We start from the raw sequence: 128,020 nt of genomic DNA on the forward strand, positions 1-128,020 counted from the left end.
AACACAAAACATTTCCACTGTTGAAACTACGAAAATACGGTTCCACCACGCGAGAACTGACACTTACGTACGGGCGAGAAAAGGTCGAGTTCTCTCGAACCGTATCGGACGAACGATGGACGCGAACTGACGGCTTCGAAAACGTTCCCGATACAGCGTGGTCTGCTTTAGTGGTGGTAGTGACGTCGATAGAATACGCAGTCGGTTCCGGAGAACCGAAATCATTGTTGTCTTGAATCTGCAAGAATGAAAATAAAACCTTTTAAATGTTTACGTTTCTCAACTACTTTCAATTAAATGGCCAATTGTTCATACATTATTGCTCTTGAAAATATCAACAAAATTTAAAAATAAATACCTTATACCTGCTCCTTAAAACACCATTACCAATTTGCAACAAACAGCCTCAAATTACTATGTAAAATGTTTTTAGATCTTTTTTATAATAAATAGAAATATTCTGCACAAATCACCAGGCGCCTCCATTAACGATGTTCGGAAACGACCTGTTCTGTTGCTTTTGGTACACACTGTTTCGGCTCGTATCGCACGAGTGCACTTGACGACCAGAATCACACCAATACCACCAAGCTGTGTTCGTAAACGCTGGCATTGAAGTGTTCCTTTGCATTCATAGTATTGGTACAGATCTATTGCCGCTCGTACCAACACCGTCAAACACCGAGTGCAGGATATTTGGCGGTAACTTTTGTTTGGAAGCAGACAGCAATTCCAGTGCCAATGTTGCTATAGGGTGTTGGATTGATGGCTATTTTTTTTCCTTTTCTCACCGTCTCAATAGTTGCCATTAGGAACAGCATTCTTTTCGGCTGCTCCTCTGCACGTTCTACGCGCCATTTAGAGTGTCGAGCCCCCTTCGGTGCTGGGCGGATTCAATTTCTCAAGAAAGGAAAAAAAAACTCAAGTGAAGCACTAAATTAACCCGCAGGAAACTCTTACTGGGCAAAGCGGACCAAGAAAGGATGGGTTAAAAGGAAAAGAAAATTTAGGTCGAAAATCAATGTCTCGGCAAGAACCAGGCTTGTTGCTGAGAATTTTCCGTTTTGCGTTCCTCCGCGTTTTGGTTTTTATGTTTACTCTGGACATTGGCGTGATTTGCCACAAGCACGTGATGATACCGTTGGGATTCAATTCTGCGTCCGCTTTCATAGCTTTACTGTCGTTTAGCATGAACTACCTTCCGTCCGAGAGAAGGATGCCGAAAAAGACACAGTAATGTTTCCATCTTAAGCTCGCTCCCGTTTTAGTTGGGTTTTACAGTCCGGGCAGGTTTCGGTACGTCATTAAAACCATGGACACCAAAAACAACGGTGTTGTGTGTGGTTCTTTTATTTACGTTGTAACTTTGCTCGCTGGGAAACTTTTTTGAATACGTTTCTCCGATAACGCTGGCAAGATACGAACGGTGGCCAACTGCACGACCCGATGGGCGAATGAGAAAGTGAAAGGAGAAATTTATGCCTGTTTGTTGCGAATTTGATACTTTAGTGGTTGACTGTGGAAAGAAGCTGTTTTCGGTAGCCGTGGATCTTTTCGACCCTTTTGAGAGGGGTTCCTTTTTCTGTGGATTTGAAGACCCCCACGCTACCGCAGCCCGCAATCATTAGCGACCTGCCGCACGTAAGCATGGTTTGGGTAATTGAAATCGATCCGCCGGGTTTAATTGAAATTTTCCTAACCAAACTGGTTTAAAAATGTCAAGGATGTTTGTCAGGTCGGTGAGGTTTGGTTGGAAAGTTTCAATGATCGAAAAGACGAAAATAAACTCCCACACGATACGACTTTGTTACCCCGATTTACTGATTAATATAAACCGACTTTATTGTTAGGCGGTTTGCGGGCGGAGGCGATGGAGGCGCCCAGTCTTTCGTAAACTGCGTCTTTCGGTCGAATATTTCCCAGCTTGTCTGAGGGTTGTTAACTGATTTTCCTTCCCTTCTCTGTTCAAAACACGCGAAGAAGCAAGAAAACAAATTTAATGAGTTTGTTTTTGCGGGAGAGGCGGATTTATTTTGAGTGTCTTGCGGTTTCACTTTCCCAGTGTTCCAGGATTCAATGGTAAATAGCAATGTGTCGTACGTCTATCTAGCCAAACCGCATCATTTTACGGAAGGCGAAGTGGATCGGATTTACTTTCTGCGTGCTTCTTACATCGAAAACTTTTTTACCATTGAAGCAGTTTGCTTTGGAACGGTGACACTGTCCCAGAAATAGTATGTTTTACTAGTTATTATTTCAGTATAAATGTATTCACCACTTGGGCAACACCATGTTTAGCTTCTCCATCAATAAATTGGTTGTATTATACGCTTTTCTTAACCATATTAAGTGTAACAGCAATGCTTTCTATCCATTCCGAAAATTTACGTTAAACAACCTGTATATTTTCTAGAAAATAGACTGTTGCTAAAGAAGAGCACCAATGTAATCAAGGTAATTGGGTCATATTTTGCGTTATTTTGTTCTCTTCATGGCCTATGGACTTTGGAAAACTTCTAGAAACTGTTCAAGCTTGTTATCTCCATCCTGACATCCTGGGATCAGAATTCCAAGGTATCGTCAATGCGACTTTAAATACAAACACACTTTCCTTACGATGGTTTCACGATCGTTTGCTCCCTGTTTTTCCTTCTCCACGTTTTGCTGACGTTGTCAACTCGGTCTTCCGGTTTTAGCTGTGTGAGCTTATGCTATCCGTGGCGTGGCTCGTGATGCCGCTAAAGAATCGTAAAAATGACTACATTCTCGTCGGCTCATCGTTTGTTTACTCGATCAATTGCTTGGCTTTACATTATTCAACGCTTTTACGCTACCCTTCGGTGGGTGACAGGCAAAAGAAAACGATGGAATAATAACGATACCACAAATACCGGGAACACTAAATCGACGTGAAGTTGTAATTAAATTAAAAATTTATTGTACTTTCCACGTGGTCTTACAGCTGCGGAAACAAACCACAATGAACAAAATCGGTGCTACTACTTATAAATGGATTCCGCTACTTAGAATAAGTTGTAAGCTCTAGATAGAACGTTTAGCACACGGAGTGCCCTCGTTTGAATAAGGAAACAATGGTTTCATCACTGTTACTTTTTAAATTGCTTTACGTGAAGGCAGCGCTGTTGGGTGTTGTTCCGTTTCGATTTCATCTCTATCCTGCCTCGTTGGAGCTCCGTACTTCTCTTCTGTGCTATTGTTATCTCGTCAGCGTGGCTGGTCCAATAACGCGATTTGTTATGAATCTATCCTGGTCCCGGGAACTTACACAGGACGTAAGCGTTCTTCGGATTACTTCCGTAATTACGGAATGCTGTGAATCGGTGCTGCTCATGCTTCCCGCGTGCTACCTTCTGTCACGCCCCGTGAAAGTGTGCATGTTTTTCGAAAACCTAAAACAACTCCACTACAGTTCGATTCTCGCAGGACGCGTTCGAATGCAATCGTGGGTACGGCAGTGTTTTACATCTTGTTTGTTTTGTGAAGTTGTCTATGCTTTTATCATACTGATCTACAGTTCGATATCGAACGACATGCCGGCAATTCTGTTACTACCGTACGTACCGGCCGTGGTGGTGACTTCCTTCTCGAAAATATCCCTGATGATGATCATGTACGGTTCGGGACAATATTTGTTGATCGTTATACAAAGAATCAACGAGATACTCCTGGCAAACAGCAGACGAACAGCGGCTGAGTGGACTCACCTAGATCAAAGTGGTTTAATGAACTTGTACGAGAACCTGTGGAAGTGTTCGCACTCTTTTAACACACTCTTCGGAATACCGATCGTTTGCTATCTTTTGCTCGTGTTTCTCCATACAACCACAGTGTTCTACATGATAGCGTCGATCTTTCTGCTGGGAAAGAAAGACTTCACGGTGGCCAAGAGTTTACTATCGTTTGCCGAGATTGTTTGGGCCATCGTCGACTTGCTCTACATAGTGCTCATCATCGGGACGTGTAGTTTAGTGCAAGATAAGGTACGTTTTGTGTGTCAAATTGTTTATTTTCCGAAAGAATGACATCACCGTCCGCGAGGCGTGGCTTGGGTTGATTTCTTATGGCCTTGGTAGCTTCCGCCGATAGATGTCAATGTTTTTGCTGCCACTGACCTTTGTTCCAAGAGAAGATGTAGTTTTCGATAACGTCAAAGGCATCAATCAATTAGTTTCATTGTTGAGGAGTATTGCCAGTTGTAACGGTATGGAAAACGATAATTCAATATCATTTCCGGTCACTTCAAAACCTTCCAAGCGGCCATCGTTAATCGAGGAATTACTGGCAGTCCTTCATGTTACTTCTGCTGTTATTATTTTAATAGTTACTAGAACCGGACTGGAAACACTTCCGAAAAGCTAACAACTATGATTTCTCCGCACGAAGAGTCGTTGACTCTGAAGATGGAAAAGTCAAAGTTCCTTTTTAAGGCGCTCAACATAAACAATAATAAATTTCTCTTGCTGGGCAACATAAATTGTTACGAGAGTTACTGTATTTGAAACAGATAACCAGAAGATGCTGTCTGATACAAAATAATGTAAGGTAAATGGTCAATTATTAAATTGTACGTTATACTGTCTTCACTCTGTTTATCTTTATAATTGCCCGAGCAGAAATTCCCAAAAGAGGGAAGTTTTGGGACAAATAGTTGTCCGTTTACCATTTCTTCGTAACATACCTTGTGTTGAACTTCCGCATTAGTTATCCTTGTAATTGATGGAGTCATAATCATTTTCATGTTTATCTCCTGAAACAATCTCGTTTCCTATTGGTTCCTCATTTTTTCGTTTCAATTAATTAGTTCCTCTTACATTATTGATGTATTAATGTATAGCAACGAAGAAGTTTCCCCCCGTCGTAAGTGATAAATCCAGGAAGCATTTCCTATACTCCCATGGTTATTCTATGCTGAGTGAGGTTGTATACGCTGCCAGTTAGAAAGTGCCCTCGTGTCCTGAGTATTTATTGGAAATGGAAGATTATATGACACAATTATTAACTTCGCATATCAAATGAAGCGAAAAGATGGTTGGATTCATCTCCTTTTTTAAGCTACTTTATATAAAAGCTGTCTTCTTTGGTGTTGTACCGTTTCGTTACCATTTATTTTCGACCCGCTTGGAGCCCAAAACCGGTCTGCTATACTACTGCTACTTCGTAAACATTATCCCACACGCCACGCTGTTGCTGATCAATGTGACTTGGACGTGGAGTTTTGAGACAGAGTGCAAAATTATGCTGCTTACAATAATTATTATGTACATCAGTGAGCCATTGTTATATTCACTGCCAGTGTTCTACGTCCTGCAGTATCAGGTGGAGGTGTCGGCATTTTTCAAAGACCTTAAACAGCTTTACTACAGCTTGCAGTTTGCTGGACACGTTCGGCTACAAAAGTGGTTCCATAAGTGCTTTAAGTTTAGCTTACTGTATGAAGTGGTGAACGCTATCAACTTGACGGCTTACGGGTTGATTTCAGAAGATTTTACGCTCGACATAACGCTTGTGTATGTTACGATGCAGTTATTCGTAATAGCTTCAAGAGGAACTATGCTTCTGGTGATGTACGGCACCGGGCAGTATCTTCTGATAGTTGTGAAAACATTGAACGAGGTGGTGTTGTCGATGGATATACTACGTTTTCATAGCAAAGCGTTAATAAAACTCTACAACCGCCTATGGAAGTGTTGCGAATATTTCAATGCACTTTTTGGCTTTCCGATCGTGTGTTATATATTGATGGTGTGCATTCGAACGATTTCTGTGTTCTACATGCTATCGTCACCGTGTCTGCTAGGCAGCTTGCAGTTTACAATAATAACCGTTGTCTATTGGACGTTGGAAATCACTTGGCCTATGTGGGAAATAGTGTTCATTATGCTGGTTATCGGAACTTGCTGTCAACTTATAAATGAGGTAAGATAAATGGAAAATTATGAATGATCTAAAAGAATTTTTGTGAACTTGGTAAAAGTCATTTATACCGGTATAAAATTAAGTTGTTACAGAACTTGGATGAGCCATGATTAAGCCTGTACTGAGCAGCCCTTGTTTTCTCTAGAACAACTAGTAGTCAGTTGGTTCACTGTTTTGTTTTTTCAGCAATTCATTAATTTTACATTATTGAACAACGTGACTGTTATTACATAAATTGTTTTTGCTTTACATGCTGGTTCAACTATTATCAGCCTGAAGCGTACTTTTATCCAAAACCATCTGGGCATGCTTATGCCACCATCGTCAAAACAAAAAGGTAACGGACGCCCATGTCGCTACATTCATTAATTTCTCTTAAGGTTATCATAAAGCCCCATCGTTATTCAACGAATTGCTGGCTTTTTCTAGTTCGATTGAAGTATAATCGTTCGGGCCGATTGAGAGTATACTCGTCCAGAGTTCAGAGCAGTGTTGACAGAGAAAGATGTTATAAATATAATCTTCGAACATCAAACGAAGTTGGACGATGTTTGGGTCTATCTTTCTTTTCAAACTCCTCTACATCAAGGCGGTCCTCTTTGGTGTCGTTCCGTTTCGTTATTATTTCTATTCGGCCCAATTAGAACTCAAATTCGTCCTTCTTTGCTATTGCTACTTGGTTAACATCGTCACACAGACCGCGCTGTTGCTGATCAATGTGGCTTGGACGTGGAGTTTTGAAACAAAGAGCAGCGTCTTAATGCTGACAATTAGTATCTCGTACGTCTGTGAACCGTTGTTACATTCGCTTGCGGTGGTGTACTTCCTACAGTATCAAGTGAGGGTGATAGCATTTTTCAACGATCTTAAACAGCTTTACTATATCCCCAATCTAGCGGGGCAGATTCCATTCGATATGTGGCTCCGCAAGTGCTTTAAGTTTAGCTTACTGTATGAAGGTGTGACCGCTCTCAACTTGACAGCTTATGGGTTGGTTTCGGACGATTTTGCTCCAGATACGATGATAGTGTATGTTACGTTGGTTTTATGCATCGTATTGTGCAAAGGTAGCATGTTACTGATCATATACGGTGCGGGACAGTATCTTCTAATGGTGGCGAAAATTTTCAACGAGGTCGTGGTTACAAGTGCGATGAATCTACCACGCTCTCGAAGTGGCTGGAAGTTGACAACTCTGTACAACCAGCTAGCGGCGTGCTGTGAATGTTTCAACTCGCTGTTTGGCTTGCCAATCGTGTGCTACTTATTGATGGTATGTTTGCGAGCAATTACAGTACTCTACGCACTATTGTCAATATTCCTGCTCGGAGGAAAACCGCTTACAACAGCAGACTTTGCTTATCGTGCAACGGAAATCACATGGAGCATGTGGGACGTAATATCCATAATGCTGATCATCGGAACTTGTTATCAGATAAAAAATGAGGTAAGGTGAATAAAATTTTACGAAAGACCTGATGATTTGAAATATCCCGAACAGCCATGATCATCTCCACTTCAATCCTGAAGAACAATTGGTTCCCAAGTTCATACCCTCATTCGTTGTTTAGTTTAATCAATTAGTCAATTTTGGATCATTTATCAATGTGTCAGTTTTCACAACGCGGTAAACCACTAATCTACATGCGTTTCGGAACATTGTGGACAGCTAATCCTAAGCTGTTCCGCTGTTCTGTTCATTATTTTGTTTCTAATGCATTATTCTACAACAGACCATTAGTTGGTAAGCGATAAATCTAAATAGTTTGAAGGGCATCATATAGTTTCATAACTATTTAATGAATTGTTGATTTTTCTATCCTGGGTCAAGTGTAACCGTTCGTGTCGCTTGAAAGTGTACTTGAAGGTGTACAAGGAAAGATGTTGTGCATGTTAGCCTAAGATATTAAAGGAACTTAAACCATGGTTGGATCGATCTTTCTTTTTAAACTCCTCTACATCAAGGCGGTCCTCTTTGGTGTCGTTCCGTTTCGTTATTATTTCTATTCGACCCAATTAGAAATCAAAATCGCCCTTCTTTACTATTGCTACTTCGTTACCATTATCACACAGGCCGCGCTGTTGGTGATCAATGTGGGTTGGACGTGGAGTTTTGAAACAGAGTGCAACGTTTTAATGCTGATAACTATTGCTACGTACATTTGTGAACCGGTGTTACATTCTCTTCCGGTGTTCTACTTCCTGCAGCATCAGGTGGAAGTGATTGCATTTTTCAACGATCTTAAACAACTTTACCACAACTCGCAGCTAGCTCGATCCGATCGACTGGGAAAGTGGATCTTCAAGTGCTTTAAGTTTAGCTTACTGTATGAAGTGGTGAACGCTATCAACTTGACGGCTTACGGGTTGGTTTCGGAGGATTTTACGCTCGATATTATGCTAGTGTATGTTACGCTGTTATCGTTCATCACATTGTCGAAAGAGATCATGCTACTGATCGTGTACGGTGTGGGACAGTATCTTCTGATGATGGCAGAAACATTCAACGAGTTTGTGGTTACAAGATCGATGAATATAACACGCCGTCGTAGTGGCGAAATGATAAACCTATACAACCACTTATGGAAGTGCTGTGAACGTTTCAACGCGCTATTTGCTGTCGCGATAATATGTTACCTATTAATGGCTTGTTTGCGAGCGATTTCAGTGCTCTACTTACAATCGTCAATACTCTTGCATGCAGAAAAAGAGTTTACTATAGTAGACTTTACTTCTTGGGCAGCGGATATTTCATGGGCCTTGTGGGAAATATTGTCCGTTATGCTGATCATCGGAACATGCTGCCAAATTGTAAATGAGGTAAAGTTAATCACTGTTTATTGATTATACAAAAGTTATTGTTGTTATCGAAAGAGTTTCAAGCCAGTGAAAAAGTTTTAAAACCCCAGAGTTGCATTTTAGCGACCGATCGCACAACTTCGTTTTCCGAGTTTTGTTTTCGTTTGTTTGATCGTACTACGTACATTTTCATTTCTACCACTTCACAAACAATTGATTGCTCGTTGATTCATTATTCGTTTGTTTCATTCAATTAGTTCCCCTTGCATTATTAAACATGGTGGTACTTTCCACAGGTTGGCCAACCATCAATAATAATTAGTTCAGTTCACCTATCAGTTTTTAAATGCAGAATAGTATTTTTTTTCGGAAAGAACTACTTTCCTAGCCGTTTGAAATAAACTTCCTACCCACAAACGGTTTGGAGAGGAACTAGACATCCTCAGTTCATCATTTCTCACTTGTTGTGCAGTGCATAAGGCTATGGGATGGTCCCGTCGTTATTCTTATTTAAGCTGATGTACATTAAAGCAGTGATGTTGGGTGTCGTTCCGTTTCGGTTTCATCTCCATCCGGTCTTGATGGAAGTTAAAGAGACCCTTTTGTGCTATTGCTACCTCGTCAGCGGTATTGGACAGACCTCGCTGATGTTGATTAATTTATCTTGGTCGTGGAATTTTGTTACCGAGTGCAACGTCTTGCGTTTAACCGCTATTGTAACATACTTATGCGAATCACTTTTGCTTGCCCTTCCAGTGTTTAGCGTTCTTTTGCGTCGGAAAGAGGTGGTCCAATTTTTCCACGACCTCGCACAACTTTACTTCAGCCGGCCGTGCGTTGGACGCATTCGGCTGGAAAAGTGGATCCGCAAGTGTTTCAAGTTTAATTTACTGTACGAAATCATGTACACACTCACGATGATGGTGTATGGATTTAGTTCGGAGGATTTTTCACCCGAGATGATGCTGGCGTACGTTCCGGCTGCGTTTATGACCGCTTTCTCGAAGGCGACGGTACTGTTGATCATGTACGGTGTGGGACAGTATCTCCTTCTTGTCACGAAAACATTCAATGAGACGTTAGTTGCTAGTGGATGTACAACGTCCAGGACGATCCAGCTGGGTCAGTATGGATTACCGCAGCTGTACGAACAATTATGGAAGTGCTGTGAATGCTTTAACAAATTTTTTGGTTTTCCGATCACGTGCTATCTTTTACTGGTCTGTATGCACTCCACTACAGTACTCTACACACTATCGTCAATATCGTTGCTTGGTGAAGAAATGGTAACACTGTCGGACTTCATCTTCTGGGTAGAGGAAATCGTTCGCGCTATTTTTGATGTCCTTTACGTCATGGAGATCGTCGGAACGTGTAATCGGGTAAGGGTGGAGGTAAGAAAACATTCCTTTTTAATCAACATGATTGAAAATAACGATCCAGTAACCGGAAACACTAATGTACCAGCTTTTGTTGGTTGATTGGTCATCAATTTTAACGTCCCCAGAATGCTAAAAAAAAAGATATACCCCTTGGTTCACGGTTAGTTTATTGAATTTGCATTATTTAATGGAGTTACCTAATGTCTACAAATAGAAAAGGATGTATTTTTATGCTGAATTATTCCACTTGCATTTCGTGCGTCGTGAATCTTATTAAACGACTCGGTAGTTTGACGGTTGCACGTCCGTTCTATCTAAATGCGACAACTATTCCCTGTTATCACAGTAAAGCTAAGAGATGTGGCTTTTCCTCTTTAAGGTGCTCTACATTAAAGGAGTCCTTTTTGGAGTTATTCCGTTTCGATTCCAACTGTATCCTGCGAAGCTGGAATACAGAACGATTCTACTGTACTATTGCTATATTGTTACAATTGTTGGCCAGCATGCACGTTTGCTGTTGAATTTCGTTTGGGCGTGGAATTATTCGCCAGGATTCACCGTTCTGCGGGTGGCGTCTATTTGCAACTATTTCTTAGAATCAGTGGTACTCGCTCTTCCGGTGCTCTACGTTCTCTCCTATCGGAAGGATGTGATCATATTTTTCAACTTCCTCAAGCAGCTTTACTATTGCCCTCTGCTTACTGGACGTATTCGACTGGAGAAGTGGCTTTGGAAGTGTATTAGTTTCAATCTGCTTTATGACATCGTGTATATTATCACCATGGTGGTTTACGGTGTACTTTCGACCGACTTTCCACCCAAGACTATGGTGGCGTATGTTTCGTGTTTGTATTTAACTACGTTCTCGAAGGCGATGGTGTTCTTGATCATGTATGGCGCTGGGCAGTATCTGTTGATCGTTTGGAAAACAATGAACGACGTCCAACAAACATCCGCACCGTGTGGTTGGAATGAAATTATGTTGCTCTACAACCGACTATGGAAGTGCTGCGAATGCTTCAAGGCGTTGTTTGGCATTCCGATCGTGTGCTACCTCTTGCTGGAGTTCATACACTCGACTGTAACACTGTACACGCTGTCCTCGGTATTTCTCCTGGGAAAAGCTAGCCTTACGCCGATAGAGATAGCTTTGTCAGTCAATGAGTTGTTTTGGGCAGTCTTCGACCTGTTGTACGTGATGGTGATCATTGGAACGTGCAGTCTTATAAAGGATGAGGTAAGATCTTATGTTAATTTCTCAACAATTGCACCCAAAATCCTAAGAGGCTTCGACACCCTATGCCCCGGCCTAGGTTCTACGACATGTCCATCCCAGAAGGACATTTCCAGCAGTTAGTTATAGTTTACTTAATATTCTGGATGGAGGAAATCGTTTCGGGCCATTGTAGATCGTCGGAACGTGTCGCTGGATAAATGAAGTGGTAGGACAATATTTGCGTTCAACCAATATTATTGCGAGTAACGATGATCCACATCATGAATGCATACTAATATACCAGCTGGATTGGATGGTCTTCAATGCCATCGTCTGAACTTGCATTATTGAATAGCTTTGCCTGACGTTTGAATGTACAGGACGATGTATTTTCATACTGAATTATTCAAAGTACATTAGAATTTAAAATGGGTTGGAAAATGTGTCGGTTGAACGATAAAAGTCGAAAAGACCACTCCACTGTTTGCCCAGAGTAAAGCCAAGACATGGTTATGTCACTGGTCCTATTTAAAGTGCTCTACATTAAAGGAGTCCTATTTGGTGTTATTCCGTTTCGATTCCAACTGTATCCTGCGAAGCTGGAATGCAGAACGTTTTTACTGTACTATTGCTATATTGTTACCATCGTTGGCCAGCATGCACGTTTGTTCATGAATTTCTTTTGGGCGTGGAATTATGACCTGGAATGCTTCGTCCTGCGGGCGGCGTCTATTTTCAGCTATTTCTTAGAATCAGTGGTACTCGCTCTTCCGGTGCTCTACGTTCTCTCCCATCGGAAGGACGTGATCGTATTTTTCAACAACCTCAAGCAGCTTTACTCCAGTGCGCTGCTTACTGGACGCGTTCAACTGGAAAGGTGGCTTTGGAAGTGCATTCATTACAATCTATTTTACGACATCATGTACATTGCCACCATGGTGGTCTACGGTATACTCTCGACCGACTTCCCACCCGAGGCTATGGTGGCGTATGTTCCATTTATGTGCTTTACCACACTTTCCAAAGTGATCGTGCTGTTGATCGTGTATGGTACCGGGCAGTATCTGCTGCTCGTTTGGAAAACAATGAACGATGTCCTACTATCAGGCGGTCAAACATCCACGGACCGTGTTTGGAATGAGTTTATGATGCTTTACGGGCAACTGTGGAAGTGCTGCGAATGTTTCAACGCGCTCTTTGGCATTCCGATCTTGTGCTACCTCTTCCTGGTGTTCCTGCACTCGACTGTAACACTGTACACACTGTCGTCGATGTTTCTGCTGGGAAAAGCAGACCTTACACCGCCAGAGATAGTTTTGTCATACGGGGAGATGTTTTGGGCAGTCTTCGACCTGCTGTACGTGATGGTGATCATTGGAACGTGCAGTCTTATAAAGGATGAGGTAAGAATTAATTTTAAATTTTACAGCTATAGTTGCACTTCAATTACTAAAAGGTTTCGTTACCTCGGGGCTGAACCTGAAGAGGTCACTACTTATTACGTAACCATGCGCATTGACCCTTCAGTTGGTTATTCAACAAAGTAATAGGTCTTGAATTATTGAACAACTTTGACACCTAGACAATTATATTGTGCGGGCTATCACGAATCCTGGTGGATGACATGCACCATTTTCGATACATTACCATTCATTATTTCAAAGTCAAAGTTGGGAGATGGACAGCGCGCTTTTCCAGTTTAGATTCCTCTACATAAAGGCAGTCCTGTGGGGTGTTGTTTCGTTTCGGTTTCAGCTCCACCCTGCTGTCACGTTGGAACCGAGAAAGGTTCTGCTGTGTTACTGCTACGTCGTCACCATTTTCGGGCAGTCGGCGCGGGTATTCCTGAATTTATGTTGGCTCCAGAATTACGCCTCCGACTTCTTCGTCCTTAGGACGACAAGTTTTATCCATTACTTCGTGGAATCGATGGTACTCGCATTTCCGGTACTCTATGTTCATTCGTGCCAGGGGGAGATCATAGCATTTTTCAAAAGCTTTAAACAACTTTATTACAGCCCAGCGCTCGCTGGGTACGTTCGGCCGGAAAAGTGGCTTCGCAAGTGCTTAATGTTCAATTTACACTACGAGATCACATGCTCCTGCTCGATGATAGCGGTAGGCTTGTTTTCGAACGGTCTACCTCCAGAGCTCATGGTGGTGTACGTTCCATGTATAGTTCTGACCACGATATCGAAGGGTATCGTGCTGATGATCATGTACGGCGCGGGCCAGTATCTGTGGAACGTGTCGAAAACATTAAATGCGGCTTTGATGGCTCACGGACAGCCATCGTTCGTTGGCTTGCACGGGTTGATGGTGCTGCACGGGCAGCTGTGGAAATGCTGTGAATGTTTCAACGCGCTATTTGGCGTCCCGATCGTGTGCTATCTTCTGCTGGTGTGCATACATACCACCGTCGTGGTCTACACACTCTTGTCCGAGTTTATGCTGGAAAAAGAGAAGTTTACACCGTCAATGGTCGGTTTGATGGCGGAAGAGATTGTTTGGGCGTTATGTGAGCTGTTTTGCATTAAGCTGATCATCGGTACGTGCGTTCTGGTAAAGGATGAGGTAAGATAATGTTAACATTCGTTAAAAAATCGAATCTCAACACAATTATTTTCAGAGCATCGTTCAGGAACGTATACTAATCGTAGAGATGACCGTGCACAATCGTTGGTAGATTGGTAATGGTTCTATAATTTATTTTGTTTTCTATGGACTAGGACAGGGACATCAAAGCGTGCCCATTGACTCATCGTTTGTTTGCTCAATGAGGTATTGTCACTCTTGCATTATTAAAGACTTTCGGCAACTACTACGGCTTGATAAGATATTAAATCTATTACTGTCCCAATCGAGTCCTGAACCATTCTCGACTGGCACTTTCATTAGGTTGAACCGGTGCTCTCGGTCATTGTTTCGACAGTCTCTGCTACGAGATGGTCATGTCACTACTTCTATTTCGTATGTTATACACAAAGGCAGTCCTGTTAGGTGTATTTCCGTTTCGGTACCATCTATATCCGGCCCGGTTAGAGGACAAACCAGTTCTGCTGTACTATTGCTACCTCGTCAGCACCTGCGGTCAGGTTGCGCGCACGCTGCTGAATTTCCTCTGGGCGTGGAATTTCGGTGCCGAATATTTTGTCCTTCGCGCGACGGCTTTTATTACCTACTTCCTAGAGTCGTTGGTCATCGCCTTCCCGGTGTTTTACGTTCTGTCCTGCCAGCAACGTGTGATCGCATTTTTCAACCACCTCAAGCAACTGTTCTTTAACCCGCTGCTCGTCGGTTACGTTCGAATAGATGGGCTGATTCTTAAGTGCTTTAAGTTTAACTTACTGTACGATATCGTGTATATTATCACTACGTCGACTTATGGCGTACTTTCGGGAGACTTTTCACCCGCGCTGATGGTGCTGTACCTTTCGTGTTTGTTTTTGACCACCTTTTCGAAAGCGACCGTGCTGTTGATCGTGTACGCTGCGGTACAGTATCTGTTGACCATTACGGAAACATTTAACAAGGTGTTACTATCAAGTGGATGTACAATCTCCTCGGCAAGACACCCTCGCATGGGCGAGCTGATGGAGTTCTACGGTCAGCTATGGAAGTGCTGTGAGTGTTTCAATGCACTGTTTGGCATCCCGATCGTGTGTTATCTCTTGATGTTATGCCTGCACACGACTGGGGTGTTCTACACGTTTTCTTCGACGTTTCTGCTCGGGAAAGAACCGCTTACAACGACAGACACCGTCGTTTCGGTGGAGGAGATTGTGTGGTCCATATTCGATCTTCTCTACATTATGCACATCGTTGGCAAATGCAGTCTGGTAACAAGTGAGGTAAGATTCAATTTCAAATCAAAATTGTATAACTCCATTGTGTAACTAATGGAATTAACTTCCATTGATTCGACTGTTGTTGTGAAGAGATGGCTATCCAATCATATTAAACATACAATATTCTTCCCCAACTCTGGTGGGCAATTTTTGTGTACATGGAATATCTTTGATTGCATTTACTTATCAAATTACGGACCTGCTTTGCGATACATTTTTAATTAGTGGGCGCATCGGTCGACCGCGTTCATGATGGAAGGTTCGAGTAATTCAATACAGTGTAATTGTGTTTTCCTAATGTCCGCTAGCACAATGCAGCGCATCAACAATCATGGATGTAAGTTGTTCGGAACGACGCAATGGTGTGGTTTTACTTTAACATGAACCTATCGTTAAATTTCCCGCAGTACAGTGTAGGTCGTGAGGCTCGAAAGGTTTGGCCACTATTGCTTACTGTTAACGATGATAGTAGGAGAGAAATCGATCGATCGGTTGCTGCTGTACAGCGCTGTGATCGCCACCTTGAGTGGCATTGTATCCATAACGTACGACAAAAAGGCGAAGGAACTGCGCGTGTCGAAGATATTGGTCGTGTACAGCATTGTGCTGTCCATCGTTTGCAGCGCGCTGTACCAGAGCACTCAGTTTGTGCTGAGCACTGCCCGGTACAAGGGTGGAATTAAGACGACTTCGGTCAACCTGGTGATCAGCGCCATTCAGGGGCAGCTGGTGCTGCAAACGTTCCTGTCATCTGCGATACAGCGCTACCGGAAGCGATACCAAGTTGCCACGCTGTTGAAGGAGCTCTACCAGCTCAAAGTGGAACTGTTTAGCTCCACCGAGCTGGGCATGCGATGGACTAAGGTCCGGATCCTTTGGAAGATCATGCTGAGCCAGCTGATAGTTACGAGCAGCTTCGCGCTGGCTGTCGTCGAGCTGGTTGTGTCGGATCAGGCCAATCTCGATGAGGAACTGCTCTTGCTGTGCGTCTACTACTACCCGATGGTAGCGATCGCTAGCTCCGTGGCACTGCATTACGCTGTCATGATGTTTCTGCAAAATCTGCACTACGCCCTTAACGAGCGGATGAAGCAGTTGCTTTTGGAGCATTCCGCCGGTCCGGACGAATCGGTCCGGGGTTACGTACGAACGCAGCATTCGGTGTACATGCGCAGCAAGCTGAATCACCTTTCCGATGCAAGGGGTCGCATTGCACGTTGCTGCAACAAATCGCATGCGTTTTATGATCAGATGCTAGTGAACTGTTGTTTCCTCTGCATGACATTCATTGTCTCCCAGGTAGTAGCAGGGTAGGGTTCGTTGGAGGCTGGGAAAATAAGTTTGACTCACACACCGTTTAACGTTTGCAGATGTACCATTTCTTTGAAATCTTGTACCTTAACTATCGGGGCCAGACATCAGTGTCGATACCTGGTTTGGCGCACGAATCTCTCACCTGTTTGCTCTGCTTCTACGAACTGTACTGCATTATGAACTCGTGTGAGATGGTGCAGGAGCAGGTTAGTGAAGCCATTTCGCAACCTTTCCTCAACTATATGCGGATCTATGTGGCTTTCGAAAAACATAATCAATTATTCATGTCATTTAAACTTACTGCACAAATAGTATACTATTTATACAAATTTTTCCCTTTCTTCCGTAGTCACGTAAAACACAAAAGCTACTGCTCCGTCTAAACGTTACCAAGATAGATCACAAGCTAAAGGAAAGTGTACGTACCCATGTTTGAGGTCTGCTGCCTTTTCTAACGACATTTTTACTCATACGCACTTCTTACCCTCTTCCAGATCGAGATATTTGCCCTTCAAACACTCCATCAGCCGATCGAGTTTACTGCCTCGCGAATGTTCACATTAGACTATACGGTTCTGTTTTCGGTAAGTCGCATGCGCCTAGAATGGTAAGGAAAATGTGTTAAGGTTAGTTTTTCATCAAGAATCTTTCATTTCCTTTCGTTTCGCAGATTATTGCATCCGTGACGAGCTATCTCATTATCCTGATTCAGTTCGAATTGGCGGTCGAGAAGTGAACAGCATGGTGGACGTGGGGAACTTTCTAAAACTCACTATAATATATTACATTTGACATTGTAGTTTAATTTAAGGAACATGGGAGTTAAGACCGTACGTGCACGTATAAATGAAAATAATATAAAAAGAAAATGGTGTATAGTTCGGATGTGAAATGCAGTTTTACTCGTCGTTTGGAGAAAACTATCAGGATGCAATAAAAGTAAGACGAAGATCTGTAATAGAATATAGATATATATAATGTGTATATATATTTTTTTAAACATAGCTCTTAAAATTATAACAGTTCTCACGTGCTCATTTGTTCTGGCTAGTTCTTGTCTCGTCATTGATTACCGATTGATCGTCATTGATGCCTTGGACCTGTACGTTGAAAAGACGTGTAAATAACTTAACGCATTGATTTGCCAGTGGTCCATTATGTCCATTTGATCATGAGAAGTATGAGACAGCAGGGAAATCATATGAAACAGCAACCAATCCGGCTTCGCTGCTTTTAAAGAAAAGCGCTGACGCTTGAGTTGTGTATTAGTCGAGACAATTTGAAAACATGATTCCAGAACCGGGCTTATCTAGCATACGTAGCTTTGCATAACTATTACAAGACACCAGCGATCGGTCTTTGAATCTTTTCGTTTAATCGTATCTATCCGTCTTGTCTATCATTAGAGCAGCATTCGCGGGGGAAAACATTCCCCTCTCTACAGGCCTCCCTTATTTATAATACATCCGCGTACGACTAAGAACACACTGCTCCTCGACTTGCTTTGCCTACAAATGCCTACAAGAGTTTAGCGCGCGTTCGCGTTTTAGATCAACCACGATCCGCCTTTTGCCAGAGTTACATTATTATTTTTCTTCGTTTGTATGTTTGTCCATAATTACATAAACAGGAACACTGTTAATAAACAATTCAAAAATATATAACACGATATTGGAATGCTAGGAATAACATGATTGGCGTTCTGGTTTAATTCCGTGAAAAGCGTAATGATTTGCTTTAAAAAAATGCTTCACAGTATAATGTCACTGAACATTACCGGGTAGTATTTGCATGTACGAACAGGCAACTAAATTTATTTGATTGTTTCAAGGTGTTTGGGTGCATCGTGATGCGTAGACCCTATGTAGATAATAGATTTGTGAGTTTTATCGCTTCACTTTGGCTGGCTAAGGATGAAATAGAAGCGAATAAACTGAGCGATGATCGATTCCTCTAAACTCTATCTGTTTCAAGGTAGAGAATACCACTGGAATCAGCACAGCACCTGTTTGATGCAGAAATTGTTAGAGAGTAACGCGATCGATACGTTTGGCGGCGAGACGTAGGCGTTTTACGAGTACCATTTAAGCACAGCATTAAAGTAAGGAAATCTTCAAGAATCTTATGCAAAACCATTAGCCTTAACTTGTCCCCGAAAAAAAAACTAAACAACTCAGGGATTGGAAACGGAAAAGTTTTGGAAAGCGTTAACGATCATTTGTTTTTGGTACATTTCCTTCCATTTTAACATTCGTTTTTACGAAATTTTACGCTAATATCAAAAATGATAGAATACAGTGCTGCTCTGTAAACCAAAAACTGGGAAAATAATCGTGTGTATAATGTTTTACCGTTTCGATTTTCCTAAATTATCGCAAATTTAGAAATATCTTTTGTTCAGCAATTCAGTTTGGTCTACGGAAAACCATCAACCACATTCATATCCTGGCAAATGTTGTCTGTTTTTGCTTCAGCCATGATTAAACACTTCGTTACTATAGTTTGTAACGTGTTCTGTTAATGCTTAGAAAAGCCCAATTCAAACAATGCCCTTGAAGTGAAGAATAGTTTCGAGAACATATTTTGTTTACACTGTAGTTCACACGAAAAGCCAAATAAGCCAAACCTTTACTAAACATCAGTAACGTCTGGTGAAGCAAAAACATAACAAGAACGCCTCATTGAAAGAATTTTCGAGCGATCGTAAAGTAGTTGTACACGTCTCGCTTTGGTTCCATTACGTTCCGACTTTGCTATGACCATTATTCGAGAATTTGTTCCACTGCTTCACTAGATTCTTCGCACCTTGTCTTCTTTTGTCTTGGTTATAGCACCACCACGTCCCGGGCAGTCTGAAACCAAAGGCAGACTACTGGGGGGTGGCTGTTCCGAGCAGGGAATAGATATTTACAGTTGGTTTAAAAGTTTGCTAACACACGCAGCAATGCAGCAAAAAGGGCTGACTTAGAAAGGGAGGGGGGAAATACTTGCCACGTTTTCCAGGGAAGATATGTGTGGAACGGTAGAAGCATAATTTTTGGAAAGCCTATTTTCATATTAGCATCACAACAATCGGTCTCATCTATTGCCGAAATGTCGCAGGGAACCGGGCGTTACGAATGTCGAATTGGGATTTTCATGCTTTATAGTTCATAAATTTTGCAACGATATCTCAAAATGCGCTTATCGTTATTTACATATTACATCACTTTTGGTCGATCGATATCATAGTTTTTGTTGTTCAATTGTTCTCTTTTGTTTGCAATTTCACGAGCGATCAAGATTAATAGATAAACTTTTATCGTACGACAAAAAAGGTAAATAAAAGAAAACATCCTATTAGTACCTAGGGAGAGAGAGTTAGAGAGGAAAGAGGAGAATTCCCGTTCGCGGAAGGAAATCACAAAGGTCCCTCACACTTCAGGCGCAATGATCACGCGCACAAAACAATAATTTCATTTCAATTCTACTACTATCAACGCACGCGAGTGTGGACGGTCTCCGGTGGAAAGGTTCAGAACCCGCGCACACAGAACCCAACCATTTCACAAGACGTATCCCACCCTCGAATTCCGGGTGGTCAACAGGGATAAAGTAATCATACCTAAAACATTTCACCAATAGCCAAACATCATCCTCCCCCTCCGGATCGCGCTTATCGTTCTACGATATTCTAGCATTAGAGTCGACCAAGTTTATCGACAGCCGAAGCTTGTCGGTCGTCGGAACGCGCTCGTCATCGGCAAACGGGGTGGGTGGATCCGTAGCGTTCTGTTCCTCTCATGCAATGTCACGGGCCACGGGGACGATGGCCTCCCAGTATTTCATTTGCTGCCGAAGATGATGGACGAAGGAGAGCATTAGAATTGCAGCAAGTTGAAGATATTTGTTTCTTTCCCTCTAGCTTACCTGTTGTTGATGAGCCATTTGGTCCTCCAGATACTTAATGATGGTCGACTTAAAGTCACGCGCACGCGCCAGCTCGAAACGTTCCATTTCCTTCTTGATTTCGCTGGAAATGTTGTCAAACTCCTTCTGGCACCGTTGCACCTTTCCTTCCCACTGCGAACAGACATGAATGGAGTGGTTAAAAGCTCCGAAGGGCGCACCGACAAGGCCTCACTTACCTCTTCCACCTCCTTCTGGGCAAACTCCAGCTTGTCACGACGTTCCTGCAGCTCCAGTTTTGCTTTGTTTTCGCGCTTCTTCGTGAGTTGCATCTGCGCGTGCTGCCAGTTTTGGAACACTTTCACTCGCTCGTGAAACACGTCCTTTATTGCACCGAACAGGCCGATGTAGTCCTTGATTGTCTCCGACAGAATGTACAGGTCCGAGTTTGCCTGCTCCGAGCGGAGCAGCTCCACCTTCTCCTCTACGTCGGCCAGCTGCGAGAGGGCCTGCGACAGTCCGGTGTGCTCCTCGCACGTGCTCAGCAACGCGGCCGACTTGGCAACCCCTCCGGTCAGGGTGGCCAACTCTTTGCGGTGCGTCACCAGCGCCTTGATGGCGGAGTGGAGCTTCTGCATGTTCGCATCGATCGTTTCCACCTCGTTGATCTTATCGTTGAACCACGGATCGTTCTCGTCCATCTTGTACGTTATTTTGTTGACCGTTTCGCCCACCTTGTTGAACAGACGCATCACACCGGCCCCGCTCAGGGCGGCCGTGTTGACCGACCGCGGCAGCTCCTGGTCGCTTTCGAGGAAGTTTACGAAATCCGTATCGAGGCAGAGGACGGGATGTTGGGCGACGCGATTCAGAAAGCGTTCCAACGATGCCCGCCGATTTTCGATCCACTCCAGGTTGACGCCCGTACCCGTATCGGCCTGCGGTTGGCTGCCCATTCGCACCTTCGTCGTGCCGATGATGTTCTTTTCCGGCGCGGGTGGAATGATACGACCCATCCGGAGGTATTTGCTCACGAGCAGATCGTGCAGACCGAGAAAGTCGCTAAAGCGACGCATGGTGAAAAATTGTCGCTTCTTGAACTTCAGAATGTTGGTCTTTGTAGACACCCTGTGTTGCGTGAGGGGGAAGAGCGGAAGAGAGATGCAAATTATGCCACCGAAGGGTGTGAAAGTGAGCTGTAATTAGTACGTACTTGTAAGCTAAATAGGATCCCATTCCGTCTCCCACTTTCTGCGGATCGGAAACGGAGATTTCGATGAATGCATCGCCTGCTTCGTCCGTTGGTACGTCTTCCAGTACCGGCGATAATGGTTCCTATTGGATGGGCAAAACGACAAACAAAAAGAGGATGATAAACCTTTGTCTGCTGCAAATGTTGACGGACGAGTCATAGAGCGAAGGCATAGAAACGCCCATTCGAAAGGAAGGGTTTCTACTGCTAACTTCCTTATCGCAATCTAACGGAATGGCCTCCGTCGATATGGCATTGCAAGATCTCCAGCGAAACTGGGGATGAAAAGGAGCAATGCCGCGCTGATTCATCTTCACATACTATACATGACATCGACACGGCCGGTTCCAAGATGTGCTTATCTGCTGCCAATTATAGTGCACCAGAGCCCAATAACGTAATTCAATCAAATTTAATTTAATATCATAGTATTGGTTCGCGTGGCAAGCCGCGCTGCTGTAGAAAGCGGATGCAGTAGCGACAGAGTTGATAAGAAAGAAAGCAAGGAGAAAAGAGAGCACCCGTCGTCCGTCCGTCCGTCCGCCCAGCGCAATCGAACAGCGAATACGAACCTGTATAGCGGACTCGAAGATATCGTTTTCATTTTCATCGTCCGGCGATGTGATGTCGACATTGTCGAAGGCGGGTTGCGCTCGTGATTTTTCTGTTTCACTGTGATCCATCGTTCCGTTGGTATCCATCTTTTCCGCTGCACTTAGTTGCTTGCTACCTAGCTGCTACTAGATGCTTTATCTTATATTTCAGAACCGTCACAAACTTTGCTTCACACACCACGATGGAGCGAGGGGATTGGGAAGAAAAGTACGCGCGACAAAGAAAGTTGACGATACACCCGAGAAACGCACCGCCTCGGCTGAGGACTATCGTGCCACTTTAACGTCGCTGTTCTGCTTTGGACGGCTACCGTTTTTCCTGCGGATCCCCAGCGTAAACGGGTCGGGTTTGCGTTACTTGCACTTATCTTTTTTCACGCGAACGACGATGATTGGATTCTCCTGCTTGTCGTCAGCAAAAACAAGATACGTCAGATGCTAAACTGCAAAGTGCTCAAGATCAATGGAAAAGAGGTCGCAGCACACCATGTAACGAGATAAAAACCGTGGTAAATTTTTTGACAATTGTTTGAGGGCACAACTGCAAACTCGGTATGTTTCAGAGCGGCAATTGAGGCGTTCGGTTTATGTTCTGGAGCGTGAGGAAGGCCATCACTCTTAATTTCACCAATCATGGCGGCCAACAGGATCTATATCCAGTGATTTAACACAGCAGAACAGTACACTGCTCCAAAATTTCCAATTACCTATTTCGTTTAAGAGATTATAGCAAAGATCACTCACATACTGCAAGTATGTTTGTCGTCACTTTTTCAACCAACTGTCACAACAATGATGGAGTAAAAAATAGCTTTGATCCGACCTCTCTTTTTACCGATCTTGAAAGTGCTGCTGTGTTTCTAGTAACCTTGGTCCAAGTGATAAAAAAAGAAGAGAATCTGTCAACATTGTTTTAGTACACAAGGTTCGTAGATCATGAAATAATCAAAACTTTCAAATCAGCCGTTCTACAGTAAGCAATTTGGTAGAAAAAAGTCGAAGAATACATGAAAATATTTAGAAAAGAAATGTTTGCTCGAAAATACAATGAAATTGTGTTTATGAAAGCCAAAAGGATGTTTTTTGAGCCCTGCTTTTGTTGACATTTGACATCATTTTAACTGTACTAAAAGCACATCAAAACATAAACAAACAACGGAGCAAAATAAACGTAGGCATTCCGAAAGACGACGCATTTTATTAGCCGAACCATATCGTGAAGTGCTGTGTCTAGTTGTTTTATTTTGTTATTGATCCACAATCCGCTATTCGCACAATGAGTGACCTCAAGAAAAAGACGGGAAACATTCTTTCGAACGTGAGTCCACCGTCCGAGCTGCCTAGCTTTATTACGGCGAACGTGGCAACAGCTGCTACGGACATAACGGTGACTCAAAGCAACAAACCCTCCGCGGTGGACGACGGTGCGAAGAAAGATGAAACGGAACCATTCATACCGACCACATTTAGCCCGGCAATTCCTCCCAGCAAAGACACATCGTTGCTACTGTCCGCGGACCAGCCGATGGCGGTCGATGCGGTGCACAGGGGTGGTGAACCCGAGGCGGAACCAGTGCATCGGGACTTTGCTAGCATGATTCTCAACCCTGAACCCGTCGCGGCAGCATTGAGTCCCATTACTCAGGGTGGCTCGGCACTGTTTGGCTGGATGAAGGGTGCCGTTTCGGGAGGCGGAATCTTGCAGAAGGTCGCCGAAAAGGCGAAGAATTCTGTTGACACGATCGTTACTACGCTGGATCCGCAAATGAAGGAATACATAAGTATGATTGTCTGAAACGGTGCTCCATGCAGTTCCGAATGTTTACGATTTCTTTCTCTCCCTCTTCAGATTCCGGTGGAGACACGGAAGTGATCGTTGCGTCCGACAAGGACGATAAAGTTCGTCCAATACGTGAGGCTTTTCAGACAGTGTTTGGCAAAGCAACAGTCATGTAAGTCTTGCCAACAAAAGGAATCGTTTGTGGATCAGTTGTTTATTGTGAAATTGTTTATACTTCCTTACAGTGGTCTTCCGGCTCAAGCGGCTGCCATTGCGGCCCAACCGGTGGGCTTTACAGCGGGTCTCAAAGGAGCCGAACACCGCATCAATAGCATAAGGGCAGAAAATCCACGCGTCGACGATCATCTTCCCGTGGTGGCGATCGAAAACTTTGTCGTTGAACTTTTCCCAGACCAGTACGTAGTCTAATACTGCCTATCGTGGCTAACAATACCAATGTTAGTAACGTGGTCAAATTTGTATTCGTCTATTTTCCCCTCCACCCAGATGGTTCGATGCCGGCGTGATTCTACTGTTCGACTATGCGAAAAGCATCTTGCTGAAAACGGTCACGCAAATGACCCCGATTCCGCTGCCGGTGATCACGGCACTCCAGGCCGACACGCCGGCAGATTATCCGCTTAAAGATACGGGTTTCGCCGTGACCGTCGGGAGCATTATGGCTAGGAATTTGAACGTGAGTAAAGCATCCATTATCTTTCAGCATTTATTTGTTGCAAACGGGAGTGGAAAGAATGATACAGAGCTTTACCTACGCGAAAGTGTCGGATCAGTCGACCACCATTTTTAAAAACACCACTAGATAGTTCTGCTTTGTTCTACTCCTGCACGGTTTTCTTTACGCCTCGTTTCACTATGGAAACAAATCCAATCCGAAAGACAAGGATTTGACTTAAAAGTAGCGATTAAAACTTTTCCTGGAAAAGTTAGTCTTGCACTTGCACGGAAGAATTCTGTTTGTCCGTGTCGATAATAAACTCCCACCGTTTACTGTTGTTTGTGCGCGGCAAAATGTGAACCACTCTGGTCAGTACTGTTGTGCACTGTAATCGGATTAGCGGGACACCCGTTAGTGTTGGCTTTGGTCGGCTAAGAGAAAAATTGTGGATGAAAAGTTAAAAAAAAAGTTTAACTTCATTCGACGCGTTAGTTTCTATGCTAAGCTGAGCCACATTTTTTTCTTTTGATAGAAAAAGTGGTCCTGCTTATTATTTCTCGCGAAGAACGTAGACCGTTGGATAATTTTCATTCACACTTTAACAACCTTTATGGAATGATTTATACCTTTTCCGTTCACATTTTTGTTGTATGATATTTCCTGCTTGTACTTTTTTTTTACCAATTATAAACCTACAAAAAAAAAAAAACACGTGAGAATGCATCCGGTTCGTTACATCGTCCCATGTGACGCCTTTTAAAGCGAAGTCAATGGGTATTTTAATTAAAATTGTGCACCATTTGCGCACGATGACCATGTGGTGGCATAAAGGCTGCTTTCTTTTTCTTTCCAAAAAGGACCACCCCCGCTTGGGACGCGCAGAGTGAAGCAAAATAATATGCAATTAAGTTGACCTGGTTTTCGCACGTGCATCGGGCACGGCGTTTGCATTGGGTCAATCTGTTGAATGCGGAAAATTTGCGCGGTTAATGTATTTCTCTACCGGGAAAAAAACCCGGTGGAGTCATATGTTAAAGCCTTCATTATAGGGATTTTCCATTTGATGGATTTATTTGTACCTCATCTCGTCAAGTTCTTTCTTTGCATTACCGGGCTCGAATGCATTCACATCCTCGCCGGTATTGACTTTTGCAGTCAAATGAAATGCCTAGAAATATGTTGTAACGAACATCGTTGTTTTCTCGAAATCATTTGAGGTTAGGTTTAGTATGAAAAATAACGTAAAAACTGTTTACAATGGATAATGATGCGTTGCCAGGTTGCGAGAAATGATTCCCGTGCACTTTTTGTCGGCGATCAGCGTAACCGATATTTTCCGTTGTTTTTCTCCCAATAAAACCGCAAAAGGAACAGGGTACCAATTATAAACTTCAACCGGGTTTGGAGTGTTAATTTCTGCCCGGCCAACCGTGCTGTTAGCGGTTCAGCCAAATGAGCCGTTTGCATGCGAATTAAAACTGAATAATTGATTTCGGATTCGATGTTATTTTAATTTTTTTGCAACCGAAATGTCGAAATCGGACCGCTATTGGTCGGATAATTAACATTCGAACATGTTTATCGGTGCGGTCGGCATTTAACGTTGCCCGTTCGGCTTTCCAGACGGATATTCCGTCACCCGTTACTGCTAAGTGGAACCTACTTGGATGATAAACTTAAAGCGTCAATTCATCACCAATTATTGTTTGTGTTCGTTTGGGTAGAATATTTTTCTCTACATTGAAATGGCAATTGGAGTGTCCTGTAATCGTGGCACAATAGAGTTGTTTTCGATTTATTCGAACTGTTCCAAGAATCTTGTTTATTTTTATTTCTCAGTGCAGGTGCGGTGGACAGGAGCATGAAAAGGAGAATTTCAACGGTTTTGATGAGATGGTATTTCAGTATGTTTCCTTTTACCTTTATCATCCAGGCACGTGCGTTTCAGGTTTTCGAATGGAATACTGAGAAATTTGAAACCGAACCGGTTTCCATAAGAATTCCTAGAACCCGTAAATCATTGACCGTGTTTTATTCCGACGGGTACGTACCCTTTTATTACGAAGCAGTATCCTTCGTTTGGACTTTTAGTCCTTCGATTCGGTCGAAATACAAAGGTGACTTCGTTCCGGGAAAACCGAGAGTTGAGTGAATTTTATTGTCGGCTGCCTGCGGATTGATGGTGACGACAGATAATCTCAGCAGGCGGGGAGTTAATTGAGAACCAACCTCTACGCTAGCTGTCCTTTTGCCAGCTTTGTTTGTCTACGGAATTGATAGTGATTGTATGGGAAACGACGAAGACTCCGCGGTCATCATGTGGGTTACCGGAAATTGTGGATCCCACGATGCCATTTTCAGTTTTGCGACGGCAGCATACCGTGCCACGCATGCAGTTTCCCGCCGAAAGCAGGCACCAGGCAGTAGTAAACTTGTTTTCCCTTTCCGCACAATTTCGAACGACACGCCGTCATGGTGCCGACGGAAGACCTTGTGAACGCAAGCTCGAAGATGGAAATTTACCGACCGCAACCACACAACGACGGTGGCACTTTGGAACCGTGCCTGCAGATTCGGCGGACGCACGGGAGGCTGTAATAAAAGCAGATGAATTGGAAAAGCTACACCACTGTGGGAATGCTGAAGGTCCGTACACACAAACACACACACACACACATACGCGTACTTGGAAGGGAAGTGCAATCGAACGTACTCGTCGTGGTTCCTGTTCCGACTTTCTTTAGTTTTACTATCTACCGTCGGGTACGGCGGGAACTTTACTCTTCGGCGGAGGGCTTGTATGTGTGTGTGTGTGTGCGCATGATGATTTATTGCATCCAGAAGGCGCTGCGCGAAATTGTCGGAAAATCAGGGCCGAACATCCTCGGGAGAGGAAAACAGTTCGAGAGGTTACTCTTCCCCGCTTTCGAGGCTCGTCCGCTGTTTGGTGGGAAACTCTTTACCGGGAAAATCGGTAACCGCTTCCTTACGGGACACACTCCCGCACCCCTTTTTGGCAAGAGGCGCACAAAGAACCATTAAGGGCAAAACGGAGGTTGCAGAGCGAGAGCGCTTGGATCGGAGGAAAATTCATGGAATCACTTGCACACAGGTGCGCATACCAACGCGTACGAGGAAGCAGGTCTTCCTCCTGGCTCGTAGCACAGCAACCCGCTGGAACGGAAATGAAAAATAGCAAACTTTCTAGCGGGCAAGTGTTCCGGCACGCCATTTGCCTATTATAATAATGTATGCCCGGCATTATCCTCTTCCCGTGGGGGGGAGGGTTGGCTTGGGTGTCGACTCTGGGCGTGGAACCTAGTGAGCGATGAAGTGTGGCCGATGTCGTTAAAGGGAAGCCAATGCAGAAGAACCACATCCCTGCATGTAACTTCCTGCGCAAACGATGCGCTTTGGTGGCGAGAAAATATGATAGGAAAGGAGGACGGGGAGCAGATATACCATCCGGAAAAGGTGGAAACCAGCGCACCGGAACAAACCTCGGTGTCGTTGGGCCGTTTTCCACCATCCGTTTGTTGGGAAATCGTTTGTCGGGTTCAGTTCCGTCGGCTGGCGAGTGGTTTATCGGATACCTGATGCACGGCTTATTACGAAAGTGCTGCTGCTGCGGTCGGACGGGGCTTAATGGTGGTGGAGATGATGGATGGCAGACGCATCCGGAAATCCCTCATTAAAATAAAAGGTGCCAGCACTCGATGCGCTCGACTAAATTCTCCACGACGCCAAAGGTCACCGCCACTTACGGTGTCCAATTTGCGTTTTCACCGTTCGGTAGATGGAGTTTGCTCCGATGCGCTGTTCCTTGCAATGCCTGATAAAATTACCTGAAACGTCTTTTGCCGTGCGAAAGTTTTCCTCCCGGTTGACGGCGTTGTCGTGCCCGCCGGGGCCGAGGTTCGGCATTGCTGACTGCATTGGAACCAGTCTGTGGCTGCTCCAGCCCGGACTGCTTGTGTCCAACGTGCCGTGGCGCAGGCGGAAGCATCGCCTTCCGGACGAGACGGTGGGTGGATTTGCAAAAGTTTTCCCATTTTACACTGTGTACTCCATCTAATTCCAATCAATTACATGCACCAGGGACAGTTGGTGCACGTTCGGTTCGGTGGCGCACGTCGCCCGAGCTCACTACGACCGGGTGTTCGTTTTCTCTCCGGTGGCCTTCTCGCAAAACGCAACTGCAAGCGCCATAATTGGGTCCCTACACAAACGCCGTTCGTTGCGTCTTTTCCTTGCTTTTCTGCATTCGGATGAAAAAAAAAAAAAATGGCGCTGGAAAACCTCCACCCCCTTTCGGCAAGCCGCGCGGTCGACACGGAAGCCGATGGATGGCGTGTCGTTTGGAGAGTGACGTGAAAAACGTCCCTTAGCCACTGCACTGCTGGACCACGCGCACCCGGGAAATCGATGCTGGGAAAGTTTGATCGTGTGCCATGCTTTCCGTATAACCGTTTTCCCCAATGTGTGCTGCTCGTTGCACATTTCGGGACAAAGGATGAAGTGACCGTTTTTTCCGCTTCCTGCGAGCGGCCTGTGTTACTTGGATGATGTTAGTAAAAAAAACTATTCGATTAGAGTTGGTCGAGGGTAGTTGAAAGTTTTCCTCAAATTGGCTGGCGGGTTGGAACGGGTTTGTTTTTTTTTATCTAAAGATTCCACCATTTTTTGTATGCGAGGGAAAGCGTTCGTTCATCATGAATCTTGGTGAATGGAGCTCAATTTTTGGAAACTTTCACTTGTTTGTGTAAAACGATCTCCTGCCGCTGACAGATTTGATTAAATAAGTTGCCTAAGTTTCCCGCTATTTAATGAAGTTGGGAGTTTTCTATGAAGCTTATGATACAATTTATTTTAAATGCTCACGTTATTTAAGGTAAATTCAATAAACCTGTTGCAAGTTATGCAAAACCAATCAAGCTGGTGACTGCCTGTACCTGTTTATTGCAACCGATCCCCGATTCGGTCCTCAAAACATTGATAAATCTTTCGAAACATTCATTCCATCATAATCTTACTCGATCTAACATAATCTTACTCGAATCTTCGTGATGTTTAGTTGTACATGTGCCCTACCGAAAAAACAGGCAAAATTTCCTTGCCATTTTTTGTGAATCCTTGGGCTTCTTGAATCTGTGATACATAAATTTATTATACTTTAGGATTCATAAATATCTCATTCTAAAATATAGAATCTCAAAATCGATGCAAAGAGGTATTCAGATTCGTAACTCTGAATTTAAACTTTCTTATTTGCTTGAAATCTTTTTAAAAGAATTGTAAATAAATTTTAAAAAGTTGAAAAATATAATATAGTTTGAAAGTCGGATATGACCTTGGTTTGTTAATTTCTAATTAAATAGGATATGAGGGTCATTTGATTGCGATGACAGAAATGATGAGAAAAAAAAATGCTAGATTAAACAACCAGTACCGACAACGATGATAGGCACAGTCAAGATTAATAAATTGGGTAAATTAATCAATTTGTATAAAACAGAAAAATAAGTATAAAACATAAAAAAAATCATATAACATATAATCATAAAACATAACTAGAGTGGATATTTAGACTACTACCGCCTGTTACATATTTTTCTCGTTTGTAAAACTTTACTGTCAGTAAAACTTGTTTGCCTTACGCTCTGCCAATCCACAACACTTCCCTTATCGTTTCGCTTAGCTTGTAATCTTACATTCGATTACTCCAAAATCGCCGGCCAACCCTAATTCACCAACGATTTCGAGGTTTTCAATTGATCGAATTAATGGCCCCCCCGAAAAGTTTATCCAGCCGGCGGCTGATTGCGTAATTGTCCTCCGAACTGGTTCCGGTTCATTTCGGGCATCGAAAAGACATCGAGAGCAAATTGTACAAAACAGTGCGGTGCGGTTTGCTTGCTCCATCCTTATTTTGTGTGCCGTCGGACGAATATTGTCGTCGTCGGCGTTGATCTTCGTCATTGGAAATCCATCGGAAGGCGTTTTGGGGTCTCCGATTGGAAAAGGGACCGACCCGTATGTTGCCTAATCGGTTTTGCCTTGACATGGGACGCAGTGAATCCGGTCCGGTTTTGCGTTCTACTTGAATACACTTCAACCGGTTCGTTCGAAAAGCTCATTACTGTCCCATCGAACCACTGTTGCGGTATCGAATGGGTCTGGACATGACACATGACTTGCGACACCAATCATGCGGGTGGCAACGTGTATTTCTTGTAAGAATTGAAGAAGCTTACAGAATGTCCTTCGTAAAATATACAACCCTAATGCGTTCCTTCATATGTTATCTTATGCGTTCTTGCAGTGTGTTCTCGATAAATTTGTTTATCTTGCAATATGTTTCTTGATTTATTGAAAAGTAGGTGATTGGTGTGCTCGTGTGGCCCGGACCGCCATTGACAACGGTACATCGACCCTTTCTCGGAACCCTAGGACCGACCGGCAGATCATCGATGTCTTTGAACTTCGCACCTCACGCTCGAAGGCTCAGCACCGGTCTTAGCGAGGCATCGAAGCGGACGCCGATCGGAAAGATGGGGTGTCTACTAAGTGGCAAAATTGATGCCGGGATCTTTGCCCCGGCAACGAAGTGGTACCGCGTGAAATGCTGATCCGAGCGTTGATGACAAACGAAAGGACCGTCGAAAGGCCGGGCCGAGTGTGAAGGACAAAATGGAGGCCGCTGGCAAAAGTTGTTGATCGAAGAAACCAACCGAAGCGACACGGGCCCGCTCTGTCCCTCGGTCGTTCCGGATCCGTTGATGAAGGACGTCATGCCGACCACCGACCCAAGCGCAAGTTGTCCTCTTACGCTTTTCCAACGAGTCAAAGTGGATCCTTCTGACGAACGCGTGAAAGGGCACACACACACACACACGCTCCTTTACGTCCTATAAAGCCGTCGAAATGGAAATATGGTACGCTGTAAGGCGTCTGTGAAGCGTGTCCAACGCTCAAGCTTGCACCACCACTAAACGACACACTCGACCACCGGTTCGTTGTCCCTGGCTGGTGGCGGTTTCGAAACGGTAACAATGCCTAACCATGTTTCACCATGAACCACCCGTTTGCTTATCAAACGTTCACGACGGAACACCATTGAATACCGGCTCACTTCCGGCTGAAGCGTGTAAAGGTGCGAACCGGAGCTTCCAGAGACAGCTTCACCAAACATCAACGGGGCGCGAGCGGCTGGTAGCGGAGTTGCCTGGAATTGCCGGATCAGTGTTCAGCAAACTCTGGGTGTGACGAGCAAAGGCAGCAAATCCATACAAAGATGATGGTATCGAGAATCACTGATTACTGTTTGATGGGGTGGCCATTTTGAAATACTGAGGCTCCGTTCGGGATGGGATCGTTCTCATTCTCCGCTGTCAATCTGTCTGTTTACGGGGGCAGAATTTTGCCGGCTTCTATAATACCTCCCCCACCCGCCCTTCCTTGACATCTCTGCCCGTTTGAGGGGAAGATCATCCGCCTCCGGACGGGCATGAATGTGTATGCTGTGTATTGATTGAATTTAAATCGATTATCTCGGGTGAAACCGACCGCTTTGGCTCGCCCCCCCATGACAAAGTTTCCAGGCAAAATTCTTGGGACAACTGTGACATATTTTAGGAACACATCTTATATAGTCTCTTTGATTCCCTAACTCACGGGTCTTTAGGAGAGGGGGTGAATATTTACTCGATGGGTCGGAAATTTCCGCTTAATCCCTCAACCATGGAATTCATTTCCCCAAACCCCAAACCCAGGCCACCCTAAGAAGAAGAAGAAGCAGCTTCAGTTGGGCGTATTTTGGGTCGGTCAGTAATGCCAAGCCGATATGTTCCCGCTTTGGGATTAGAATAACAAAACCCACCGGAGCAGCACAGCCCCGGACAGGTTCGATTCCACGAAGGATCAAGGTGTTTCCCGGATGCGTTTACCTCGTCACCAGTCGATTTCTGATGGGTTTCTTGTGTGAAGATCAAGACCTTAAGCAGTCCCCATCGTGTGTTTAATGTTGTCCGTAAAATATTCAAGCGTAGAAGATTTTGAACGAACATGCTCGGGATGTGTTGGCTTTTTTGGTTTATTTTCTCCCATTTTTTTTATATTCTGCAGGAAATTAAATGGAATCTCCTGTGAGTGTAGCACGTTCGCTTTGCAAATGTTTAAAGCCGAAAGGATAATCGGTTCTGATCGGTCAACAAAAGGTTGTGCAGAATTGTGTGGAAAATGTTTTCCTGTTTAACCTTTTAGTGCGAAAAGGAGCTTATGCTCCTACACCCAGGTCTTTCCCCCCCCTCGGCAAGGATTGTTCATTTATGCACACTACTTCCATTGTAGCCGTTCGTTGTGTCGCTTTGTGTTGATTCCCATCGATAAACCCGAGCGTCCCTTCTGGAGCCGAATTTGTAATTCGTTTTTGCGGTGCCCTTTATTTGCTTTGGAAATCGGTACTTTAATCGATTGAGGGTGTGCGGTTTCAGTCACCCCCCTCCCCCTCGCCCCGCACCGCCCGTTAATTGAAGCAGTTACGATAACTGCCATTTATTACCATTCATCGAACGAGCGTTTAATCGTTCGCAAATTTTCGCTGGAAATGATTTTTCCCACGGTTTCCTTTTACAACCAACCATGGAAGGGAGGGTTAGGTGGAAGCCATTTGTGGTGAGAAATATTGTTTTAATTGTACTTTTCAATTTGATAAGCGAGCGATTTGCAGAACGAGTTTGGCGTTCGGCGTTTTCCAAGCCACGGAGCAAAACCGGGACTGTTTACCCTGTCAATGTAACTGACGTGTGTCAATGGCCAGGGAGCATAAGATCCGGGAAAAGAATGGAACAAAGAGAATGGAACGAGAAATGTTCCAATACCATGTAACCGCTGGCCATAATTAAATTATATCGATATTTTTATGTTTGCACCACCACCACCACCATCACCATTGGAGCCGATCGGAATCGTTTATCTGGTGAGTTCGATTGTGGAGTTGTCCGTGTAATAAGATTACACCAGCAGCGAGCGAGTACCAACGGCGTGAATTCAATTTTCCGATCGCCGACAAGCGCCATTTTTCAACAGAATCTGTTAAGGGATGCCCGGAAAACACAAAAACTGTCCACCAACTCGGTCACGGCACGGAGGGTTCCGATTCCACAGCTTGTTCCACAGTTTTAGCATTAGCGACTAATCTTCTTCCCGAGCGTTTCCGCAGGTTCACGACCACCGACCCCGTGGGTGGTGTGCGGTTCGGAGAGATTTAGATGGCCGGGATTAAGCACTGACTTGCTCGTGATACGTGTTATGGGTGAAATCCCGGGCTCTGACTGCTGTTGCTTCCGGCGCGTCTCCAACATCTGCTCCCAGCTGATGCCCGATGGCATTAGCCAGCGTCTGGGTAGGTCAGGATTCACATTCCGGTTGCGTTCCGGTGATGTTGAGTGGTGAACACACAGCTGGTAGTCAAATACCGGAAGAGTAAGGATACGTGCACTCACACACACATCCATACACACAGATGCAGTCCATTCTTCTTCGTGGTGCAGCGCAAATCATCGAGATAACTCAATGCGCGTGGAGGTTTTATGCTCATTATACCACATCGTTGCAGAGAGTGTGTGTGTGTGGAAGCGGAAAGTCAACCACTCGAATCATCCCCGGGAGGGACATTCTGGATTCTCCTTAGTGTACATTCATCGGAGATTTCACACCGGAACCGAAGTCCACCCGCACCTTTTCGCATGACGATGATGGTTTTGATGATGATGATTGCTCGTAAGCTCACTTGCTGCCCATCTTTTCTCGCACATGACCCACACGGCCAGCTTATTAGAGAACTTCCGTGACGCTGTTGGCAAAGTATGTATTCAAATTGGATTATAAACTATTTTACGGATGGTTGGAGCCGACCCGTCCCTGGCTTCGCTTGAACGAAACCTCCGGGTAAAAATGGGGAGGTAGGGATTTAAAGTTCCGGAAGGTTTTTCGCCTCCCACAGTGGCTCAACGTGAGGAGATTTTCACACAGTTTTCGGTAGTATTTGATTAAAATAAGAGATTGGCTGTTGAAAGCATAAAAAGCATTGCTTATAAAATTTACTGAAACTTTCACTTTTCCCTGAATTGACTGCCAAGCCGGAAGCTACGGTCAACTGAATTATGATTTTCGCAGGAATTTTAGTCCAGACGGCCTTATTACTTGCTCCATGCACCTAAAACCTTCCTTAGCGTACCGTATCACGCTTAGTTTTTATAAGTCCTAAAGTCGCAATTTTTCGTATCCATTTTTTTTTCAGTATACCTTCTTAAGTTGTTATATTTATGTCCTGATATAGTCCCAAAGTGTTCCGTTTAGTTCCAAAAAAGTGCTGGCTTACGAAACTTTATAAAACATAAATATAGTGAAGTGTTTTAAAAATTTATTTTTCGGAAGAAGCTGTAGATTTCCTTAAAATGTGTTTTTTTTTTAATTTAGATTTTAATTTAGATAGCTAACAAAATTTCCTTTGCAACGATGTAAAAGTTGTGTAAGAAAATATTTTCTAAATCTCTCAAATTTAATATGAAAAAACGAAACAAATATTTGAAAGCATAGCTCACAGTCTTTTTTTCTCTTTACGCAACTTTCAAGAACCATATCTCTTGAAATTGTACATTGAAATAGATAATAATCTGGAGATTTCTTTTAAACCCATAATTCTTTCACATGGAAGAGAAATTTTGAAAATTGATTTTATGAAATGTCAAACGAAAAGACCGCACGCTGGGCCACTGTGCCTCCCACCGTTGTCGGTACCTGGTATGTTGTTTTTTTCCTTTTTTTCTTTTCGTTCAGCACCGAATTGGCTTTGGCCCACTGCCCGGACGCTAATCGCACGCCCCGACGGATCGCCACTGACCATATTACTGCAGGCGAAAATTGAAACTTATCGAACCAATCTACCACAAAACCACGTGCCCGGTCGGATGGTGCTCCGGATCCGGAGATTTCGCTACACCGTAACCTCTTCGCTGCGCCTCCCCTCCCGCTATTATTGGCTCGTTGCACTCGAGCAACGCTCCGGTTTTCTTTTCTTGCATTTGGCCGGTGGTTTTCCGTTCCGTAACAACTGGCACACACCACCGAAGTAAGCTACCGGTTCCGGTATCCGGTGGAAGAAAGGGAGTTTTTTCCTTCAATGCAGCCGTTCTCCTTTTGCTTTCCAACCGAGCAGCGAAAGCCGGAACTTACGTATTTACTCCCATACAAACCGAAAAAGACGAAAGTAATTCAACCGACGTTTGGCTCTTTGTACCGCTGACGGTAGTTGATCTGGGAAGTTTGGTAATCGCACGGAAGTGGTTTATGTATTTTTTTTACCAAACATACTTACTACCTACTTACTATTAAGTCTTTTTAAAGTGGAATCCTGCATACCGTCGCATCTTAAAGCTTGTGTGTTCTTAAACGGCTTACGGCTTCCGGAAAGCTTAAAATTTTCGTTCAATACATTGTGTCAGTTCAGTTTCTTAAATTAATTGGCTTTCTTTAATCCCAAATAAATAGTTTTTAAAGCTGCTAAATTTTTTAATTGATAATTTGACTGACTTGCCATCACACTGTTAGATTTTATTGGTTCCGATTTGATCACCGCTTGGACTTTCTTTTTTCTTTTTTATAAATAGCACTCTTTTTCATACAGATTTTTATACAGATTTTTAAAGCTGCAAGATTTTTGAATTGACAGCAAGTAATTGCAAGTGACGTATCTCATTGAGAAACTCATTGCATTCGATCGATAGGAGTTCGCATGTCGCTTCAATTAATTTAATTTGATTGACTTACCATCATACTGGAAGTTTTCATTGGTTCTGCCTCAATCAGTGCTTGGACTTCCTGTTTTCCTTTTTATAAATAGCACTCCCTTTTGCAACATTTCAGTTCAGTAGAAAATTAATTTCCGGTCGTTTTCGGTTGAATGGAGTACAACCGAATGTTTGCTCGAGTATGCAGCTGAAACAGGGACCGTATCATTTTTCTCATCGCGGACAACACGGGTGGCATGGTCCAATTTGGAGTTTGAATTTGTAGAGCGATCCTGCTTTAAAGTGTCGCTTCAGAGGTTTTTGCCCCTTTTAACGTTGGTACTAATTATGGGACTAGAAAAAGTCCCTGTAAAACGTGAACAAGAAACCCTGGATAGTCAATACTAATCTTCAACAAAATGTGTGCAAGTGATGAAAAATTGCACAAAAACCCCGTTTAAAGATCGCCCATTTATTCGAAGTCATGCACCTTAATGGTAATGGTCCTTGGGGAATTAAATAGCGGAAGGTAAATGCAAAGAGTGACGGTAAGAAGGGACCGGGTTCTACAAAAACGCGCCGAGTGGGGAATCGATTTTCAATCTCTCTTTCTCTGCTTGTCATTTTGCGGTTCACACAATGGGTGTATGGCCGGTCGACTGTCGACTGACTTCCCGGGGTTCGATCTGGACCTAGACTTCCTGCATTCCATCGCAAACCCGATGTTCGCGCAGATGGCTTCGGAAAAGGGTGAATTTCTCTCGCCGGAAAGTTGCTTCGGTTCTAGTGGGGGGTTTTTTTTTCTCTCAATCCCTCCCCCTCAACCCTTTTCCCTCCCTTTCCGTTGCACGTTTGATTAAGCGATGAAGGCAACCGAACCAGAAGGGAATCTACGAACTGGATTTTATGGGAAATTCATTAGTTTTCTTATCGGTACCGGGGTCCGCTGGCCGGAAGTTGTCCGTAGTTTGCCAGTTTCGGCAACCGCAAACTTCTGGTGGGAGTGTTAGAGGTGGTGGTGGTCGTACGCGGTCGGAGGTCGGGAGTATTCCAACGTAATTTAAACCCTACCCTTGCCGGACGGCTAAAGCCCTTCCGTCACAGGGAGGCGTTTTTTGTCTTTCGATCCGGAATCGAGTCATATGACTCTGTGTGTGCGTGCGTGTTCGTGTTCGATTCGCTTTATCTAATCGTACGGTTTCATTTTCACCATTTTCATCTTGTTTGTTTTTTTTGTGTGCTGTTCCTCAACTTTCAGACCCCGCATACCGAGTGGCACCGGGCGTACACGTCGGTGCCCCGTTCGGAGATGATACTGGCGGCCGCAAAAACGATAGCGACACTCTACAAGCAGGCAACGCTGGACTACAACCAGCTGGTGGCGGCCCAGGCGGAGGCGGCGGCCACCCGTGCCGAAGCGTCCGGCGAACCGTCCGCAGTGCCATCCGGCGGAGGAATGCCCGAGCCGGCGGAATAAGAATTAATGTGCACCATCATTAAAGCTTGCCACTGTAATCACTACTAAACGGACGATTGAGAAGGCGATGCGACGAACGAATTAAGCCCATGGTGTGGAGAGAGGGGAGGACAGGGGGACAGGTCCGTGGTGCGATATGGATTACGGTGCGTACGGCGAGAGTTTCTCCCCCACCATTCCGTTGGAAAAAAAACCTCCACCCGTTCAAAACGCAAAGGAATGCGGGTTCGGAAGTGGAAAATCGTTTGCGAAGGAAGAAGCAAAAAGCAGCTCTCTCAATGACGACGGTGCGGTAGAGGGATGCAGATTGGCGGTGTGTGGACGCCAGCGCGGAATAGGATTGAGTGCCAGGGTCCCAGGGAACGCATTAAAGTTTTAATGTTTGGTGGGTGTGTCAACGCTACGTGACGGTGTGGAGAATCATCATTTACTTTATTTTCTTTATTATCCCCCGCCCAACACACACTCCTCTCTGTCGTTCCCTCAGAATGGAGATCTTTGGTGGAACGAATGTAAAATCAACACGATTTCAACCGGGGCGAGCACGATGAAGCGCTTCCGGAAGCTCTATGCAGAGGTTTAGGTTTCCCCTCGAGTGAGTCCTCGGTCGCGGATGTTACCACCCCCGCGGGGTTGGTAATGAGGGTTCCGATCAAGAGAGAGAGAGAGTGTCGTGATGCTGCGTCAGGGGAACGTTTTAATTTTAGTGCGCGCTTATCAAAATTATTACCATAGTTTATTATAGCACTCGTTGAAATTGTAAGCCTATTATCGTAATAACAAGTAATAAAAGTAACGCTATACGGAACCGGCAGCGTAACGGGAAGGATAAAACCCGTGTCCGTGGCGCGGGCGACGCTGACGACAAACGAGCGAACGTAAGCACAAAATTGAATATCTTAATTCGTTTCTGCTTTCGTTGCTGGCGCCCCTTTTTCCTACCCTCGTGTCCGGGAGTGCAGATTTCATTCAGTTGCTGGCGGTTGTTGTTTCTCGGGCGTAGAATTATCAACAGGATCATGGCCAGTGTAAGGGTTTGGTGAGGGTGGCAAAAATGTATATCAAATTTACTACGTAGAAACTGGCCGCTTTCGCCGGTTAAAGTTCAAGCTTCCATGTTTATTTTTTGTTGTCCTTTTTTTCCACATCCCACCATGTTGGGTTTGTCTGGTGTGTCATGCCCTTACCCATGGCAAAGTTAAAGTTTTCGAAGCGCTCGGCAAGGCACAGGTCCTGCAGCCGAGAGCGGACCGGCTGGCCAGGCGGCAGATTCGTCCCGTCGGGCAGTCTGGTTTTGAGATGAAATGAAATTATGATTTCTATAATTCCGGCCATCCGTCCGGGCGTGCGCTTTTGCTTTCGCTCCCTCTCTCTTGGTTTTTCATTCATGCAGACGGGCCGACCGCTGCGGGCGGAAATATTGTGGCCCATCTTTGCGATAAATTCTAAACCTAGGCGACGATGCGACGATGCCCGGGGAGCAGGAATATGGGGCTGGGCGGAGGGAGAAAAAACAAAGGATCCGACCCGGTGCGACACAAACGATCCCCGGTCCGGTGTCATCGTTCGTCCGTCGTCGTCCGGACCGTGACCGAGTGTTCCGGACAGAGAACCGAACGGCCGGTACGGGCAGGGCGGACGGATACGAACGGCCGGGCACCGGCTGGAAGATGATTGCTGATGTTAATTGTTTTGTTTATTAAATTTAGAAAGTTCGGTCCGGTTTTATGATCTCACACCCCGTACGCGGTGCGGTTTCCCATCGTTTGGTTTCGACGGAGGGACTCGGTCTCGATTCGGATCGTACCTTGGAATGACGATGGGGGCGTGCAGGGGTTGGCAAATGGGTGTGTTAATTTAGCATACATGCATGTTTCCGACGTTAAAGCGGACAAACCCCCGAAGGCATGGATCCTACATGTGTGTTCTTTTGTCGAAATATTTAATTTTCTCCCTCTCACCACCCGGTTGATGCTTTGGGGTCGGTGGGGTGGCTTTGTGTATTGCCCAACATATTTTCCGAAAGCTATTTCTAATTATTATTATTATTATTTCAATATTACACGCGAGGTTTCACCGTCCATCTATAAATGTTGCTGAAAATTGTATGCAAATGTACCCCCGGGTGTATGATAATTTTCCCGACCGATTTTCCCCTCCGATTGTTGCGAACATGTTCCGAAAGCAAAATTTGGTTACAAGGTACATCCTTGGTACCTAGGTACAACCCCGTCCGGTACGATCATTTATAGCGCTGGGTGCTAATGCATTTTACATTCTAATCGCGTTCCATGAACAATTCATCGGTTAATTTGTTTCGAGTTAATTTGGGGTACATTCACATAAATAAAACATTTCAATTATGCTGCGGAAATATGCAGCGGAATTTCGGATATCGTTCACTGGCTTCGGGGAAAAATTAACGATAGAAAACATATCGCTTACGCAAACATGATATGTTTTGTTGTGGAAAATATAAATGTAATGTAAAACTCCTAACCATGATTTTTGAAACAAAATGGCTAGATATCGACTTACCCTTCATTAATATTCGCTACCATTGTTGTAATGCTATGTCTCTAAATTGCTACAATTTAATGATACAGTAAAACGTCGATTATCCAGGTTAATCACAAAAGCGAACATTGATCAGTATTTCATTTAACAACTTAGTAATATTGGGCTTTTCAAATTATGCTAATTTGGATGCAAAATTGTTATACTCAGTTAACATAACTTTGAATGCGTTAAATGTTCCGGTCGGTTTTATTCCCACGGATAATTTACAAAAATGAAATTAAACATTTAAACATAAACTACTTTTCTTTCACTATACCTTCACGATAGTTTGTAGAGAAAGAGAGTTTCTTAAAAAGTTACCATTGCATATATTAAACTGTGCGAATCGATGCGGAACGTTCAAGGGAACCCCTGTTTTTATCCGCTACTACTAATGGCCATCCGATCTTGTTGAGATATGATGGATTCTGTATAACCTTTTTCTCGTTTCTAGAGCTACAAGAACGGGCACAAAGGCAAGATGCAAGATTGATGTATGTTCTTCAACATTAGTCAAGAAAAAGGCGACCCTTCCGATGGTTGCCATGGTTTTGTAAAGGATGCCATGAACACGACGTAACCAGCCAGGGGCTGGTTCAATTTATTTTAACTCAATTCTCATGCATTCCCTTGTAGCAGGAATAATATTTACTTACCCGGCGTTGGGTTTGAATGCAAGTATATTTTTCATACGCTACACATTTCCCCTGAGCTGCGCTCGATAACCAAGTAAATAATGCACTTCTTTCCCGGCTGCAACGGGGTTCCGGTTCGACGGTAAACTAATTTAAGCCAATATCACATCGGGCTCCTTCTCGGGGGTGGGTGGAATGGAGTCTGCTCTCATGCTCTCCCCGAGGAGGGCAAACATAATGGGCAATGATTTGTATGAAAAGTTGCCATTCGACTCCTTTCGACTGCTGGTGCTTTTTTTTGCGCTCAATTCGATAGAGGGTTTATTTTCCAGCTCCTCTTTTTTGTTCCACCCCAACCCGTTCCGGTTTCCCAGCTGCCCCTGGCCGTTGCATCTTAATTAAACTATCCCACATATTTGTCCCCGTCGCTTTGAGAGAAACCTGCTCCTGGTATCCGTTTTTCCCAGCGCGTGCACATGCACCGGGAGACTTGCAGCAAAAATCCAATTTATTTCAACTTTCTCTTCTGCCCGGTCCGGCGTTTTTCGTCCCTCCTGCTTGCGCCGGGAACGATGATGAAAAATAACAGTTTAGCAACAGTGTCGAACAAACAATTCCACTTTAACGGTTTGGGATTAGTTCACCCACGTCAAGTATTATTTCACCCCCTCGGTTTTTGTAGTGTTTGTGAGCAAGGCTTCCCAAAAAACGGACCGACCTGAAAAATGAAAAAAAACACAGCTTCCGACTGGGACGGAAAACTAATTCGACACCCGGCTATTATCGCCCCCTTCCCCCTTCCGAAGAAGCCCTCCCTACCTCCCCACCCTTCCCGGGCGGCACTCGAAGCACATATTGGCCACTTGCGTTCGGATGCTTTTCCGATGGCTTTTCGAAAGGATTTTTCATTGCCTTCCTCTCTTTCTGTTTCTCCATTTCTTTCTGTCACTCATTTTTCCACGTCGAACCGTCGTCCCGTCTACGGCGAAACTTTCCTCGACAATCATCCTCATCGTCGTCGTCCAAGTGGAAAAACTTGCACGGGAGCGAAAGAACCCAAAGAAACCGAACCGAAAATGCGAGTGCATCGTTGGGTGCATTTTGCTTTTCCGCATTGTCGCCCCGGCCATTCCCGTGCTGGTTCGGAATTAAATGTACTGTTTATTGTTTTTGTCACTTTTCCGCCAGCCGCCTTCCGGGTGTATTGAGATTTGATTGCGCACACGTACGCACACGTACGTGGTAAGGTTCCACTTCTCGAACTCGAATCGATCGCACCGTACGACGAGGCAATGGTTTAAACAGTTTTTCCTCGTCGGAAAATTGCCCTCCTATCCTTCCTCCGCCTTGTTCCGTCGTCTCCGGTGCGATTGTACGGAAATCACATGCCATTTTGTCATGCCGGGTTTTCCCCATTTGTCGCCGGTGCCGATTGAATGGGAAGCTGAGTGGAGCTTTTCATCAACGGTTGGTGACGTACGTGTGTGTGTGTGTGTGTGTGGGAGGGTTAGGTGGTGCTTGCCTCGTGTGAGCACTCTTAATCACACTATTTCATCGGCGATGTGATTTTCCGTATGTGACAAAAGCGGACGGGAAAGAAAATGCTACCGAACAGCGCAAGAAAGCCAAACACTCTCGTGCGCCCCCGGGAAGCCTTTTGCCATCGTGGAGCCTGAAGAGAACTTTCTTGAACGACGAAAGCACCCTCGGCGCGATGGAATGTCGGCCGGAAAAATCCCCGGGAGCGACGAGACACCGCCAAGGGAAACTTTTGTTTGGCTGCAAACCCTCGACAGCTCAATCGTTAATCGACAAATAATTTGTGCGCGGTGGAAAGTTGTTTCGAGTACGCGAAGACTTTTCTTCGCTGGTGCTAGGAAACGGTTGCAACGGGTGTGCGCTCCCGAATGCTGCGGAAAAGTGGGTGGGTAAGTTCAATTAAAAGATTTTTCCACCGTTACCATCGGAGTGTATGTGAGTGTGTGTGTGTGTTTTCGGTTGGTGCCCTGGTGCGGGCAGGTGTAGGAATGTTTCTTCGCAAGGGAGTAAACTTTTGCTAACGGAATTGAGTTTTAATTATTTCTTCCCTTAAGGGAAGTTTTCCACCCCGCTTTTTTCCATTCGAGCTGCATTGAGGTGCATTCAAGTGCATTTCGTCGAGCAGGGAAAAAGCGGGACAGCGACAAGGTTTGCTATGTTTATCTTATTCGCCTGCGTCCTTCTCCAGCATTGTGGAAATCTATACCCAAATGCAGCTGTAAAGATTTTCCGATGCACTTTCCTGACGCATCTGCACCCCGATGGAGTAATCAGCAAACATTTTCCTCGTACAACCGGTTCGCAGCGTTTCATTGAAGATGACGTCGGCAGCGCGGTTGTTTGTTTGGTTCGTGCAAACAATTACAAACACACCATTGGCAGCCCCCCCGCTGGATTTTGGATCGTCGAATTCCGTCGAAAGGATTATCGAAGACGGCGTACAAGAAGCAGTTCAAATGAAAGAAAAAGAAAATAAACACACATCCGGGAAAGAAAGCATACAGGCAGCGGAACTTTTCATTTGGAACCCCGGGGGTTGTGTATGCATTAGTACGATGCACACTTGCGGGATTGCGAAACGTCGTCGAATGGAAAGTTCATCCCGAAGCCTTCCCGGGGAGCTTTACTTGGCAGCTGCCAGGAAATGTACATAGTTGCAACCTTTGCGGGTCAGGCTAAGGGGGGTTAGTTTTTTGGAGTTGGAAGGAGGGAGAGTACAAAGCGGGATTTGGTCGACGGAGTCCCACCGGTACAAGCCGGAAGGGTTGAAAGAATTCGTGCAACCGAAAACGGGGTTATAAGCACCCCTCGGGGGTGGTTTTCGGGCGAACGCGGAGTTTTAATTAGAAACTTCCGGCAACTTCGCCATTCCGGCAACCGGTGGGGATGTCCGTGGAGGGTGTGCATGGAGATGTGTTTACCGCCTTGTAACTATTTAGCTCGGAAACAAATCGTTCGCCGCTGGAAGCTTCTGCGAGCGCTTCTATGCTTTGTTTCTTGTAGTTTATAAATCTTAAACCAACCAGTCTATAGAGCTTGTAAAGTGAAGGTAAGAGAGATGCTTTTTCGGGATGCTCATTTATTTTTCCTACTATGCATTTATTATTTTCATCGTTGTGAACATTCATTACCACTCAGCAGATGATGGCGGAGGGGTTTTTGATTTGAGATAAGACTGTTGATGCTATGGTTTCCAACTTCTGTGGCGGACAAAAAGGGTTTGAGATTGGTAGGTTGATGAAACGACAAACAGAAAGCTAATGTTAGATGATGGTTCTTGTGTAGTGTCAATTTCTTCTGTCAGCCTACAATTTATATCATCTAGACAACGAGTTACAATCGTGTGGTACATCAGTCCAGGTATGTAAACAAAATTATATTATTGTTTATAAAAAAGTTTGTCTTAAGCACATTATTTTAGATTTATTCATAAAAGAATAAACAGATGTAACTCAATTGTGCATCTTTCAGTTTCCTCTCATCCAAAGTCATAACTAGACAAACTTATTTTCAACTGCTATAACATTGTTTGGTTAATTTCTATTTAGACTGACATTAGGCACTATTATTCAACAGCTAAATATATTTAAAAAGTGGTTTTGTTTTGTTTCCTTATGCTGGCGTAAAATGCACGAATTTTAACCAGACCAAACTTATCTAGAAATGAACACTTTCGGCTGTGGGTTTACCTAAAAAAAATGAATTTAAAACATCGAATGGAAACGACTTACGAAACTCGATTGAAAAAAATAAATAAACCATCCGTGGTTGAGGTATCCTACCCAAATGCTCATCCCAGATTATGTCTCACAGTTTATTTGTTTTGCTATGTGTTCAGATGTTTGGTAAATGCTAGAGTTCAACCAGCCTTTCCCATCTGTACGCAATGAAATGGTACGAGAAATTTACAAAGAATTGTGTCGGTATTTCTGAATTGAATTGATTTATTGAATCAAGCATTTCGATGCGAAACAAATAGACATCGATAACATTGATGATCAGATGGCAGGTTTTACAGGGTAATCGTTTGCCTATCAAAAGAACCCGGAACTGTTCATGTCGTTGTCATGTCTATGGTTTGAAATCCCTGGAATTTAGAAGGGTATCTCGGGAAAATTGTTAGGTTCAATAGTTTATCGATGTTTGCAAATAAACTCTAACACATTCCTCGAAAGAGTAAACCAATTTCGAACGAGCTCCCCATTCACCAACAGCTCCCTTATCGTTCCCCATAGTGAGCAGCTTAGTTTAGGAAAAGTTTCCCCAGTGAATCCGGAGGGGTTCGACTATAAATCTTTAATATATCCTGCTTCAGATTAACACGCATCCTTACACTTCATTTCACACCTAATGGATTTCCCATTCTAAAAGTTTGAGGGAGGGGGCGAGGAGTGTTGACCGCCTGTCGAAAACTTTCCACCCTGCATCGAAAACCGAACTCCCTTTTTCCCCCCTCTCCAAGGTATTTACAATGAGGGCCAACTCAAACACGTCCATTTAGGTGTTACTCTGTTGGATCGTTATTTTCCTTCTAATTGCATAGTCAGAAAAAAAAATGGGAGAAAGGTCGGGAAGGATGTTTCCGAAAGCGTTACAACAACGTTGACGAGTTTAAGGCGAGGACGTTGACGAAGGGGAGGGGGGGGGGGGGGAGGAGAGCGAAAACAAACCTTTCCCGGGGCGCAAAAATGAACATAGTCCGGGTGCGAGTGCGGGGGAACATTGTTTTTAAAGGCCACCACGGTCGCCTTCGGTTTTTAGTCCGACCGTCGTCTTTTGCCTAATCTGTTTCTTCACGGTGGCCTTTGGTTCGGGGGTTTGAAAAGCGGTTCACAACAACATGCACGTTGGAAGCAGTGTGGGAAAAACAAACCATTTCCCTAGCGACCGCGATCCTCGCAAGGAAGGAACTGTGAAGCACTTAAGACGATACCCCGGGTACGCACCAGCAGTTCGCAGCCGATGCCGACATTAATATTCCCCTCAGCGAGAGAGCCTTTCATCTTTCAGCGCTCCCTCCGGAAAGTGGGCGCTCGGTGATGCCGAAATCACTTTCGCTTGTTCATCAATAGCCTGCGGGGTTTGGTGGGTAGACGGGTTGTTTTTCGGTAGTTTTCCTCGCCCCGCTTGCTTGGATGGACAACGTGCCGAGGAGAGCCGTTTTGTAAGTCAGTCGGTGGAGGTTTTGGCGATGAGTTATGTTGGGTATTTGGGCACGGACGCACGCACGCACGAACCCGACACCGGGCACGACGTCCCCGGCCGTTATCCCGATGTGCGTGCCGTCCCGTTCGTTTGCGTGCGTGCCGACCCACGGTCCGTGTTAATCAAATACTAATCGATACGATGGATGGCTTCGATAATGGCTTGCTTGTTTTTCCATCTTCTCGACAACCCTCCGTGGGGTCAGCATAATGATGCCCTTTGCATCTCCCGCTCCCATCGTTTTTTTCGGGAGGGTTGCCTGCGAGGGAAAATTACAAGTTGGAAAATAAAACAATCAACCTCATTTACAACCCAGCTCGTGTTCGGATTTAGTTGTGCGTTTTGTTGGAGTTTTGGCGAGCTCTTCCCGGAAGCCGGCAGCAAGGAATAACTTCATTCTAATGCAATTTTCTTCGGCGCGGGAGTTGAGTCGAAAGCGAAAGGTAAAAATCAGATCCAACACGGTAGCGTACAAGGTACCAGGTTAGTTTCCCGCCCTTTCCAAATAGACGCGGAAATGGCCGGGATGTGAAAACTTTTTTATCTTTTCTCTTCCTTTCGTGCGCCACGCGTGTGTGTGTGTGCGTGTATGTGTAAAAAGCGGTATGATTCCGGTGAGAGGATAAAGATTGGATTAAGGGACAAATTAAATTGACGATCCAGGTTTCGTTCCTCACCCCGTTCACTTCTGCGTTCCGGAAAGGTAGTACATGTTGGGGATCGGTAGGATAAGCATCCCACCACGAACGGAACTAGACTTCATCTCCGGAATTTTCTCCCAAGCTGTGTGTGTGTTTACTTCGATGGGATCTTGTTCGGTTCCCGGTTCCCGGGAATCTCGAACGCAAATACCGGAGGATTTCTGGCGGATCTTTCCTTCCCTCGCAACTGCAGCAAGTGCTGCGGAAAACCGGAAGGAACTGATTATATCTTTTATGGGGCGGCAAATCCTCGCTGAAGACAAACCCTGCTAGCCGGTGCGCTGTGCGGGTTTTCGTCTCCGAAAACTAAACAAATGCGCCAGTAAAACCTGGTGCTGTATTGCATGAATTAAATAATACGTTCCCGGTTGATGCTGTGGGCCATTGTTGGGGAGGATTAGCATTTTGGGGTTCCTTTTTCTGGTGCAAGATAAACGGTTGGGGATGGAGTCATGATTTTTTCTTCCCCTCCCCCTCCTTTTTCTTCTTCAACCCGAAACCGTATGACCGTAAAATGGACGTACAAGACAGCTTCATGTGAGTACAATGCATTGTGGGCCGGGCTTTGAGATACGGCCAATTGGTCGAACGATGAGAGAGCTTTCACACATTTTATGTTCCATCGCATTCAACCGAGAACGGACGATTATGGTTTCACTTTTTTCCCCCCCGAGCGTGCACGTTTCCGAAACTTTAAATTTGCTCCAACACTCATTTTGGGACCGGTTTTACACCGTAACAAGTCGGTTGTAGAGTCCTCCGCTGAGGTAGAACCGGAGAAGTTAGACCTTTTATGCAAATTTCCAGTGTTTCATGGCAAATTGGTGTATGAAAGGCAAATCCCTGTATGAAAAAGGGAAGATTTGGACTGGGTGGAAATGGCTATGGTTGGGGGAAAACACTGCCTCCACTAGCAGCTAAACCTGGAACGGACAAAGTGAAATATATTTGGTTGAAGTATAATTTGAAGTAGATACTCTCTGATAGAACAAATCCTTGAAAGTTATTAACATTTAGAGGCTCTCATCATGTTTCATAAAAGAAACAGCCATTGCGAAGGTCTGAAGATAGATCTACTGCAAGGATTATACACACAAACGTTAGGAAATCATAATAAATTTCGTTTTGCATCTAGATAAAATTGATCATTTACAATAAATTAAGAAGAGTTAATACTTTTCAATAAAGAGACGTTAAATTATTTTATAAAAATATAATAAATATAAATAAATAAAAATTCAATACTTTTTTATCGACAAGACTTGTTCAGGATTTTCATGATCCAAAACATTTAACCAAACTTGTTCTCGTAAAAAATAGTTGATTTCAAAAGATTCAAGCTACAGAATTGACAAGCAAAAACTGTCAAAACAAATAGTATAACACTATGATTTGTGTGTCTTCTACTTTCAGAGTGATAAATACATCTAATTTTTCAATTTTAAACATAAAAAACTTTCAAAATATCTTGGATTACGTTGTGCTTAACTGTAATAGTTGTAACATTCAGAAAGATTTTCAGAAGGATCTCCATGGGTTTTGTATAATTAATTAATTGTGTATTTAATTAATTTTGCATAATGTTCCATATTCGCCTTTCCGCTTGATTTAATATTTCTAAAAGATTTTTCAGCCTGCAAACTTATGAAAGTCACAGTTCGATTGATTAATTATTTGTAATTACAAGGAAATCAAATCGGCCCTCGAATAGATGTTACATTTTTAAACGCCCCATTCGGCTTTAGGAGGAGGAAAACGCGTTACGCCAGTGTGAACCCCGGTTTGGCGGTCGGGAAAATTAATGGGAACCAATTTACGAGCGCCCATTACGATTCGTTCTAATGCCTATCATTTAATCAATCGTTTAATTGCAGACGCAAGTTGGTGGTTGGCACAGACGTTGCCGGAATGCGGCAAACAGTTCTCAGGCGGTACCAAGCGTTGATGGACACTTTGCAACCGATGGTTAAATTTGGGCCGATGGCGTCAATAAGGGGTTTGCCATTGGATATGCTCTTGTAGTTGGGTGGCTTGCGTGGGGTTTTATTTGATGTCGACCCTCGGTAGACGCGCCTTATCATTAAATCGACGCTCTAGATTGACAACGCCGATTGTCGTTGGCTCCCGAAAGTGTCAAAAGTTTATGACCATCAATAGGAAGCGGTACGGCTCAACTCATCCAACTACAGGTTGCTGGTTGCGGGACGGTTTCGTGCAAGTCCCACATTTTACGTTTATTATTTCTACACGCAAACACGCACCACCTTCCCGGGGGTCGGGGATCCGAAAGGTGCACGAGATAAGCGTACCTTTGTTTTTCCGGAACCGTCACCGACCCGGCACATCATCTTCGGGCCATTTCACGGTAATGAACATTTTGATGAACCTCACTCCGGGCCAAACCCCGTTTTTTAGGCCGGCCGGGAGTAATGATGTCGGAAAAGCGTACCAACCGATCCCCAGCGTCCTCCTGGCACAAAGTCAACCGGTTGGCTCCCCCGATGGCCCGATGTGACAGGTGAAAGACGGACGAGCAGGTTGAAAGGCAAATGAATGCTATAAATTTGCCAACCGAATGACATGACGTTCACCTAGCGTTGCCAGGGAAAATGCTGCCTCGCAAGTGCTCCGATCCACAGCACGCACAGGGCAGCCCATCCTAGGTCCTAACGCTGCTCTAGATTTATGTCCCCCTGACCGGGCCAGATGATATGGTGCTCGACTGCAGCCTCCGGGTTGGCAGGTGTTTGACAATTTCGGTGAAAAACTTGCGCCCTCTTCGCCCGGAACGATCGGTTCCCGGGATAACAAGGATCCGGTGCTCCGTAGCCACACACACATACACGCACACCGTACACCGACGACGAGAGAAAGAGACGAGTACCGAGACAGCTTTCGAAAAGCACTTACTTCCTCCATCGCCTCCATGCCTCCACCTTTGCCCCGTACCGTTGATTAATTATGTTATGGAAATTTATGAAATATATTTTAATTTTTCATCCGTCATCCGGCTTCACTCGCAGCCTGCCCCGGAACCCTGGGGGGGTTCATTCGTCCCGGGAAAATTCCGTGTGACACCCAGGACCAGCTGGCTGTTCGCGGGATGCAATCGGGCGGAACAAATGGTACCAGATTTGGTCGGTTAAATCCGAACGTCAGTGATCAAGTGACAGTTTCCGCTTGCTTGTCGGTTGCTGTTCTGGCGTTCCGGCTTTTGGGCGTCCCGGAGGGTGGTTGATTCACCGATTTATCCACTTCACCGGGAGGGTATGATGGAAAGTAAATGGAAAACGATAAAAATGATTTTCCACCAAGGTTGTTTGTTTTCCGAACCGGTGAATAATTTTAGTGACACAACTATTTATTGATGATCGTCTTACATTAAAACAGGTAAGCGTGAAAAGTCTCTGTTACAATGTCCCGTGACACACTGGAACGTTAAATTTATTTCCTTTCACCGCTCACAAGGATTAAAGTAAAACAGAATAAGCTACTGCGAAACTAAATTACGTTGATCAACAAAAACAAACCCGGTCCATCCGCGGTAACTCACGAAATCCTCGGAAGCCATCGCTCGGTGCGGTTAAAATATGAGCCAACGGAACACCCGTCGGGAGCTTCTCAGCTTTACGAAACGTTCCCGGAAGACGGGCTCGGTTGTAGATGCTGGCAAACCAACCCGTACGGTATGATGCCCTGCCGTGCCGGAACGGATGCCTTCGGTTGAGTCAACTGTGCGCCATAAATGGCATGCAATCAAAGGGATGAACCACCCCGGGGGAAACGATTTGCGTACTGCGCTTCAGGGATTCATCCACCGCTTCAGGGGGGTTTTGGGTGGCTGGAAAAGGGGGAAACCGCAAAGGTTATCGATAGAAATATAATTCCTTCAATCAATCACCGGCATTGTTTCGGTTGTTTGTCTCCCGCGATGGGTTAGTTTTGCCGGAGAAATAAATGGTTTTGCCGTGTGGCGGGTTTGTGGAATCGGTGGCCCTGTTTGAAGAGTGAAAACAAAAAAAAAGGGTAACCTGATCAACGAAAGCAATGAACACTACATCAATCATTCGGTTGAGATCAAGTGGTGTTTTACTGCTGTTTTATTTTGTACGTTTTTCGTTTGTTTTCGTGTTTAAAAATATTTGTGATGATATAAATCAGTAAAAGCTAATATTTGGGAGCCAATATTATTTTATTCTATAAAATTTGGTTCATCCAGAAGAAACCAGATCAATACCGACTGGAAAGAAAAATACAAACAACCAATAAGGTTGACTTTAAAACAAAGTTTATTTGAAACTTGGCCTAGAAAGGGCATCTGTACACCATCCGTTTGATGCCAAACTTCCCCGAAATATAAATCGACGCAGCCGACCAAGGCCGAAAAGTTAACCCTCGACCCTCGGTGCCCTTATGCTAATGCATCCGGCAACGTGGATAGGGAATCTAAAGTTGTAGATGGAAATTTAAAGCAGAAATCAATCACCAGTATTGTTTTTATTGATTTGCGAAATCAAAATGAAGCCGAACTTCACGAACCGGGAAACTGGGACGCTTCACTTGTCAGCGTGTGCGTGTGTGTGTGTGTGTGTGTTTTCCCTGTGGCAAAAACTTGGATGACAAAATTCAAATATCGAATCACAAAAGTGGAGCGATAAAACGTAACAGAAAACAAATCGTCCATGGCCTGTCCGCGGGGTAATGAGGCGCTCGAACTCAAGGACAGGGGGGGGGGGGGGGGGGGGGGAGAAAGTTCCCGTCCCTAGGTTCGTTCGTTTTGGAGAACCCTCCCCGGAAATAGCAGCTGGTAGCGCTCTCGCCTGGCAGGACAATTTATTTTTCGTTCCATCTTGTATTTTGATATTATTCCGCTCGAATCGACTCGACCGGGAGCGGGCGGAAGAGATCAATTTGTTTCAACTTTATGTCTCCATCGAAACGGAAGCTGGGGGGATGGTGCACAAGGGAAGGTCGGATTCCGTGTCGGTCGAAGGACCGACTGCCGAGTGCAAGTGATCGACGAGCGGCGAACATTTGCGGCTTGGAAATGAAAACAATTTGTTCGGAAAGCTGGAATGCTTGCCGCATCTTCGGCGGGCCAGGTTGGACCCGAGCGAGGAGCGATTCTATTATTTTTAACAATTTATATTTCCATCGGACGTTCGGCTGGGTTGGTAGCTTCGGCCGGGTACAGCGCTGACGGATGAAAAAATATTATTCTCCTACGGTGCTGTTTTGATTAACTTCATTTGCCGCCAGCGGTAATGCAGAGTGCGCCGGAAGTGGCTTTCCTTTCCCGGGTGGAAATTCAATTACATTTTATGGTGATAATCTTTTACTGGCTACAGGTTTTCATCGTAACGATCAAGAAGGTGGGTTTTCTTTACAAAGCGCAGTAAAGTTATGTGAAGAGATTATTCTTTCACTTTAATTTTTAGTTTTCAGGCTACAAATCGTGTCCTTTAAAAGGAATGTGATTTTGTTACTTTTTTTTTCACTTCCCATTTTCCTTAAATCGTTTAACTCAACAAAGGCATCAGATAGACGTTTTATTTTGGAAAACGAACGAAAAGTTACCGCTTCATCAAACTCGGATCAAATCTACCGGCAGCGTGCCGGGAAATGGAAAATAATTATCTCGCCCATCCCATCGCTTTTGTCCTTCCGTCGTTCGGCTGCGGAAACTTGGAAACAACGTTAATAAAAACTCCCAGTAAGCAAAAATAAAACAATGAAACAATCATGCTTCACGGCACAAACGAGGGTGAATTAAAAACTACAAAACGGAGGGTCCTCCATAATAAGTCCTTTCGAATGCTCGACGGTAAAAATCGTCCCCTCGCACGCTTAGTCCCTGGTCAACCGTATGCCCGGTGTCCGGGAGGGTTCATGCACGGGGGAGGCCCAGTGAAAATTAATTGGCCAGCTTAGCGTGCTCTTGGACGATGGTTTGTGCTTCCTCTTTCTGCCCGCCAGAAGGGAAAACCCGGTCCGAAAAGCAGGAGGGTCGCCCTCCGAAGATGTCGCTAAACTTTCAATGTCCATCCCTTACCCGGTGAGAGCGCGCGCGAAAGCGACCGATTCCGGTAGGAAACTTTGCCCATGACGACAAAACCCTAGTGGGTTCCTTTTGAAGCTCATTAAGCGTAATGGTACGCTTCCGGTGCGCATTGGCTTGTGGTGCCACGAGCGGTACACTTCTGCCATTGCCAGCGCCGGGCCATTTGACCGACTAGTTTCGGATCCCCGTTCTTGTCGATTGACGAAAAGATCCCTAGCGCTGGCCACGGGATTTTGGGTTTAGGAGCCGAGCTCTCCGAGGGCCGGTGGAAAATGGAGCGTAAACTTTGGTGAAAGTCGAGGCCGGCATACTCGTTACGGTATCCTGACAGGATATCCCTCGGTCCGGGGATGGGGGGGACCTGGTTACAACGGCGAAGAAATTGTAGCTGTTTTACATTCCATCAACCGTCAAGCGATATCCGGACGAGGCTGCCCGCGACACAACACTCGTCGTCGTCGTCGTCATTGCTTCCGGTTCGCTTGAAGTGGAGTTTTGTGCTGATGCTTCGGGTTGACTGCCGCATGGACGGAACGGTGGACATCTGCAGAATGCGTCCTTTCGCCGGCGACCGGCTCGGAAGTACAGCGAATTATTCTACTTAAACATTCACCATAAGTTCGGGGCCGGTTAAGTGTGCAGTTTATTATAGAAAAGGGTTCGCTGCTACTTCTGCTATGGCCAGTTTGCGTTTTTGCTCGATCAATTAAGTCCGTTTCTAAATTTGCGAGTTATGCGGATTGTTTCTTTGTACTGCTTTAGGGTCAGAATTCCGGTTCCAAGCCGAATTGGTTAAGTGTTTCTTTTAATGCAACAAGTAGCGTTGCCAGGTCTATCTTTTGAAAGAAAGTATCAATTGTGTAACCGAAAATTTACGACAAACAATATTTTACCGACTATTTTGGGTGAATAATTTCTCATTTGTAATAATTTTAAACTATTTTTTACCTTCAACATTCATCAACGAGTAAAAAGATTCGTTGTTGTTGGCATCTGGAAATTGAATGGCGCAGACTTTCTGATGGAGAGCTTTCCCGGTGGTCAGGAGTTTCTGTCGCAGTAAACTTTTGCAGATATCGTATCGCAAAAAAAAGGCCTGGTTCGATGCAGCAAGCGCTCTCATCGTCCGAGATCCAGTCCGATGGCCCTTTCGTCCCTAAGTTGGGCGTAACGAATGAAATAGTCCAGCTTATTTACCATTCCCTTCCCGAGTACGGAAGGTTCGGTACGGTTCAAGTGCTTCGTGTTGGTTGACTGTTGAACCGTGTTTTTGCTATGGGACACAGTTTTCTCATCCGTAGATGGATTCGTTTGCGATAGCGAACTCTAATTGGAAAGGCTTGACGATATTGGATTTATGTTCGGATGCGTGTTCTGGATGCGGTACAGTTTGTCAGATGTCGCTACCCAAACCCCTGAGACGAGTATTGGACGTACACAATTTTTGAAGAAAGTACACAGTTCAATTTGAATGTTGAGGTGGATGTTTTAAAACCCATGTTACACCGTTTTCGAGCCCAGGTAAGCATCGTTCAACTGGTTCTGTATCACCGTTCAACCGCAAGTAAACTTTTGACGTCCAAGTAAAATACTGTTGCCTATCTGTGCATGGTCCAAACGTAAATGAATAAAGTTCAAACGCAACGAAACATTTTATGCCTCCGGTGTCAATGCACGTTTATATTGCCCGGATTCGTTTTTGTCCTATTATCGCTATTTACAATCGTTGGAAAACAATCATTGAGTAGGAAATCTTATGGTAAATAATTAGCCGCGGAGCACAAAGAGCTTTTTTAATCATTCAAGTGAGTTATTGACGAACATGGCAGACAAAAATAATGAAAAAATGTCATCCCGAAATCCACGAAAACTTACAACAACTGTAAAACGACTTCTTACGAAGATCAAGAATTTTTTACGCCGAATACAGATTATCATAAAATTTTAATGTGACTGAATTATACAAATATAAATTAGTTATAAATTATATTTATTTTTATTCTAATGGTCTTTGCAAATGAAATCAACAAAACGAAGTTAAACCTTTATCATGTAAACGTATCCGCTTGGATGCATCAAATGTTTCGTTGCGATTGAACTTTATTCATTTACGTTTGGACTATGCACAGATAGGCAACAGTATTTTACTTGGACGTCAAATGTTTACTTGCGGTTGAACGGTGATACAGAAGCAGTTGAACGATGCTTACCTGGGCTCGAAAACGGTGTATATGTAGCCGTGCTTCGCCAATTACACAACAATCATACGCTCCATGATGTACCTACACTTGGTAGCCTAAGGCGCTATCCGGTTTTCGCTTGTAAACGTCGTAAGGAAAATTGAAATAACTTGTCCCATTATAGATACATGGAAAAACCATCGCAGGAGTCATAGTTTGGGAATTTACCTAAATTTTAATTTAGCTGTAATTATTTTTATTACCTTCTTTCAAGTATATGTTTCGATGAAAGAGTATGGTAGCAGAGTTTATCAATCGCTTTTGCGAATTTTGTTTTTTTATTCAAAGAGAAGCAGTGAGGCAAGCTTCAATCGATCGGTTAAATTGCTGTGATATTTTCACATTTATCTGAGATGTTCCTGAAGATCAAATGAAAATATCAGAAATAACCACTGATAGTTTAATATGGTGAGTAGTAAAGTTTCGTTGCGAAATAAACATGTAAAGAAGTTTTCGTAAATTAAAAAATCAATAAAACACAAACAAACAACAAAACACTATTAAAGATAAAATATTCACAAAACAAGTATAAAGATATAATAATATACAAAAAATAGATATAATAAAGATAAAAAGTTCCCAAATAAACAATAATAAAGATAAAATAATCCCAAACATCATAACAAAGGTTACAGAACAAAACTTTGTGTTTAAAATATAACTGTAAACTGTTAAGAAAAAATTGAAAGATTTCTTAAACATTAATCACTTTGAAACGTAAACTAACTGTAGTGGTCAGGTTACTGACCGTCAGCTTGGGGGTGAAGCCCCCACCTCTCCCATGAACCAGCTCGCGACCTTGAACAGAGTTGCAGCTCAAAGTCGCACGCGAACGTTTCCGCGGTTGGGAAGAAAACCAGTTTCACACTCGATCGTTACACTTGCCCCGGTTTTGAGAGATAGGGTGGTGGTGCTCGCATGGCGCTTGCCCGGGCCAGTCGTATCAGTCGAGAGGTGCCTACGCTGGGGGCAAGATGTGGACCTTGCAGCAAAGCTTTGTTGTTGTTTGGTTGCCTGCGCTGATACTGCTGCTTGGAAGATGCGGTAAGATTTGTTTCGTCGTTGTGCATTCCACTGGAACGCCGGTTTTATAACAACTGTGAGTCTATTTTTAGCCCCATCCGGTCGATCGGTAATGATAGCACGTGCGGAAGAACACATCGGGGTCGCTATGATGCCAAACGTGCGCGAATCACTCGATGGTATGTTTTGGTGACATTGTACTCAATTTCACTGCCGCTTGATACCTCTCTGTGTGTCTCTAATTATAAAGATTGTCACATGCGGTACTACACGTACAACAGCGTGGAGCCATCGGAAACCCCAACCTACGTCCGACCTCGCTTACCGTATCGGGAATTTCCCCATTCAGCCGTCATCGGCTGGACCGGTGGACCGGGTGGCTCGATTCGGTGGGGCTGTCTTGGTGTAATCGTGTGGGAAAACTTTATCCTAACGTCAGCGAGCTGCACTGCGGGCGGAAAGTGAGCAACAAGCAGTGAATGTGAGAATAGTTTCTTGATCTCGATCGTATCTTACAAACAGCGCTGTAGCGCCCGATGTAGTCCGTGTGGGTGATCTAGCGAAGGAGAACGACGATCGTGCGGTGCAGCAGTTTAATGTCTCCGAAGTTATACAACATCCCGCGTACAAAGCCGGTGACCGGGTGCACGATATTGCGTTGTTGAAGTTGGCATCGAAGGTGCAGTAAGTAAATGTAACGAAGAGAAGAAGTGGAAAAACCTGATGGAATTCCGTCTTTCAGACTGGACGCCACAGTGGTTCCAGCTTGTTTGTGGAATTCCGATGAGTTTCGATTTCGGACGCTCGATGCCGTAAGATGGGACGCTTCAGGTAAGGGCAATAACTGGAGTGTTATTAGAGTTTTCCTAAGTTGATTTCTCTCAATCTAGGAGCAAATAAGATATCGAAGGTGAAAGTGCAAACCTCTCCGGGATTGTGTAACAGTTCGTTGGAAGTGGAAAACCCCGGTCGAAATCGATCCCTTGAGCTGTGCGTTGAAAGTATAGGACCGGATACGTGTCTGGTAAGTTTTTAAACTGCAATATGGTTAGCTGGTTCTATAAGTATTACCGATATTTTTTTTTATTCTAGAGTAACACGGGTGGATTTATTCAAGTGAGCTTGCAACACAATGCTAAGTCATCTCCGTTCGTCGTTGGCATCGGCTCACCGTTCGAAGGACGTTGTGGTACATCACAACCTACCGTTTATACCCGAGTTCAGCCGTATGTGGACTGGATCCGGTCTACCATCGAGAAGAGCGGCGAGGAAGCTTGGGGTAGGGACTTACCATACCGTTTCTCTCGACGAACGCGTTCTATCTATCGTTAGTGCTTGTTTACAGAATGGAAGTTCAAACCGGCCGAATGTGCACTTCGTCGCGTTAACCTGCGACAGTACGAACCGGATGTGGTGGTCAGCAGAACCGATTCGGTAGAGACGGTACGACCAGGCGTGAGTCCTAGTTTTACGGATCCACTTAACACGAAAGCGATGGTGGAGATTCCCTACGGGTTCATCTGGAAGGATCGTACCGGCTGTTATGGGTTGATCATCGATGAGGACACGGTGCTAACGCTGGCACAGTGTACCACCAAATTTGGGTGAGTGCCTGTTAGCAGATTATTTGGCACCAATGAATTTCATTCAATTCACTTTTTTTCCATCTAGAATCCGTGCATCGCATGTCGTTAACTACAATGGAGAACAGAACCCGGTGGTAACCCATTACAATCATCCGGGTTATCGGGAGGAAACTCAGTACAATAACATTGGCATACTGAAGGTGAAGAACCGTTTTGGCTTCGGTGGAAACTTCGTACCGGCTTGCATTTGGCATGGGGACACAATTCCTGGCGATCGAGTGGAAGTGGTTGGTACCGGAAGGGTGGACTTAAATTTCTTTAGCTTGCACAACGAGTCTGTTGATGTGTTTAGTGAGTATTTATGGACTAAAACAGTTTCGTGATGTGGCCCAAACTGATGGTTTCCTCTTTGTAGCGCCACAAGAGACGAAACTTGTCGCACAAGTGAACGTACTTTCACTCGACAACTGCTCCTATTCCGAAGAATTCAGTGGAGGACTTCCGGCGGGATTGGTAGCGGAACAGTTGTGCCTCGGGAATGAACCCTACCTGGTACCAGACACCTGCGATCAGTCGTTCGGCGCACCGATTCTTGGCAACGTGAATAAGTTTGATCGCCCGGTACGGTTTGCGTACGGCCTGCACTCGTTCGGACGTGATTGTGGCTTTGGACGGGCCGTCGTTGGCGTAAGACTGGCTTCGCATGTCCACTGGATAAAGTCGATCGTACTTCCCGACTACCGAAAGGACAGTGGATCGTTGCACTTTTTGCATTCCGAGCTGGAGCACGGTGACTGGTGCCAGCACGTCGATGAGAGCGAGGGAATGTGCGTCGATGTGGAACGGTGCCCGAGAATACGATACGAGTTCTCGATCGACCGGAGGGTGGTGTTCTGCAATCGACCCACGACCGTGTGCTGCCCTTACGAGAGCATCGTCAATGAAACGTCTCCGGCCGCTCGACTGCTGGATGAGTGTGAAGAGCGGTCCCGAGGGATTCAAGCTTCGAAAGGACCCATCGATGACGATGATTACCCACATATTGTACGTGTCAGTTGAGCAATTTAGCCAGATAATATTACCCGTTGTTATAACTCCTATGGAACTCCGTATTATAGGTCGATATAGGATGGCAAGCGGGATCCGGAACGCGCTGGATGTGCACGGGAACGATCATCACACCCGCGGCCATCCTAGCGGGAGCCCAATGTTTGCTAGCGCAGCCGGATCTTCCAACAGTTGTGCTCATTGCCTCTAATTATACTATCCCTGTAAAGGAAATCATTCGCCATCCTCTGTACGACAACAATACCAAGAAATATGACATCGTAGTACTTAAACTTGACCGCCCGATCGATAGTTCCTCGACGAGAAAATATCCAGCTTGCTTGTGGACCAATCAGACACACACTCCGTTCGGCTTGACACAGATTGCGATCAGTAAGTAGGAAGTTCTGGAGGGAAATCCGACGCTTAGCTCAAATCGCTTTACTCTTTTTCAGATGAGACCGACGAATTTATCCAACAGGCCACACCGATGTACAACAAAGATTGTGATATGTCGGTCAAAGGGCTAAACTCGAGTCAACTGTGCGTGAATGTGCGTTCCTCGGATCCTACGGCTGCTTATGTTGGTGATCCCCTGTTTTGGACGAAACGGCCGGCGGATGGATCGAGTGTACATTTTCTAGTGGGCATGATGAGCTACGCTGCGCCAGATGCGGTGGGGCTCTATGTGCATAGTCGCCTTTCTTGGTTCGTCGGTTGGATTAGGAGTGTTTTGTAAACGGGACGATGTTGGTGAAGAGAACTTTTAAATAAACGTTACAACTGTTCAAGTTGAGTGAACTAATAGTTTGTTGTTTCTGATTTTTATTTATAATCTTTATTGGCAATCGAACGGGACAAAAACAGGAAAGTATTCAATTACCTTGGGCTCGTCTTATGAAATAAACAAACGGAATGTCCAGCCATAGTTCAACGAACCATCTCGGAGAGGAAATATTGCAAAATAGTTTGCTTGTGCTTTGTTACATACAGGATGTTTTATTGATTTATTTTGTCCTTTAAAGCCAAACAATGTTTATGGTAATTTATTGTTGTGTAGCAGGAATAGTGAGGTTAAGTAAATCGGGTGCCCCTGGTAATTGTTTAAAAGCATGATCCCGCATATAAAATAATCAGTAGAGACCAGACAGTGCGAGATGAGATGGCTGTCCTACGCTGCTTCAAAGATCCTTGCGATCAACCATTTTTGGGTTTAATATTGATGGGTCTAATTTTGCGAACAGGTAAGTCCAAGTTAAATTTATTGGCATAAGTGTCTTACCTGATACATCGATCAACATCCCTAACAGGAAACACGCTGAACAATGATGGGGACTCTTCCATGAAACCCAACGAAATGCTGTTTGAAATCAGTATGTATGGATAATCCTATTCTTTGTATCAAGAGTCATGGTTATAATAGATTCTTTCCTTGTTCTATTCCCAGATTCGTTTGGTTTTAACACCCTAGTGGAATGTTGTCTGCATGCATCGCATGCACAACCGGCTTATTTTGGAGAATTTGCTCATATGGCAGCAATAGGGTGGAGTCAACCGGAAGGCTCAACACTTTGGAACTGTGGTGGATCGTTGATATGGGGAAACTATATTCTCACTGCCGCCCATTGTGCCGCAGACAGATAGTAAGAATTCGTCAGTAAGTTTGGTGTATTTTAAAGCATATAATATGCCAAATGTTTGTCTTTAGTGGTATAGCCCCTGATGTGGTACGGTTAGGGGACCTGAATCTATACGATACAAGTGATGATGGCTACGTCCAGCAGCGCAAGATCGTTGAGATCATAAGACATCCTTATCACGTGTTTAGTATGAAATATCACGACATAGCTCTGATGCGTTTGGATACAAGGCTCACGTAAGTGGATGCTGGAGCTGGATCCTGTTATGTTCCTACATTTTGATTTTTACGCCTAGAATTGCAAAGGGTGTTGCTCCCCTTTGTCTTTGGAATGGGGATGTGACTCGTTTTCCATCATTGGAAGCTGCTGGTTGGGGAGATGTTTCTTCATGTACGAAATAAGTTGACCGTTTGTAATGCAATATTCACAGTGGAAAAACGTTCTCCGAACTTATTGAAGGTTTCCTTAACCCCGGTTGATCTCTTTCGATGTAGCCCGCACTACCTGCATACGCATGGATTGCGAGCTGGTTTGCAAGATAATCAAATATGTGCAGGTGACATCAAAATGGACACCTGTCCGGTAAGTGTATCGAAGTGCTTTAACACACAGAAAGTATCTTAACAATTGCCTTTCTTGATAAGGGTGATTCGGGTGGTCCTCTGCAAGTGAAGCTGGCGTATAACAAACGTGTCATTCCGTTTGCGGTCGGAGTAACGTCGTTTGGAGCTGCCTGTGGCTTCTCGGCTCCAGGAGTTTACACTAGAGTGGCACCTTATATACCATGGATATTTAATGCTCTCAAAGACCGAGGAGAACGTGTGGCAGGTTAGTGTCAGCAATTAAGACAGGTGAAATTTTAGCTATTGAATTTTATTTATTGTCTTACAGAGTGGATGTTTCAGCCTGAAGTCTGTGCCAAAGAATATAATGCAATGCATGGTGACTGGCCTCGTAGCAACTATTTAAAATATCAGGATTTGAAAAATGTTCTTACGGTACAGCAACAGCAAACTGCATACCAAAGAAATAAGTTTTGTGCAGACAACACAAAGGTTCTGTGTTTTTTTAAATGAAAGTTGGTGTACTGGTGTATTAATTAGTGCATAGAACTCTGCCAGCTCACACTCAGTTAATTTATAGAAAGTAATGGTTTGCTGGAATAAATACTACCTATTGGAGACCTATTGGAGCTTTTGGCTACTCCATGGGACGGATGGTGCATCATGAAACGTTGAAAGTGAAACGTATAGCATGACGTGACGTCCATCATGGAATGTTCTATGGAGCGGATCTGGAACCAGGGATTTACGTCGGTCCAGGACCTCAAAAAGAAACTAGTTTTTAACTTCATCTGAGGATTATGTTCCCTTTTTCTATTTAGCAATTACTAAGCTGCACCTCACGGGTTAATACCGAAGTGCTACGGATTATTAATAAAATAGCCAGGATAGCCAGAAATACGCTTATGAGAAGACAAACAAATTATTCCTTTATTCGTTTCTTTATTTTTCAAAATCTCTCATTTTCAGAATAGTTTGTAACAACGCTTTTTCGCTATTTGTTTTAAGTAACATGTCTCCTAATGATGCTCACTTAACCGATCTTAAACTGTATGGCACATAACTCCCTTGCAGCGGGATAATGTTGGTTAAGAGAACTTTTAAATACACGTTTTAACCATTCAACTTGGGTGTACTAATAGTTTTTTGTTTCTTATGTTAATGGTCTGAATACTTTAAACAGATAATCGAATTTCATCGAAACAGGAAGTGCATCAGGTACATTTGGGGTCATCTCGAGGAATAAGCGGAACGTCTGGTTGAAGTGAATCAATAAGAAGCATGCAACATTATCTTAGCATTTTGTTAAGTTGCTTTTGTTGCATGCTGAATGTTATATTGATTTATTTTGTCTTTCAAACCAAACAATATGCATGATGAGTTATTGTGATGTAGCAAGAATTCGAAGATTAAGTAAACCGAGTGCCCCTGATAAAAGTATAAAAAGCTTGCTTCTGTACATATGAAAGTCAGTAGAGTACTGACAGTGTGAGATGAGATGGCTGTCCTACGCAGTTGCAAAGATCCTTGCGATCAATTGCTTTTGCGGTTAATATTGATGGTTCTGATTTTGGGAACAGGTAAGTGTAATTTTATTCATCTTGACCAAAGTGTGTTACATGATCCAACGATAAGATTCAGGAAAAGTAAACTGGCGGGACTATGAGGTGGAACAGGTGATGGTACCCAACCAATCCGGTAAGCATAGTAAATTGAATCCGTCGCATCTAAACCACGACCAGATAGTCATTTCTTGTATCTTGCACAGACTCGTTGGATGATTCTGATCCAACTCATCAGTCGATTATTGCATCCAATGGGGCTCCTACTATTTTGGGCGAGTTTGCTCATATGGCAGCAATAGGGTGGAAGCAACCGGATCGTTCACTTCTGTGGAATTGTGGTGGATCGTTGATTTCGGTGAACTACATTCTAACTGCGGCGCATTGTTCGAAAGATATCAAGTAAGTGTTTAATTTCCGTTAGAGTTTTCCGTTAGAGTTTAACCTAGAAATGTTCCATTCAGTCTTCGCGAACCAACTGTGGCGCGTTTGGGCGATATCAATCTTTACGATGCAAGTGACGACGAGCACGCACAGCAGCGAGATATCATTGAAATTAAAATACATCCTAATTACGTGTTTCGTAACAAATATCACGATATAGCTCTGATGCGTTTAGATAGGAGTGTCACGTAAGTAAAGTGCTTTAGTTATCTATATCGTGACTGAGTTTTGAATAACATACATATTTTCCTTAGAGTTCACGACACTGTTGTTCCCATTTGTCTTTGGAATAAGGCCGTATCCCGTTCTAACTCATTTGAAGCGGTTGGCTGGGGAGAAACTAGCTTTAGTAAGTATACACATAGAACCTACAAGTATTAAGCATTTATATCTGATATCCTATATCATATGAATTTCATCCAGGAGGAATGCGTTCGCCGTTCCTGGTTAAGGTCCGCCTAAGCCTGGTTGGAAAATCGAAATGCAGTAAACATTACTTGTATACGCGTGGATTAGGTGCAGGTTTGCACGAGAATCAAATGTGCGCAGGTGATGAAATAATGGATACATGTCCGGTAAGTGTTTTGGTGTGCCACAAGATATTCCAAATGTCTTACCAATCGGTTATGTTGATAAGGGCGATTCAGGAGGTCCACTGCAAGTGAAGCACTACTTCAATGAACTTAGTGCTCCATTTTTGGTCGGAGTGACGTCGTTTGGAGCTGCCTGTGGCCTCTCGGCTCCAGGAGTCTACACTAAAGTGGCTCCTTATATACCATGGATAACTTCGACGCTGAAATCAGGTGGAGAGTATGTGCCAGGTTAGCATGAGTGATTAAAACCGTTGCAGATTTGTATGATGAAGATTTTTTTTCCAGAATGGATGTTCCATCCTCACGTCTGTGCCAAGAAATACGCTGATATGCGGAAGTCTGAGTCACCTGTTGGGCCGGGTGATGCAAATTCATACACAAATGAAAGACACCATTCGATAAGCAACTCAAAATTACATGCTGCACCAACACAGGAAGTTTCATGGAATAGCCGTATAGTTTGTAGATACTACCCATCATTCCAATGTGCACCAACACAGGAAGTTTCATGGAATGGCCGTATAGTTTGTAGATACTACCCATCATTCCAATGTGTTATTGATGAACGTTGACTTATTACATTGTGCAAAGCGTACCGCAATCCTGAATAAAGGATATTAAATTAAGCGTTTCAACGCAATTGCTGCCAGAATGAACTTTCTGGTTGAATAGGATTGACAATTTTTATTCATATCACGTCAAAGCGTTGGGCATGGGTAGTATGAACGATGCTGTATACATATTAAACAATGAAAAAAAACTGTTTGTCGGTTTGTAACAATAACGCACACTTTTCGAGTACTGAGTAAATGTAAAACTTCTACTACTGCTAAACGTAATACTACTAACGCTACTACTGCAGCTAAGCGTAAAGCTTCTACTAATGCCACTACTTCCACTTTCAGTATGCTAAGCCATAATAATCGAAGCGAAGCTTGGGTTTTGCCTTGTTTACTGTAGAGTTTGCAAAGGAAAGCATTATAGCGTTGCTCACTCTCGTGGCAAGAGTTTCGCTTGCGAATTATAAGATTTTGTCCAAGAACGCACACACGGTTCGTTCGCGCTTTTTAGAGGCGATGGGTAATCTGAATAGTCAATCAAAATGTATCAAAACAGGAAAGTACTGAAACACCTTGGGTTCCATCTTGTACAATAAACAATTGGATCGTCTGGTCGAAGCGGAACGATTCATATCACTCCGTTGAACCATTTAGCAAAATGTTTTGAAACCATTACATGCAGAATGTTAGTATGTTTAGTTATTGGAATGTGTCAATAAAAGATTAAGAAAAATCTATTCGTATATGTGTTTGTGTGTGCGCGCTTTTGAGGCAATTGTGAATGTTACTGCGCTTGCAGAGATAATCAGTATTGTACTGAAAGTCAATGAGATGGCTGTCCTACGCTGTTTCAAAGATCCTTACGATCAACTGCTTTTGCGGGTTATACTCATGGTTCTGATTTTGCGAACAGGTAAGTGCGATTTTATATGCTTCGACAAAGGTAGTCTTTAATTGTACATCGTCTAATTTCAGCAAAAGGAAACACGCTGTCCACTGTAAGCGACTCGCTGATAGAACCCAATCGAAGTAAATATGGCGTTAGAAAGTGTGAACTATCTGTAACGTTTTTCTAAATCATAGTTAAGACTTCAAGCCTTGTTCCATCCTCAGATACGTTTGGTTTTATTCCCAAATCCACATTATTAACGGTTGCAGCGCATGGACGACCAGCTTATTTCGGGGAATTCGCTCATATGGCAGCAATAGGGTGGAGTCAACCGGAAGGCTCAACACTTTGGAACTGTGGTGGATCGTTGATATGGGGAAACTATATCCTCACTGCAGCCCATTGTGCTGTAGACGGCAGGTAATAATTTCATGGTTCAGTTAGTGTGGTTTGTTAGATAGCTTATACCAGATGACTGTCTTTAGTGGTATAGCCCCTGATGTGGTACGGTTAGGGGATCTGAATCTATACGATGCAAGTGATGACATCTACGCCCAGCAGCGCAAGATCGTTGAGATCATAAGACATCCTTATCACGTGTTTAGTATGAAATATCACGACATAGCTCTGATGCGTTTGGATTTAAGGCTCGCGTAAGTGGTTGATAGAGTTTAATCCGGTTCAGTTTCTACATTTTGATTTTTTTTCCGTCTAGAATCGACGTCGGTGTTGCTCCTCTTTGCCTTTGGAATGGGTATGTGACTCATTTTCCATCATTTGAGGCTGTTGGTTGGGGAGATACTGGATTTAGTAAGTAAATCTACTTTTCTTCATGTACGAAATAACTTGACCGTTTGTAATGCAATATTCACAGTGGAAGAGCGTTCACCGATCTTATTGAAGGTTTCCTTAACCCCGGTCGATCTTTTACAATGTAGCAGGCACTACTTGCGATCGCGTGGATTGGGAGCTGGTTTGCAAGAAAATCAAATGTGCGCAGGTGACATCAAAATGGACACCTGTCCGGTAAGTGATTCTCTGAGGCTCGATTCATTTCGAAACTACTTAACGAAGAAGTACTGTAGGGTGATTCGGGTGGTCCACTGCAAGTGAAGCTGATGAACAACACGCGTGTCATTCCATTTGTGATCGGAGTAACGTCATTTGGAGCTGCCTGTGGCTTCTCGGTTCCTGGAGTCTACACTAGAGTGGCACCTTATATACCATGGATATTTAATGTTCTCAAAGAACGAGGAGAACGTGTGGCAGGTTAGTGTCAGCAATGAAGCGAGGTGGAATTTTACCTATTATATTGGGTTTTTGTTCCAGAATGGATGTTTCAACCTGAAGCCTGTGCTACAGATTATGCCGAACTACGAGAGAACGATCCACCCGTTGACCAGGATGGTACCAACTTAGTTGAATATCAGGATTTGGGAAGGGTTCTTGTGTTAGAACAAAAAAATAAAATGAGGCAAATTTTACGTGAACAACAGCTAGCTTTAAACCGTTGTGAAGACAAAACAGAGCGCCTGTGTGTTGATTGATAGAAGTTTCGTTGTTGTTCTATACACTAAGTATAGAAATCTGCCGTTACACATCAGCATCAAGGACTGAGACACATTACTTTCTATAACTTCATGGAAAAATTGTGAAATAAATAGGTTAGCAGCAACTAAGCTTCTAGCTTAAAATGTTGTTAAATCTTCTCAAAGTGTTTGGAAACCGTGACAAGCAATTATTCAACTTCCTCTATTTCTATCGTTTTAAATAAAAAGCACGCGATTAGTTTTCTCTAACGGGCTTATATTACGATCTTGTACTGTATTTGTTATCATGTCGTGGAATTGACGGTTGGAAAAAGGAAACCTAACAGCTTGTAGTAGTAGTCTTATATTATGAAACAGGCATTAATCTGATGAACAATATGTTTATAAGTGTATGTTTTTCGAACAGGAAGTATCAATGGCAATCAATACGATGTGTTGGCATTAAAAATCCCCTGTATGTATGTACTTCAGATTGAAGAGTATAAAAACAAGTTATGCACTATCAGTAGAGCTCAGTATGAAAGTACAAAAGTAGCAAAGATGATCGATTGTCAGAAATCTCGTGTAAGAAGTCTTCTTCATCTCCTATTAGTGGGGCTTATTTGCCGTTCAGGTACGAACAAACTCATCTTTCTGATGAGTTATTTCTGGAAACAATTTAAATCTTTTTCGATTTCACACCTTACAGTTGCCGGACAGAAATCGCTCCCGTTTGTTGTTTTAGAGGATGACACAAAAGGTTTGTTAGTACCAAACCAACGGGAAACTATTGATGGCAAGTTTCGGACACATGCATTGTTCTTGTTACCATTGGCTATTTTGTAACATCGTTTTGTATCCTTTCCGTTACAAACAGATTGCCATTTTCGGAATGTCAGGTATGCTTTTCAGGAAACCAACCAAATACGAAAAGTAGCCCATGGAAAACAGGCTTACTTCCGAGAATTTCCTCACATGGCAGCGATAGGATGGAGTTACGGTAATGGTACTACAATGTGGAATTGTGGTGGATCATTGATATGGGAAAACTATGTCCTCACTGCGGCCCATTGTGCGGCAGACGCGGAGTAAGTGATACCGTAACAACGTCAGAGACATCTGAAAGATATTTTTCGCTGTTTGTTTAAAGTAACATGCCCCCTAATGTGGCTCGCTTTGGCGATCTGAATCTGCATGACGCAAGTGATGACGCGTACGCACAGCAGCGGACAATTGTGCAGGTTATAAGACATCCTGATCACAAGTTTAGCCAAAAATATCACGATATAGCTATGATGCGTTTGGATAGGAGTGTCATGTGAGTAGGTTATTGACCGTGCACAAGTATGTGCTTACTATATGATTAACTATGTGTAGCTGTGTAGCTTTCATGATACCGTTGTTCCGGCATGTCTTTGGAATCAACACGAGATCAATTTCACATCGATGGAAGCTGCAGGATGGGGAGATACAGGTTTTTGTAAGTAAACTGGCGATTCTTAACACTCGGACAAGAAAAACTTGATATTGTTGCATCCACAGTTGAGCAACGTTCGCCAGTCTTGTTGAAGGTTTCCCTAAGCTCCGTTGGTCCTGAACGGTGTAGCAATCATTTCTTGCATACGCGGGGATTGCGCCAGGGTTTGCACGAGAACCAGATGTGTGCCGGTGATATTAAAATGGATACTTGTCCCGTGAGTATTTCTGTGAGGCTCGCTTCATTCGAAACTATCTAAAAACGAACTACTTTAGGGTGATTCAGGTGGTCCACTGGAAGTGAAACTACTGCATAACACACGGGTTACCCCATTTCTAGTCGGAGTAACATCCTTTGGAGCTGCCTGCGGTCGTTCGGTTCCTGGAGTCTACACAAGAGTGGCTCCTTATATTCCTTGGATACGATCAATTCTGAATGTCGGTGGTGAGAAGACAGAAGGTGAGTATCGGATCGGAACCGTGAAATCTTAGCTTGGTCAGTTGACTACTTTCTGTTGCAGAATGGATGTTCACGCCACAAGGCTGTGCAATTAAATACGCTGAATGGCGAGAGTACGAACCGGCTGTTGCCCCGCGCCGTAACAGTTCCTTCCGTATGGTGTACTTAGATAATGCTCATATATTTGAAGCTGAAACAGCACAGCAGGTGTCAATCCATTGGAATCGAAAAGTTTCGGTGGAGCCTGAGCAATGTTACGGTGTGATCATTGATGATCGTTGGATAGTAACATTAGCACGGTGCACAGTAGTTGATGGGTAAGTAAAACAAAGCATACATTATATTTGTTTTTACTCAGCTCAGTTGATTTGTTCGCCCACAGACAACCACCTACTCATATTCGATATCGAGACAATAGAACAAACACTGTAATGAAATATTTCACGCATCCTAAGTATGAGAAAACCTCTCCGTTTTACGACATCGGGCTTCTCTTGTTGAAAGACCCGTTAAAGTTTTCTGAATATTTTTCCCCTGTTTGCCTTTGGCACAACAAAGAGTTGCCACTAACGAAGATTGCAGTGGCGGCTCAAGGACCATACAATTTAATCGAAGCACGGATAGGTTCAATTGACTTTTGTAAGTATACTTAAGCGCCTAAGTGTGTAAGTAAATTACAATAACAATTTTGCTTCTCTGTTCCTCTAACAGGGTCAAGTAACATGGTAAGTGCGCTTGCCATCGGATATACTCAAGACATCGTAAACTGTACATCGTTCGGTGTGGAAAAAAATTTAACCGAGGAGCACCTTTGCTTTGGTTCGGAAATTTTTCTCGTCCCAGGAACTTGCACTCAAACCTTTGGTGGTCCAATATACAGCGAAGTGAGACGTTTGGATCGGCGGTTTACATACGTGTATGCACTGAACCTTTTCGGTAGGGACTGTGGCTACGGACTGCCGGCCGTAGGTGTCAGGATTGCTCATCATACGGAATGGATGGAATCAATATTGCTCCCTAAGGCTATCGAGGATGACGCAGATGAACCAGTTATATTTCTTAACAGCCTACTGGCTGAAGGGGACTCATGTAATTCTGGTAGCGGAAATGGTGATGGCATATGCGTTGAAGCTATATTTTGTCCGAGGGTGGTGCATGAGTTCTACAGGAATGAGCAGGTGCGTTTTTGTCAGACCGGCTCCTTGGTATGCTGTCCACGGGATTTTATTCGCAACGAGACCGATGCAGCGTGGAGGGAAATAGATGAATGTGAAAACCGTCAGTCGTCGGTTGAAAATTCACTCAGCTTTAGCGATAATTTAGTAACATCATCTGTAATTTGGGATGTGATATAAAGTGTTATAATAAATATTAATTATTTTCAGATTCATCTCGTTTGGAACACGGAATCAAGCAGAACGACTTGCATAGGGACGATCATTACGAAGCGAGCGATCATGATAGCTGCAAACTGCGTTGGGCTTGGAAACGAGCATCCCACTGAAGTATCACATCAAGAATCTGCTTTCAAATCGATAGCAATAGAGAGAGTTATCATTCATCCCGAATTTGATCTTTCCACGAAGCAGAACAACATCGCTTTGATAAAAACCAAGGATGACATCGGTACCTTGTGGGGCAAAAGACCAGCCTGCCTGTGGACAAACACGACTCACACGGCGTTTAGTTTAACTCAAGTTCTATTAAGTATGTTTTCAAGATGTTGATAAAGATTCCTTTTAATGATGTTGATGTTTTACCTGCAGACACAACAATTGCGAACGTCACTGAGGCGTTCACAATGTATAGCGCTGACTGTGCGGGAGTGTTTGGAAGGACTCTTCAACCGAATGAGCTATGCGTATTTGCCCGTGAGTGGAGCGGCATGTTGAATGTGGATGAAGATGCACCAGCGCTCTGGCGAGCTGAAGCTGGGAAACAATATTCGATTCCTTATGTGATTGGGATCGCTAGCCAAAAGTCCACGGATGAAGGTAGTGACTTTATACACACCCGAGTATCGTCGTATGTAAATTGGATCAAAAGTGTGTTATGAGAAAGTACAACCTGAAACAAGTGAAAATATTGTTGGAATGAATAACAAATAAATTTATCCATCCATTTATAATAGCTAGGATGTTTATTTTAAAAATGCACATCAACATTACCGAAATTAAGTAGCTAAACTACCCTTACTTCACGTTCCATAGAGCAAATGTATTGTTCGTAGGTTGATTGAATCACACAATAGTTATGATGTATGGTGATATTCAATCGACTAAGCTTTCTTTCATGACCTCTCACGATAGTAAAGCTTTAAATGTTATGTCACGCTAATGAGCTTTTCGGCCCATTTTTTCATTCAACCGTATTTCTTCTCTTCCCTCAAGTTCAATGCTTTCTGTTGTGTTTGTGAAAAAAAAAAAACCGGTTTGCCATACAACATAAACCAGTTAGACAACTTTATTTGTCCATAGCGCTGTCGATTGTGCTTTTTTGTTTTGTTTGTTTTAAGACATTTCGCACCAGCTCCCCAGTCAGCGTTCATTCGCTTTGCGCTATTGTTCGCGGTTACATAAAAATAATCCGATCAGTTGACGATAGTGCTTCTTGGGTGCGGCTGCATCTGAGTTAAGGTGTAGCCTCGAGTTTGCTTATTTTACACGATAAATAGACAATTTTAGTACGCTAACAAAAATGCATGCTTCAAAGGTATTCGATGTGCAATTGCTATTGACAGTGTTGCTATTATTTATTAAATATTGTAAAACAGGTGAGTTCAGGTGATATTTAAAGCAATGTTTTCAAGCTATACAAAGGATGTTTGTATTTCAGAACTTAACTCCGGGGAAGATATGGAAGGTTTGATTATGCCAAACAAAAGACAATCGATAAACGGTTAGTTGGAATACTTTAACCGTCTATTGACCGTATGGTAATTAACTTGCAGCATTAGATTGTCATTTTCGTTTCATTAAGTACGCTCAACGACCTCCAGTGGCTCCTGCGGCAGCGAATGGAAGGCCGACGTATTTACGAGAGTTTGCACATATGGCAGCGATTGGATGGAGTCAATCGGATGGCGCTACGCTTTGGAACTGTGGTGGTTCGTTGATATGGGATAACTACATTCTCACAGCGGCCCATTGCGCGGCAGACTCCAAGCAAGTAATCCGTTGTACGCATCGCGCCAAATTGGTATGTTAATATGAATCGTTTGGTTTAGCAATGAACAACCTGACGTGGCACGCTTTGGCGACCTTAATTTGTACGACGATGGGGATAACGAATACGCACAGCAGCTTAAAATTGTTGAAGTTATCAGACATCCTGAGCACAAGTTCAGCAAAAGATATCATGACATAGCTCTGATGCGTTTGGAAAAGGGTGTCAGGTAAGTTGATGATGAAAAAATGACTATTTAGATACCTGCTCACTATAAGATGCTCTTCTTCCAGATTTCACGATACTGTTGCTCCCGCATGTCTTTGGAACGGGGACGAGATCCGCTTCAAAACGATGGAAGCAACCGGTTGGGGAGATACTGGTTTTGGTAAGCGAATTTTGAGTACATCATCAAACACAAAACATTAACGCCTGTTGGTTGAAACACTCGCAGCTGAGAAGCGCTCGCCGATCCTGTTGAAGGTTTCCTTAAGCCTCGTTGATCCCAAGCGTTGTAGCCAGCATTACTTGGGAACACGGGGATTGCGTGAGGGTTTGCACAATAATCAAATGTGCGCAGGAGACATCAAAATGGACACCTGTCCGGTGAGAGCTTATTTGTGATTTAATTCACTTGAATCTTACTTTAAACGAAATATACTTTAGGGTGATTCGGGTGGTCCACTACAAGTGAAGCTGTTGCACAACACACGAGTTACCCCATTTCTGGTCGGAGTAACGTCTTTTGGAGCTGCCTGCGGTCAATCGGTTCCTGGAGTTTACACAAGAGTGGCACCTTACATTCCCTGGATACAATCTACTCTAAACAAACACGGAGAGAATGTTACAAGTGAGTATAAAGATTCTGCTGGAGGTGGTTTACTTATCTCATCACGAAATCATCCTATTCCAGACGGAATGTTCGAACCTCAAGCTTGTGCCATACGGTACGTTCGATACAGAGAATATGAACCGGCTGTTATACTCGGTAAAAGAGGCTCGTTTGAATCGCTGGAGTTTAAGAATGCCAATCTTTTGGAAGCTAACATGGTACATCATGTTACAATCCATTCGAAGCAAGTAACTTCTGTTGAGTCTGAACAATGTTATGGTGTCGTCTTTGATGAGAGTACGGTTTTGACTCTAGCACAATGCACTTCAATCAATGGGTGGGTATGGTTTTTCGATCGTGTTAATTGTGCTGCTAGTTACATATTACCAATCTTTCTACAGAACTTCTCCGACACATATTCGCTATGAGGGTAACAAAATAAGTGCAGTTGCAGAAGTCTTTAAGCATCCAAAATATGAGGAAAACTCTTTGTACAACAACATAGGAATACTGAAGCTGAAGGATCCAGTCAAGTTCTCGAAATCCTTTGTTCCGGCGTGTCTGTCGCTTGAAGACGATTCTTCCATAAAGAAATTGACTATTTCTGGCAGGGGATCGCTGGAACTAAATGATTTTGAACCAAATCCAACTGCATTCTGTAAGTTCTTTCAGCTAAGTTTTAGTACTTAAAATGTTAAATGTTATCATCTTTTTACCAACAGGGTCAAACAAAACGGTGGATGTACTTGCTACCAGCTACATACACAATGTGACAAACTGCACAGATTCATTCAAATCCCATTTAGCGAAGGGGTTAACCGACGAGCATCTTTGTCTCGGCTCGGATCTCTTCCTGGTTCCTGGCTCTTGCAATCAAATCCTCGGTGGTCCGATACAAACTAAAGCATACCATTTTGATTACAAAATAACCAACGTGTACGCACTAAACCTTTACGGCAAGGATTGCGGATATGGTGAATCGGCCGTAGGTGTCAAGATAGCTCATCATGCGAAATGGCTTGAGTCCATCTTGCTGCCCAAGGAGAAAGAAGTTGACAGAAATACACCGTTTACTTTTGTGAACAGCGAGCTAGGAGAAGGAGATGTTTGCGAAGCGGACAGAAACGGAACAGATGGCATATGCGTCGCACACAAGATTTGCCCGAAGATGGTCCACGAGTTCCAAATAGGTGGTCAGGTGCAATTTTGTCACACTGGATCCTTGGTGTGTTGTCCACGAGAATTCATTCGGAATGAGACGGATGCAGAATGGAGAGAATTAATTGAATGTGAAATTCGTAAAACTCCCACGAAAGCTCGCAGTTTTAAAGAGAGTCTTGTGAGTAAAATGGCAGCAAAATAATCGTAACTCGTTTCATAAATATGTTTAATCTTATCAGATTTCTATTGTTTGGAATTCGAAAACGGAGGAAAAACCATGTATTGGAACGATCATCACCAGCCGTACGGTTGTGGTGGCTGCTAACTGTGTGTTTGGCATGACCTTTCCTGCAGATGTATCAATCAATCATGCTAAGAGTGGTGGAAACAAATTGACGGCAGTCGAGGGGGTCATAATACACCCCGAGTTTGATATGTCAACGAAACGTCACAACATAGCATTGTTAAAGATGAAACATCTTACCCGCGTACTGATGAACATCGAGCCGGTTTGCCTATGGACAAACGCAACCCACACTCCGTTTCATTTGACTCAAGTTGTTTACGGTATGTTTCCCAATGATTTCGCTATGGATTAACAATTTCGTCGAATCTATATTTTAAGCTTCTTTTTATTTCCCAGATGCAACACCTGAGAGTGATGAAGAGGCTTTTGATAGAAATAGCTCTGACGGTAGGGTTTCCCGAATACTTGAATTGTTTTATCCACTATAAGTATATCTGTTTTAAATTTTTGTAGGCCTAACCGTGATAGAGGATGCGGAGGGATTTTCCGAATACAGCACCGACTGTTATGACGCGTTCGGAAGAATGATACAACCGTATGAGCTCTGCGTCTTTGTGGACGATTGGGGAGGACATTTAACAGTGAATCTAGATACACCGGTTTTATGGAAAAAGGAAGTTGGCACGAACTATTCTCCTACTTATCTGGTTGGAATCGCCAGTCACAAGTCTCCGCGTGGTGCCAGTGATTATCTTTACTCCCGCATATCGTCATATGTAAGTTGGATCAAAAGCTTATTGTGAAGTGACGAACGAATACGAGAACACGATACAAAAACTAAATGAATAAATAAATCAATGGTTGAACAGTATCAAACATGCTGTTTGTTGCTCGATTGTGCATAAAGTTATTGAGCAAGAACCTCAATGGCAGTATTGCAGAAGCAATGTGTTATAACAGCAGGCAATCAAGCAGACTCAAACAAATTATGTTTTATACTGTGATGCGGACTAGTTGTTTATTAGTTTCTTATTAATAACACACCAATCATAGAAGTTTACACAGTCCCGTGGAAGGTGTGTGTGTGTGAAATGATAAGAAAGAAACTACTGATATGTATGACCAGTGGCAGATAACGATCAGTAGCTAAACTGCATTAAACGAGCTAAGTAGTCCTATGGAGCGTCTGATACTGTTTCTGCTGTTACCCGTGATTTTAGTGGAATTTACACGTGCAGGTCTGATAGAAATGCCTAATCTGATTGATTCCTGATTGTTGTACATTCTAACATCTTTTACTTATCCTAACACCTTAGTCCCAGAGGATGATATGGAATGGTTGATCGTACCCAACCAACGAACATCTATCGATGGTAGGTGATTGAGTTACGAAGATGATTCTTTGCAAAGTAATCAACACTTAGACCCACTTTTTGCATAGACTGCCACGTTCGATATCACAGATATGGTTTACCGTTACCCTCTACGCCTCAAGTGGCCTTTGGTACAACGGCTTATATAACGGAGTTCGCTCACATAGCGGCCATAGGATGGACTCGTGAGGATGGTGCAATCGTCTGGAATTGTGGTGGTTCATTGATCTGGGAGAACTATGTTCTTACTGCGGCCCATTGTACGGCAGACGCCGAGTAAGTGGGGCATTCGTCGGTATGCTTGGTAGGTTTTGAAGACAATACTTTCTTTTTGCCTCTAGCAATAATGTTCCAGATGTGGCACGGCTTGGGGACATCAACCTTTACAACACTGAAGATGACATGTTCGCTCAGCAGCGGAGGATTGTTGAAATTATAAGGCATCCGGAACATATGTTTTCTAGAAGATATCACGATATCGCTCTGATGCGTTTGGATAAGGGTGTCATGTAAGTTTGATTTGTTGTTGTGTGATTTATGTATGCCAGTTGGAACTCTTCTTCTAGTTTACATGATACAGTTGCTCCCGCATGTCTTTGGAATGAGGACGTGATCCGTTTCAAATCTTTTGAAGCTGCTGGGTGGGGAGATACAGGGTTTGGTGAGTTAATAAGCAATACTTCATCATCTGAATGAGTAAATTGTGCATTTCCATCGGTATTTCCACAGCTGAGAAACGTTCACCGGTTCTGTTGAAGGTTTCTTTGAGTCCAGCTGATCCTGTACGGTGTAGCAATCATTTCTTGCATACGCGAGGACTGCGTGACGGTCTACACCCGAACCAGATGTGTGCCGGTGATGAGCAAATGGATACCTGTCCGGTTAGTGTGCTGGATGGATTTAATTCACCCATTGAATCTTACTAACCAACACATATTGAAGGGTGATTCTGGGGGTCCACTGCAAGTAAAGCTGCTACACAACACTCGTGTCACTCCGTTTGTGGTCGGAGTAACGTCATTTGGGGCTGCCTGTGGTCAATCGGTTCCAGGTGTCTACACTAGAGTGGCACCTTATATTCCCTGGATACGCACGGTGCTTAACGATCGTGGAGAGAATGCGACAGGTTAAAATAACACTTCCACTGAGTGCGATTTGCTTGCATTTACCTGGAGATCTCTCATTTGCAGAGCAAATGTTCCAACCATCAGCTTGTGCCTTACGGTACGTACGGTATAGAGAGTACGATCCGGCTGTTATACTCGGTGGCACTAACGGGCAGCAATCGTTGGAGTTCGCTAATGCTCAACTGTTGAAAGCTGCCACGGAACATCAAGTTTCAATCCATTGGAATGAAACACTCTCCACGCAGGGATCGACATGTTATGGTATCATTTTTGATGAACGATGGGTTGTTACACTAGCACGATGCACTGAAATCGATGGGTTAGTGTGAACTATGAATGAGTGTTTGGATACAATACAATTTACGATTTTGTTTCTTATTCGAAAGGGTCCCACCCACGCATATCCGGTACGGAGGAAACAAAATGAATCATGTTGCCGAATATTTCCAACATCCAAGATACGAGACCAATTCACCGTACAACGATCTAGGACTTCTTAAGTTGAAAGATCGCGTGACGTTCGGCGGATCTTTCGTTCCTGCTTGCTTGTGGTATAAGGAGGATACACCCGTATCAAAGCTGAAAACGGCTGGCCGTGGTTTAAGGAATCAAATTGAACGAAAAATTCCCTCAATTGCCATTGGTAAGTGTTCGTTTGTGTGTGTTTTGCACAGTATAAAAATAGTGCATTCGTTTTCTTTTGCCTTTTTCTTTACAGCATCTAATGAAACGATCGATGTTCATGCAGTTGCATACGAGCGACATGGTCCAAGCTGTTCTTTATCAGATGATTATGCATCCCAATTCGAAAAAGGTTTAACTGACGAGCACCTCTGTTTTGGGTCTGAACAATTCTTGCTTCCTGGCACCTGCAACCAAACCCTCGGCGGACCAATCGCAAGCGAAGGGTACATATGGCATCGTATGCTTCCTGACGTATACGCATTGAACCTTTTCGGCAGAGACTGTGGGTATGGGGAACCGGCAGTTGGTGTGAAAATCGCTCATCACATGGAATGGATGCAGTCCGTTTTACTACCGAAGCATGATCTTCCGGACCATGATGAGCGAGTTATATTTCTGAATGAAGCGCTTGAAGAAGGTGATCGTTGTGTTGCAGGGCGTGGAAGTGATGGTACATGCGTTGAAGCTGCGTATAGTCCTTATGTATCGTATGAGTGGGAAGAAGGTTCGGTAGCACGATTTTGTCAGACCGGATCATTGGTGTGCTGTCCAAATGAACTCATTCGTAACGACACAAATGCTGAATGGAGGGAAATCGATGGATGTGTAAAAAAATATCATACACTAGAAAAATCATTCGATACAAAAAAGTCCCTCGTAAGTATAAAACAACTTACATAAAATACCCAGGTAATAATGGTTTCTTGAGTCAACAGGTTTCGATCATTTGGAACATAGACTCAGGTGTAAAGTCTTGCGTCGGAACGATCGTTACGAGTCGAACGATAGTGGTGGCAGCCAACTGTGTTATTGGAACGCAAATCCCTGCAAACATATCCTTCGGAGAAACTTACCACCCTCTGTCCACATCATTGGCAGTAGAGAGAGTAATCGTTCATCATAAGTTCAATAACTCTACAAAACAACACAACATTGCATTAATTCAAATGAAAGATCACCTAGAGCAGCAGTTCGGGAAAAGGCCGGCTTGTCTATGGACAAACTCCACCCATACTCCATTCTTGTTAACTCAAATTCTTGCCAGTATGTTCAATAGACAATCGTGTTTCTCAACGATATCAAAGAAATTAACAATGAACGGTTTGACTCTTTACAGATACATCTGGTCAAACAGACGCATTTCCAAGATACAGCATCGACTGCAAGGACACCTTCGGCAGGGTTCTAGAACCAAATGAACTTTGTCTGGATATGGAGCTTCAGGACGGGAAGTTGGATGTAGATGAAGATATGCCATCATTGTGGAATAAAATGGTTGGTGAAAAAAGTTCTATCCCATTTCTGGTTGGCATCGCCAGCCATAAGTCCATCGATGATGGTAGCGTGTTTCTTCATACCAGAATTTCGTCGTATGTGAGTTGGATTAAAAGTGTGTTGTGAGAAGTTCCAAACACATCAAAACTGAATAAGAAACATCGCAAATAGTTCTAATTATGCAAATACAAACCATTTTAATCTGGTTCTGATTTCCTTGTATTTCATAACACTTTCTTTTTGAAATGATTTAAATGATAATGTTGTTTTAAATAAGTATAGTATGGTTAAAAGTATTCTTACTAACGCTACCAAACAACGGGTAACTATTTTATGAAAGATGTAGCAATGGGGGATAAAAAACTTCTAAATGAAACAAATTTAGTCTGTACTATTAATGTTGAGCAACTTGCTAACCAAAAAAAAAAAATAATCTTTTTCATAAATATTATACTCCAACTCTAAAATATGTTTGGTGTATGTACTGTTAGTTCCAATGCAGCTCTGAGTAATTTAAACTAACATCACCATTGAATTTGATGAATATTGAAAATAAAATGTATGGAAAGATGGCACAAATCGAAATAGCTGATAATTGATCTCAAAATCCCAAATGAATTCATAGACGCTTTTTCAGCTTTTTCGCTTTAACATTTTATCGGAGTCGAACGCCCTTCGATCGGCTTCCCCATTCTGCTATCCGCCTAATAACCGGCGACAGTGTGAATTCGGAGGGATGTGTGACGATATTCTTGTGTTGTTCTTCTTTAATGGTACGATCTAGCCTTTGTGATTGTGTTCCGGTCATCAAAGAAGACACATTTTACACCAATTAAATTGTTTACTTCCGAACGCCTGTGCCTCTCACTTAGCAACCGGTCAGGTTTCAGGGTTGGGGACTCCCGTGAAAGACTCCAACCGGTTTGACGATTTCGGCTCGTGGCTCGTGCGCGGTTTGGTGATTGTTTACCGTCCATGGTTCGCGCAGACCTAGCTTCAGTCTAGTTAAGGCAGTGAGATGGTGCGTCTCATAACGTTAGTGAGTGTGCTGTTGGTGTTCGGTGGAGGTAATGCCACACAGTTTTAGAGAGTTTTACTAGAGTTCATGAGGTGATATTTGAAACGAACAATTGTTGCGCTATTCCAGCAATCGCCGATTTGCCTGGTCTGGCAACTCCAGAACAGGGCGTTCTTCATGCAGCATTGAAACCGAACGAGCGCGAATCGTTGGATGGTGCGTGAGTTGTAGGGATAGTTACTTCCGCATAAGAATCAGCACACTTTGTCTTACCATTCTTAAGATTGCCATCTACGATACTACCATTTGGGGAGCGGAGGTGCTGTTGCTCCCGCCGAAGGAAGACCTGCGTACTTGCGAGAATTCGCCCATATTGGAGCGATTGGATGGACGCAGCCGGGCCGAACCATCAAGTGGAGTTGTGGTGGATCGCTGATTTGGGAAAATTTTGTGCTCACTGCCGCCCACTGTGTCGCCGATGAAGAGTAAGACATGATTAAGCTGTCCAAGCCAATCTATTACGCCTTGACGCTGTGTGAAGAATCATGAAATGTTATTTATTGCTTCAGCAATAAACCGCCGACGGTTGTTCGCTTTGGTGATCTTAACCTATACAACGATACAGATGATGCGTTTGCTCAACAATACGATATCGTGGAGATCATACGCCACCCGGAGCACCGGTTCAGTGCCAAGTACCATGACGTTGCTTTGATCAAGTTGGAGAAAAATGTGATGTAAGCTGACCGTCCAACTGAGCTTACAAATTTGTATACATAAGAAAGGTACATCGATTGTTGTTTATTGTAGATTGAATGACACCGTTGCTCCAGCATGTCTCTGGGACGCAGAGGAGATTCGTTTTAATTCTTTCGAGTCTGCAGGATGGGGTGCCACCGGTGTTGGTAAGAATGTCTGTGAAAAATGAGCATTGCAGTGCATTAAAAGGGTTTGTCTTCTCTCTTTTTAGGACAATCTCAAACACCAATTTTACTGAAAGTTACCCTGCAACCGGTTGAGAAGAGCAAATGTGACCAAACGTACCGCGTTGGTGATCGCGGTTTGAAAGAGGGCCTCCAGGATTATCAGCTGTGTGCGGGTGATGCAAAGATGGACACATGTCCGGTTGGTTGGAATTATTAAGGTAACGTTAAGATGGACACATGAGAAAGCTGATCGTTTTCAGGGTGACTCGGGAGGTCCACTGCAAGTGAAGCTGCTGCATAACGCCAAAATGACGCCATTCATCGTAGCGGTAACATCGTTTGGGTCGTTCTGTGGCCAGTCCGCTCCCGGGGTTTACACAAAGGTGGCTCCGTACATCCCTTGGATACGCTCCGTTTTAGAAAACCATGGTGAAAACGCTCCTGGTGAGTGGAGAAAAGATAAAACTAACTATTTTAAAGGATAATGTAAGGGTCTGTTTATACATATCTTCTTCCGTTTCAGAGTGGAAATTTAAGCCTCATGCCTGCGCCGTGCGATACGTCCAGCTGAGAGAGTTTGAACCTGATATAGTGGCATCCAAATCCGACACTATCGAGTCCCTGGACTATCGTGGCGTGCACATCAATGTTGAAGATATTCCCTCGACCGTGGCAATACGTTGGGATGAGAATAGCACCTTGGACAACTGTAACGGCGTGTTGATTGATGAAGATACCGTCATTACTTTGGCCGAATGTGCCTCTTCGAATGGGTGACTGCACGACTTTTTAGCATAAAGAATTATGTAGTTCGCTCATGTTTGTTACTTGTAGGAAATCTCCCAGCCGTGTGGTCGTGCTTGACATTCTTCAAAGAGAAATTGAACGCGTCCAGGTGCATCCACAGTATGCCAGTGGATCGGTGTATAATAATATAGCTGTACTCAAACTTGCGAAGCCATTTGTTTTCGATGAACTATTTCTCCCCTCCTGCCCATGGTATTTTAAAAACATACCGAATGACCAGTTCGAAGTAACGGGAAGAGGACGGACGGATCTTAATCAAATTCCCTTCGGTGGATTGGAGATAGGCATCGGTGCGAACACCGTTAGTATGAATGCTGAACACAGTTTATAATGTTTGAATGTTGCTTATTTTTCAGATTCAAGTTTAACAACGTTGGTATCGAGGACAAGCCAACGTACCGCTGATAATTGTACATTACCGACGGACTATAAACATCTCATGACCAACGGTTTGGCAGATGAACATCTTTGCTTCCGCAACGATCTGTTCCTGGTGCCGGAGGCTTGCGAGCAGTTGCTTGGCGGTGCTATTCAGCGTAAAGTGTTTCGTCTTTCCAAGTACTTCAACCACGCGTACGCGCTTAATCTGCTCGGAAGGGACTGTGGTTACGGGCAGGCGGCATTAGGGGTGAAGCTTGGCAGTCACACCGAGTGGTTGAGTAAGATCCTGCTTACCCATCGACGGCAGGACATTGGCGCGATACAATTTTTCAATACGGATCTGGACCTCAACGACCACTGCAAGCTGCCAGATGGAGACGTCGGAGTGTGCACTGACACACGGAGATGTCCGAAGGTGCAGTACGACTTTACCGTCCAGAGGCAGGTGACGCTCTGTGCCAACGGAACGATCGTGTGTTGTCCATTCCACCATGTGCTCAATGCAACTGAGGGCGCTGGGAGTGAACTGGATGAATGTTCATCGCGGTACAAATCCGTCCACAAGGAGGGTATTTTCAATCCGTACGGAGCGTTGGACTTCGAGGAACAGTTTCCACATGTGGTAATGTCGTACACAACCGAATCTCAACCCAATAATTCACTTCCGTTCAATTTGATCAGGTAATGATTGCTTGGAAAACCCTAAATGGATCGTTCGATTTTTGTATCGGAACGCTGATTTCGCAAAGTATGGCCCTGTCTACATCAAGTTGCCTATCGCGGATAGACTCCAACGAGGTTGTGGTGAAGCTAGGCTGGGAAAAAACGGCACCAACGCTGTGGGTGAGCAAGATCACGTTCCATCCCCGGTTCGAGGAAACCACTCTGCGTAACGACATTGCTATTGTGAGGATAGCCGGCACAGTCGCTCCGGAGAGTGGAAAGACACCGGCATGTCTGTGGCAGAATCAAACGCACACCCCGTTCCATCTAAGGCAGTTTGTGTTGACAGGTAATTGTACATACCACAACAGAGTTTATTTGAAGAAATTCAAGCACTTTGTTTGTTTCCGCAATTTCCTCAGACCTACAATACCTGAACAGCTATCCCAAGTACAACAAGGACTGTGAGGTGTTTCGTCACTATGGCAACCGAAGTCTGGAGGCGACGCAGCTCTGTGCGGACCTGGAGATCACCGGCTACCCGATCGTTTCCGGAGAGCCTTCGTTCTGGCAGCAGCGGCTGGACGATAGTGGAACGGTAGTCCACTTCCTCGTTGGTATCGTGAGTTACGTTTACCCGGCGATGACCGTTCAGACGCGTGTCGAATCTTATGTCGATTGGATCAAGAGCCAGATGTAGAGGAAGATGTTGTGCGTGGGAAACGCAAAAGCGAAAAGTATCTTCATTTACGTACGAACAAAAACTTAAGAAGGCCTGTTTATCAACGCGTAACATTCATTGTTCACATTTGATTGTGAAAGTGTTACGAATAAGCGGCAGACATATTGACAACAAATAAAATCTCATCGTATATCCAAGCATCAACAAAGAACAAATGTATGGTCGATGTAGTTTCCTCGATGTGATTCGCGGTGCATGACGAGAAGTTACACAAAAGGATAAGTTTTTCCTCACAGAAACATAACAAACTAGGCGCCAAGAGATTCGTAGAAAAACTGGGGAAAAGATATTGAAATCATCCTCTGTTTGATTCCCGGAACGGATGTGTTGGTTCATCGTTTCTCGACGCCAAAAGGCCTCGAGCTTCTGATGTGCGCCATTTAATGCGGTTTTTTTTTGCATCGTGCCAACGCTCATACACCATCCGCTCGAAGCTAATTGTTTTCTCAGAGTTTTTCATGCTTCTAGAGCTTGCCGTTCGTTTGCTTTGTTTGCATGGTTGCGCGACGGGGGAGCTCCCTTTGCGGGGTCATAAAATTGATGGTGGAGCGATAAAACGGAAGTTGCAAATTATTTAATTAATTTCCATTAATGGAATAATAAATAGAAGGCTACATAAATGCCGCACAATCTGATCGTGGTCGGTTTGAATTCGAAATAGTGGGTCGGGGATCGGAAAAGCGCGTTCCGGAGGAAGGCCATAGTGAAAAGATTTTTATTGCCGTCGGATTGCGATCTCGGCAGCACAAAGGATGTAAGTGTAGAAGTTAACGTAAATGACGATTGTTTCTGCAGCGCATTCGTTTCGCTTGCAAGCCTTCTAGTACTGCCCTTTGGGGAGAAGAAAACAATGTACATGATTAAAACATAATTTTTCCATTTTCCTCTTTATTAGAAAAACTTTCGCGCTGCTGTTCTTTCTTTAGTTTCCACGTTTCCTCCCGGTTTTTTTTTTCATTCGCCTCCACGTCCCATAATGCGATTACGAGTCCAGCATTGCCCTGGCCAGCCCATGCTTGTCAGCGAAAATCCCGGCAGTATCTTTCGAGCAGATGTGTCGTCAACAAAAGTCATCGCGCTGGAAGAGCTTCAGCGCCGTTTGCTGCGGCGATGATCGTTAGCGGCAAGACCCACCATCGTTCCTTCCTTCCTTCCTTCGTGTGGTCTGCCCCATCGGCTTGTGGTACTTCCGCCAGGAGGATAAACGCCAACTCCAGTGTATGCCGAGCGCAGCGTGCTCGTAGCGGAAATTAATGCCACCGGGCGCGCACCAAACTTAACTTCGGGTAAACGACGAACGTGTTGCCACCGGGGAGGGGGATCGGGGTAGCGGAACAGCGAGAGCTTGACTCCACGTGCCCAACGGGAAATTTATTCCACTTCCCGGAGGCCTTCCCGGCAAACTCTCGGTCCTGTAAGGCGACCCCGGGACGGAAGGAAATTCGGCTTCCCTCCGGTGGCTGATGGCTGATGAGCGCGTCTGGGTGGGGCGGGAACGGTCTCGCCCGCCGGACGGTGTGTCTTCCGAGGGCCGGAAGAAAATTAGATAAAACAACAATCTCCTGCCGCACGAGTAGGCTCTCGGCTTTGCGTGGGCGCCCGCCGCACTGTTCGGCCGCACATGTCACGCCAGGCGACAGTTGTTCCATCGTCCAGAACTAGGGCGGCTCGTGGAGCTTGAAACGTTTATGGTACTTGAAACGCTATGAGGCTGATTCCACATTAGCTAAATAACATACTATGGAAAGTTGGCTTGGTTTTCGGCGAAAGTATTGCTAGTCTATGGCTATCTAAAATGATGAGAAAATGTTTGAACTACCAAGAATTGATTAGTACGATTTCTATTTATATTTGATTGCCCGTTTACTACATTTCTTAGACTTATTTTTGAGTCTGTTTTTCTTGGAAAAATTTCAAGTGAATCACTGTTAGTAATCGGATACTTAAATCATTCATTTACGAGAATTGGCTGTTAGGCAGAGAATTTGCAATGTTGTCTTCTGAGAAGCCGAACTTTCTTGATGCCCAACGATGTTGATTCAGGAACGCCTTACACCAAATTTGTTAGTTTATATTTTTTTAAACACTGGTCCTACATTGTGCTTCTAACTCTTCTTCTTCTTCTTCACTTCGGCGAGGATTTACTCCAGTACGGCTATTGAATCCAGCTTCCTGGGCCTTCGCAAGCTAACCTGGAGACATAGACCTCTTTTGTTTAAGGACTGGCAACTAAAGGCCATATGTCCTGATTTTCTGTGGTTTTCGATTTTCTGTAGGCGTCGCCTTTTGACTGCCACCATGCGGCCAGGAGCACTGCTAGCCAACCACGCTAGTGCGCAGTCAAAACGCGGCTGTTCACCCGCCGTAACGAAAGGAATATTTCCTTCCGTTTGTCAGATCGCACGAAACTCGTGATCCGCTTGATTACTCAAACAGCACGAGATGTGCGTCGGCTAGGATTTCTCTGACTTGAGCTCCAGCTCGGCGACACCACGCGGCCGTGCCTAAGATAACCTTACTTTTCAGCTAACCCTTTCAGGAACCTCGTGCACTGCTAACCATCCTCTCTGATGCGACGCCGAACTGGAACTCTGCTTCTAACTCAACTGATTTAGCACACTCTTTAGATGTTATATCTTTCACTAAGACTTTATTGCCAGGATACTTTGTATGTTTCTAATTTGATTAGACTCTAACAACAAGTAGTATACACAAATCAGATGTATTTATTCAAAACAAGAGGAATATTTTAAATTCATTAGAAATATCGCCTGCGTTTAATTTTCTTTTAAAATTTCTTTCTCTTTTTTATGTTGAAACGAAGAGAATTTGCAGCATATTGTAGGACCTATAAGGGATCTGTTACATTTGAGAGGCCATTTTTTATTCAACGTTAAATCGATCTTCGTTCCATCAACTTATCTACCCAACTCCTGAGAGCGAAGTTCAACAGAGCCAATTGGGGAAAGCATATCGCAGAGGGAAGGACCCTGCGGGAAGGGTAGAATTTTTCACAGTGCTGAGTTGGCACATTTATCGGTCGCACTCAAACACATCGAACATTTCCATGATAATTCAATATCTTCCGCTGATTGCCATCGCTAGCGTAAACGTTCCTCGCGCGGGTTTGTTCGAGTGCGGGTTTTCCATTTCCATCGTGGGAGGCTTGTTTCACTACGTTAAACCATCGTGGTGTTGAAATGTTGACGGATTCAGCCAGTTCCGGCGTGCCGCTCGTTTCCGCCGTAATTTGGGTACCCGCATCCGGATGTCACTCTTCCTACGAAGGGGGGAGTTTTCTTTGAAGTGGGCTAGGAATTGTTTCCGGGAAAGCGGTACTCCCATTCGAATGCTTCCCTTCCGATAGGGAGAAACTGTGTCACATGTGGAGAAGCAATTGTGGCCGTGGAGACGCACGTGCATGTAAGTGCTGTGTTGTTGAGATTTTGTGTGACAAATTTAAGCCAATTACACACACACACACACTCACATATATGCGTAAACAGTTTTTTTTATAGAATGGAATAAAAAAGCTCTAAATTGTTTCCAGAAATGGCTACATACTTCCTCTGCGTCAACTGTCTCTCCGCCCGGCGTAAGCGTGCAACTTTTTGCAGACTTAATTAGCCCGTTTTTCTTTGGTGGTTCCAAGCTGGAACGTACGAGATAAATATTTATATTTCCCAACAAAACACACATCAGCAAAATACAAAGAGCCGCCAAGAACGCACACCAACGCTTCGGGAGAACTTTAGACTTAAAGAGCTTAGGAGAAAGCCATCCTGGCGAAAAGTGTTCGCAGGACGATATCACTCCTTTGCACGCTGATGCTCTACGTTTCGCGTGAAAAACACACAAAATAACTGGAATTCCGGTTGTTGTTCCAACTTACGTAAGCACACGGGAAACTGCGAAGGACACCGGCAACACCCCTTACACAGCACTTCATTGTCGGTACCGGAAACTGCCGGCTGGCGGCTTGTTTAACCAACGGATTACGTCAACTCGCGACTCTCAATCGCGTCCGCGCAATCCTCGCCCGGCTTTATCAACTGACCACACTTCACATTTCAAGCGTATCATCGTATGTCTTGTCGTTTGCGATCGGTTTCCGGGTAAATATTTGCACAGCAATCGATCCCGCCGCGCCGGAAATCCGGCCCACTTTTGCCCCGCGAGAACCCGTTGCCACCCCAAACGGAAACAAAGGACAACGGACGATTGCAACGTGACGATTTCCCGGCGTTACCTTCACCAGGCCATCGGGTCCCATTTTTGTCGTGGTGATGCGGGTGCAGAATTAATAAGTGAGCTGGAAGTTTGCGGCGTTTGTCATCGTTTGGCGTTTTTTCATTGTTCCTCCCATTCGCTGGAATCAGTGTGGTTTATTTTCTTTATGTAATTCATATACACACACAGACATGGGCACATGAGGATGGGGATTCGAAAGTGTTATTTTAAGCACCACGTGGGCACGTAATTTACGTTGGAAAGGCAAACGTGATTCCGATGAGAAATGGCCGTTTACGGTTAGTCTGCTTTATTGTAAAATTAATTTCTACGATAAATTTTACACAACCAAACGAAATTTTCGTATTGAATTATTTTTCAACATGGAAAAACGTATCTCATCGTGATAGATTATTTTATCATTGTTTCAATTGGATGCATCATTTTAAAGAAGTTGCTTAACGATCTCGAACCACAATTTCCTACGAAACAACGTTCCTCTTTCAAGCTTGTTGTGAAACGAGCAAACTGTAGCTTAAACTCCTAGCTTCAAGCCGTCGAGTGTCACCTGGCGTCGAGCTCCGAAGGCTCTCATTGTGCTCGAAGCAATAAAACCCGGTGCCCGGTAAATCAATACGGCGTGATTAGTGTTAATTGTAGCAACATTCACGGCGGGCCAATCTCCAAAGCGCACCGATCAAACAACATCCTGCCAGGAGCCGACGGAGGCTTGCGTTTGAATAATTGATCGAACAATCGAACACAATCGAAGGGCTTGCACGGGAGCGGAAATCGTCGGCAGCATCATCGCCACCGTCATAGGAAACGCTGCGTGGCGTGTCCCGGGCGCTGCTCGGTAGGAGACTGCTTAATTATATGATGGCAATCCTTTCTGTCCCGGTGTGGGTGTGCACTCGGGGATGGGTGGAATAATAATAACGCCACGGTGCCTTCACCTGGCTGGTTCGCTGGCGTTGACTTAAGTTGACCCGCTGGGAAAATCAATCCGGCGCTTCATCAGAACCGAGCGGGGGGTGGGGGTGGGGTGGTAGGGTGGGCTTTTCATCCCTGGAACCACGACTTCGAGCTTCACTGGAATGTAAACGGGTGCAACATCGGAGTGTAAACGGTGGGCGTACTTTCCATGACGACACACCAATTGACATTCGAACTGAGGGCCATTCCGCAACCCGTTTGGCACAACCCCACTGAGCATCTAGTGAGCTGTTTTGTCATTCACCACTTCCTCCCCCTCGGACCCTCCGCTGACGAAGTGGGGAACGTCCTTTGGTGCCATCAAACGCAGTGTTTGTCTTCTGGACCGACGCTACAACATAACTCCACCTTGTAGCGTGTCGCTGATGATTACTGCCTCGCAAACGACCACGATCTAAACCGTCCTTCTACCTCCCCACCCTCGCACACTTTAACAGCAAACCCACCGGTCGGACGCTCCGATGTCAGCCGGTTTTATGGCCTCCGGGGCCCTTCCGTCACGGACACATTCCGGGTTCGGAGCTCGCACGGAAGTGGCACGATGGGTGACGCTTGGGAAGCGTAACAGGGCCCGGCTCCGGGTCGAAGGGCCGATCGAGTGATCCTGACGATGATTGCCGTCGTCGTCTCCGTCGACGTCGTTTGGAAACCCTCGGCGGAAGCTACTTCTTACAACTTTTGTTTCTGTTGCGTTCCACCGACCGCGCTTCCGCTGCTCGACTCGGGTCGTAAAAGAATCGGAGTCACCAAAAACAAACACACACACCGAGTTACGGCGTCGGCATCGTAAAAAAACCCTGGTTTCGGATGCTCACGGTACGATGGGAGGACCCATTTCGGAGCTAACTTGTGGCATGCAGGCGAAGAAGTGATCCGTCGCGATTACAATTTCTCTGTTGCCGGAGCGAAAGTTTGTGTCATGCAAAACCATGCAATCAACTGGGAAATGTTGGACCGCAGCGATGTCAACATAAATAAACATGCAGTTCAGTGGATATTGCTTATTCACAGTAATTCAACGCAATGGTGGGTGTGAAGAATGGGGATAGTTTTTGTAGTTTGTTACAATATATTTTCGATGAAAGATCATAGTCCCGCGCAGCAATTCTTCACTGGAAATGAAACATCCTGTTAAAGGAGTGTTCAAAATTTAAAATAAAATATATCATTCGCTTTACAAGTTTGTTTTCCGATTTTATGTAAACAAATCAGATCTTTTATCGTAAAACATTGTTTAATATTTTATAATATCTCTTAGACCATTTTATCCGGCATTTCAGAAATGTTTATAGCTTCATACAAAAAGCCATCTATTCTTGTTGTTGTTGTTGTTTTCCCCAAAAATGAATATTTAAATTTTAAGCAGTCTTATGAGTCTCGTACAAAATGTGGAGTCAAAAAGTCGTTTATTTTGCTACATTTAAGGAATACAGTTTTCATATCCATTTCAATAAGCCAGTAAAACAAAGATATTTTAAAATAATTTGAGTAGAGAATTAATTTCAAATACAACTAACGAAATTAACTTTTCAAAATGAAATTGTTAAAATATCAAAATTTAGCGAAAAGAAGAATGAAAAAGTTTAAGAAAGTGTAATGTTTATGTATATTATATTTTTATATATATGTAAGGAAATTTCTATGGCAGTGTGGCTTAGTAGTAGTGTGTTAAGACACTACGGGACTGGGAAAGAGCGTCCGAGAGATCGAGTGGGTAGTGAGTAGCAGTTCGGAGTTGACAGTGAACAGCCGCGGTGAAGAAAGGTCAAGGAGCCAACCCGAGTAGAAAATAAAGCAAGAAGATAACGACACAAGATAATCAGACGTGTGATTACTGAGATTAAAATTGTTAGGTCCGAATCTACATTACATTTAATTTCTTGTATTTTATCTAACATCAAATTTTTAATGCGACTGAACTATTTAGAAAGTTGATAAATTATTTAATTACTTTAAAAATATTGAATCATCATTTAAGGTATCCGGCCCGCGCCCTCGATATCTTTTTAATCATCTGGCCCTTTTTAGGAAATGTATGCCAACCCCTATCTTAAATCCCTCCCGAAATTATGTTAACGTCAAGAAACCAGATTTTTACTCTTACTATCTGCTTCATCCGATATTTTTCGTGCCACCAGTAGTTAAACAAAGATTGAAAATGCTTTAACCACATCAATTGTTTTTGTCATTCTCCCAGAACGCGATCACCCCGTGTGTTGCGTGTGTGGTAAAGAAAATGTGGTCCAGATTTTCCTCGCGAACTGCAACACCACCGGGTGGCGCCTTCCGTTTCGGTGTTTTCCACTCTCTCCATCGAGAGCTACTCCGCTCAAATAACACACTACAACTTGCCATCGTTGACTCACCGAGCCACACTTCCGATGGGAGAACGGAGGGCGAACTTTTCTTTCCACAACAATTCGTGCTTTGGAGCAAAAAAGGAACGAAGCAAAACCAGAAAACTTTCATCCGATCATCATCATCAACGTCGTCGGTGCGGTACGTATCGTCCCATGCGGCTTTCCATTTCCATCCTCCTGTAGTGGGGGGTCGGGTGAGCAGCGGAGTGGTACACGAACCCTTCACCCTCCGGTCCCGAACGGTTCGCCTGCCATCGTCCTTTCGATTCCTCCATTTGATATATCCTTCACTCTGCATACGTGAGGAGTCTTCAACTTAAACTGTTCACATAAATAAAAACAAGTCGGGGGAAATAAATAAATAGCACCGGTTTGCGGGTTTCGGTACGTGAAGTGGAGGGGGTGGACGCGTTTCAAATTCTACACCCCGCTTCCCTCGCTTGTGTCCCTGGCAGAACTTTAACTTGCAAGTTGTGTAGAGCGCTTTTCATTTACAAAAAAAGAAAAAAACGCAAGAACCGCTCTGGACGATGGTTCATTTATGTTTCTTCTCTGCACTTGACCCCGTTTCTTTATTTTTCTATTTTTTCAGCCTCCATCCCCCTGTTCTACTTTGTGTCCATTGTGTGTTTGCAATGTGTATTTACAAAACGAAACCGGGCGTTCGGAACCGCTGCAACGTGCAACATCTTGTTTATTGCATGACAGTTCCGTGCCGTTTCGTCCAGTTCCGCTTCCAGTGAACGTACGAGGGACGAGCGTGTCACGGTGTACGTATTTGTTTACAGCCATGTGTGGGTCGATGTTATCGTTTTTGTGAATGGCCGATGGAATTCACAGCGTCAGTCGCCTTCCAATCCGGCTCGTGGTAAATTCAGCACCGGTTTACGGTACGGAAGAAAGCGAACAAATATTCGCAAAAGAAACGCCACTTCCATCCATGATGAATGTCGACGGGGATGTTTTAGGGATAGTGCCATGTGCCCGGGGGTGGGGTGTTTCCCCCCCCGGTGGTGGTTCCATCCAAAGCCATATAATCCGCCTGACGGCGTTCGAGCGCTCGGAAAGACTATCGCGCACAGATAAATAAAGCCAAAGTCCAGTGGGAAGATCTCGGCGTGTTATTTTCCCCGACCAACCCCGGTTGAGGGAAATGTTCGCAGGGGAATCCTTTTCATTTTGTACCCCCTTGTTCCACTTTTCCCTGCTCCACGGTACTCGCTCGATCACGTGCGAAACACACACACACACATGCGAGAGGCAAACGTTTGGCGGACGAGTGCTTTCGTGCATGCCGCACGGAAAACTCATAACGTGTCGGCTATGGTTAAGCACTGGCATAAAAGACGGTGGCTTTGCACGGGCGCACGGAGGTTTGGGTTTCGTGGTGTGCGTGCCAGAGCGGCGTATAACGTCGAGCCATTGCATCGGAACATGCCCCCCCCCCCTCCTCCTCGAAACCAGAAGCAGCAGCACCGTTGAACCGCGGGTGGAGGTCAGAGATCAAAACTCACCCCGGGAGACGGTGGCGTGCCGTAGTGGGTGGACCGATGCTGCTCGTTTAATGCTGGTGTTGAACAAAGTTTACATCCCCACTCGGTCCGCCCCCCCCCCCCTCCCACCCCCTTCACTCGTGGGAAAAAAATAAGTTATTGCCAACGGGGGGAAAAACGGAACCTCGGTCGAAACACGGCCTAGGGCTCGGGGATAGGACGGGCGGGGGCGGGTTGGTTGAGCCGCATCCTATAATCTATTGGATGATAGTGTTTCTGCTTGCCACTGATGGCATTATGATGTAGTTTGTGTATCAGCGCATCGGTGTGTTGTCGCGGGCAAAACCCGCAGCGTGACTTCGGCTTTGACGATCGTTTCCCTTCGCAGCGGAAGCTCGTGCCGCTTAATAATGTTGTTTGCTAGTTTTCCTTGCTTTCCTTTTCTTTTTTTTTCCTAGCGACACTATCGCTAATTTTATGCCATTACTTTGCGCGGCGTGACGAGGGAAAGTTCGTTCGAAAAAGCCAAACCCGCGGGAGGTGGGCTAATAAATAGATTCGGAAAAGATAGCACGGCCGTTTTTCCGCTAACAATGGCCGACAGCGATGGCGTTGGTTTTCCACGGTAAGGACGGATCCTATTAGTTGTAGCAATATATTGCGCTTCGATTACGAGCGAAGGAGAGCCTTTTGTAATATGTTCGTTCGAAGAAACCTGCGAACAATTGATGATGTTATGAGGAAAATATGTGATAGGATCATAGAGGAGGGTATTATTAAAACGATGACAATGTAGCGATCGTTAGCCATTTTCCACACAACGTATAGTGTTTCTTGGGAAGACGTCTGATGAATAAGAAAATATATTGCAAACTAAACCAATTTTCATGAGACACGCAACTTATCGCAAGGTAGATTATGATACCGTGATCATTTTTCTTCACTCTCATCTAAAGTTTAAAAACTAATTTGTGTGCACGTTTGAATTATCTTTAGAATATTCTAATCTAGTGAACATTTGTCACTTCAAACATTTGTATTAAAATAAATAACGGATTTCGTTCTACCAAAGTTGGCGTAGAACGAGCCCTCGCATCGTTTAAATGTTAAATTACGGCACCTTTAAAGGCCACTGAATTGGTGTCCTTCCCTCCCCCCCCCCCACATCATTTGTTTCTTTTGGGTTTACTTTTTCAGGTCCCCTCTTTCCCGATGGTAAGTTTTCCGCTGGCGCTACAAAGTAAAGTGAAGGAATGAAAAACAAATAGCGGCCGGTCAGCTTCCGAGTCATTTCGCTCCGTAACCGGGCCGGCTCTGGCTGCACGGCGAAATGAAGGAAGGGGGAGGAGGGGGAAGACTGTTGGACCGGACCCCGGACAACGCTAACCTCGAAACGTAAACAAAAGCGTTGTCTGACGGTCGGCCGCAAGCCGAAGGAAAACTCGAGCGACCGCAACGAAAGCTTTCCCGTGGTGAGTGACCCGAAGGCGGGTTTTGCGTACACCACTCGGAGTGGTGGAGTTTTCCCGTTTGCTGGCCAAAACCCCGTGAGTGGCTTCGGTGCTTCGGGGAAAACAGCTGTGCTCAGTGGAAGCTTTTCCCGAGCGCCAGCGCTGAGTGCCGGGACAAGTTGCCGGGCCGATCGCATCGAGAATGAAAAGTCAATCCAGTTGGCCGTTCGCAGCCGTTCGGTGCGGTTTCTTTTCGCTCAAGCAAACCATGACCTTCCCGGAGGGGGGTTAGTTTTCCATCGACCGGAGAGAAGCGCTAGCGTCGGCACAGACGACTGCTGGCGATCCTTGCGATCGTTTCGTGTGAGGAGAAGTGTTTTCTACGGGAGTGAGTTTGTGGCGATCTCATTAGAATTTACCTAATTATCCCAACGGGTGGCAGAAATTAGCAGGGTCCCGGGCTATCATCCCACATAATCCCGGGTCGGATTAAGGCACACGCACGCACGGTTGTTTGTGTTTTCTTGCGTGTGCGAATTGAAAAGGTTCCACACTGCAGTGTTTCCAAGCGAGAGAAAAAGAGTTAAGGATGCGACATCCTCCTGGCATCGGTTGAAGGTGAAACTCACCCCGAATGAGCTCCGAGGAGGAAAACCGAGGTGAACGTGTGTGTGCAAAGGTGAACCGCGAGGCTTATTGGATAGCAAAGGATTAACGGGGCCTCATTTCGAACGTATCCCCCAACCATGTTTCCTGCCCCATCCCCGCTCATTCCATTGTAAGCCAAATTAAAATGAGCCAGCGTTTGTGACTTCACCGGTTTGCTGATGGGATGGGAGTCAGTGTGTTTATGTAGGCACGTGTGTGTAGGCTTACCGTGGTTTACCAAAAGATTTTTATCCACCGGAAGTTGCTCGCCAGAAGCTCCCACTGCAGACCGGGCTTTGCGGAGTGCAGTGAGAGAAATGCAGCTGTATGCAGATTATGTTAATGCCTTCTGATGATTACATAAATTGTTGCCTCCACCCACGGACCGGAAGTGAACGAATACCTGGTGCAGTCCCCAGCGGGAGCAAGTGCTGTAGCGAAATGATGTGTTAAAGCCCAGGATGGCGCTGAAAGGCAAACCCCTTTATTGTGACATCTGTTCCGGAATCTAAATCGTTAATTGCTCGCATTCCAAGCGTTCGTCGTGCAGCACAAAATGTAGATAGAGTTTACGCCCGGACGTGTGCTACGGTTTCGCCGTTCGTCAAATGCCAGCCCTTAACGGTAATGCGACTTTCTTAACCTCACATCTGTCTTCCGGTCGCCATGTGAGACAAATGATTCCAGCTTTGCGGGATTAGAAACCGATCTGGTGTGAGCGATCCACCCCCCGATTGGTCCAGTTTCATTTCTTTTTGTGTGTGTGTGTGTTTGTATGTTTTCAAGGATATGATGTGTGTGTGTGTGTGTGCGGAAGGAGATATAAAGGATTTGACGCATTCGCTGGTGAACGACCTTTTTCTTACGACTTCGGTTTATCCTTTCGCAGGGAAAAACACCTTCATCGTGAGTGAGGAAGTGTGTGTGTGTCTGTGTGTGTATGATTTTTATTATACATCATTGTAGTGTCCCGTGTGGCCCCAGGCCCAGGGGGCCTCAGGATGTGGCTCAGGATGCGCTTACATCTGACAGCTAACGTGGTGGAATAAATCCGTATCCGATTATACGGTCGGCGCACTGATCGCCTGTGAGTGTGTGTGTGTGTGTTCGGTGGCGCTACACAGTGATTCCGTGGATGAATTGGAATATAAAAAAGCTACAAAAAACAGGTGCAATATCCGCAAGTGGAAGAAGAAAATAAACAACCAGTTTAATCAGCGTATCGCATACCCCCGGATTGGGGAATTGAAAGAAGGGAGGATTGCTGACCGGGTTTTCCGGGAGCTTTCGGGAGGATTTCACGTGTGATATGGATACCATCTGCCTGGATGGACACCTCGTGCACCATGTCCACACGCAGTTTACCAGGTGCGAGGGATGGAGTCATTTTTTCCCCGTTGCATTGTCATTGAGCAGTCGCATGTTTTTGCGGTCCGCTGGCGGTTGCGTCTGCTTCGGTAATTGACAATTTGCGTTGCGGTCGGAGGAAGGCGGTCCGGTCTCGGGGTGGACCGGAGGACGGAGGCAACCACGAGGCGTGAACAAGCCTCAGAACAACCGTACCAGCCAACCAGAAAGCATCATCGCGGAAGCGTTTTCCAACACGTGAGGAGCGAAGAAGAACTATAAAAATCAACCGTAACGACTGGACGGGGGAAAAAAAAGAACCCAAAACCGAAACATCAGTAGAAAAAAACGTCATATTTGGTAAAACCGTGGCAGGTATGTTGAAGCCATTATGTTCGTGCGCAATTATTTATGAGGCATATGGTTTTGCTGTTTTTTTCCGGGCGTGGGTCTGCAAATTTGTTTGCTTGTGAAACCGATTCGGTGGAAACGGAAGAAAAATATAACAAATAGAGCGATAAAAGGCTCGACGAGCCCTTGGGACTTATCTCAACGGTGTTTAACCAGCGGTTTTTGAGGTTTGAATGGGTGGAAAGTTTTTAATTTTGACATAGTTAATTTAAAAATATTGTCAGACCGAAATGAAGTGACATTGCGGTGAGATGTTTTGCAACGAGAAGAAAAAGCACTACATGAAACCACGCTTTTGCGGTATTGAAGAACATTGTATGGTAACAAAAAAGGATGTCGATTCTGACAAACTTCTGATTCATACTTCTTTAACTCATGATGGAAACTTTCTATCTCAACTGTTCACTTCTTCATTTAATATACTCTTCCTCCCTAGACTCAACTCTTAACGACTCTTGGCTTCCTTTACCCGAACGTGATGATATTGTATCGATAACCTCAAAGTAAAGGAAGCTTTCATCGCAATGAATTATGTTGCAATAGAAGAACCATCCACGCTCACATTATCGATTGATTTATACTTTCGCTTTTTTCTTTGTAAATGGTTACAAGGTGTTGTTTTTTGTAGGGAGTTCCGAACGAACCTACCAAACATGTACAACGTGTTTTACAGAACCAACTTGTTTGAAGTGCTCTAGCATTTGAAAGCACACTTTTCAAACCCAAGCCGAACGTCAACAGGAATATTTATGGTACCGCACAGAGGCGTGTTTGGGTATTTGAAATTGGAAATTGAAATTGTCGGTCGGTCTTTCTAAGAATGTCGACCGCACAAGCATGGGTGGTCGTTACAAGAACATATGTTCGTGGGCAAGATGATTTGAGTTACATTGCTCGTTTCGAGAAAATGTTGTGCATGTTCCTTCTTGATAAATTGGTTATGTGTATCTGTGCTGGGGTGTGCACGATGGAACTATGAGACCATTACTGAACGTGATGTGTATTACAGCTAACGACGAGAATATGTTCATTTCATTTTTTTTAACAGGAATTGGGGCTCTATCTAATAATTACATTGACTTTACATTCCACAGGGGAGTATTATCATTTATTTTTCGGAAAGCGAGTCATTGGTTCAATTGAATCTCAATTACTTGAGTTGTTTACTAGAACTTACCATTTATTATAAACATGAATGAATACCTAATGGCATTTTTACTTAACATTTTCTGGCAATATTACAATTTCGATTTATAAACCAGTAGCATAAAATTATTCCGCTTCAAAACGGTGCTGATTATGCGATAGAAATTCGGCGCTCTTGATGAAATTTGAATAATTTTGAAGTTTTGCTAATTGCTGGAAGTATGTTTCGTTTATTATTTTCATTAACTATGCGTACAGCCGGCGGGTCGCTGGATTATATTCGCAGACCAAATCTGATGGTTTATTACGCACCTAGGTTGAGTTTCTCGTTTTAATTGTCAGCATCAATAATTCATGATGCGGTTAATAGCGAATGTTTTGCCCAGTTCGGGTTTGGCCTGGAGCGTGGTTTTGCTTCTCTTGGGGCCGGATATTTGTTTCCCACCAGGGATCCGCATCTCTTGCGCGAGTATTAAACTTTGCTTTGATTATTTATTTCAGCTAACTCTCGTCCGACTCCGTTTTTCCTTTGTTTTGTTTTTTGCTGGTTGCAGAGATTTGGTTTTTCCCTCTCAAAGTTCGTAAGATTATTTCTCCGCTTTGCCGTCGATCGTATGGATGCAGTTTACCCCTTTTTTTTAATATATTTTGCACCTGGTACCCTTCCTGGTCGGGAAGTTTAAATCACGACCGCTCGCTGGCGGTGACTTTCTTCTTTCGGCGGTTTTTCACCGGCACCGGCTCAACCGCAAGGGAATGGTTCATAAATATTTATTGGGAAATTCAACCCCAACGGCACTGCGACACGGACCCTTCCGTGCGGGGTTCGGTAACGCTTTCCTGCTCGTGGCACGGACGCATAAACCGGTCGAAATCGTAAACCGGGCACGTGGATTCGCTCCCAGCGACGTGGCCATAAAGTGTGTCAAACTTCTCGCCGATTGACCGAGATTGGTGGACGAGCGGGTGGGGATGGTGAGGAGGTTTGAGCTCGCTTTTCGCAACTGAGGTGGGTTGGAAAATGTTGGCATTTGTGTGCGGGTATAAGAGAATAAGGTAAAGCTCGATCACGTTGGGCGAGCTAATTATTGAAATCAAGTAGATATCGCTTGGTGAATGTATCAAACGTAGCGATTGTTATCGTTAATGACTCCGTTCATTAATCTTAGTATGACAACTTTTATGACATGAACGATTTGTGTGGATGCTAAACAAAATCGAGAAAGTTCAATGAACAGTGAATTACATGGAATGAAACAAATTCAAGATTTTTTGATAACCAGGAAGATATTTAAGAAAGTTTAAAACTTAACACATAACAACATTTACAAAACTTTTATTAGAAACAATCATAATCATTAGATAAACTTTCGGCATTGTTTTGTTTCAAATGCTACTTCAACGATGTAACAAAAGGCTTGTTGAAAGATAAAAGGCCTTAATTAAGTATTGATCATGGTTAAATCAAAAGCTTTGTCGTGCCTCTCGCATCTCCGTTATAAAACAAAGCGCGGAGACGTAATTGAAAAGGAAAAACACCGAAACGAATAACCAAATGTCACTTGAATTAATAATGTACGCTAAATGGATCACCAAGTCTTTCGACAAAATTATGTATGTTTCTGGCACTTTTATGGAACAACCGATGGAATCAAATCCGCCAAGACGTTGAGCGTGCGAATCTTTTCCACCACATAAAGGATCTTCACAGCAGGCAGAAAAGTCTCGGAGGCCTGCTTCCTTAAAAGGTTAGGCGGATATTTCTAATCAAATTTACCGTCACCCTCATAGCTTTGGCCCAAACCCTTGCTAGGTGAATGCACTCGAACGAAAGCCCAAGGGACACGGAGGATGGTCGGAGGAACGGTAGGAAAAACAATCACCCCACATCTCCGCATACGAGCATCTTGGGAGATAGCGTAGTGTGGAAAATCGAAAACGTTTCCCCCTTGTGACGGGGGGGGGGGGGGGGACGACGACCCACGATCCACCGGGCGCCTCCATTCTGCAATCCGCGTGAAACACCAGGCGCCTCCACCGTAAGCCGCCGGCTAAGCTAACCCACGGGGCTCCGGTCGTCTTCGCCGGATAACTGACGGGCAACATAAACAAGCGCTCACGGAACCGGTTTTCGAGCCACTTTACGCAAACGGGTAAGGTGGGGGTCTTTATCACAACGTCATAATCGTTTCCCGGAGTTTGCGCTTCAATATTATTTATGCAGAATGAAAGTACACGCTTGTGCCGGATTCGGTGGGGGAGAGCGTGCAGAAACAGGGAACCAACAGCAAGACGAACTGATAATTTTTTTTTTGCTTTCGTCTTACCGTTTGAAGTTTCGTTCCCTCGCGATCGCATTCGTCGCTCGCGATTTTACGATTACGACCTGCCATCGCCTTAACTGTTGCTGAAGCTATCAATATCTTCATTGGATGGCGTTCGCTGCTTGGGTGACATTCTTCGTGAGTGGAAAAAAAATCGCAAACTGACGTCGTGCATATAAAAACCTTCATCGAACGGATCGAGATGGTAAAAGTAGGTAAACGTAGGACGTGGAAAAATATTTTCACACCAGAATTTACGTTCGGGAACGTTCGGAACATTTCCTCGCAAGAAAAGCTTCTTTTTAAACCATCGATTACAGTGGCTGTGTCTGTTATTTCAGCGCTAATTTTCTATTGCTTCAACAGTAGCAGCGCTAAGAGAAAGGAACAGTTTAATTTAAGCGGAATGTTTTGGAAAACAACATAAAAATGTATCGAGTGCCGGTTGCTTCGCAGCGAAACCAGGCGGAAACGGAAACCCGAACGGTTCGCGTACTACGTCGGCTTATGGTTTTCCGTTTCACACCGGTACGCCTCGATTACTCTAACCTCAAACGGTGGCTTCCTTTTGTGGGGTCTTTGATATTGGCTGGGTGGACTGAAAGAAAGCCCATCGTGTTTTCTTTTGCCAGACAGTTTTCCCGAGTGCTTCGTCAACAAGCGAGCGGCTGAAACTTGCTGCGAAAAATGGACGGCGAGGAAAAATTTAAAACCGTCTGAAGTATCCATCGTGGGATGCATGTTTTTCACGAGCCCTACCACACCCTACCAACACCTTGTTGCCGTTGGCGTATTAATAGCGTGTTTATAAATTAAGTTTTCGCTGGAAAGCGCTCAATGAGTGAAATCCCCTTGGAGTGACCGGCGTAAAAATATCTACCATTTTTTCCCTTCCACCCACACGTCTGCAAAATAGAAAAAAAAAACACGAAACATTCCCGTGTTGTCACGGTCCGTTTCCATTCGTTCGCCAATTTGCTCCTCCCCGTACCAGGTAGGTACGGTGTTTGACAGCACAAACGTACAGAAAGCGCCCACCACATCGTTCAATGCGCGTGGGACCGGAGAAAATCTGCTTTACATTCGACTCGTTTCCGTGTCCCCGATAAAACACCTGGCATCGTTGGCAACGAGATTAGCGGTTGGCTTAACGGTGTCGACCTTCAACTTTTCCCGGGGGCGTAAGCTCCGGGGAATATGTGAAGAAAAAAACATCCCTGACAGCTCGGAGGTTTCATCCAGAACGATCCCGTGTCGAAATGACATTGAAATTGTTTTAAAGTGTCATCTGGGAGGCAGCATAAAAAAAGAAGTGGAATTTCGTTGGCTTGAGGCAGGATATCCTGCAATCGGCGGTCCGTGCCCCGGATGTCTGAAATGAAAGCTTCAACCACGTCAAACTGAGTCCAGCGTTCTGGAGAAAGTGAGTCAAAAGGAATGGAAAGAAGACAACAGAATCAAATAGTTGCCAGACCATTCCGTGGAGAGTGGAAATCGATAGCGTGACTGGGGAGTTTCCGACGGTGGATGTGGCGCAACCCAGCCGGCCGTAGTTCACCGCACCGGAAATGGATCGTCTAGCAGTTAGGTGGCCGTTGGAGGCCGTTCGATGAAGCCCACCGGTGCGGGCAGACATTGGAAAATGGAAAATCACATCCCGAGCGAGCGTGTACCCCGCCGGGTGGAGTGTCTTCGAGGTTGAACAAGCCACCGTCTCGGCGCTTCCGGTCCCTTTCCCCGGCGGGAAATGAATCGAAGAATTGCGTTCAAACTCGTTTTCACCGTTGAGCGGAGCGCTGAACGCTTTTTACGGCACTTTGGCCTCGTGGAACGTCTTCGATCCGGGTTCCGCAGTGGCTTTTATTAGAATTCTATGCCCTCCCGGAACATGCTCGCCACGCCGACAGTGTCTCGTGATATCGTGTGCACGCGGCTAATGGCGCAGAAGGTAATGGTTTGGGTGCCGTGCCGTGCCGTGTCTTCGCCTCGGTCGAACTTTTTCCCCGAACCCAAGGCACAATCTCTGTGCACTCGTGATTTGACGAGGTGAATTTAAATTTACTCCGAACGACCAAAGCCCTGGGCCGGGTGGCACATGACGGTATTAAACGTCTTTCGCCAGGACGCTTCTCAGGACCCCATTTCGGATTGCCTTTACGCACGCTTCAGCGCGCCATCGATTGCAGTTTTGGTTTTATGACACTCCAGCAAAACCACGAAATCGTTTCGGTGTCGTTCTGGTTTGCCACTTCAACGAGTTTAAGCGACGCTTCGGCAGAATGGTTTTTGCTTGCAGGTGACATAAAATGTTGTGTAAACTGTAACCACCCCAAAAGGGATCGACAAGTTTGTTATAAACAAATACCGTTGAAAAAAGCTTCATTGAAATTGAATTGACTACTACAGGGGTTAAATTGACAATAAAGCAAGCAATATTAACTTTTGAAAGATATTAAAACATTAAAGTTACCTGTTTTTAACGGCATTGTTGGTGTATTAGCCTGAAAACGTTACGTGCCCTTTACATTTTATGAAATTTCAATGAACAGTCAATATTAATATTTGTAATGAATATGCAACTGAATATGTTTATTTCAAAAACAATTATTAACAAAATGGATTATCTTGTGGGTCCGCGTCAGCCGAGCGGTAGCGCCGGTTAAAAAAATCGGCCCATGAGCGCCGAGGCTCACCACCTCGACGGCGTGGGTTCGAATCCCAACCGAGACCGGACCCTCCCCTGTACGAGAGGACTGACTATCCACGTACAACAGGGAAACAAGTCTCGTAAGCCCTTAACGGGCATGACCAAGAGGTCGTTACGCCAAGAAGAAGAAGAAGAAGAAGAAGGATTATTTGGTGGAATGATGAATATTGATTTTCATTTAATACATTTCAATTAAAGTCTTTGTTAATTAAACAACATATCATGAAAGTCTTTATTGATTTAAACATTATTCGAAACTCTGTATCCAACCTTATAATACATAATAATCAAATAAGAGGAAATAAAAATCTAAATTTGCACCGTACCAACTCACTTTACGATATGAAAGATGTTTAAAACCGATATAGAAAATATCAAAAATATTGCGATACCTACTAGTATTACTGTAAATGCAATGATCCTACTCGATTAAAGCGAACGGTTGAATGGTGTCCATTTCTGCCAATTAAGGACGAATAAATTTTCGCTCCTCTGATTGGGCCTTCAATCCCCTTCAGTTTATTTTGCTACTCAGTTTATACTTTCAACGTAAGTTTTGGTTTGTGGAAATATCAATTCACGCCTGAAGTTAATTAAACTGATTGCTCATCTGATTATCGCACTGATTAACGGCATCCGAGGCGTGCGACTGATGGCAGGTGTGCCCGTCGTCGATTTCCCTTAAAAGTGTTCAACGAAACCGGGCCAAATTACCTTTTTGGTCGAGAGCAAAATACCACCATCGGTGGGAGAAGGGAGAAGATGGGAGGTAATGGGTGTCTAATAAGAAAAGCCAGAAAACTTAGCACCTTCCTGGCGAGGCGAAGATTAATTGATTTGTCTGAACATGGCTTTTCGGTGGAAAATGGTGTAGAAAAGGATTTATGAACCGGACCATGGCGTTCATGTAGGGTTTCGCGATTAAATGAAGTGCTCCTTCTTGTTGACTCAAACTCACTCAAACACTTGAGTAATTTTTTTCCAGCATCATTTCCGCACGTAACGATTTCCACATTCCATTTGGTGAACGACGAAGAGTGGATTGCGGAATGTTTAGGCCGTTTGTGATTTTTTTTCCGTCACGATGCTGTTGATTCGAAGGGCTTTTGGTTGTGCACTTGCAGTTTTGGAGGTAGATTTTCGCTGACGAGTCAACAAAAAGATGTCACATAACTGTGCTCAGGTGTAAAAATGTACCGCTACTGCTTTATAATTGAAACGAGACTTCTTTCGTGGAACATAGAGCTGGCTTGCTGTACGCTAGAAAAACACCACGTGCTCGCGGTGGATGGCAGTAATTTTCTTCGTCGTGTTATCCTCCATCATCATTTACCAACTTGTTGTCCCCCACCTTGCGAACGTTTTAAGTGCACGGAAAAATTACGCCCATCCCGTGGAAAAGACAGGAGGCTGCTGGGAGCAAAAAACTAAAAAACGACAGAGCAAAATAAAAATGTCCATCGTAAGCGAAAGCCCATCAAGTGTAATCAAAACCAACTGCCAACTGCGGCGGAATATAGTCTCCGTGGAGAATGTTGTCTGTTTGTTCTAAGGGTCGTTTTTCCTCGAACACTTGGCAGGGACGAGCAGCACCGTGGAATATATAACTTTGAGGAAGAAAGAGACTAGGCTGTTTTTTTTTTGTGGTGCTTGCAAAATCTGCAGAAAACGGTAAGGCTGTGAATTTTTCAAACCCCAGGTTATGTCAAAAAAAAAACTGAACAAAAGGCAGGTGTGTTGTTTGTAGAGTGAATGTTTAAGCGGCATGATGCGTCCGGATCGCCGTGTACGAATATAATTTAAAAGATGAGCTTAGTTTGAATATTCAAAAAAACTAAAAATAAAATGTTTGTACAAACTGTTTCCTAAAAGCTGGAATTTAAAGCATTTACGAAAACGTTGGCCGAGTTATCAGTTTTTTAGTTCTGAATTATACCTTTATTTATTTTATACCTTCATCATTATTAACGAATCATGTAGACTTTTTGTCCTTACTCGCAGCCTTGCACTGTTGACCAAAAGAATAAGAGAAGAATAGAAAATGAAAATACTATACGACCGTCTCATCTTATGTGGAGTGTGGTTTAAATGCACGTAACTCCTAACGATGACTTCATTCAACGCCAAGCACCGCCAGATAAAAAAGAGCATTGTTAGAGAACTGTAATGGAGGTTAAACTAAAAAAAAAGCCTTTCGCTTGGTGATTCCGGAATTCTCATCCAAGCCTTACGGCAACGGTAAATTAAACCCGAATATGCTTTGATATAATCGGCTTTGCGACAGGAAGAAATCTTGTCCGAACAGTGCAACCACATCACGGATGTCCTTGTTGCGCGGATATCAGGAAAAATTGTGAAAAAGTTATTACGTAAAAACCGATTATCATTCGTTTAACATGAACCATTTTCGCTTCTGATAGCAATTTGTTTTCATCTTTATTTAAAGGTTTTTATTTATTCTATGTTCATCAATTTCAAACAAAACTAAGCCAGGTTGTAAGAGACGGTTTTTTAAATTGAAACTCAACTACGGAAGGAGAAATAGATGAAAACAGCAATACATTTCAAACAACGTAATTCAACACGTGGCTTTGATGTTTTAAGTACGAGGAAAGAGATGCTCACTTTGGGTTAAATGGTGAATGACCCGGTAGTTCGAGCAGTTGAGCACTCTTAAAATTACAATAGTAATTGCAAACAAAAATAATCATAACTCTGGGCGATATTTAGTGGTTCACTGCATGCAATTTAGCGCAGCAGTTTTCCAGAAAATATGCCTTTTCAAAGTCAAGGTAGAGAAAATAGAAAATATAGAAAAGCGCAAACAGGTTCACGAACAACAAGTTTGAAGGGTTTATTTGAATAAACCGACCGTTTTCGTACATACTTACTCCAGAAGAGAGGCCAACAAATTTGTAGTGGCAAAACAACTCGATGGACGGGTTTTTTTCGGGGTTTGTTGTTAAATGAAAATGTTGAAATGCTGCCCCAACGGCTACGAACGCTGTGTGTAAAATGGTGCAGCATCAGTGGTTTCCAATGCAGTTTCACGTTCAACAACTTTAACTTTTGTGTACCATTCGGTTGCTGGCCCGAGTCCGATTACTCGTTTAGTATGTTTCCCCTTCTGCGGTCCGATGGAACATTGAAGCCGCAACGAAAAACTGGTGCAGTTTCGCTTTCATGCAAACATTTTAGGTGTTCGTTGTTTTTCGCCGTCCAAATTGGGGATGAACATTTTGCTGCTTTCATCCAACCTCCCTCACTAACCACTTGCTATGCGTGTTTGAGGCAAACGGATTAATTAATTTAGCAGCTTTACCATCCGCGGAGTCGGTCTATCCTACTCTCTACCGCATGCTGTTCAACAAACATCCATTTCGGAAGGTGTGAAAGGATGGAATTTGATCTCCACACACCCGCCCGTACTGAAACGTACACGCATAACATCGCACGCCATTGAGGTTAGTTGTAATCGTGTTTAAATTGTTTGGTTTCATCTATGCTACCTGGTTCGGCTTCAACGTCCAAGTTTGTTGGCCTGTTGGAAATGCGGTAAAACCAAGTTCGCTTTTATCACTTTTTATCAGCTCCCTATTTTGTTCACAAGCAACACTGGCGGTGGTGTTGGTGTTTTTCACATTGGTGACAGAGTGGATGTTAATGAATAAAAGTGTTCAATTTACAAACAACGTGTGTTGGTGGCATTTCAATTACATAAACTATTTAATCGTTTTCTGACCGGCGAAGGACTAAAGGTGCAAACGGAAGCAATAGAGACGATTTACAATTAAAGTGGTTTCAAGCACATGTTTTCATTATTTGTGCTAACAAAACGAAGCTTTTGTTTGAATGCATAGGTTGCATAGGGTGGTTTCGGCATCAATTTAAGAAATTTTAAAGTTGTTTTAATGGAGTTTGCTTCAAGTACAACGATAAAAAGTCCGCCGGCTTGTAACACCCATTTTAAAACTGCCATCCATCAAAAACAAGACTCTTTATGGCCGATTCGTTTAATCACTTTCGGTATTATCTTTCCAAAGCGCTCCGTTACGACCAAGTGCATCCTGCCAGACCGACTCGTTTGTAATTTGTAGTTACTGTTACAATTTTTCACGCCATTGTTCCAAGTCTTCCGGTCTTTCTGTTTTCAAGCCAACACCAGCAGACTTTGCTTCCGTATTGGAGTACCACTTTTCATCCAGACGGTCACTGGCCTTAATGTGCCATGGTTGGCCCATCGTTGGACACTCGACGTCGGGCTCTGGTTGCATGATGAAGAGGAAGGAACAAAAAAAAACCTAAACTCATTTCTCTCGGGTTCGCGACCAACGACGCGCTTTTCCGGCGCCATTGCCCGCTTGCAATGGCCCCGACGGGTTTGTCCTGCGGGCTGGTAAACTCTGGTTGTTTAAATATTGGCAATAGCACCCGGGTGCTGCACTATGATGGACTAATTTTTCATCTTATTTTCGCTTTAAAAAGCATTAAAACTTATTTCAACAAAATAAAATGAAAAGTCTCTACACCAACTATAAATTGTTTAACGATTTCTTTTTAGTGAATCAAGATAAATGAAATTCTAGCTAAGGTTGGAAAAGAGAACGTAAGCAATCAATGAATGAAACCAAGACGAGACAACCTCCTTGACTATTTTCTGCGAAAAGTTTATTGTTGATTCGTATTGCGTGCTTCGATCACTTGTACTCAGGAACCTGCTTCGTCTCAGCTGGACAGTGCCGACACAATAGGTCAAATTGCAAAACGATGCAAACGGTCAGGCAATCGTTACTTGATGGTGATGGGACTTCCGCTCGAGTTCTTGTTGATTCCGGTGCATCGATGAATGAACGGACTTGAAAAAACAACAAGGTACACTCATTGTTATCGATTGGAAGTGCTAAAAGGAGTAGTAAGGGAAACATTTTGTTTCCTTTCCATGGAACGTGGCAGGAACGAGTACCCGTTTTATTTGCTCCTTTTTCCCAGTAAACTGGACTGCAGTTGCTTTGGATGCTTCAAGTTCCGTTTGAATCCGCGTTTTGCAGCAGCAAGTTGAATGCATAAGCGAAAATTCCCTGAAAGATAATTATTCCAAGAAGGATTTTTTTCCCTCAACACAACTCTCCTTGTGTACTTTGAACAAATTAAGTGAGATAAAGAACACCTGGCGTTGAGGGAAAGATTGAACTTAATTGAAATGTCTTCGAACTGCTGATGCAGCGGCACATTGAATTTGATTGAACGGTGGAAAAGCGCTTCGCTTACGAGTTTTCCTCTTTATGGATCAATAATTGTTGGCATCATTCGAATGTCTGTCTCCCGGTCGCCATGATGGATTATTTTCGTTGCAGTTCCCATATCGAAGATACAGCAACGGAGCTCGGCAAAGAATGGTAGATAAGATAAGAAAAACCAATAGCAGCAAAAAATCGAAGTATTTTTATGAAAACTTTCTCTGTTGTCAGGGGAGCAGACTGCTGACTTTTGCTTAACACTGTTTCTTTTTATTCGTCCAGTGCGCTTTCTTATTCGCACCATTAGCATTTCAATTAGACTTTCGCTGGTAGCTCGAGTCACGAGTTTTCGCAAGAGAAAGTAAAAGCTAGGAATGTAGAAAAGAAAAATAAACATGGAAAGGGAAAACAACTGAAACAATCGTAAAATTATAAAGGAAAACTTTGAATTAAAAATATTCAAGAAGCGTTGAAAACGAATCGCAAAATAATGTTAGGGTGGAATATGAAAGAGATATACTAAATTTCTGTAAATTTAAATTAACAAAAGCTCTGTAAGAATGCTGTTTCTATTTTCTAGCAGCAAAGTTAAAAAGTGATGTTACAATTGTATTAAGCTAAGCTCTTTTCGATGAAGGTGCATCCATCTTATTTCGGAGAAATTTGTTGGCACTGAAAACGTCAAAACAATTCCATTTTCCAAGAATGACTTTTCATAAAGCTTAACAGAAAGCATAGAACGTTATTACCTTCAAGCATTGTTCGATGATGTTACAACAAATGATGAACATCGTCGGTGGGCGAGGACTGGTGTTTTTTTTGCATTATTACTTAGGGTAGCTTTCGTTGCGGCAAGAGATGGCGGAGTTCAGAAGAGAGAAAACATCCATTTAGTGGCTTAGACGATGATGTCTGCAATCCCACTGGCTTAGTAAGTATTTTTCCGAAGGATTTACAGTATTCGTACGACTTGCAACATTATTGGAGATGTTTGTTACCCTGTATCGCTTTTGAAAAATATTTCCAATACAATGGTAACCGTTTTGATATTGTTTTCATACACTGATCCGTCGAGAGCGATAAGAAGATAAGAACACTTTCCGCACCGAATTACGTTGGTGTACTTTCTTAGCCAATTATTTATAAGCATGCTTATTGTAAAATCACTCAGTGTACGTTTTTTTCACTGATAGACACGTGTCGACGCTTCTTATCTAGAAAATTACAAGCAATTTTCATTTTGCGGGAAATATTTCCCAGTTCCATTTTAGCCATTCAGCCATTGGTGGTCTTCAAGAAATGTGGGAAATAAAAGTTTGATAATGCGCTTCAGCTGTCTCGGTAAACCCTAAGAGCTAATAACAACTTGCGGGAAACTTAAACTTAGTCAGAAATCTCCTCCCATGCCATAGTTGAGGCGAAGTTGTTCCGTTTGTGTGTCACGCACAACGGTTGGAGCTGGTTGTGTAGCAATTTGTTGAGCGTGCGGACAATTTTGGGATCGTTTATTGGTCTTGGTTTTGTCATATTTTGAGCTTCAAAATATCAGCACAAAGAAGGTGTCGTTGATTTCTATCACGGTTCGGCAGATTAACAGCAAAACGGCGATAAATATTTTCATTGTCATTATTGTAACAACTCTCCTTTTTGATTGGATTAAAAAAGATAGTAAAAGAACATATTGCTGACCAACAATATCGGTTTGACGAACAAATGTAAACTACTCCGAAACAAATTTGTTCCGTTACAACTGTGGTTACATCAAGGAAAATAAAGCTTACCACAACTATGCCATTCAACATTCGTCTCCGCCACTCAGTGCATACATCACTTCACTCCTCTATTCGGTTCTTCTTTGTGAATTCATGAGTCCTGGATTCATGTGCCCTGTCACTCAGAATGCGAACCAACTTCTAGATACTAAATCCCTGCCGTAGCACCCCGGCGTCGTCTATCATACGGTGCCGTATTGTGTCTGACTCTGGGGAGGGAAAATATATCACCTACTCATTAGCCACCGGAGACTTTGCACTCTGTTTTCCTTTTGCAAAACTCTACTCTGCATCGTTACTTGATTCCGTGGGTTTTCAAACAACGGGAGGAAAAAGTTTTTCCGGAAAATGAAACATGTATAACGCAGCTAACGAGATATAGTTATAACAAAAGGATGAAATGTGAAATTCAAAGCTCGTTTTGTGGAGCCGTGGAAAACAGCTAGCGTGCCGATTCCCCCTTGCACCCCAGAGCACGGGGAACTATTTTCCTTGATGGTTGCGCTGCACGGAAACGGTTCAAACTTTTGCAAGAAATTATCCTTACACAATGTGAGCTTCATCATTCTCGACTGCTTTCGGTGCTCGGTTGTCCTCCGTTTTATCTTTGCTTCTCACGTGTGCGCTGGGAAATACAATCCTTTTTTGTTCCTGCCAAGAAATAAACTCCGGCTTTGGGCGAGTGCTTTTAAGGAAACCCGAGCTAGCAAAGCCTACCATCGTGCAGTTCGAGGGTGTACAGTGGAATTAAAAGTTTTATCTTAGATAAATTACCGCTAATGTGTTCGCCCGTGCCGTCTGCCTTGAGAGACGCCGTCGTTTCGCGTGACCTCAGGAAGAGTGGGCGAACGCCAGCCGCTAGCGGGTTGGGTCGTTTCAATTTTCCCCCCAACCTCACCGGTGGTGTTTTGTGTTTCCAGTCCTCTCGGGCTTTGAAGCTGTTGGAGCGCTTTTTTATGGCACTTTTATGTTTTGGCAGAACGGTGTAGGAAAGCAAGCCCCCACGCCGTCGAACTTGAAGGGAGAATTTGTTTTACTTCCCTTGGCGCGTGGGAAAATCTGCGAAAGAAAATTGTGGACATGACACTGATGAGGTAGGGTTTCCGTTTTTTTTTATTTTTTTTCATATTTTTACTTTTGGTCTGCGCTTTCGTCGGGCCTGTTGCTGGTGTTTTTCCCAGGCGAAACGCGCATTTTTCTGGTACATCAATACAAGGCCGTTGCGAAAGGCGGAAAGCACGTCGGTTAAACACACTCGAGAACCAACTTTCGACGCACGGCGCGTGCAGTGCGAGCCACATTTGCATGCGACGCCATCGTCTGCCACATAAAGCATGTGTCAAGTGGGTTTGTGCTCGCTCCGGGCCTGCCGTCACCCGCCGTCGCTCGATGGGAGAAAGGTGTCAAATTTACGAGATTGTCCCCAGTGCGTCCCACTCGTATGAGGCTTTGGCCACGGTTTTGCTTGCTTGCGTGGTTTTCCTGTCTCTCCGTTCAAAAGGGGGCGCATTTTTTCCCGTCTCCCAAAAGTGAGTGCTGAATTTTACGCCCGGGACGCATAATGAACAGGAGTTTATGGCCGACCTAGCGCCACGAACGTCTTTCGTCGGCCCGGTTCCGTGGGAGCCGTGCTCGGTGGGGATTACACGAGTGAAACACGAAAAATTCATCGACGTCTAGGTGGCAGTTTTATGCCTTTCCCCCGCCCTAGGGGGACTTCACAACTCACCACCGTGAGAAACGGGAGACCTCTTTTACGCCGGTTTGTCTCTTGGTTGCCCTTTCATGATAAAGAACGGTTTTTGGTGTTCCTCGTTTTCTCCTCTCCGCGACGCATTTGTTCTAAGACCATTTACAAAACTTAAGCCACCCCGCCCCCCCGCTCCGGTGTCGCTCATAAAGTTTACCTAGTGGGGTGGGGGCAAGAATGAAAAATTGGTGCACGGCGTGCACGGGAAAAACAAAACGACGACAAGCTGGTAGCGCCACGTGAGGATCATCTTTTATTGCGTGTAACTGGTGGTGAAAAGTTGACTCCATGGGTTGAAAAACGGTGTCTCACTGTGGGGGAGGGTGTGTGGGAAAAATCGTGCGAACGCCCCGATCGTCTCATCTTATGTTGTGAACTTTTGGGTGGAAAGATCTTTTTATTGCCATCGGAGCACATTCTTCCTTCCTTGAAGCTCAACGTGGGATTACGTGAGTTTTGGGGATGGAAAAATAAAGAATTGAAACAGAAGTTCATCTCAACCCACCCTTGAGAACGTGGAGGGTGGGGTGGTGGGAAAAAAGAAGTTCTGCTCGTAACAAATTCGAGCCGACCGTGGGAGGTTGAGTTTCGATCCAAGTGGGGGGGTGGGGAGTAAAAATGGGAGCTAATTAAGGGCAGATTTATGTCGCACGTCGCAAAAGTTTTGCTTTATTAAGCGACGTTTTGATGAACTGCACGTAATCGTTGCCCGGAGCGAAGAATCCCCCCGTTCGAACGGGCGGAAATTTGAGCGCGTGGAAAATTTAATGGGCAGAATTAATCCTTGCTGAAGTTCGAAGAAAAGCTGCTCGTTTGCGCTGATAAAAAGGAAATTTCCTACGTGCGTGTTTTTTTTCCACCCAATGTGTGCGTGCGTTTTAATCGTGCGTCATCTTTGGGTTCGTGGTGAATGTTTTCCGAGATTTTCACATAAACAACCCTATTATTACAGTCCACCAAACAATATCGAATATCGGCGTGTTGCGTTCTTGTGAAAACCATTTCACAAATGGTATGCAACTGGGTAATCTAACCTCTTGACTCGGAACGGCATCGCCACCGCACACCGGCACGGTTCGCCAATTTATCGCCCAAACTCGCTAGAATAATGCCCAGCATTATCGTTTATGTGCACCTAGGGATATGCGGGAGCGAAGGTAAAATTTATGTCGCTTCGCCGGAAGGTGTTTGGCAAGGGCTTCGCTCGGCTATTCGTTTCAATTTCACACGCGCTCGCAAGTGGAACAATTTCGTCCAATAAAGCAAAGGGGTCCGGCGGGTTTACGGTGAAGGGTGGAAAAGAAAAAACTAAACCGAACCGTCGGGGTGCAGCAGGAGATAGAATTTTCGGTGAGGTTTGTTTTTTTCCCTCCAATTTCCACGAGCAATAATGTGCCCACCACAACTACCGTGCGCCTGATTGGTTTTATCTGTCCAGCCCCTTACATCGCGCGGTTCCGAACCCAAAGCTCCCGCCTTTGACCGTGGGCTATTTATGCAATCCTTCCCGCCCCGAAAGGCGCTGCCCATTAAACATTCGCGCTTCGATCGAGTTCTGCACAATGTTGAAATAAATCAGCTTAAGATTTTTTCTTCCTTTTAGTTGCAAATAAAAGAGCTAGTGTTTTCCCTCCGGAAGGAGGGGCAATTGGAAAGGCATGGCTTAGGATGGCACACCGAAACACCGGGAGCGTTTTATCGCACACAAGAACGGGGAGTGGACGCGACGACGATCGGTCGAGGCGAAGAAGCACGACAGACTCGACAGCCGGTGGGTAATGAATGCAATCACGGGCACACAATCACACACACACACGAACGTCGGGTGGAAAAAAGGATACACGGTGTCGGACGACGTCATTAAATCACGTCCAGCCCCGGGGGCCACAAACAGCGAACCGACAAACAGCAGGCAAAACAACTGTTTCGTTTTGTGTCGGGAAAGTTTTTCCCGGTTGGATCGTCCGTGTTTTTTTATGCTGTTCTTTTTTGCTGGTGTTCTTCCTTTTGTTTTCTCGACCACTGCATTCGCCCGCGTGTTGGTGCCGTTCGGTTGGGGTAAAATAGACGAGGTGGTAATGTTGACCTAGCTGCAATAATTCTGCGCTCCAACCGGTGCCTAGCTGCCCGTGCTGATAAATAGCCGTACATTATTTATTCGAGTGCACATCGGGGGGATCGGGGGAGGGGAGGAAGTATCCAGTTCCCGGCAGTATGCGTGAGTGTGTGTGTATTGTAGATTGTCAGTTTTACGGCACCACTTGTATTTTATCTGCGTTGTGCGTCGCGAAGAGGAAGTGTTTAGTGCGCGTAAAGTCCGAAGTGCGACGAGAACCGCCGACCTACAAGGCCACATTTCCTTCCATCAATCCGACGATCGTGTGCCAAAGATTGGGTCGGTGGCTGCAGTGGCGATGCACCATCCACGAGACCGTCGGTTTCATCATATGACCGTTGGAACAAAGGAGCCAGGAAGGTTCGTCCACGGATATTATCTGATAAGAGGGCAAGCACGGGTGGGTCGAGCTCATGGAAAATTGTGGGACGCGTGAAAAGCCCCTCTGAACGATGAAACTGTTCATCTGTACGCTATTATAACGCCTTTGTTATTTTCGTAAGGGTGTGTAAACCAATGGTAGATGTACGTTAAATCCAATACTAAATGAAGTCCTCATGTTCTTTTCAAATATATTTCGTATACTTTTTGGATCATATTTTAACTATTTATCCTACTAAAACTTTCGAAACTTTCTCGAGTCTGACACCCTCCGGTATTACGAAAGGCTGACCACCGATCTATAATATACCGTCTTTCGGTCACACAAATTCTCTTCGGAGAGAGACCTTGTCCCACTAGGGGATGTCGTGCCACATAAAAAAAAAATCAATTTTGCAATGGCACAAGAGCTACATTAATATTTCGTTTCAAAGTAGATTCTGGAGTGACGCAAAAATTGGTTGAAAATATTCAAAAGTTTCATAAACTGAGTGCGAAAACCGCGTGAAAAACTTAAAATTATAAAGCAGTTTGACTACTGGAATAATTTCAAGTGTTATAGAAGAAAATAAAATTTAGATAGATTTTGATATAAATCATGGTTGAATGTTACTTTCCGTTTTAGGAAATAGATGAACTTCCTTCAAAAATTATTTATTACCATTCAAATGTGTTGTACCGACCCCAGGTTTATTCCACGCAGCTCTAACAAGGATTCAGTCCTGTTTTACAACGTTTACGTCACCAATCGTGCTTGCAATGGAACGATTTAATTTGATACCATCTGGTCGCTAACTGGGAAATGAAGTTATCTACTTGAACCGTCACCGTCGGTGTTGCTTGTGGAACATTGGTCCGATCAAAGGGGTCACCGTGTTAACCTAGGGAAATTGTTTCCGTCCGGGGCAGCATCAGAAAATGCACCATTTGGCGTGCGAGCTATAAATGTTAGGATCATGCGCTGGCAGTACCTGCTTCCGGAGCGCTTTCCAAATGACGTCAAGTCGTGTGACAACTGCCAAAACAATCTCCCTCACACACAAACACACCGAGCTACGGGCACAAAACCTCCAAACGAGATTGTCGGTGGAAACGGTTACCGGCTGCAGGATAATCCTGTTTTCAAATGACAAACCCGAAACTGGGGTCTTTTAAATCCGGCAAAAGGAAAACACTAAATAAACAAAATGGAAACTAAACCAGTAGGGTATTTTGGAGCTAGGGTTAGTGCTGTTTTAGTTTTTCCCCTGTCCTTGGGCCGAAGGACACCCGTTACCGTTAGTCGAGCATTTAATGAATGATGCGGAAAGAATAGTCCTACCTTGGCAAAAAACCCAAAGCAACGGCTGGCTGGCTGGCCGACATTGAATAGGAAAAGCTCGTCGTGGTCTAGTTAGGTCTAGGTTTGGCCTTTGGGGGTCAAGTGCGCACACCCCAACTGGTATGCTGAGTTTCCCCCCCCGGTCCGGGGCAATTAAATGAAAGGTTTTATAGTTGTGTATACCGTTTCCAGTGTTTGGGGGCTGTTTTTGACCGAATGACTCTGAAGGGCCAATCTTCTGAAGGGTTTGAGTATTCCGTAGCGTGTGCGGTCGGGTGAATATATTATTTTAAAGCAGCTCTATTTTGCCGTGCACTTTTTGTTTTGCTGCGACGTGAGGGTAGGAAGAAAAAAACATAAGCGAGGCCTATTTCTACCTCGATCAAACATCGAGATACAAGCCAAAGGCAAGGGTCAAAATGGGTGCTGGCGATTTCAAAATTTAAAAGCACATCCTTAACGTCAACATTCGGCGCAAGGAATGTTACGCCGCAGGTCCGGACCTGTTTTTCCACGTCCGGGGACCGGAGGTTTCCTTTCCGCCGAAGTAAAACCTTTAGTGCAAACCCCTTTTAGGAACATATTACATTAAAATTACAAAACATCCCTCCCCTATCAAAGAGCGACCGGGGCAGCCACTTGGCCGAAGGGCCAATAAGTGCAATAAAAAAGGGAAGAAAAATGGTGTAGAGTATGCTATTCAGCGTCCAGCCTTTCTTTTCTTTCATTCATTCTGCATTCGTGGAAAAGCAAACCCGTCCGCTATCGCTCCGAATCGATGCGGTTCTAATTTCCGGATCGGTTCTGGGTCCAGCCCTTGCCGCGCCAGGTTTGCCCTAGAAAAAAACGCCCCGACGACGGGAAAATATGCTACACCATTGGGCATTAGTATTCATTTTATTACAACCCCAACCGTACAACTTACCTTTTCTTGTGTTCGGCTTTGCATTTCTCGTTTGGTCCACTTTTAAATTCATGTTTTTCGTGCTCGTGCTCTCTTTCGCCAAAGTTATTCGTCGTCCGTATTAACAACCCAAATCAACCGGATAGCATCGCAACCGAGGAAAACTCCCACCAGAACTCTCCCACTCGAGGGTACTTGCAAAGGGAGGCGCTCCTTTCCATCCCCGGCTGATTGTTTCTACCGGTTTCCACCGATCATATTATTCAAATGACCGATTGTTCAAAGCGTGTTTTTCTTCACTCGCCCTGCCTTGGCGCGTTTTTCAATTTTCCACGCGCAACGCGAACACGGACGGATGGAAAGCGGCCGCCGGTTGGAATTGAAAATTGAAATTTATTCCGAAACTGACCGTCCGTTACATTCGCAGTCTGGTCGCTGGCGAGCTTTTTCCCTCCCGCACAACCCGCTTAAGCCAAATCCCTTTCCCGTTTTTGGGGTGTACGTGTTATGTTGAGGTAAAAAAGTAGTTTGTGAAAGGTTTGGAAGGGAAATTTTATGAAATCGGATGGAGTAATGCATAAGAATACGTTCTCATCGCTTGCCGGGCGCGTCTTTGGAGTAATGGAATTCTGATGCGGTGCGGAAGTGGTCGCCTTCTCCCGGTACCTGGTGGGAAAATGGAAGCCAAAGTTGGACCCTTATTTCCACTCGGCACACACACACACACACACCCTGGCAGATGGCGCTGATGATGGTGATGATGGTGATGATAGCGATGACGTCGTAGAAAGTGCAACGGATTATTAATGACCATTGCGCAGCAGTTGCAAACCGACTGCATCCGGTGGCTGCACCCAAACCATCCTTCCCACGCGAGGGAAAATGGACCGGTGCAACCGTTCGGGACCGTGCCAACCGGTGGAAACGAAGCTTGAAATCGGTCCCTTTTCATGCGCCCGTCATAACTGCCGGTTTGTTTGCCCGGATAGCGTTTCGTTCCGTTTTCTCCGCTCCACGCAGCACACGGACGCGGTGCATTTGCATATCCGATGTGCATATGGTGCGGCACAGGGTGCGGCGCATAGAATCATAGTAAACATCAGTGGGACTGTCTGTGCCAGTGGGTGTGTGTGTGTGTGTGCGTGGGCCCGATGGAGGCGAAAACAACCTTCATGACAGCGACGCCCGCGAGGCACGATGGCGCCCGCTCCACAATGTCCCTTTTTGCTGGCACATTAACATTAACACTGGCGTTTGGGGGCGGCGTTGGCCAGCCAGTTGGCATTTCCGGAGCGGATTGTGCTCGGTTTCCGCCAAAGGGCTAAATGCTGGCCGGAAATGGACGTCAACCTGGTGGAGGGGAAAGGGGTGAATGCAACGAAGCACGCGTGTTTCGGAGGGACAAATGCCGACCACATGTGCATTAGGAGCACCTTTCCGGATGCTTTGAAAGTCCTTTCCAGAGAACCACTCTAACCAAACGTTCCAAACGCAAAGTGCGAGTAGAATGACCCTCGAAAAGTTACAACAGTCGTTGAAAGAGTTTTCCACTTTGAATGCAGAAACAACCGGAAACAACACATCGAATGATTGTGTCACCGTTCCGAATGAACAATCTTCCCTAACCTCAAACTGTCACTTAAACAACATCCTCGGGCGTGGATGTTCTCCACACCAACATTGTTGGTAAATTCAATTGCTTCCGATGGTTTGATTTAGTTTGCCACTCGCGACGGCCATTGGGAAGTGTTGCCATGTAAGTTGGCAGTTTTCCACGTGAAATGCACTTACCCAATGATCAACAGAAAACAATTTTCCCACTACCTAGAAAAGCGAAACACAGCAGCTTCGATTCGCTCACGGAAAAGCTGCTCCCAATACGCTTAACGGCTTGTCGTTTGCCCCCTCCGCGGGGAGGGCCTTTTTTTCCACCGTTGAGCAGTTTTTCCACCGAATCCGCACCGACCTGGAAATGCGCTATTTTGACAGACCAACAGGTGGTGTTGAAATGTTACCGCAGACAATGCCACCGGCAGTAACTATCAACATTGCTACAATGTTGCAATTGTCGAAGCAATCACAATTTTCCTCCCTCCCGGTGGAAAAGTTGCCCTGTGTGGTTTTGTTGTTTATCAACCGGGATTGCTTCACCGGACCGCAAACACTGGACGTAAGTTTTTCCAGAGCCTTCGCCTTCGTTCATCTTTCTGCAGCGCAAATCCTTTCCGATTGGAGAAGGTTGGTTTAGGGTTCATGTATCATCCTTACTACCGGTTCTTCAAACCGGTCCGGATCCTGCAACACGATTGCTTTGCGTTCCTTTTCTCAGCATCGATCGATTTTTCAGAAATGGTTTTGCCTTTTGCATTCCGCCAGATCGAATCGAAGTCATGAAAAGCCGTGTGAAGGGGGGGGGAAGAACGAAACATAAAACATCGTAATACAGCGTGCGGTCAGAGTGATGAACTTTGAGGCGAGATGCAACGAAAAGGAGTTTCCGTACTGCCACTCGGAGGATTCGATGCACAAACCTTGCACCACGGGTCGTTGCTATCCCCGTTCGGTCCATATTTCAGTGAAAAGCAATCTACGGAGCACCGACAGCGTACTTTCTGCTGCCGTCTTCTTCTTGTGGCTCCAATCACGAGGTGCCATTGATTTACGGATCTACACGCAACCGACTCGACGATTGTCGGTTCGAGGAAAGGGAAAATAAACGGCGGACCCTTTCACACCGCACCGAAACCCTATCCCCATCGATAGTCGTGGCGTCGGCCGTCTCAAGGGAGGCCATGGAATGGAGTAAAGATTCCATTTCCATCGGTGCAGTTCGTAAATCTTGCCGCAACACAGTGCGCCACGGACGCCTGAAATACGACCCGAGAAGTGAACCAACCCGAAGGGGGGAAGGAGGGAGGCTAAATAGGAAGCCAGGGAGAAGCATTTAACTGAGTGGAAATCGATCCACATCCCGAAGCTCGGCTTACGGATGGAAAAAACGCTCCGGCATTGCGCATTTCTCGGTAACAATTTTAACCTCAAATTTTTCTTCCAACAATAAAAGCTAAGCCCTTAGAGAGGGATGAGGCAGCAAAGAAGGAGGGCCCAGTTGGTGGTTGTCAACTGTCCGTGTCCGGTGAGTGTCCTGCCGGAGATAATGATTCGGTACGGTTTGTTGATTTCTCCGGCCTGTGGACAATCGTCACCAGCTCGTGCCAAGATCTTTGGCTTTCCCGGGTGGCTTCTTCAGATTTCCTCCATCCGCTTGAAGAAGAAACGGTTGCTCCAATTTCTCCGATCGTAGTTTATCTTAGCGGACACCGCACGTGGCTCCAATCGACATCGAGTGCCAGGCACCCGGTGTCGCATGCCATTGTAATTGATATCCCGTTGTTTGACTTTCCGGTTTTCGGACGGGCGCGGGAAAACTTTTGCACGAATCGAGTTTCCCCGGCGATGGCAAAACATTTCCGGCGCTGAAGGCGTTGGCCGAGGTCCTACATTTTTTGTTTAGTGTGGTTACTTTTTTGACATTTTTATTCTGCTAAACATAGCAAAACAAGCGTTGTTGTGGGTGTTTGGGGATTGGAATGTTCGTTCGTTGTGTTACTTTTTCGTTTCCACAAGTTTTCCTATTTTCGCCCATCGAAAACCGTCTATTTCTGGCCACCGAGCCGGCTGGCAGCATTCGCCACCAAGCGGAGCCGGTCCTACGTCAGCCGTAAATGACGCTAATCATGACAGCACAGCCCACATCCATCCGACAGCTCGCGTCGGGCCCGTCCTTCCGGGGCGGCATCATCGGCATCGAGTGGAAAGATGAATCGCCCGAAAAAAAAAGTTTGTCGTCCCCCATGAGAACGATGCAGCGCTTAAAGGCTCCCCTGCTCGGGCGCTGGCGACGAAGAAAAGTGTCTTCAAGAAATGCTGCCTCCACTCGGAATTGTTACGAAGAAAGAAGATCTGTTAAGGCGGTCGCAAGTGGTGCTTCGGTCCCAGCCCTGAGTTCCGCCCCGTCCTCGGGCAAGCTTTCAGTGTTAGATTTATTTTTATTTTGAGTGGTTTTTGATTTCACTGCCTACCCGGAGGCCGAAGTGACGAAGTGGCGGGGAGGAGTTTCGCAGGCTGCCAAGTGGACAGTGAATCGAAAAACCGAAAGACCAACGAACGACGGACGAAAATATCCGTAGGCCAGTTGTCTCGAAAAATTGCCGACTGGCCGTGATGTGGCATGGTGGTGGAATTTGTTTCGGACAGTTGGCTAAGTAAACCCGGGCCGCTGCTGCTTGAGCTGGGGGTATTTCTTTCCCGGGAAGGTTTTGGCTCGTTTGGGTGTCGCGCAAACCATCGCGAGAGCTATGTAAATGTTTGAGTGCCCGGAATGTTCGCCTAATGACGTTGACAAATAAGCGCTCATTTCAGCGAATCAAATCGAATGGGCTTTTAACGAATGGGGTGGCAATAAATTTGATGACATTCTGCGCGAGGATTCCGATTAAAGTGTGTTCGCGTGTTTCCGGGGTTAGGGGATTTCCTGCTTCCGCGAATGTTGCTCATTACGGGCCAACTATGTTGTAGGATTCGTTTCGAGCGCACTCGAAAATATTTTAATCATATCCAGTTCTGGTGAACTCACTTAACAAATGTGATTAAAATTGAGGGAAATGCATTTCATTTCCAAACCGACGCCCATATCGTGCCATAGTGATGGTCGAGTTGGAAGCGTTCAGGCTTATCATTGCTACCACCATTTGATTCGAACATGGTTCCCCTGGGAGACGACCTATGCAACGGTGCACCCCGGAACCAGTGTTTCTCAAACACAATGGTCATACTTTACGAGGCCATACATCCTGCCTGCTGCATATTAACTTGCCGCGATTTGCAAACCTACATCATTACGAATAATGCGCATTCGGTGGACGAACTGGCGACGATTGATGGCGGGGATGGCAAGGAAACATGATGCGACTATCAGCTTAACAACGACGATACGCGTTCCAGATTGAATTAAGCCAATGTTTGCCAAGCCGGGAAATATTACGGAATAAGTTGGTTTATCGGAGCTAATTCCGAGCGAACGGGCGCTCTTCGCGTGGGTAACTAACACGATGGCGTTGTCCGGTGGCCGTCGATATCTGCGATGCATTCCGTTGACGGTAATTTATGTACTTCCCAACGGCACAGAGGATGTTTCGTTGTAATTAGCCATGGTGTAGGAATTGTTAAGCAATGTGGGACGGGACGTGATCATGTTTAGAAACGTTCAAGTAACGTAATCTTTTTCGTTCACTTCAACGCTTGTTCTTAATTAAAATGAGTATTAGATAGAGCTGGTAGACAGCGCCTCTTACCGGGGGCTAAATTGTTTCGAAGTTGTACATAAAATTTCAAACAACCGTATTGGAATGGTTAAGCACACCCAAAAGCGCTTTAACGTTTGTCCTGTCTATATTGCTTTTGAAATCTCCCGAGACAGATTCAGATAATCGCATCGTGTGAACCGTTAGGAAAAAGGCATACCGGGTATTTGAATCGGCGTGGAATTACCCTCTTTCGAGAGAGGAGAGCGAACATGTTGTAACGGAACAAGCAAAGGTCGCAACGATTGCGAAAAATAAACATCATCTTGGATCTTTTCCGTGGCCCACGCGGCGAAAATTCCGACCCGGCTTGGTGTGGGTAGTTAGGCGTGAGCACACTTATTATAATTAATTGTTTGGAAGTGTTTTAGCCCCTCCACTTTTCCCCCAAAAACCCCACTCGTAAACAGCGGTGTCGCAGTTAGCAAATCCTCACGTGCCAATCGCCGACCGTTTGTGCCTCGATTTTGTTTCCCTTCGTTTTTTTTACGTGCGCACAAATAAACTACCGTCGGGGCGCGCGCCGGGTGGTGGATCTGACCTTCCGGAAAAATGGGCCAAACTTCTCACTTTTTCTTGCTTTTCCTTTCTCGTTATGAAAGATTATATCACAATGGAATTTCATTACGACACGCTCGACAACCGTTTAACCGCGCTAGTCCATTAGCGGGTGAGGGACATTACGGGGATGAGGGGGCCGGAAAATGGTGCCACGAAGGAAAAGGGTCACGGGTACCTTCACCCAGCCCCTTTGCCACCTGCACGATTTAATGGAAATTTGTACTATTGCTCTCTTCGGTTTCCTTCCATCCTTCGGTTTCGGTTTCTTTGTTATGCTACATGGGCACCACATATTGGCCGCTTCCGGTTTGGGATGTAGCTGGACGAAGTTTCCACCGAGTAGCACGTTGCTTCGCCAGCTCGGTGGCAAATAGGCGATCGAAAGTTTGACGGCTTCGTGCAACTACTTATCGGAAGGCTTTATGCTCGGGCGTGGCATTGCCCAGATCGAGCTGCTCGGGATGCTGGACGGACGAATTGGCCTGCGAACAGGCGCTCCGCTTGATTTTGTCCGAGTTCGTTACGGAAGCCGGGTGGCATTTTCTTCGCATTTGGTCGATGGTCGTTTGCTGGTCAGTTTCGGACAACGAGCTCGAGCGACGTGTCGTGCATTCATAAGGCATCGACGAATCGAACTTGTACGGTGCTTTGCGGGCACCGTGGGATCAATGGAGGATTCGGTGGTCACTTTTTCGTACCGGACATGGCCAACGTTCTAGCAAACTTCCGTGTCACAAGAAAGTATTATTTGAAAATAGTTGGTAAATTTTTAAATTGCTCCATTAAATATTATTTTCGTTTCGTTTTGTTACGATTCCTTTTATTGAACTTGGAATAAATTTACAACTCAACTTAGAACAACTATTTGTTCAACATTTTACCCTCTCAGCGACACATTGCCCCATAATCCTTCTTGCGACACGATAACTGGTTCCCCACAATCGAGCATCGGTTCGAGGAAGCACCAGTCCTTCACTTGACGAGATTCATGAGAAGAATATTATACCGAAAAACCACAACCCACCCGACGAGGCGTAGGTTTTTCCGCCCCGCACGGCGAGCCAATCTACGTCAGCAAGTCGCTTGAGCTAGAGCCGAATCGGTCGCTTCCATTCCGATGCCCAGCATGTTGCCAGCAGCCCCGGACCCGGGCTACACTCTCTTCTCTTCTGCCTCGTCGGCAGAATATGGGACCACCGACCGAATCACACTCGCATTACCGTAGTGCTCGCCATGAACGGCGCGTTTCGAACCGGTACCACTATCACGCTCGGCATAAAGATGCTGTCCGATCTAATAAGAAACTCTTGTCGGTTGAAATCGCATTGATAACGGGTTGGCCGGGAGGACCGCTGTACGTAATGAAATCAGTGCCGGCTTCCGCTCCGGAGGGATAAGGAATGGATCAATCGTGTCGATGGGTGCTCGGGTGGGGTGGGGTTAAATAAAATAGTAAGCAAACCGGAGCAGTAGTCTCTATGGAGAGGCGGAGTCTTATCAGCTGCAGATTAGCTGGAGAGCGTAGGAAAAATTCAGAATAAACGAAATGTCTGCCGATGGGTTGATGTTTGCGGCTGTGGCAAGACAATCCAATATTGCTCCAGTAGGTTTTACGGTCTGGGGAGGAACTTATTATTCCTGTGATTTCGATTTGTGTTGATTTATCATTAGACTTAGTGATGAGTTTATGAGCTCTAGCTGAGGGTGTTGGTGATGGCTTTAGATGCCAAACCGAAGGCAAATACAAAAATCTTTTTTCCATCACGAGCCTTGGAACAGATTAAAGACTCGTTTTCCAATTAATCTAATTAATTCTCATAATCTCCTTGAAGGAGTTCACAAGATTTCAAATAACTGATAAGAATAAATTAAATTGATTTTGAAGTGACAGCATCTATTCAATCTACACCTTAAACAATGCGTTTTAAATGGTTGAGCGTTAGTTCAACGGAAGCAATCAGCAAATGACAAAATCAGAAAGTAATTTAAATTTGTATCTACTGCAGAGAATTTTATTACTCTCATTACGATTTCACATCATATCCCGTCCGTATGACTTTAAAACGTACTTTAAGATTAAAAGTACAAAGACACGCATTAAACACAGAACGAAACAGAGAAACCAGCACGTCCAACTCGTAACTACCAGGGCGTGTGAAAATTAAATTTTAAACTCGTCGTAATTGACTATCGCGCTTTATTTACGCGACAGAAAATTGATTATAAAATGAATCGTTTCCGGTAGCTGAACGGAACCGAATGCTGGTCCACGGACCACCGGAAGCCATTCGTTCGCTGATTTGAAACGAAAACTATGGCTGAAAGGGTTTAATTCAAACGAAGGGTTCTCGGGATGGTTGGCGAGAAACTGAAATGAATCTTAAATCTGTCTCGACGGTGCCTTTCAACGGGTCTGGAAGGTGTTGAGTTACACTTTGCGGTTGACGGTGATGTGACAGTTTTGGGTGTAATAAAAACATTTCGTGCCTAATTGAAGTAAGACGACGACACGAAGTAGTTTATTATGTTTTGTTATTTGAAAAGGTTGAAACAAATTTAAACGATTCGAGTTTTGTCTATATTTCGGGAGCTGAACAGATTGTTGTGATATTTTTATTGATACACCTGTCTGCTTATTTTTTTTTGTTGTAGTCATAACTTTTCTGAAATTTAATCTACCAAGTTGATTTTTTTTTTTTTTTTTTAAGTGGCACGACATCCCCTAGTGGGACAAGGCCTCTCTCCGAAGAGAGTTTGTGTGACCGAAAGACGGTATATTATAGATCGGTGGTCAGCCGTTCGTAATACCGGAGGGTGCCAGACTCGAGATTCGATCCCACACCTGTGGTGTGGTGTTTCCTCGCGCTACCGCTGCGCCATGGGCACCCCTACCAAGTTGATATCAAAGTTAAAATTATAATAAAAGAAAATTACGCATACATCATATACTCATTTAAAACAATATAAAAATATCAGATTAATTAATTTTACATCACGTTCAATTGACTCTCAAATAATGCTTTAAACTTTAAAAAGGTCTAGAACAATTCGGCTAAACCACTTTTAATGAATCACAATATTAGCGCAGCTTTGATGTGATTCAAACGTTATTATCACTGCCAGAAGGTTTGGCATTATCTTTGATCTCCAATGCTTAGTAGCATTAGTCAATCAATCATTGACAGGATTATTGCTCCCGGGGTGCTTTTGCAGCAGATCTAGCTAAATCTGGATGGCAGACCGGGTGGAATCCATTTATATCGTCCCTTCGGTAGGAAGTGTGTTTGTCTATGAGCTGTTGATTTGTAGTGGAGCATTTCCCGTTTGATCTTCGTCCCCTCTCGTGACGCGCGACTCGGTTTCATGTCCTTCATGTGTGAAACAATCTTTCATCTCCCTTGTTTTCCGAGCGGTGGTCCCGGGGCGTCCCATGGATTTGACCACAGTTTTACACGCACTCGTGCGTACAATGCGAAATAATGATGAGCTTGATGGCAGGCGCCGGCCGGAATTCTTCCACCGGGCGGAAACATCACTCACGTCGCTGGAATAATTCATGCGAATGGCAGCGATCCCGGAACTGGCAAACGATTGGCGTTCACCCTGTCTGCCAGTTTTCAACACCCGACACCCGATTTCCCTGCGTGTGGCAAGAGAATCGGGCATCGGATCGAGTGCTGCGTACGAGTAAATTATGCAACGCGTGTCGGGAAAAGCACATTCGCGCTGATTTGTAGCCGATTCGCTCCATTCCGTGTCGTGGTTCAGTCGTACATCAGCCCCAGCTGCTCGCACGCGGCTTTTGTGTACATCATTCTCATCAGCGCGGGGGAAAAAGGAGCCGGTGTGTGGGGGCAATGGGTAGCGGCAAATCATTTTCCCACCCCACTTATCTAATGGGTGCGAACGATTTAGAAAGTGTTGGGAAGGGTATTTTCGGAATTGTTTGATGATGATTCACGTACATTAAAGTGGCTTTAAAAATAGTTTACACCAACCGTCCGATGGCAAACAAAACTGGGAATCATGCAAAACCAACTGCAAATCCTATTTTCCAGCACCATTCCGCTTCCACATGCCAGCAATATTTTGAGGCGTTACGAATGGAAATCAGTCCACATTCATGAATGTTCCACGTTCTGTTTGAATACCGCTGTTGGCGTTGGTTAATTGGAAACGCAAACATAAGTTTGCTTCCATTCATTCTGCCTTTAGTGTACGCCAGGTCAGTGATTACATTGTAATTAATGAATATCGCACTTCCGGCGTCATATTTGTGCTGCATTGGAGTAGTTTACACGTTCAATTCCTCTTCAATGAGGCGGCTGTTTTATTTTCCTTTGGTAAATATCTTTTTGGTCATCATTCAGCTTGCATGAGTGGGTTTAATTTGATCTCTATATTTTCCTTATTGCTATAATTTGTAGGGCTTCATAAATCTGTTAGTTTTACTTCGAGAAACCACGAAGTTAACGTAAACGCTACTAGGACAGCAGTTGATCCATTTATGTGAAATTAATTATCCAAAAACATTATTTTTATGCTTCACTTAGCAGTGTTGTGAGCGTATCATTTACCACCGGTGCCAGTGCTGGTGCTCGAAGATTTAGATCTCGTTAGTGTGTTGTTTATAACGGTACCAAAACTATGGCCGCCTAGGAGTGGCTCATGATCACGATGATTAATGGTTGTTGCGGAGAAAGGCGGCACGGCACGATACGGTGCGCTGCTCGGCGCCGTTCTTCGGTTGCCCACATCAGCCGGTTCCTTGGCAAACCCTAAATGGACCCTTTTTCGATCGTAACAATAAACTATTTAGCACCGACTAACCCATTCCGGACGGATGGCCCATATTTCGTACGGCCAGTGGCTCGCCCGTCTAATGACCGACCTGCCTGCAGTTTATAAGCACATAAATGTTATTAATTGTTCAACGGTAGTATCGCAGGGCAGGACATGCGTGATGCTATTTGCTGGCAAGAAAAACGCAAACCCTCGTCCGGAGGAACGTGACGGACGGAACGGATCGAATGGGTGGTTGCAAAAGGTTGCTTCCCCTTGGCAGTCTAGTCCTTTTCCCAGCAGTGCCAATGAAAACGGTGCTGGCAGGGGAAAAGTTCTGCGGTGGCACAATGACTGCTGGGTGTCACTAGAAACCCGAAATTTATTGGGCAACTTATTGAGTTGAACGAGCTGTGAGCGTGTGGGTCGTCGTTGCGTGCATTCCAGTGGAAAATGGCATTCAAGAGTGAAGTTTGAACCCGACAAAGTTCGACCGTTGATGCCGTTTTGCTGGAAGGTATGAAGAAGACGATTTTATTTGTTTTCTGTGACATTTGAATATCTAGCATAGCAACAGCCATAATTGTATAAAATCTAGTGTAAGTTAAACGGAAAAATGTGCAAAATTTCTTGAAAAATAATAAATCAACCTTGTGTTTCTCCTTAGTGCACGACACATGTTTGGCGAAAAAGTTAGCAATGAGATACGATCGTTTTTCCTGTAACTTTATTTATCAATCATTGTGTATCGCATTGAAAATTATGTCGAATGTTGTCAAATACATTTTATGCTTTCCTTTTCCAGAAGAAGCTTAACCCCTTATGGTGGTCAATTTATGAGAAGGTCTTCCAAAAAGCTGCTATAATGCGGTACGGAGAAACATTTCGTTTTTGCGAAAAACCTGTGCAGGTATTTTTCTTTCCCCGGGATGTCAAGCTTGCGCAAAACATTCATCCATTTGTTGATTATTGCAGAGGGTTTGGAGAAACAAATGAAAAATCCAAAAACCCTTCGGTAACGTTAAGGAAAAAGAAACAAAAAACAGCAAAACAGGAAAATGCTTTCTTCCTTGCATCAACAGTAACCGGTAAAAGTGACTATCTAACGATGAAAGTAAAACAACCTAACCCGCATAACCCTTTTTCATGGTGAAAGAAAACAACAAAAAGCTTCCCTTGCTTTCGGCTTTGTTTGCGCACCAGCCGAGCCAAGGAAAAGGGCTTTCACTTCGTTCCGTTCCGAGTATCAAAACATCGTCTCAAGTTGAAGGAAGTCACCCCCAGCTTTGCACCCCCCTACCCCCCCTGTACAAAGCCACCCGTTAGTTATGGGACTTTGGGAAGTGTTTGTTGTTGTTTTCTTTCCTCTCTTGTCGACTTTTTTTAGCCTTCTTTTCCGATTTCCTACCGATTTTATCGATACCATTGTGACATCCAGCCGCGTTTAACACTCCATCGTTGGCCATTGAGTTTGAGTGGTCCGATGGGGAAGAGAACTGAGGAAGGGAGGGGCACTTAGACAGAGCGACTTG

General features: G+C 44.4%; 6 protein-coding genes and 1 pseudogene across 6 annotated transcripts; 6 read left to right on the forward strand and 1 right to left on the reverse strand.

Annotated features, from left to right (window-relative positions):
* Nucleotides 1-15,644: 15,644 nt before the first annotated feature.
* LOC131263999 (uncharacterized) lies at nucleotides 15,645-17,232 on the forward strand (annotated as a pseudogene).
* A 1,864-nt stretch (nucleotides 17,233-19,096) lies between these two features.
* On the reverse strand, nucleotides 19,097-22,668 carry LOC131263548 (sorting nexin-2). The gene is made up of 5 exons (XM_058265761.1): nucleotides 22,209-22,668; nucleotides 21,598-21,719; nucleotides 20,624-21,512; nucleotides 20,406-20,558; nucleotides 19,097-20,327 (listed from the first exon to the last, which is right to left on the reverse strand). The coding sequence occupies exons 1-5, from the start codon at nucleotides 22,335-22,337 to the stop codon at nucleotides 20,277-20,279; spliced, it is 1,344 nt and encodes a 447-aa protein (XP_058121744.1). The 5' UTR covers nucleotides 22,338-22,668; the 3' UTR covers nucleotides 19,097-20,276.
* A 759-nt stretch (nucleotides 22,669-23,427) lies between these two features.
* LOC131263183 (protein PRRC1-like) lies at nucleotides 23,428-38,870 on the forward strand. Its single transcript, XM_058265345.1, has 5 exons — nucleotides 23,428-24,031; nucleotides 24,100-24,202; nucleotides 24,276-24,446; nucleotides 24,538-24,727; nucleotides 37,757-38,870. The coding sequence occupies exons 1-5, from the start codon at nucleotides 23,527-23,529 to the stop codon at nucleotides 37,973-37,975; spliced, it is 1,188 nt and encodes a 395-aa protein (XP_058121328.1). The 5' UTR covers nucleotides 23,428-23,526; the 3' UTR covers nucleotides 37,976-38,870.
* Nucleotides 38,871-56,586: 17,716 nt separating this feature from the next.
* Nucleotides 56,587-59,842, forward strand: LOC131264001 (uncharacterized). The gene is made up of 11 exons (XM_058266291.1): nucleotides 56,587-56,617; nucleotides 56,689-56,899; nucleotides 56,961-57,122; nucleotides 57,181-57,269; nucleotides 57,329-57,462; nucleotides 57,531-57,717; nucleotides 57,784-58,042; nucleotides 58,110-58,375; nucleotides 58,440-59,068; nucleotides 59,143-59,464; nucleotides 59,527-59,842. The coding sequence occupies exons 1-11, from the start codon at nucleotides 56,587-56,589 to the stop codon at nucleotides 59,808-59,810; spliced, it is 2,574 nt and encodes an 857-aa protein (XP_058122274.1). The 3' UTR covers nucleotides 59,811-59,842.
* A 391-nt stretch (nucleotides 59,843-60,233) lies between these two features.
* Nucleotides 60,234-78,565, forward strand: LOC131264002 (uncharacterized). The gene is made up of 22 exons (XM_058266293.1): nucleotides 60,234-60,315; nucleotides 60,382-60,444; nucleotides 60,519-60,714; nucleotides 60,780-60,947; nucleotides 61,206-61,293; nucleotides 63,575-63,629; nucleotides 63,704-63,855; nucleotides 63,918-64,101; nucleotides 65,592-65,742; nucleotides 65,808-65,975; nucleotides 73,186-73,442; nucleotides 73,507-73,758; nucleotides 75,509-75,565; nucleotides 75,634-75,841; nucleotides 75,907-76,074; nucleotides 76,132-76,226; nucleotides 76,295-76,446; nucleotides 76,508-76,691; nucleotides 76,756-77,011; nucleotides 77,079-77,335; nucleotides 77,411-77,982; nucleotides 78,494-78,565. The coding sequence occupies exons 1-22, from the start codon at nucleotides 60,234-60,236 to the stop codon at nucleotides 78,563-78,565; spliced, it is 3,837 nt and encodes a 1,278-aa protein (XP_058122276.1).
* On the forward strand, nucleotides 66,383-66,987 carry LOC131263649 (uncharacterized). Its single transcript, XM_058265880.1, has 2 exons — nucleotides 66,383-66,591; nucleotides 66,652-66,987. Exons 1-2 carry the CDS (start codon nucleotides 66,441-66,443, stop codon nucleotides 66,867-66,869), a joined length of 369 nt encoding a protein of 122 aa, XP_058121863.1. The 5' UTR covers nucleotides 66,383-66,440; the 3' UTR covers nucleotides 66,870-66,987.
* A 1,104-nt stretch (nucleotides 78,566-79,669) lies between the features above and the next one.
* Nucleotides 79,670-83,146, forward strand: LOC131264003 (uncharacterized). The gene is made up of 12 exons (XM_058266294.1): nucleotides 79,670-79,718; nucleotides 79,799-79,885; nucleotides 79,953-80,154; nucleotides 80,239-80,406; nucleotides 80,480-80,574; nucleotides 80,640-80,794; nucleotides 80,856-81,039; nucleotides 81,119-81,368; nucleotides 81,430-81,707; nucleotides 81,759-82,405; nucleotides 82,465-82,795; nucleotides 82,869-83,146. The coding sequence occupies exons 1-12, from the start codon at nucleotides 79,670-79,672 to the stop codon at nucleotides 83,144-83,146; spliced, it is 2,724 nt and encodes a 907-aa protein (XP_058122277.1).
* The last annotated feature ends 44,874 nt before the right edge of the window (nucleotides 83,147-128,020 follow it).

This window comes from Anopheles coustani, chromosome 2 (assembly GCF_943734705.1).
Source record: "Anopheles coustani chromosome 2, idAnoCousDA_361_x.2, whole genome shotgun sequence".
Classification (NCBI taxonomy): Eukaryota; Metazoa; Arthropoda; class Insecta; order Diptera; family Culicidae; genus Anopheles; species Anopheles coustani.

Excerpts from the sequence above, each read along its gene's own strand:
- LOC131263548 (XM_058265761.1), bottom strand. The coding sequence starts at position 22,337 with ATGGATACCAACGGAACGATGGATCACAGTGAAACAGAAAAATCACGA. Across the intron at positions 21,513-21,597 it reads GGATCCTATTTAGCTTACAA|GGTGTCTACAAAGACCAACA; the intron begins GTACGTACTAAT and ends CACGCAACACAG. Across the intron at positions 20,328-20,405 it reads AAATGGCTCATCAACAACAG|CAAATGAAATACTGGGAGGC; the intron begins GTAAGCTAGAGG and ends CATCTTCGGCAG.
- LOC131263183 (XM_058265345.1), top strand. The coding sequence starts at position 23,527 with ATGAGTGACCTCAAGAAAAAGACGGGAAACATTCTTTCGAACGTGAGT. Across the intron at positions 24,032-24,099 it reads GCAAATGAAGGAATACATAA|ATTCCGGTGGAGACACGGAA; the intron begins GTATGATTGTCT and ends CTCCCTCTTCAG. Across the intron at positions 24,203-24,275 it reads TTTGGCAAAGCAACAGTCAT|TGGTCTTCCGGCTCAAGCGG; the intron begins GTAAGTCTTGCC and ends ACTTCCTTACAG.
- LOC131264001 (XM_058266291.1), top strand. The coding sequence starts at position 56,587 with ATGATGCCAAACGTGCGCGAATCACTCGATG. Across the intron at positions 57,718-57,783 it reads GAGCGGCGAGGAAGCTTGGG|AATGGAAGTTCAAACCGGCC; the intron begins GTAGGGACTTAC and ends GCTTGTTTACAG. Across the intron at positions 58,043-58,109 it reads CAGTGTACCACCAAATTTGG|AATCCGTGCATCGCATGTCG; the intron begins GTGAGTGCCTGT and ends TTTTCCATCTAG.
- LOC131264002 (XM_058266293.1), top strand. The coding sequence starts at position 60,234 with ATGGCTGTCCTACGCTGCTTCAAAGATCCTTGCGATCAACCATTTTTG. Across the intron at positions 75,842-75,906 it reads CATTGTACGGCAGACGCCGA|CAATAATGTTCCAGATGTGG; the intron begins GTAAGTGGGGCA and ends TTTTGCCTCTAG. Across the intron at positions 77,336-77,410 it reads AATTCCCTCAATTGCCATTG|CATCTAATGAAACGATCGAT; the intron begins GTAAGTGTTCGT and ends TTTTCTTTACAG.
- LOC131263649 (XM_058265880.1), top strand. The coding sequence starts at position 66,441 with ATGAACAACACGCGTGTCATTCCATTTGTGATCGGAGTAACGTCATTT. Across the intron at positions 66,592-66,651 it reads ACGAGGAGAACGTGTGGCAG|AATGGATGTTTCAACCTGAA; the intron begins GTTAGTGTCAGC and ends TTTTTGTTCCAG.
- LOC131264003 (XM_058266294.1), top strand. The coding sequence starts at position 79,670 with ATGGTGCGTCTCATAACGTTAGTGAGTGTGCTGTTGGTGTTCGGTGGA. Across the intron at positions 81,040-81,118 it reads CCATGGTGAAAACGCTCCTG|AGTGGAAATTTAAGCCTCAT; the intron begins GTGAGTGGAGAA and ends CTTCCGTTTCAG. Across the intron at positions 81,708-81,758 it reads CATCGGTGCGAACACCGTTA|ATTCAAGTTTAACAACGTTG; the intron begins GTATGAATGCTG and ends CTTATTTTTCAG.